Here is a 144179-nt window from a genome sequence, read left to right on the forward strand (position 1 = left end):
GGGAAATCCCAGACACAAGACGCCCTGTCACTGTAGTGAGGGGGACACTCACCAGAAGGGACTGCATGGATCCCCCTGCTGCAGTCTGAGCACCATCGCCACAGAAGGTTTTGTCATTTGGATTGTAATAAACCCCACTTCCTGAGCTCCACGCCCCTCCAGGTTCTGCACCAACCACGCAGTCCCTGCCCTGCTCAGAGCCAGACGCACCTGCAGCAGGAGCCATTCTGGGGAGCTGATGGAGGCCTCAGGGACCAACCGCTCACGTGTGCAAATAATGAACAGTGCTCTGGGCCACCTCAAGGGCAGGGGGAGCGTGCTCCTGCTAAGGCAGGGGGCTCCACTGCAGGCTGGAATCCCCTGGGAGCTTTTGCAATGCTGACTGCCAGGCTGCAGCCAGACCCATGAAATTAGAATCTCTGGGAGTGGAACCCAGGCATGGGTATTTTGGTTTTTAAGTTGGCCAAATGTTTCCAGTGTGCATGCAGTTTAAGAATCAGTTCCTAGGGAAGGAATACAAGGCAGGGATTTCAGAGGATGTCCTCCTCCCCATCTTCCTTCCTCCCCATCTTTCTTCCTCTCCTTCCTCCTCTCTTCCTCCCTCCTTCCCTCTCTCTCCCTCTCTCTCTCTCTCCCTCTTTCTTTTCCTTTCTCTAATTTACTCAAGCACTATATTCTATGGTTGAAACCAAAGTTTACAGTCAGATCATGCTTGATATTGAATTCTGACTCTGATGCCACTTAGTATGTGACCCAAGGCAGGTTACTTCACGTCTCTGAAGCTCAGCTTTCATATTCTAGAAAATAGAGAAAAATAAAAGGACTTACCCCCAGAGAATCTTTATGAGGATTAAAAAATCACAGATAAATTGCTTAACACCGTGCTTAGCAATTAGTATGTGATCAATAAACGTGCGCTACTTTTCTTCTAGTTATGATTGTAATTGTTTGCCAAGAGCTATGTTAGATGTTGGGATTATAAAAGGAGTACTGTGAGCATGATGCATGTTCTCACGTAGCTAACTCTCCTCCCTAGATAGAGAATGGCCCAAGTTGCTGGCCAGGGCATGGTGAGCAGAGGTTTCTCTTAATACCAATAACTATTGTATATTGAGCATCCCCAGCGTTAGGCACACTCAATCACACCACAAACACACAGGGGGAACCTGGTACAGAAGTACTAGTACTGAACAGAATTCTATCTCAGCTTTTCCACCTCAAGAGAACGTGGTGGCATTGATACTGACATTTTGCAGATGACAAATTTGGGGTTTAGAGTAGATAAATATCTCACCCAGGGTCACACAAGTGGAGGCAAAGCTAAGTTCTTAAGCACCATACTGCTCTCCTTCTCACAAGGATGCAGAATGTCCTGAAGGGATTCTGGCCAGAACAGGGCAAACTAAGCAGATTGTCCAAGCTAGAAGAGGGCAGAGGAAGGACACAAGCCAAGTGGAATGGAAGTGGAGTCCTGAGAGACAGAGGACAGAGGTTCATAATAATGAAGGATGGGGGTAAAGAGAGGAGTCTGAGTGAAGTCAGAAATGGGGGAACAGGTGGGAACCATCCAGTGGTGGGTATTGAGTCTACTTTAAATGGCTGAAAAGGAATGGAACAGTCACAGTGCAAAGAAATCCTGAGCAAGTCCAGTGATGTGCCTCGGTTTCCCTAACTGTCTCATGAAGGTACAGCAACAGTGCATCTTGTTGTAATATCCAACAGCAAAATACAAGTGGTGAGCAAACACTCTGAAATAGATTCACATGGTTTATGTCAAAGGCTTTATGCTAATTTTACAAAAGGTGTCCACTACCCAGTTTATAAAGCTATTAATTGTCAAGAGGGAGAAATCACCTAGCAAGCATCAGAAAGCAGCCAGTTCCTTGGTCAGGAAAGTTTTAGATGTGCAGGTTCTAGATTTCATTCAAGTCCTGGTTTAAACTGGGCCTCTGATGACAGGTGCATCACAATGGCTCATGCCTACAATCCCAGTGACTCAGAGGTTAAGGCAGGAGGATTTCAAGTTCAAAGCCAGTCTCAGCAACTTAGCAAAACTCTGTATTTTTAAATTGAAAAACAAATTATACACACACACACACACACACACACACACACACACACATTTAAAAAAGGACTGGGGACGTGACTTAGTGGTTAAGGGTCGCTGGGTTTAATCCCCACCAACAATAACAATAACAGCACAATTGGGCCTCTGCCACTTACACGTGTGTAAACTCTCTGGGCCTCAGCTTTCCCATCTGTAAGATGGAGCTAATATAGCTTTTGTGGATGGAGTGTCACCATGCCTGTTAAACTCTGAGTATGCTACTTCACACATACAAAGCACTCAGAAATGTGCTAGCTATCCGGATTGGCATGACAGCCATCATGCCCTCAGGAGTTGCTCCTCTCAGTCTGGCCTGGCTGCTTTGAGATTCTCTGCTGTAGCCAAGTTTACTTTCACTCTTCTGCCAGAGCTGGTTACGTGTTATTTGTTTTGTGGGGTATTTGTTTTCCAATATTTTTACTAAGTAGGACAGCTCTATCAATGAGGTCTGCTGCTTTATTGGTTGCTAATTGCTGGGGCATAATTGTTGCAACATTACTTGGTGTTCCTATAATTCTCTGCAGCCAATCAAGGTGGCCAATTCTCTAATTATAGCACAGCAAATTCTCTGTCACCAGCTTCCAAACACAGCATTCAGTTTATAGGAACTCTTTCCAGCACTTTTACAAGAAGGGGTTTAACTGGTAAAAGAAAATCAAGTCAGGAAATAATTTGTAAAATAATTTTATAATTATATGTGAATGCACAAAAGGAAGAAACATTGGGTAATTACAGCAATGTGTATATATTCTGAGAGTCACTTCTAGAATCTGTCTCAAATTCAACGTGATCTCTAATCCAACAATGAGAGTCGATGTTTGCAGTGATCATAATTCTGAGGCCTAGACAGACCCAAAGGGCCTTTGCATAATGTCAGACATTGAACTATACTCAGCCTCATTTTTCTAGCACTGAAGACCTTTTGTTGTATTTAAATGTTTTCTGGAGCTCATAACTCATCTGGGTTCTCCCCACAGGTCAGGGAATCAAAATATTCCATCTGCTAGAATCACCTTTAGAAATAACAATGGCATTGAAAGTGTGTCGAGCACTGCAGAATAAAATAGTAAGTTACTATTAGTGATATATCTTTTAGTTTAATCTGATGACAAAATTTCTCTATTATTTATTTATTTTTAAATAAAATCCGAAATTTGAACTTAACCTCCAAATCCTTACTTGTCTGGCCCAACCAACCTGAGCATCAACTCTTCCCACCTGTCTGGCCTCACTGGGCCACAGCCCCACCAGTCTTCTTTGTGGTCCTCAAGCAGAGATGATGGTCCCCACTTCGGGCCCTTTCCTTTGCTGTCCGCTCTGACTTCTGTGCTTCCTACAGCCCTTCTGAAAGCTGGATGACATCTCAACTGGGGGACTCACCTCTGAGGCTCCTTTCATAAAAAGAAGACCTGTCCAGGAGGCTTAAACGCCATTCCCAAAATACTATATTGTTTTGCATTTATCCTGAGTGACCATTATCACAGCTTATTATCTTGTTTATTCATTCACTTGTCACTTGTTTGACCTTCCAGAATATTAAGTCCTGTGAGAACAGGGTCTGGTTCACCTTTGTAGGCTCAACACCTGTCACCAAAACGGTCGATTCTAGGTACTCCCTGAAGACTTCTTTAATAAAGTTCTTGAATGAACGAATAGACATTGTATGCTCACTTATTTTAGCCTTTTTCCATCTGCCTTTGCTCTAAGATAGGTAATTATACACAACTTCTCTAGCCTGTATCATTACTATTTTCTGTTATTGCCATTGTCACTGGTACTTAGTCAACTGCATGCAGTGAATGTTCGAAGTTGTGTGGAGCATTGTTTCAAGTGCAGTGGGGGAGGACAAAGATCAAACGTCATTGCCACTGTTATCACAGAGACCTTAGTCTAACTGGCAACAAGGGAAAATAGATTCAGACAACACGTGAGATACAGAAACTTGTATTAGCTACTCTTAGTCCTCCCTGTTAAAAATTGAAGCCAAATTCATATGCTTCAATCTTAACTTCCAGTAGCTTAGAATGTGAGTGTATGTGGAGATAGAGTATATAAAGAGGTCAAGTTAATGAGGATCATTGGGATGGGTCCTGATCCAATCTGGTTTGAAAAGGAGATTGAGACATAGAAAAAAAAAATCAAGACCACATGAAAGTATTGGGAGAAGAGAGGCATCTACAAAAGCTGTGGTGTAGAATATGAGAGGTCCCCCCAAAAGCTCATGTGTAAGACCATCTAAGAAAGTATGAGGTGAAATGATTGGGTTATGAGACCCTTAACCTAATGAGTGCATTCATCTACTAATAGGGATTACCTGGGTGGTAACTGTAAGCAGGTAGGGTGTGGCTAGAGGAAGTAGGTCATGGGGTGTGGGGACATATATTTTGTCCCTGGTGAGCACAACTCTCTCTCTCTGCTTCCTAGTGCCATGTCCTGAGCTTTTCTCCTCCATCGTCTTCTGCCATGTTGTGCAACTTTACCTCAGGCCCAGAGCCACAGAGAAGGCCATCTATGGACTGAGACCCCTGAATAATAAATAAAATGACTGAGCCCCAAATAAACTTTCTTCTGCGTCTGTGAAAAAGAAAAATTCTATTGTTTGAGGCACCCAGTTTGTGGTATTTTCCTATGGATGCTTAGAAAATGAATACGTCCCTTTCACCTCACTTGCATGGTCAGGGAACCCTGGTTTCTGCTGAGCACTTGGCCACCAGCTGAGGACTACACTCATGAGCTTCCCTTGAACAGATGCAGCCATATATTGATGAGTTTAAGCAAAAGTGTCCCATGGCCTTTTCTTCACTCCAACACCCTGACACTTTAAACCACTTCTAATTCCAAAGTCTAAGCCTGAGAAGTGCAGAAACGGAAGGAGAGACAAAGAGGCAGAAGTGGAAGCAAACTTCCTCGGGTCGCGGCCTACACAAGGGCCTCTCTAGTCTAAATTCTCCTCTGCCACAGTTCACACTTGAATTGTGCTGTGAACACACTTGAACAGCTAGGCTGTTCTAGAACCCCTCTGAAGAGCATCCTCAAAAAGAGAACAATGCTGTAGATATCTCTAGCAGAGTCAAGAAGCATCTGACATCTCCAATTCACTTCTAGTATTTAGGGCCCTGAAGAGAAGGGAGGTTTTCCCGTGGGCCAGGCGGGTGTGGGCCAGTTCTTCAGTAAGAGGTTCTGAGAGTAAGTGGGTCCTCAGAGGTAGAATAAGGGCACCGTCGAGATGGAATAAAAAGTCAAAAGCAAATTTAACTCATTTTAAAAGTTCCCTTAGAATTCACTCTTGTATCTTGCCTGGCAGCCAAAGACTCCCCTTCTGGCCCTGTTTGGGTCTTGTTCCCAGCATGGATACGCCAGATGTGTACAAATGATGCTACCTTTCAGCTACAGCATAAATTATTCTTGTTTTGAGGAGTCTCCGTGACAATCTACCCATCATTTTTTTTTTCACATGATAGTTATGCATTCCGAATTCCCCCAAGTCAAATAAGAAATTAGTTTTTGGAATGGCTTATTTGGCATAGCAGAGGACCTAGCAATTGTCTCAACCAAACAACAGAGAATAAGCCCCAAGCACGGAAGGATATAGTGAACCAATAGTAAAATTTACTGAAAACCAAATTATGCTTATTTCATGGATGCAAATTTCAACAATTCTGTAGCCTTTTAGAATCTGGGAAGATTGATTAATGTTTTGTTTCAGCACTTTAGAACCTTTCCTTTTTCTTATTCAAAACTTTTTATGGAGAAATACACTCACTGAAAAATAAACAAAAATGTTCTAGCTAAATGCACTTTGACGGCATGGGCCACTATGTCCCCAGCATCCAAGAGACCTCGCCATGGCTTCTACCAAGCACCACCATGTTAGTTGGATTTCCAACAGGTACCTTAGTCAAAATATCCATGATAACCAACTTAACAGGAGGAAAGGTTTATTTTAGCTCATGGCTGCAGAGGTTTCATTCCATGGTGGTTTGTCCCTGTTGCTTTGAGCTTGTGACAGCACAGTACATCATGGTAGGAACACATGACAGAGGATGTTGATCTCATGCAGACCAAGAAGTGAAGAGATATGGGAAGGGGGTCCCACAATCCATTCTAAGGGCACACCCCAAGGACCTTCCACCAAGGCCCCACTTCTCAAAGTTTCCACGACCTCCCAAGAGTGCCACCAGCTGGGGACCAAGCCTTCAACACACGAGCCTTTGGGGGACATTCAAGATCTAAGCTACAACAATCATTTTTTTTCTCCCTTATTTCATGTTTACTGACTTTTATAGGTTTGCTCTCTTGCTCTCTTTCCTTTTTGATTTTTTCCTTCTAAGAACACATCCTTAAATATTATGGCCCAATGTTTCCTGGTTTTTAAAAAAAATATATTGAAAAGTGGAATCATGCAGTATTTGAACTTTTTCCTCTGCTTACTTTCATTGAACATGATATTTCTACATCATCTATGTTAGGATGTAGCTATAATCACATTCATTCTCAGTGCTATGTATTATTCAGTTGATAAATAGGCTTCACTTTGTTTTCCTACAGATGGGCTTTGGGGGTTACCTTCTGTGTCATAGTTTTAAAGCATCTCTATGTTAAAGAGCAAAGGTAACAGGCAAATCTCACCTGGAACATATATTCTTTATCACTGGGATTCCCTCCCCTGCCCCTACTCTATCAAAAGTTTTCTGGTCCTAACCCCGCTATCATCGACAAAACCCAAAGCTCTTCATCTTGCTTCCTGAAATACACATCAGGTCTAGGTTGTTCAGGAGCAAGAGCCCTCTTTAGCCATACATCTGGACCATTTATTTCTTCATTCATTCAATCAATATTTGCTGCCCACCAACTATACATCAAATTGTTCTAGGCATTAAGAAGCAAGGATATCTGTTCACATGGCCCTGAGATCCTAACAAAGAGTTTAATTCTTAGCTTTCCCTAAAAGCAGAATCCATGGGAAGGAGGAAAGGCAAGAGAAATATGGATGTTTCTATGTTAATCAGTAGGAAGTGGTAATTAGTCCTCCCTTTCCAGAAACTTTTAGCATCTTCTAGAAATTCTGATCTTCAAACATTGAAGCCTTAAAATCAGCTATTGAAGCAATTTGGGGTGTTTGATGAGTTGTATGGAATATTTAAATTTCACAATAAGTACCTCAAAATTCTGCATGGAGTATTATTCATAATAGCCCAAAACTGGCAATAATTCAAATATCCACCCACAGATGAATTAAAGCATGATGTATCTACAAGATGGAATGATATGTAGTAATAAAAAAATGAGCTACTGATACACACAATAACAGGAATTTAAAACACACACACACACACACACACACACACACACACACACACACACATGCTCAGGAAAGAAGCCAGAAAGCCAGATACAAGTGATTACATATTGTCTGACCCCCAACTATAGGAAATGTCCAGAACAGGCAAATTTACAGAGGCAGAAAACAGATCAGCAGTCTCCTCTACCTGGGAGAGAGGATGGAGAGTTATTATAAATGAGCACAAGGGACCTTTACAAGGCGGTGACAACGTTCTGAAGCTTGATTGTGGTTGCACAACTCTGTACATTTACTACAGAAAAAAAATTTTGAAATCTGTGTTTACAATGAGGGAGTTTTATGTTATGTGAAAAATATCTTAATAAGGCCTATTAGTTAGTTTCTAAGAATCTCTTTATGGAATTAATTTATTGATAAATTTAACTTAGTTTGGGGAGGGGGATTTTGAGTTGTTGCAATACCCTTTCATAAAACGGACCTTACAATGGATCGCAGTGAAATATCTGCTGAGGGAATTGCTGCTGCCTTACGGAAAAGCCCTTTCTTCTTCTTTTTTATAACTTTTTGTTCCTAATGGACCCTTAATTGTAGATATTTATGGAGTGCAATGTGATGTTTTGGTACATGCACGCGTCATGTAGTAATCAAATCAGGGTACCTAGCATGTCCGTCATCTCACAATTTTGATGTTTCATATGACCCATAAGGGAACCAAGAGCCAGTCACAATGAAGATGTCAGCACAGTTGTGCTGGTGAGAGATAGACTGGCCTGAAGTAGAGGTCAGACACTCTAATGGGCAGGGGAAAAAAGTCCCCCTTCTGAAGAACGAAAGCCTTTGCTTTGTCATTGAACACACTCCACAATGATGCATGTTCTCAGGCTGCAAAGACTTATTTTCTAAACATGGATCTCGTCATTCACCCCTGTGCACCTGCCTCCAATCACATGTCTAGGGCTCACTGACTGCGCTGGAGTTTGGGGAAAGCTGCAGATAAAGATGTTGTCAAAGATAAATTGCCAGACCTGGGGAGAGGCTCTGAGCTGGAGGAGACCCAGGAGGTGGCACCATGAATCAGCCAAGCTTCCCCAGGAGGAGAGGCGGTCTGCTTATGGCAGACAGCAGGCCTCGCCCCGCAGGCAGCCAAGTAGCAGTTTTCAATTTATGTGCAGTAAGGCGAATCCTAAAAAACTGCACGGTGCAGGGAGGTCTGCTCTGAGTGGAGAGAGGAAGGGGTGTTGAGACACTGTGTCCCACAGCTCCTTGGGTGAAGGCCGGAGACTCCTGAAGCTCCCTGTGATTCCCAGCTCAGGGAAGTGAGTACACTGTGGGGTATCTCACCTTACCCTCCATTCCCAGAGCCCAGTGGAGGCCCAGGAAGTGTTTGTCCGACTAATGAGCAAACGCATCACAAGAAGATCTATGAAATATCATGTAGGGATTTAGCTCACTTTGGAGAGTATGCAATGATCTGGGTAAATGACTCACTCTATGCTGTTTAATCGGGAGGCAAAGTAACACAATGTTGCATATTCAGTACAATCCCAATGTTCTTACACTTTCGGTCCAGGTAATTTTGAAAGCACATATACCAATGTGCTAATAAAAAGCTACCTCTTCTCTTTTTTTATACTACTATGAACAATTTTCACTTTCTTTTATGTTTATCTTCACCCTCTAGTTTTTCTGTGGAGTATATTTATTTTTAACAAGTGAAATAAGGAGCATGGTATTTTCTTCTCCTGTGCCCATACAGTGCTTGACTGGCTCACTCACAGAGAGTCCTCAAGGTGTGCAATATGACCCTCTTTGCCTGCAATATTCCCAAATGCTAGGGGAACTCAAAGAAGAGAAGTCAGCGCCCATGTGTTGGTACAGTTGTCCCATCACGTCCTTGGGGGATTGGTTCCAGGACTCCCATGGGTACCAAACTCTGTGGATGCTCAAATCCTTCACGTCAAAGGAGCTAGTGTTTGTGGGGAAGCCTAGCACCTCCTCCTGTAACTTTCCGCCATCCCTAGATCACTTGTAATGCCAGTACAATGTAAATGCTATCTAATTAGTTGTTACATTGTATTATTTAGAGAATAAAGGAAAGAAAAAAAAAAGTCTGTACATGCTCAGTAAAGACCCAATTATTTTTCTGAATATTTTTGATCCATGCTCGGTTGGGTTCACAAATGCAAAACCCACCGAGGAATGAATACACCCTGGCACTACTACTCATTTGGAATTCCTGCTGCTTGTCCCCCATTCACCCCACGTTGGTACCAGAGATTGAACCCAGGGGTACTTAACCACTGAGCTGCATCTCCCCCTCTTTATTTTATTTATTTTTTATTTATTTTGAGACACGTTCTCACTAAGTTGCTTAGGGCCTTGATGAGTGGCTGAGGCTGGCTTTGAACTTGTGATCCTCCTGCTTCAGCCTCCTGAGTGGAATTCCTGCTTCTTAAGAGCCAAATGTGATACTATGAAGTCTGCAGGCCAAAGCTTTCTGTCTCCACTTCCACATCAGGGTGATGTCACAGCCACTCTAGGTGTCACCATGATTTAATTCATAAACCTGCCCCTCCTCCCCACATTTGCATAAGGATTCTTGCTAACCCTCCCATCTGGAACCATCTCTAGCTAGATGCAAGGAGTCTTAGTCCACACATTAGGTGGTATTTGGGCCAGGGGTTGGGGCGTGGTCAGTGAAGCCCAGACGGTGCTCTGTCCTATCTGTGGAACAATGTAGGAGAATGCAGAACTCAGTGCGGAGCACCTGCTTCAGCATCTAAGGTAGGCGTCATATGTAGTTAAGGTCTCCAAGTGGGAAAACATACCTCAAACCACAGAGCCAAAGCCAACCATAAGCAACAAATGCCTTTGCACACAAGAGAGCCTCATGCAAAAAGTAATAATCGCTTCTCGAGGCTGGCACCCTTAGCACTGAGTACCATTGAGCTAGACATCACTTTCTCCTTTAAATTACAAATATCATTTCACATTCTTGAGTATAAAAGAGGTAAGCTAGAAAGCTCTGTGAGGCAGTGTGTTGGTCAGACTTGCACCCTGGTGACCAAAGGACATGATAAGAACAATTTCAAGGAGGAAAAGCTTATTTGGGCTCATGGTTTCTGGGGGTTTAGTCCATGGTCGACCTACTCTTGCTCTGGACCTGAGATGGGTCAGAACATCAGGGCATGGCAGAGGAGTGCAGCGCTGATTATGGCTACCAGGAAGCAGAGAGGGATAGAGAAAGGGGCCGGAGTGAAGAGGAACCCCTCCGGGACACGGCCTCCAGTGGCCCACCTCCTCCAGCCATGCCCCACCTGCCTACAAGTACCACTCTGTCCATCAAACCAGGGTGAAATCAGTAGGTTACAGCTCTTAATCTAATAATTTGATCTATGAATATTCCTGCATGAACACAAAAGCTTTAGGCAGACAACCCATACCTCAACCACAACAGGCAGCCAACCATGAATCCTAACCACTGCAACCAAGGGCATTTAATGATGAGAGGGAGAAACAACCACCAAAGGACTTCTGAGTCATGGAGAATTCTACAGTCCCCACTCAGACTGGAGGACATCTTTTCTCTTGCACCTAAAATCAACGAGAGTTATGAAATTCCACCTGCTACACCACTGCAGAGCAAAATCATGCCTTGTAATTTCTCTAAAAGATATTGCTACAACTTAGAGAGAACCTGTCTCAAAATTTTTAAAAAATTAATTAAATAAATAAAAAGGTCTGGGGATGTAGCTCAGTGGTTAAGCGCTTCTGGGTTCAACCCCTGGTACCAAAAAATAAAAATGGAACGAGGGGAAGGAAGGAAGGAAGGAAGGAAGGAAGGAAGGAAGGAAGGAAGGAAGGAAGGAAGGAAGGAAAGAAGGAAGGATGTTGCTCCATCCCATGTGAATTGATGGAGAACCAGTGCATCTTCACTTACAGGCTTTCAACGATATTAAAATAACAAATAAGCCACAAAAAAAGGTATTGATGTTGCATCTAGACCAGGGGTTCTCAAACTTGAACATATATCAGAATAGCTTAAAGGGCACCTTAACAGGATTTCCTGCACCCAACCCCCACAGTGTCTGATTCAGGAGAAGGGAATGTTGCCTCTCCTTGGTTCTGCATGGCTTTCCAGAGTGGGGTAAAGAAAGATGGAACAGCATACTTTCAAAGCAGCAAGGAATACCAGGAGCTTTGTATCCCACCAGGGATGGAGAAATAGTTTCTCCCATAGCAGAATAATCCTACAGGGTCCGCACCACGAGGAAGAATTTCAAGTGATCTCTCTTCCTAAGATGCATCCGGGAAGAGAGGTCAAATTTGGTTGCAAACTATACCAAAAGTTCAGTGGCTTAAAACAGGAAAGGCTGCTTCTCAGGGAGGATTGTTCAATGGATAATGCTCCTAGATGGAGCTGTCCTCCGCAAGATGGCACAGTATTCCAGGTAGCTTTGGTCCCAGGACACCTCCGTGTCAACCCTTTCATGATCTGTGTCAGGGTGGGAGAAAAAAAGGGGAGGCTTCTGCTGTCATGTCAGTAGTCAGAGCAAACCATAGGACCATGCCCAATTCCAAGAGGCAGGGGAATCCTGACTTTCCATGTGCCTAGTGATTTGGGAGAAAAAGATTCATTGATTAACACCAATAATGTCTACCAGAGAGACTCGACTGTCTATTTCTTTTTGATCACATGGCATCTTCAGGAAAGTAGGGTGGAGCTAGAATCTTCCAACACCCACAATTTCAGACTGCACACTTACCCCTGTGACAGAGTGGTGGCAACAACACAGGAATATGAGGTATAGTTTGCATTGAATTGTTTCAGTCATTAAAATGCTATGAACAATAGTGTGATTTGTTATTATTCAATGATTTAAAACAGAGCAGGTAATCTCTGTATGTGATAACATTTCACACTACTGCGCGCGCGCGCGCGCACACACACACACACACACACACACACACACACACACATGCACAAAGCGAAAGTAAAAGCTGGGGATGATCTGAATAAAGCCAGTGTTCCAGTTAATAGCATTGAATCCATACCAAATTCTAGGGTTTGATAATATATTTTAATTATATAAGATCTTAGCATTGGAGGAAGCTAGGTGTATGGTACATGGGGATTTTCTGTACTCTTTTTTTGCAAACTCCTAAAAGTCTCTAACAATTACAAAATGAAAAGATTAAGAGAAAATATCTGGAGAAGGTTCTCCATCCAAGTCTTTTGTCTCACATCTTCTCTGAGAATATCCCACGCAGGAGCTGTGAGAGAAATCTAAAGGAAGTGATATTTTACTGGGGGCGGGGAGAGGAAGTCTGATTAATGTGCCTACAAGATGGCTGCAGAAATTCACCTGCCTGTCTGTATCTTCTCAGAAAGAGATGAAATCCCTCCTTTGAAAGTTTAAATGAAAGCCAGTCAATCCCCACTCGCACACCCTTTACAGCAGGTAATAAGAGGGAGCCCAGGTGAATTGCTATGAATTTCCCTTTAAATTCTTGGGATTTCAGTGACACACCAAGGCTCTCATCTGTCAGCAAACTGTTCCAGGAAGACCCATTACTTCAGCACCACAATAAAATGAAGGACATCAGGATAATCCGTCAAACAAAAGTGGCTGAGGGTACCACGGTGTACCAGAGGCTGTATTCATTTGCCCAGAACATTTAAAAATCTATGCCCCAGCTCTTCTCCCCAAAGTCCTTATTTCACCCAATAAAATAAATTTAAAGTGCATAAATGTATATTAAAAATATCTAAACAAACACTTGCCACTAAATAATGTTCACCCAGATGCGCCTACATTTTTTTACCGTTAGACATGTTTCCCGTTCTCCCAAGTAAATATTTCACTGAAAATGCTCCCCAAGCAGTTGTTATCTCAATATTTTCACAATAGAATATTCTGTGCTCTGCACATATAAATACTCTGAATAACCAGACATTTTCCCGATGAGACCACTGATTTCCCAGAGTTTTACAAACGACTCTCTCCATAATGCTTGCTCTGAGAGTAGACGCTATGCTTAGCAGAATGTGAACTCCAAGATCCGAGTCACCACTTCCCAGTAATTCCTAAGCAACCCTTGGAGCCTTAACATGGCAACTCCCTATAGAGTCTCTAAGAGTGCTTCACCTTGGGAGAGGGGAGGGAACTCAAGTACTGAGTTCACATAGACTTCATTCTCAAAGAGATCTTTCTTCCACTTGTGTGACTTTGGGCAAGTTATTTAATGTCACATCAGTAAAGTGAAAAGAGCCATAGAAACTACTGCCTATGGGCATGGAGTCGCCAGTCCTCTAATAGTATTGTATCTGAGCAGAGCTTGGTAAGAGACAGGTCAACTAGACGGTGGACAAAGTTGCCAAGTGTGATTCTGACCATCCACCCATCCATCCATCCATCCATCCAGAGGATTTCCCACTGGTTCCCCACCTTTGTGAGGATTGAACATCCAGGGTACCATGATGCTCCCTGCTGTCCAGATGCTCCCTAGAAGTACTTCTCAAACTTGAGTGTGCATGAAAATCACCTGGGGGAAGGAAGCTTGGAAAACCACAGATTTCTGGACCCCACCCCCATGGTTGACTGATGCAGTAAGTCTGGGGTCCTGAGAGTTTGCATTTCTTACAAACTCCTAGTTGATGCAAATGCGGAGCGTCTCCCCTTAAGAATGACTTCTCTAGAACAAGAGTTTTCTAACTCTTCCTAAAAAGATAAGACAGTTAACTTGTTAACCTCTGCAAGCCATATGGCTTCTGTTGCAGACGCATACCTCTGTCATTGTCACACAAAGCACCCACAGACTGTAATATTGTTCCAATAAAACTTTATTGGTGGACACTGAGATTTTAATTTCATACAATTTCCACAGGCCACAAAATATTATTCTTTCCTTGATTTTTTCTTTCTTCCCCAACGGCTTAAGAACACGAGAACCATTCTGAGCCCGTTGGACATAGGAAAAAAAAAATGGGTAGTTGTTTGGATTTGGACATCAGGGTGTAGTTTGCAGACCCCTGCAACAAAAACACCACGAAAATGCCTTGCTTCTATCCCCCTTTGATTACAAACGTCTCCATTTTCCTTTCTCTCTGTTTCTGGGTCGAATGAGCCCAACCTGTACAGCCTGCTCCCCACAGTGGCTGTCTCAGCTGAATCAACACTAAGCTGGCCACCGAGGTCTTGAGAGCTTTCCCTCCTGCCCCCTACCCCAAGCCTTCTCCTCTCAGCTTCACTTTTGCTCTTTTTATAGCTTTGCACAAATTTGTCTCTGTGGCAAATTTACAGCACGCACTGCTTGTCTGAACTATTTAAAGGCACAATATTCTCGACTGTGCCATAAAGCCTTCCCGTTCTGTTGTTTTATTTCTCTGTTTGAGGGCCTTTTATGAAATCAGCAGCTAGGCGGAAGGAAATCATTTGCATACTTGGCTCCATACACCTGGAATTCCTTAATTTTGGGGATTAGCAAAATGAGTCTAATAAAAAGTGGAGGCCCTTGTTAATCATCTCTGTAAAGTCCCTTCATTACCTGTTACGGGTTCCCCAATCCAAGGACTCATTTCAGGAAATTCACATTGTGCAGGTCAGTTGTTGCAATTTTATGAACTGATTTGTAATTTTACATGACACGGTTTGTGTTTTTAGTGTTCCTGAAAGCTAAACGTTTTCTTCCCCCCATTCCATTTTAAGAGGACACCATTCAGGGTGATCACAGAGATGGTCCACGGGTGACAGCTGTGAGAATGCAGTATCCTGTGGTAGCCTTGGTTGTGGGTGTTGGAAGCTCCAAATCTTCCACATGGTTGGTCGCGATAAACTGGATGCAAATGCAGTCAGTCTTTCTTAATATCAATTCCCAATCAAGAACATGCATGGCCCCTTCTGTTCTGTTCTGCACTAACCCTCAAGAGCTTTCTGGATACTTCCCAGAACTTCCAAATCCTACTCACCCCCTCCCTCCCTACAGCATAGAAGAAAAATGCTTTGGTCGCCCCTGCTATTAGGAAAATCTGATTAAGGTCAGGTCAACAGTGCCATCGCCATAGATGGTTTTCTGGAAGGAGCAGGAAACACCCCCCACCATCCGCTGACTGTCAATATGTTTCCAGTTAACTCAGGGGTCACATGCGACTGCTTGCAGAATTGGCAACACATAAATTGGTCCCACGAAAGTAGACAGTTCCCATAATTGGAGATTAAAACAAAACAAAACAATAAACAAAACGAAAATCCTCTGTGAGAGTTCTACTGAATTTAAAAAAAAAAATTTCTTTTTTTTTCAAAATACAGCTAGCATGTCACCATGCTCAAGAACACAGAGCCCGTAGCTGCCTGAAGTCAGCAGTTGCAATCAGGACGATTCTGAAACTGAATAATGCATGTTGGAATGCTGTTTACAGGAAATGAGCAATTTATTTTATTATCCAAATTTTAAACCCTTTTAATATGCCTCCCAAGAAGATGTCTGATTTAGAAAATTGCAAAAGAGAACTTAGTAGACAACAAGAGTACTAAAACATTTTACCACTAAAAGGTCAGATTAAAAAAAAAATACAAAACTTTAGAGATAACTTGATTAAGCTTTAGTAAGTATATCTGCAAAAGGGACTGTCGTTATACTGTTAAGGGTCACAGAAAAACTGTGAAATAACGTTAAAATATAAGAGTACATTCAGTGGGAGCAGTAAATGTTATAGTTCTTTTCTGCAATTAAAATGTATATCTGTATATGCATTTGTATGTGTATCTGTGTGTGTCTGTGTGTGTCTTTGTGTGTGTGTGTGTGTGTGTATGCTTATAAATACATGTTTCTGGAAAAATAAAAGTAACTACTAACAGTAATGAAACAGGACCAGAGAGGGATTTCTCTTTTCATCTCATGCTTTCTGACCTTTTTACAAATTTTAACCATATCTACATATTCTTTATTTTTTTTGGATCATCAGAGTTTGTGTTGGTGATGAAATTTGAGGTAAATTTTGCTTTTTTACTTAAAATCATCTATAATATAGTATTAAGGGTATTTTATAAATATTATAAAATATTAGTAAACAAATATTTTTTTAAACATTGTTTTTTTGGGGGGGGGCTTGTTAAGTCCCTCATTTTAACATGAAGGTAGAGCTATATGAACTTACATTCCCTGTTTATTTTAGTTCATTGATACATCATGTTCTCATACAGTCATTGCATACACCAGAACACATTCAAAGAGGCACCCGATGATGAGCATTTTAAGGGCACTCACGCTTCTTAGGCAAACACTGCCGCTGAAGACTGTTTTGGCAGTTCAGAAAGTCCCCGTCTTCTTTCATCAGACTGGAACATCTCCCCTTGAAGGTTGAGAAACTACTAATACAAAAGTAGAAGAATAGCCCAAACCTGCCCCACCTCTAGTAGAGATACATGATTTCATGGCATCTCTTGTTGCCTGAAGTAGCATTTATTTAAAAAAAAAAAAAAAAAAAGACTAAGTACAAGAAGGACCCGTGAGACAGTCCATTATGTACCCAAAGAGCTGGAGGAGAGGCATGATGTGGCAGATAACCCAGCAGGACCCAGAAGGCTCACTCTGAGGAACTCTCTCTCCACTGAAAGCCACCACAGGGAGCCTAGTTAGCTGCCTGGCCCTTCTCTGTTTTAGTTCATCTAATCAACTCATCAAATATAGATGAGAAGAAGGGTCCTGAGCAAAATGGAGCAGGGGAGGTTGGTTCTGAAGGAACGTGGGTGTTCTCCTCTGAGTAGCCAGGGCCATGGGGAAGATCATGCTGAAAGTGCAACACAGGATCCAATTATGGTATCAAACAAAAATTGTTTTCAATAAGGAGAAAGAAGTTCATAAAGCATTTTCTGCTAGACACTTTGCATCCATTCTCTCCACTGGAGTGACAGGTCATCCTTCCTGTTTTACCAACTGTAATAAATCTGAGTGAGCTGAGTTTTATTCCCAAGCCTGTCTGAGTCCAGAACCCAGACTTGGAATCATGACAGTCTTCCAGATGAATAAAAAAGATGACACGAATTATATTTACCTAAAAATTACGTTCAGCAAGTAAAAGAGATTTTTAAAATTTGTAGCTCATTGACCTTGCCAATGAAGAAAAAAATAGAGAGAAATATTCTTCCCATTTCAAGAAACAAAAAAAAAAGGGGGGAGGGATTGAATTCACCAATGTTACAAGGAATAACCAAAGAATGACCAACTATAATCACTCCAAAATCACGTCAGAGTAAAGAAGGGAAAAGAAGCTTCCTGGGTAGCTTCACCCATCACAGCTACAGTTTTAATTTCTGAAGTTTCCAACTTGGGAGAAATGATAAGCTACTGTGTTTGAGCTTCTCGGGGTGGGTGCCAAGCTGATTCTCTGCTTTAGCGCCATCTGGAGGCTTCCCCTCACCATTCCAAGATGGAGAATCAACTCTTTAATAATAAAAGAACAGCTAACATCTATTGACCCCACGTCAGACCTCATCCTAACAGTCTTATATTTTTGTCTCATTTTTTTTGCTCTCTACAAACCTACAAGAAAGTCACTTTTCTTAACTCCTTTCATAGATAAAGAAACTGAGGCTCCTACTAGTCATATGGAGTTTGCTAAGAGGTCACAGAACCACCAAGTTCTGGAGCCAAGATGCAAAGCCCAGATCTGGCTTCCAAACCACTGCCCCCAACTTCCTTTTGAGTAACACAGTTAGTGAGGGACGATGGCCAAGCCCATAGCTGCTGTTTACACCCTGTTCGTAGTTTTGTGGAATACAGTTTGTGGGTTTGAAGGTTAGAAAATTTAAATATTTTTTTTCCTTCATTTCCCCACATTCTACTTACTCTAGGTCGAGCAGGGATGTTGACACATACATCTAGAACCTTCCATCCCCTCTGACCTTCTCTTACCCTTTATTAGCTGAAGAAAAGCCACAGGTCTGGTTGCCTCAGTTCACATTCCATCATCCAAATATCCAAAGGACCAGCTTGACTATAAATCATCATGTTGAAAAATGAAGCCCCAACTCCTCCCTCGGTACTCCAAGGCAATACTGTAAGAAAAAAGCAGTAGTGGATGCCCCAAATGCCAGCTAGTTGTCACCAGCCCTTCTTGTCTTCCTCTTGGACACACAACTACCCTGCACTGTCAGACTTTTCACAGTTACCTGTGATTAAAAGACTGAATTCCGGCCACTGGGAAGAAGAAAGAAAGTGACACATACCAACTGCTACTGGTTCACACCCTCCCAGTGGCCGCCTTCCTCACACTACTCTTTTCCCACTTTGAGGGCTGGAAATCCACATGTGGGGAGACGGGAAAGCCATGTGTGGAAGAGGGTGGAGCCACCAGTAGAAAGAGATGGGGCCCCTGAATCACTGCTTGGAAAAGAGTCCCCTGCTCATCAAGAACATGACTTTGGGATTTTTATGAGAGAGAAATAAACTTGCCACTTAGTGCATGGATATTTGGTGATGGTTGTTGACGACCGTCATTCTTGCCCTAATGAATGAAGTTATTGCGTGATATTATCAACTGCCTCAGGAAAATATTCAGTGCAATGAACAAAAGCTACAGGGCCAGGAGTATGTGGGCAATGGTCCAGGACTAGCATGGTTTCTTGAGATCATGGCCCAGGGTTATTTTAGACACTCTTCTCCATCTTACATAGATTATCTTATGGTCAAAATAGAACTCCCATATCTATACCCCTCAATCTCCACACTATGCAGAAGGGAAAAGAACAGAGAACTAGAAGGACAGAACTAATATTAGGGCAGAAAAGGTTTCCCCCAAACCTCTTGGCTTAAGTCTCATTGGTAATAATGGAGCCACTAGCCTATCCCAAGTAGCCCATTATCTGATGGTATAGTACATAAGAGTGGCAGGCACATGGAGGACCTAGAAAAATGCCATAGTACTTTTTCTAAGAAGGGTCCTAGGTAACCAGAAAGGGCTTTATAACCAGCACATAGGGTTTTAATAATAAAAAAAATTACTAAGAGTCCTCCACTTGGTGATTGCCTTATCTAAAAGTACTTTAGTATGTTTGGACACTTCCTCTGTCCAAACATACACATTTTGATTGATTACTGTACTTTTATCTGAACACTGTGCCACCTCTCCATGGATGTGCCTATAACACTTTTTAATATTTAATTTCAAACTCAGAATCTATCAGATAAGGATGGTACTTTGGCTTTGGACTGAAATGTGCATCCTTGATATGGAGTTGGAGAAGCTTATCTGCAGGAATCCAAAGTGATCTCACAAAGTCACACTAGATCTCTCTTTACCTCACTTCTTCACCACCTTGCCCCAGCTCAGCTCCTCTCCATCCTTCCTCAGAAGCCTCAGCTCCTGGGTGTTCTGCTCCATAAACAAAGGACAGGATTCAGATCTTCTGTGGGCCAAGTAGTTTTAACCAGTCACTAATGAAGAGTCAGCAGAAGCCTTGCTAATGACAGCCAACGTGACAGACCCACCTAGCAATAACAGGGTGAAGTACACCAAACCTCTCGGTATTCATTGCATTTTGAAACGGAGCTAGGAGTTTGGTTTTGCAGATTATTCTGCTCTTGCAGAAGAGAAATACCTTTGTTTGAATTAGGAAGAAATATTCCAAGAATAACCATCCAGCTAACCCAACAGACTAGCATCCACTGAGGACTTGAAACTTTAATCACTGTATTCCATTGAACACATAAATCACTGTAGCTAAGATGAAAAATCTGCACGTATTAAGCTAATCATGGAAAATGGGGGGGGGGGGGAAATGTGGCATCTGATCTCTTGGGGACTACACATTAGGTTGATTTTTCAGAAAGATCCAAACTACATGATGGTGGTCTTGTGGTTGGTGGAGATTAGGGTCCTGAAAATAATTTCATATTGTATGGCCAATATCAATACTCAAGGGAATCAAGGGAATAAGATGTTTTATTGAACTTGGAATTTTTACTAACCTTACAATTTTCTTGTTGATTTCCATTATGAATCCAAAAATAAATATTATGTTGTGTTTTAGCCTAAAGAAATCTCTATCATTGCAACTTCAGTAGCCCATAGGAAGTTCATGGCTAGTACTGTTACCTGGGGTCAGGTCCTCGTGGACTCTTTGGAATTTGCAGCATGAAGCTCAGCTACTTATTTTCCTCTTCATAACCAAGTTTTTATTGTCTCTAAAATGGAATAATAATACCTGACCTAATTATATAAGACAAATGCGGTGATGTCTAATGGGTACATTATAATGAAGTATAATGAGGCAATGTACTGATAAAATAAATTATTTTTAAAGTTCAAGTCTATTATGTACCAGTTTGGGTGTCACTTTCTTTCTATACAAGTACAATTAGCCCACACAATTATAGTCCCTTAGGACAGAAGTTAAATTTCTCATTCCTACAGGTGAGTGAGTACCCCTGCATTCAGAGAGGAGGAGGAATCTGCCTGTCACGTTACTGGTATGTGGCTGACGCTGGACTGGAACTGCAGTTTGCATGACCACCATGCCTAGACCATTCCAAAGCTGAAGTGGCACATGGCAGATGCCAGATGTGACTATAAAGATGAACCTCAAAAAGCATGAAATGAAGTTGTAGCGTGTTTTCTCTGCTAAACCTTTGTCTCCCCGTGAGGTAAGAAGTGTGTTCCATTCTGTGAGAGACCTAAAGAGGGCAGCTTAATTCAAAATACAGTTTGAAATATGAGCCCTTGGAAAGAAATTATACAGAAACCAAAAAAAAAAAAAAAATACAGCCCTGTTTTTGGAACGCTACTGTCATTTCTGCCAGAGAGGTGAAAAGGTTGCCTGAGGACAGTTTTTGAAAACTTTTGAAGAAAGATTTGGATTTCAGAATCCCTCTTACAGGTTAGATGAATTTTTTCCCCCTCTTCACACTAACTGATATATGTGGCCTAGGTGTGTCTGTCTCTCTTGAAAGATAATTTGGGGGGGAGAAGTTCACTGGAGAGGATGCCAGATATTACTGAGTGACTCTTCTATTGACTCTGTGTTTAGCCCTCCCATTAAGTGTCTGTGCTACAAGCAGATGGACGTGATTATTTATATAGCCCATGCATAGAAAAAAAAATCATCATCTCTGAAGCTTACTATTCCAGCCTCATCTGACTTTGACCCCAGCTTGTTCCCAGTGGAAAATATCTGGACAGAGGTTAAGGTTGAACAATATTCCTTAAGAGCCCTTGAAACAAAATGGTAGCCAGGTATATAAACAACCATGACTTCTTGGATTTTCGGTAAAGAGGCACCTCAATGAAATTTGAGATATCTGTAGGCATCACAGAAATGACTGGCTTTTCTGAACAAAGGAAACTATAGACAAGTTGCTTGGGCTCTTAATACTGCAATAATTTAATTAAAGCAAAAAATACTTGTTCATTTTCCTTCTCCATCTAGGAAAATTGGGATATGTTTAATAATGGGGGACGAAACCCACTTAAGGAATCCACAGCTCACTTGTTCCTCAGGGATGTATGGACTGAATTACATTTCCACTTGCACTACTTAATTTGGGAATTGATTGAATGCAGTCAGGTAGAGAGTGTGGTTCCCCACCCCCAACATGTGAATGCAAGAGATAGAAAACATCAACAAAGGGACAATTACTCTCTAGATAGCACCGAGTCATACCATTTCTGCTAAAAGAAAATATATTTCTGTAAGACTCAGGCAAGACCTTAAAACCAAGCATGGCTTTTGACCCAGCAATTTCGCTTCTGGGAAACCATCCTAAGGAAGTCATTAAGAAAGTAGATAAAATTATTGGAACCCTACAATTGTCAGCCAATAAAGCCCAGGATAGTTTCTTGGAGGATGGAAGTCATCTGGCCATCCAGCTCTCATGGCTGTTTTCTCTGTCCCTGCTGGTACCAAGCACCAGGCTCTGAGTGAAGCCATTTTACACTTTCTAGATGAGGTGGAGCCACTAAATGAAAGTTCTGCGAGTGGTCACTCACAGAACAGAAAAATACCCAGCTGAATCCCCAATTGCTGACCCACAGAATGCCATTGCAAGCCCTCCTGTGCAGTCTTTGAGATGATCTTATCCCTACAGACTCTGTTGTCTAGGTCACTAAAAATCCCATTAAGCAGTGGAGGGTATCCATGGTATGACCGGAGATATAGTAAATGCCACGGGTTACTACACTGGTTTGTAAAAGCTGCCATACCAAAGTACCACAGACTGGGTGGTTTACACAACATAAACTTATCATCTCACAGTTCTAGAAACTAGAAGTCCAAGATCAAGGTGTGGATAAGACTGGCTCCTGCTTAAAGTGAGGACAGAATCTGTTCCAGGTCTCTCTCCTCAGCTTGTTGATGGTCACCTTCTCTCAGTGTGTTTTACAACATCTTCCCTCTATAAATATCTGTCTCTATGTCCAGATGTCCTCTTTCCAAGAACATCGGTCATATAGGATTAAGGTCCATGCTAACCAGCTCATCTCAACGTGATTTCCTCAATGAAGGCCTTATCTCCCAATGAAACCACAGTCTAATGACCTGGAGGCTGGAACACCAATGTATTATTTGGAGGAAGATGGGCATAATGCATTTCATGATAACGACAGGTAACTGTCAAGACGTCTACGTGCTAAATACCATTCAGGTGCAATGGGGGAGAAGAGACCAAAGGTCCCCAGAACATAGAATTTCTGCCTCTTCTGCTTGCTCCTTCATCTCTGTTCCAGAATAACGGGAAGCTTGGTACTTGACCATTTCAGAGGCAGATTTCTCTGGCAACAAAAGGAGCCTGATTTTTTGTATCTCCGTCTTGTAGCCAACAGCTCCAAGCTCCAATGGCAAAGACATGATGTCAGCCTCCTGGGCCAACAGAAAGGATGGATGCTCAAGGGCATCAGGTGCTCAGGTTTCCACTTGTATCATCCCCACCAGCTCGGACTCTCCATCAGTAAGATGGAGGAAGTGACGCCCACCTCCTGTCCCCCCACTGGGGCTGACTCACACCTCCCTTCTCAGAAGGGCTCCACTTCCTTGTCCCCATTTCCATTCTGCTCATTCTGACTTTCCTCCTGGGCTTGACATCTGTGCCTTTTCTGTTACTTCCCTATCATGTTTTCTCCAAGACTAGAACTCAGAAGCTCCCTTGAGTGTGAATTTTTTGGGGGACAATAATGATGTAACAGCAACAGAAAACACTGAACATTCAGGGTTTTTTTCTTTTTTCTTTCTTTCTTTCTTTCTTTCTTTCTTTCTTTCTTTCTTTTTTTTTTTTTTTAGTGCCAAGCCCTGCTCTGAACATTGTCAATGTATTTTTCATTTTCTAAATCTCAGTGTGACACTAGGAAATGGGCACTCGTTTTACCCTCATTATGGAGATAAAAAAAAAAAAACGAAGTCACAAGAGTTTAAGTGACTTTTAACAATCTCATGACAGTTAAAGGAATGAGCTGAGATTTAAGCCCACGACTACACTACCACACCAAGCTAAAAAAATAAAATAAAATAACAAGAATAAAGGAAGAAAAAGAAAGCACGGAAAAAGGGGGAAAGCTAATAGAGTCTCGCTCCTCTATAATGACACAGCCATTCATGTCCCATACTCCATGTGCATTCTCTCACTTGTATTACCACCTGATGTCTCTTTTGCGAAGAAAAAAAATATACATATTTTACCAGAAAGCAAAACAGCTCATGGCTTCTGTGGTTTTCCAATATCTTCCAATTTTTTCCCCTTTCAAGATCCACTTTAATGAATACATAAGGACACACAGAGGCCATGGCTCAGGAGCTCCAACAGACTCATCCTTGGTGGCCTGGGCCCTATGGATATACAGCACCTGCAGTTTAAATCATGTGGATCGCAGGTGCCTCGCCTTCCCAGTAGAGTGGCTTCCTGAGTCTCCGCATTCTCTCAGCCAGGGAGGGCCCAGGTGATGCTTTGCTTCATCAGCTGGATTTGGTTGCCCTTTTCCTTGTGCAAAAAACACAACCTGGATCACCTTGGGGGTGAAGAGGGTTCCTGGCCATATGAGGAGCAGAACCTTAGGAATAAGGAATTGAAATGCAAGGGGAGTCTCATGGTTTGTTTTCTTCCCAAAGTTTCTAAAATGAGACAGGCATGCAAGGGAAAATAATAAACCTATTAAAAAATGCTGGATCAATCATACCACCCCTTCCCAAGGACCCTGAATCTTTCCTTTTTTTTTTCCCATAGATACCACCAGTTCTGCTTGTTCTATTTACCTGGCAAATATCTTTCCCCAAAGAAGAGGCACAGAGACAGTGACTGGGGTTCTCTTTGGTTTGCAAAATTCAGGTGTCTCCCTTATCACTAGATTTCGAACCATCCATCTGCCACCTATCAGTTGCTGAATAAGGGTCCCCTAAATTAAAAGAAAACAAAAGACCTAGTGCACTTCATCACAGCTAACTGCCTCTTTTCTTTCAGACACCAACAATGAGAGGCTGGAATTTTTTTTCCTGAGAAAACTACACATGGCTGTTCTCTCTCTGAGATCCCTAGATTAAACCAAGAGGGCAAGATGGACACAGGGCATCCCACGTGGAATCTTTGGAAGGGGAGAATAGAAAAAGCATGCTGTGGTGAGGGTGACAAGGCACCAGGGGGCAGATCAGGACCAGAAGCTCCCCACAGAAGAGTCTGATGTCCCCTCCCACCCTGGTTAGATTTCTGAAGTTAGTGCAAGGAGGTGACTTAGGTTCAGGCTCTTGGGGCTACCCCAGCCAGTCAGACAGGAAGTCTGCCAGAGAGTTAGCCAGAAGCACTTGGAAGAACTTACCATTTCAGGAACGAAGAGGAGACAAGGCAAACACAAGAATCATTAGATAATGAAATGCAAATGTTCTTCCAGGTTGCCCCTGACTCATCCTGCTACACAGTCAGGTATTTGTGAAAGGGTGGAATCTCTGCTTGTACTTGTTTTTTTTTTTTTTTTTTTCTTATTCTTTCTCTCTCCTTCATTTTTTTCTTGAATTCTGATCTGGGTCTGACTCTGCATGCCACCTCTCCCCTTGAAAAGGATTTCATTTATTCAAGCAAGCAACTGAAGAGTAAATGAAGAGGGAAGGGAGAGATTCCACCATCATGCAGGAGGCTAGACACCAGGAGGCTGCCAGAAGAGAGCAGAGATCAAAGAGAGTGGCTTCTAAGCCCGTCTCCTGCCCCCTCCTCTGTATGAAAATTTAATCCTGCAGTAATCATATTCATTGTATCAATTTACATATACATCATGTTTTATAAGATTCCCCCGAGTAAGGTAATTAACGCGAACGCTGTTCTTCAATCCTGTGTCCCCTTCTTTCCTTCCTGCTGCCTCTGGGTGTCTGGGATGCTGCTCGTGATCTCTCCAAAATGTGTAATGGATGGGTTCCTGGGGCCCTTGACTGGTGTCACCAAGATCTTGCCTGCTACAATCACAGGAGTCCCTGCCCTGTGTGCCTCTCCTGTTTTAATAGAAAACCCTCCACCATGACAACCCTCCGTTTTTTCTCAGCCTTCTCAGCAGGAGTAGGGGGAGATCTTTTCCAACACAGGCAAACAAACATCCCAGACTTTGCTACACTGATGGAATGAGCTGGTTCTCATTCACCCACTTCTCTTAAGCCAAGTCATCTTAGTGGATGGGGAAGGTGAAGGAAGGGTGGGGGGGAGTTGGGGTGATGGGGACAGGTGGGGTGGGGCTTGCACACGAGGATTAAACTGAGTAATGCAAAAACAAATTCAAACAGGAAACACGTATCCAACAGCTGCCCCAAAGGCTACAGTTTACAGAGCTCTTCCAAGCATGCGTCATTTTTATTCCTACATCCCTATGAATCAGAACAGGGACGGTTAACCTCATTTGGAGTCAGGATGTGTAAACTCGACTCTGATTTCTCAGCTTCTCGGATGCTGAGGTGTCCACTCCAGGGCCCACATGTCCTGGCAGTAGGCTTGATCTTAAATGCATCTATCAAAATTATGTATACTAAATTTCCAAGACTTTAAAATGCGCCTTTTGTTTTTGACCTCTGAGCATACCTCAAATTGTAGCCTACCCTACAATCGATGCATTTGTTTAACCTGGCGGTGCTTCTCTCTTCTCCTTTTTTTTTTTTCTCTTGAAAGGCTATTATTGAATCAATGGTGTGTCTTACAGTCAGCGGCATCTTAGGATCAAGGAAACCGAGTGCATGCACCAGTGTGAAATGTGAACATGGATGTCTATGCTCGCCTCTCTGCTTATCCCCATGCTGTGAGCTCCCCTGTACAACCACATGCACACCAGTACAGCCCTGGGGTCCCAGCACAGACTTTGGTCCAGGCTCCCAGGGCTGGCCTGCTGTCGACAAGGAAAGCCACGTGGCTACACAGTCAATGATTATCCTAAAAGGAAAAGCCACAAAGACACAGCAAGCGATGCTAGGAACTCAAGAAAATGGTGCTATTCCCTGGGAGCTCAGAAAGCACCCACTGAGAAATCCAAGACTTTGCTGGTCCTTGTCCCTCTCTGAGTCATATGCGTGCCCAGCCCACACGTTATTTTTTGTTTTGTACCTCCTATTAGGGACACCAAGGCCAGGGACAAAAATGTATGCAAGAGGGGGCCACACTCTGAGAGTGAGGAAAATGCCTCATGGTTCAAGCAGGATTTCTTTACAGATTCCTTAATTTCACCTCCCTGAATTTTACGCTGAATTTTGTCAGTTTATAAATTTGCACTACAGCTTGGCACTGGGAAGGAGGGGGGGGCGGTGGGGGGGGACAGATAATCAAACCTACGGGCATTTTACACACAGACACTGAAAAATAAAGACCATTAGCAAAAAGTATAATTAAATTAAAATGCCAACTTGCCAAAGAAGCTCAGTAAATGGGAAATATATCAAACTGTGATAATACAAATGGGCTATTTCTCAAGGTGTGAGAATGTCAATGGAATAAACTCTGATAATTTGCTGACTTTTTTATGCTAAAGGTAGAGCAATGGCTTAAAAATAAATTACCACAATAATACACACGACTCTGCAGTATGCGTACAATTGTTTAACCATGATAATACCCAAGTCTGGGAGACCCAAGGTCTGGAAGATTTAGAAACATCACTTAAAACCAAATTTCTCCATTTAGGTAAAGTTGGCCAGTCCCCAAATCTCAGGAGAAATTTTTATTAGTCACTGTATCACGTTCTTAGGTCCATTCAGCCTAATTTATTTTGAATGTGTGTTTGCCAGTTAAGTTTAACATAGCCAGTTAACGATAGCTGAATATTCTCTAAAAGCAATCTCATAATGAGGCCACGGTTCTTTGTAGAATATTGAAAATTACTTTTGGCATGCAAGTTCGTTTTCTTAATTCCTCTTTTAGTGCGCAAATAACCTTTGAAAACCTGCTTCTAGGTGTTTATGTGTCAGGACAGTATCAAAAATTATTCAATTGCCAAATCACATGTCAACACTTCTACTGCAAAGCCTCTAAGAACCCTGATTCTCACTACTCTGCTGCCCTCTGCTGGAAAGTTGGCAAATCCTCATCTTCGTTTCTGTTCTCGATTTCAACCAAAGCTTCTACTATAGGATGTTCCAGTTTACACCACACCACAAAGGTAAGTGGCATTTTAAAAGAAGAAAAATATAACTAACAAGAAAACAGGGATCCAAGTGAAATCACTTGAAGGAACACTTAACAGAGGCACATGTGTCAAATATTTTCAAAGAATTTACCAAAGAGTCCCCTGCATCTATGGCTACGCCCAGGGAACAAAAGATGGCGGGTCCTCCAAAGTCCAAGTCCAAGAGCTGGGTTGGGTTACATAGATTGTGCTCACAGGAAGTTAGACTCAGTCTCCCCCTCTTACAGTCACAGGACATAGGTCAGAGTATCAGAGAAAGAAGAGCGACTTAAAAACTCACCCATTGTGATGCTTCTCCCACGGCACAATTCCAAGCAACATAACAAATAATCAAATTCTTAGTTGAGTTAAAGAAAATCCATTACACACATAAAGGCACCAGAATTATGACAATGACAGAAAATTGACAAGCCATTTCATTCCCATCCACCTTCTAGTGGAAGGACAGAAGGCCATATTGAGGACTTGCCACCGGCTCCTGACTACTTGGTGGCAAAGCTGTCACCAGATCACAGGTCCTCTGCTTCATAATCTCTCTCTCTCTCTAATACAGAGTTACAACAGGGACTTTGAAATTCTGTTTTTAAATTTTATTTCTATCATAGCAGCAGGTCTGGAACACATTGTAATAATTACTTGCAATGGGCATTAACAAGTAACCAGTCCAATGAGAGTCAAATTATAAAACTCTGTGATTCAAATTACTTTTTAGAAATTAGAGTGGATCCAGGTATAGTCTTCCACACAATGGTTCAGAGACCCACTCTTTTGTGGCTGTCTTGTTGCTTGCAGTTTTGCCATGGTCTGCATCTCGCTGCACTCAGGAGAGAGCTATGGTGAGAAAGCACACACCTGCTACTTGAGGTCACCGGCTGGAATCAGTATGCATCATGCTTACTCACATTCCGTTGTTGATAACCAGAAACAGCCACACCTAGGCGTGGGCTGGGTCATAACTTCATTGGAAAAGCTAGCATTCTTTGCCACACTTGTTACAATCAAAACATTTCACTTAAGTCCAATCAATAAAACAGTTTGTCAGAAAGACACAGTGAAGCTGAGGTAGAGAATTCCTAAACCCCATGAAGAAGGTTGTAGCTCTACTCAAAATAGTTTTACTTGTTCCTAGAGAACAAAGATACTCCTTAATTATATTGATGTCAGGCTGGGTCATGTGTTTTGCTCTTGACCAACAAGTAGAAGCAGAAGTTTCATGTGCTTTTGGTAAATAGAAGCTTTCAAAGGCATGGTCCACTGCTCTTGTCTTTTCCTGCCAAAAGAGGCCCCTCATGTCTTAGAGAGAAGTTTCTCCTTTAGAAGATTCTAGAATGAAAAAAAAATTATGCAGCAAAGCCAGAGCTGCTCCATGATTGTCATGTCACAAGTGAGAAATGAACCTTCTCTATTGTAAGTCATTAAGAATTGAGGGTCACTTGTTACTGCAGCACAACCTGATCTAAGTTGACTAATACACTCACATCTCTAGTGCCTTCTTACCTCACTAGGGGTTTAAAAAGCATTTCCTCAGAATTCCTAAAAATTGGCAAAACAAAACATGGAAAAATAGCGAACCAAATCATTGCTAAGTATATAATGTAATGGTCTTTATATCCTCAGTTTTTAGAACATTGTCTGTCTCATAATAAGTACTCAAAACCTGCCCATTAAGTAAGTGAATGAAATCAATGTTTCCAAATTAATTACAATATAAAAACAAGAAGTATTTACTGTCATATATGTTTTAAAATGGAACCCTCATGTGGTTTTAAAAGTGGTAATGTGGGAAAGATAATATCTTCTTTCCTAAGACAAATTACCTTTTCACTACCTGACACTGTATGATGTTGCAGAGTACCTGTAAACTATGTATAATATGTATAAAGTCACAGTGTTTGCTATAAATTCCTTGAGGCTCAATATCAACCTTCTAGGCATCCGAACTGATGCATTTAAAGAAAATCGTTCTCTAAGAGAAAAAAATATGCTAAGTCACTTACAAATTAGCATAAATTAACCAGTATAGGATTTTGTTTTCTTCAATATATACCTACATATGTACACACACACACACATACACACACTTGCTATTTACTTATCCATTTACATCTTTGGTTTCTAAAATTTCTGCCTTTTAATAAATGATGTATTTCTGAGAGCTTTTTCCCAAAATTGTGTTTGGACTCAGATTTTGGATGCAACGTGGACCACTGAGCTATGAGGTTTGGATCTGTCATATGTGTTTTATTGGCAGGGAATGCTGGCTAGATCATTTAAAGCCTGTGCGCCCATTTCTTCGAAAAAAGATAATGAATGTTTCATAAATGGACCCCCAACCCACCTCTGTTAGATGTTATTAATAAAGAAGGAAATAGATTTGAAATTTGGAGGGACGAAATGTGTAGCACAAAGTACTGTGTTTGGAGACTTTCAAGTACCCACGCCTAGATGAACTAAAAGAAACTCTTATGGATATTTATAATGCAGCAATAAAAAGTTAAAATACTTAAATAAATATAAAAATACCTTGCAAAGCAGGTCAGAAACAAAGATAATGAAAGCTTCTAGAATTCTTGTTGATAAACTACTCTTTTTCCCAAAATGAGAACAACAGAAATCTTCTAATTTTCTACTTAGCCAGCATTATCAAGTTTATTTTAGAGACTGGGTAAAATTCTCTTGGGGGCTAAGATCAATACTGGAAACTCCCGCACCTTCCCTCGTTAACTGTATCCTTGGCTGTAATGTTACAACCAAAGCTAATGGACACAAAGAGAACCTACCCTGTGCATCAGGAGCAAAATGTTGTCCTCTCACCAAGGAGATGGATAAAGACGTGTCTTCATCTTAAAGGGACAGGAGGTGGTGCCTCTCCCCTCCCTTCAGAATGACTGCTGAACTAGAAAGATAAAACAAAGAAAGAATCTTAGTGTTCCCCTAAGTTACAAGCCCTGTGGATGGGACAGTTGCCTTCCCTTGTCTCACCCATGACAGCTGGCTTCTGAGGAATGGCCTCTAGGGATGATAAGGTGGCTGGGGTGTGCTGGGGGCCAGTCATGGAGAAACCCCACTGTTTCTCAGGTTTGATGGAAGGAAATTTCAATCAGAGTTAGACTGAAATTGGTTTATACAAGCTTGGGCCTCAGAATTCCCTCTTAGGAAGTGACATTATGATTTCTGGGCTCTGAAGACTCAACACTCAAATTCATACAAGAATCTGCTTCAATTCTACCTGAGACATTCATGGGCAGACTCAGGTCTTCATAGTAAGTGAGCTGTTCTGCAGTCCTGCAGTGTTTATGTCAAACCAACCTTGAATGCTGGTGATCTGCACTGGACTTTCCATGAACAGGTGAGGCTACTAGTTGCCAAATAAAACAAAAAAAAAATGGGGGTGAGCACAGCTCAAATTCTAAGTCTCCCTAAAAAAATACAATGGTTAGCTAGGTACAGCGGATCATGCCTCTGGAGGCTGAGGCAAGAGAATCATAAGTTCAAGGCCAGCCTCAGCAACATAATGAGGCCCTAAGCAACTTAGCAAGATCCTGTCTCAAAGTTAAAAATAATAATAATTTTTTTAAAAAACATTGGGAAGTAGCTCAGTGATAAAGCACTGAGTTCAATTCCCCTGTAGCAAAATAATAAAAATAAAAATTTTAATAATATGGGTAGTTTTATGGGCTAACTTGGCTGGCAATAGTAGCTATTTAATCAAACACTAATCTAGGTGTTTCTTGGAAGGTATTTTATAGGTGTGATAACATCTACAATCAGTGATGGATTTACACAATGGAAATTCCCTTTCACAATGTAGGTGGGCCCCACCCAATCACTGAAACACCTTCAGACCCAAAACAGGTTTCTCAGAGTGGAAATTCTGCCAACCTTAACTCCAGCCTGAGTTTTTAGCCTCCTGACTAGCAGATTTTGAAATTTCTAGCTCCCACCATCACAAGAGCCAATCTTTTAGCTAACCTACCACTGTTCATACACACACACACACACACACACACACACACACACACACACAATTCTGCAATACTAGTAAATTCTAAGATGGTAAGATATTATTTTGAAATTTCAAATGATATTAACCCCATGCCCCCTTCATGAAGTCATGAAAAGTGGTTAAATTCAGAATTGTTAAAGTATTCCCTGATATGTCACTTAAATCCTGGTCCCTTCCCTAAATTCCCATCTGAAAAAGATAGAGAAGGCCAGGTGTGGCATTCATTGCTTCAAGAAAGGAAAGCCTAACAGAAACAAAACCAGAGTCTCTACACACTTAGCTTTTGAGTTTCAAAGTCCTCATCTTCATGATCAGAGTGGATTGATGTATGAGATGGAAAGTTCTCAGGGTACAAACAAGGAAAAGAATCAAGCAGCCCTTCCCACAGTCCATTCCTGAGGACGACACACTCTGTCCTGGATGAGCAGTTGGAGATGAAGGGAAGATGGAGATGGCAATGTGGATTCCTGTAATCTGAACACATTCCTTTCCAACCTTGTCCAGAGGCTTCCTAGATACACGAGATTCAAGGGTAGAAGGGATTCAAGCCTAGTTTCCAGAGGTAGATGCACAGGGCAGTCAACCTCAGAATGCTTGGTCTTTCATTCCTTGGACACCTATTTGAGAGTCTCTGCTATGTGCCACAAATTGTCCTGGGTGCTGATTGGCCAATAAAGACCAAGTCCTCAGCCAATGGGAACTTGTATTCTAATGCAGGGCTTCTGGACTTCAGCATTATTGACAGATTGGGCTCTTTCTTGTAGGGGCTCCTTCTGCGCTGCAGGGTACATTGTAGGTATTCGGAAGCATCCTTGACATCTAATCCTAGATGCCTCTGGGTATGGTCAGGGGCTTCCACTAGATGCCTGTAGCATTCCTTCCATTGTTACAAAATATACCTGTTGAAGGTGTTCAGGAAGGGAGACGGAGAATGATGTAGCCAGTATAATGGAAGAAGGTCTCTGAGGAAGAAATAGGGTCCACCTGCATATCTGTGAGTCCCATCCATAGATTCAACCAACTGAGTATGAAAATACAGTGAGGCTTACAGTGTTTGAGTCTATATTCAACATATATAAGCTTTTTTTTCTCGTCATTATTTCCTAAGCAATAGAATGCAAGAAACTATATGCATTGTATTAGGTATTACAAGTAGTCTAATGATGATTTAAAGTATCCTGGTGGATGTGCATAGATTATGAGCAAATATGAGCATCTGTAGGTTTGGGTATCTGCAGGTGTTGGGAGGTGGTCCTGGAATTCAAAGCCCAGGATAGTGAGAGTGACTGTATTTTAAGACTTCTTCAAGTCGAAGGAAGCAGGCCACGAGGACATCTTGGGAAAGAGCTTTCTGGGCAAAAACAACAACAACAACAAAATCCCTGCACATTCATCATTCAGGTGTGTATGAGGAACAAAAAAAGCAACCAGAGTATCCCAAGTGTGGGGCGCTAGGGAGAGAGTAGAAAAGAAGATGTCGCAGAGGAATCCAAGGACAGACCACATGCACCATGGAAGGACTTGGGACTTCAGTCTGGTGGAGAATCAGGACAGGAATCTGAGCAAGAGAACCAGAGGACCTGATTTGTTATAGAGGAATTATGGGGGCAGGAGAGGGCTGGGAGGGAGGAATTGGAAAGCCACTAGAACAGTCCACCAGAGATACAAGGCTTGTCAGGTTTCCAGTGAAAAGAAAGGAGGTCGTGAAGTGTGGTTGAGCTCAGAGCGTGTTCTGAAGGGCGAGTGCATAGGACTCATGAGGGTTGACGTGTGAGGACTTGGACATGACATGTGAGAGGAGGGAAAGGCATCCAGAAGATGTCAAGTGTCTGGATGAATAGTGGTGTCCCACTAGGGGAGGGGGTGACACTTGGAGAGAAGCACAGTTGGGAAGGTAGTAACCATTAGGATTTGATCGTAGTGATTTTGGAAAGCCTATGGGCGCCTATGGGATATTCAAATGGAGAAGTCGGAGGCAGGCAGACTCATGAGCCTAGCCCTTTGGGATTAGGCAGAGCTGGAAGTGGGAATTTGGAAGTCATGGCTGTATGGCAGGATTTAACAGGATGAAATGGCCTATTGACTGACTTCAGATGGAGGACAGATCTAAGGACAGCGGCCTGGAGAACCATAGTGTCCTGAAATGGCCCTGTGGTGTGACTGGGCAGTACACTGCTGGATGGCCTCATGTCCTGAGGGTATGGGAGCAGCGTAGTCACTCTCACTCTCAGAGGAAGACAGAAGTCTGAGAGAGGACAGAGCAGGGACCCAGATGGCCCTGTAGGCTGGGAAACAGATGATTCAGCCTTCACACTCACAGACTGACCAATATTCTTCCAAACTCTCTGCTGGGACTAACAAGGAAAGGCTGAGAAATGGTCACAGATCCAGCGGAGCCCTCGGGGCTGAAACTAATGTGACATTCTAGTTGGGATACTGAAAAAGAAAATGGTAATCAATGGATAAACAGGTAAAATCTGAAAAAAACAAATCAAGTCTGGAGTTTAGTTAGTAGTCGTGTTTTGCAGTGGGTCCCTTAGTCCTGACAAGGCCCCCTGGTCATGCAAGATGTTAATTAGGAGAAGCCAGTGAAGGATGTACTGGGACCCTTGGTACTTTCTTTGCAACTTTACTATAAATCTAAAATTGTTCCAAATACAATGTTTTTTTTTTGTTGTTGTTGTTTTGTTTCATAAAGAGGATTCAGAGTTCAAAAACTGAAGAACAAGGCAGACAGGGTTGTCTGAGGCCTGATTAAAAAATAGTACTATTTTAAATACTTAAATACACATCCTGTCCTGGGCATCCAGAAAGGCTCATTAAGCATCCTCTGATGATTTTGTTGAACCTGGAACACTTCAGATTTCCACAAAAAGATGGAACTTTTAAGATGCTAACTAACTTTCCCAAGTATATGAAAGTCCAAAGGAGTAGAGTGGGAATTCAAATCCATCTCTGTATGACTCTTACTCTTTTGCAGGGCTTTTGGTTAACCTGCCGGGGAAGATTCTAGAAGCTTTGAGAACCCAATGAAATACTTTGGCAGAAGATGCACATGGAGAAAGACTTGTACTCCCCCAATCAAGGAATTCATCAGTATCTAAAGACCTTCCACTGACCTTCAGGTAAAAGCCCCTGTATTATGCTCCATTATATCTGAGACCTCAATTAGACAAGATTAGAACAAATGAGATGGAATATAGAGAATACAGAAAAGTATACTTTAACACTTGTTTTGGTACTGTTAATTCTTGGTATATTTACCATTTCCATTGTCTTAAGTATAACGGAAACCTGAGGCCTTACTCGGGTTTCTCAACTCATCATCTTGGAAACTCTCAGGGGAGAGAAAGCAGCAGAGGTGAGTGTAGTAGGGCCTTGCTGGGGTCCCCCGGCCATGGTAATGTCCTAGGCTTGTGATTTTATATTCATTTATATATTCAGTCGTGCATTGCATAACATTTCAGGCTATGTCTGCAATGTATGCCCAGGCCTCTAGAACAATACCTGGCCCGGCACATTATTTGGAGAGAAGGTCCTCGTTAAACACCTAAGAAGGATCACTAACTTGGCCAACGGCACCTGTATCAAGGACCACATGATGACAGCCCATCTGTGTGCCGAGAACATTCCCTCATCCCTGAGCATCTCCCACCACCACAGGAACACGTGGTCCAGGCCATGGGAAAAATCCTCAGCGACAAATTCAACTGCACTTGGCCCAAAGCCATGGTGTTATTCATGTGCCACTTCTTTGGGCCTCTGCCAAGACTCTGGCTGACGCAGGCGTCACCGAACATGAAGTGTAGGCCCTGCCCACAAAAACCAGAGAGTCCACTGGGGAAGGGAGGAGAACAGACAGGGATATCAATGGGAGGAGGCGGGAGGGAGAGAGAAATCTCACTTCCATACCCAGACACTTATTATTATTATCAACTCACAGAATTCCCCATTCTCAGTAGATATTCAAAGTCTTACTCACTTGGTCACTTTACTTCCCTAAAGACAAAGAAAGATTAAACTTTTACCATTTAAAGAAACCAGAAAGCTAATATTATAAAAGTTTCATAAATAAGGAAGACAAACACTATTAAAGAAAATAGAATCATCAGGAATACCCCTAGAAAATTCTGCTTTCTCAAAGAGACAATGCTTCCTACAGCATCTTCCAAAGGAGGTGGTAAATCCTACCACCTTCCAAGGTAATGCCCTAGGCTTCTGATTGTATATGCATTTATAAAACATATTCCGTCATGCATTGCATAACGTTTCAGTCAAGGGATGGCTCACATGGTAGTCCATAAGGTTTTGTTCCCCCTGGTGGCATCATAGCTGTCTTGGATTGTGTAGGTACGCTCTGTGTCCACACATGGTGAATCACCTAGCTGCACATTTCTCAGATCATAGTTCCATCACGAAGTGAGACATGACCGTATATTTGTGTGTGGGTATGGGTGTGCGGGTGTGTGTTTGTTCTTATTTTTTTATATATATAAGAATTCCTTTGTTGGAGTGACTTCAGATAAAAGAGGAGCTGTGGTCTGGTGGAAGGAAGTAGACTACTGCCAAGGTAATTAGATCTTGCCCGTCACAGCCTCCTTCTTGCAGGGCTGTGCACTCATCTATCTGCCCCTCTCTGAGCCAATAATCCCTGAGTGTCTGCCTTTAGTGATCCAAATTAAAAATAGCTACGTTCCTTGAGGGACCAATCTTTAAGTCAAAGGAAGGGGTCCCTGTAATTGTCATTTATGGCAGTTGGCATGCTAGAGCAAGAAAGAGTTTGGGCCTGGAACTTCTCCGCCCGCCCCCCGCCCCCCCGCCCTTCTTAAACCATATGCCTCAGACCAGACCGCAAGGACCCTGGGATACAAACCAGCCGGGGTTATCTTTTCCCTGTGAGATCAAATTTTACAACCCGGACCAAAGGATCATTTTTATTTCAAGAAACAGATACTCACTCAAGCTGCCTTTGGCAAAAAGGAATTTATTGGAAGGATGCAGGAAAAATCTCATGAAACTCATTTTTAAAAAAAGTCAGCTGACCATCATGGGAACTGGAGAGTCACCGGCCAGCTCTTTCCATATCTTTTTATTTTGGGGACCATTTGAACTCTCTTTGCTGCTTCTCTTTCCAAGCCTGTCCCATCTCTCCCAGGGGCTCTCTTCCTCCTTAAGACTCTTTTTTTTTTTTTCTGTCCCTCTGAACTTTTGCAGATTTTATTCAGCTCTTGCTCTTTGTGATTCCAACTCCATATGGCTCACAGCTCTAAGGCCAGCATGGTGGACTGGGTTTTCCATGCCTTTCATGTTTCTGACAGAAAGACGCTGATGAGTTCAGCTTAGGTCAGGTGATCATCCTAGGCCAATCAGCTTTAGGGCAGAGTGAACTGAAATAAAGATGGTGCTCAGACTAAAGCCTTCCATCAGAACTACTAGGAGCATTCTGAAGTGAGGAAAAGCAAGACCTGCCCAAACTTTCCTGATTCCCAGGGTTAGGATCCCATGCACATGCCTTTCCAGAGCAAGAACCAAAAATGAGTTTGGGGCAGCAAGCATTGGTGGTTCCCCACCTGCTGGGGAGCAAATGCACTCTGTCTGCCTTAGGGAATTTCTTCCAGCACTCCCCACCCTACTGGAGAAAGTGCCCTAGATAAACTAATTAAAATGAGGGTTAAAAGAGGGGAGGAAGCTAGGGGTGTCAGGTCCTGGCTCAGTTGGAGAAAGGGCAAGATGGTACGCCTGGGCTCTGACAAAGCCCCATCTCTGGACCTCCAAGCTGAGGCTAGATGAAGAGGAGGTTCCTTCCATGGCAAGCCCCTTCCTTCCCCAGGTGTCTATCATTTTATAAGTCACATTCCTAGCAGGTCACCCAGGTGATGGCTAGATTTTTAGCATCCTTTCTTCACTCGGCCCAGGCTCCCTCCATGCTTCCTGGGGGGAAACAAGCTGAGAGAGTCAGTAGAACTCCTCTCCCCAGTCCCCTTTTCTGTCTGCCCGTCCCAGAGTTCTGTTCGCCAGCCACCCTGGGCACCTCCAGCTATGCCTCATTAACCCAGCTAATGCCCAAGCAGCACAGGGAGGGCATGGAGTATAAAATGTCTAAAATGTGATCCGAAAAGAAACACGATCCCACAGGAATTCAGACACATAAATTATGAAACATAATTCATGATTCTCTTCATTCTGTGGCCATGTTAACAATGAAGAGTTCCTAGCAAAATAGCAATGAAAAGCAAAGAGCTTATGGAATGAGTTACCTTGATCATGGCTTAATATCGACTTCTAACAGTAAAGGGTGGAGCATCACAATGTGTCCATACGTGGGTGTGCGAGCATTTGTGAGATGGTCAAGCTACTGTCTGAGAATCTGCCATGTGCCCGCTCTGGGCTGAGACTGCAAGACTAAGGCTCTGGCTCTTATGAACACAACCTACACTTTTCCAAGAAGTTCAGTTTCTAGAGCAGGTGACTATCCACTTCTCTTTCAGCTCTCACAGCAACTAGTCTGGGGCTTACACCTCACCTTCCCATATCGGCATTCCATTTCATTCTCCTTTCAGGCTGGTGGGGATTTCAGATATGGGTCCAACGTCACCTCCTCCCACGAGTGATTTCCAGAACGCGCAATCCGAGTTCAGATTTCAGGGAGCCCTGAGAAAAGCTGACTCAGGACTTTGGCAAACAGTGCTTCAGTCTCGCCAAACCCCCAAGAATGCCATCATGGAGAGCCCTGGGGTTTTATAGGTTTGAGCTGTGATCCACACAGCGGCCTGTCTGCATTCCAGCTTCCCAAGAGCCAGAGACTCTTGGCAAAGAGAGGCTTTTGAAATGCACATGTCAGGATATCCCCACCCATATTCCCATTGATGCTGAGCACCCTTCCTTGGTGCTCTGGAATAGAGACAATGAATGATCAGTTTCCAGTTACCTCCCCAAGTCTGTCCCAGAACACCAACGCTGCAGCCTCATGGCCTTCCTCCAATTCTGACCACCAGGGCCTCCCCGTAGAGTCCCTCTGTTTGAAATGCTCCTTCTGTCCCCTCTGACCTTCAGCTCACACCTACTTCTCTCACATCTCAGCTCCTCTGGGACTTTCTTGCTGAAGCCTTCCCAAATGTTGAAATGACTCACTCCTTTTAAAGCTCTCAGAGCACTAAATTCTTCCCCCTCCTCCCACAGTGGGGATTTCCCCTGTATTTGTGCAACCTGAGGATAAGAACCACGATTTTCTTGTTCACCGCTGTCTCCTGTGCCCACATCCATGCCTAATGCATAGTAGATGCTCAACAAATATGCAGTGAATGAATGCTTGAATAAAGGAATAAAAGGTCAAGTGCTGATTGCTCCAGAGAATGCACGGACAAGCTCTAGGTCAATGGAAATGTAAAGGGAGACGCAAAGGAGGGCGCCATGTGTAATCCTGTATCTTCTGGTGAGCACATTTTAAAAGTTAAAAAGAAAGGTGAAATCAATTTTCTTACTTACTTCTTTATTTTAGTACCTGGGATTGAACACAAGGGGACTTGGGGGCATTTGACCACTGAGCCACATCCCCAGTCACATCCCCAGGACTTTAGTTAGAGTCAGGGTCTCACTGCATTGCTTAGCACCTCACTTTTGCTGAGGCTGGCTTTCAACTCACGATCCTCCTGCCTCAGCCTCCTGACCCCCTGGGATTATAGGCATGGGCCACCACTTCCAGTTGAATAGCAGAATTTAAATGTCTATATGTCTATGAATGTTTACACATAATATTATCATTTTGACATGCAATCAATATAAAACAATATAGTAGCAGATTTTTTTTCATATTAAATCTTTGGTATCTGGTGTGTATTTTGGACTTAACAGATCACCTCTTAGTTCTGAGTGACTATGCTTCAAATGTTCAGTAGCCACAAGGGCCTGATGGCTGGCTGCCATATTGAGCAGAAGAACTGTCCATCTGAACTGATGGACAACCTTTGCCCCAAAGGCAGTGGTGATTCCAAAACCAGGTGGTGGCTATACCTTTAGAGTTTTCACAGCAAATTAGGTTCCAGGGGCCAAATCTGGCCTGGTAAGTATTTTTATAGAGACTCCAAGATCATAGGAGTTTGCATTTTTAAATGAATACTATTTCATGACACATCAAAAGTGATGATATTCAATTATTAGTGTCCATCAATAAAGTTTTATTGAAATAAAGCCACACCTATTCATTTGCATATAGCCTATGGTCCCCTTGTGAGGAAATAACAAAGTTAAGCAGATACCTGTTTCCTTCAAATCCTGAATTATTTACTATCAGGTCCTTTATAGATAAAGCTCAACAACCATTATGTTTAGGGTTGTCAGAGAAAATGTACAATGTGGTTAAATTTTTATACCCTCTAAATAACAAATAATTCTTAGTATGTATTAAATATGGCATGGAATATTTTTAAACGGTAAACATATGTGTTGTATATATGGAATTCCAAGTTAACCAGATGCCTTGTATTTTTATTTGTAAAGCTGGAAACCCTACCTGGGCTAGAATACAGCCGGTCACTCACAGTGAAGACATATCAATATCTCATTAGCACAGACGAGCAAGAGATGCTGATTTAAACAAAAAATTTTTTTAAAAAAGGCTTCTCTTCAAATCAGCCATGAACATTTTGAAAACTTTCACTTGAATTTTGAACTCAGTTCAAGGGCACTTGGAATGATAAAGACTGATGAAACAGTTGGGGAAAAATGACTTGAATTTTGTTGTCCTAATGTTTAAGATAAGATCAAATCAGGCCCAAGATGGAAAAAAAAATCCCCCACAAGAAGTTTTCTCATTTTATTATTTTCTCTTTTCTTCATTTGTTCTTTTTAGTCATACATAACAGTAGAATGTATTTTGACGTATCATGCATACATAAAGTATAACTTCCCATTCTTGTGATTGTACATGATGTGGAGTTACACTGGTCATACATGAACATAGGAAAGCTATGTCCGATTCATTCTACTGTCTTTTCTATTCCCATCCCCCTCCCTTCCCTCATTTCAAGATTTAGATTAAAATATTTAGAAATGTATTCTAGATACATGCTTTCAAGTGCATATGCTTGGACTTTATTAGCTTTGAATACTTTTCTTACTCAACTTTGTACTTTTTTAATGATAGGAATGAGCGTGAGGGACAGAAATCCAATTTATAACATTTACACAAGGAAGAAAGGGGTCCACTTAAAGAGCTTGACTCTCAAATATCCTCCCAGAATAAATTAAACCAGAGTCAAAGATCACCTGCAAAAATTAATTTTGGCTTCTTCATTTCACTGAAAGCCATCTCTGCACATGCTTGGAGAAGCTGAAAAGAAATGTTCCCTTCAGCCGAACATGAGTAGGCTTCTGTAAGGCACAGGTAAGATCTCCATTACCGTCGGGGCCCTGGGCGTTAATATTTGATGCTCTCCTCATCATCTCTGTTTGTGTAATTTGTCAACGCCCAACAGGTCCTCTGCCAGCTATGCATTAAAACTATTTTCAAAATATGTCATTGTCAGCCCTTGGCACACTCATTACTTATTAAGATAAGAGGCCGGATGAGGCGGGCAGGAGGCGGCTTGCTTACTTAAACACACTGGACTCAACTGCAGGGGAAGCATGTGATCTAGATGGTCATGGGATAGAGACCCTTCATGGGCCTCACCTTCCCTCACTGGGCAGATGGAGAAACTGAGGCTCAGGCAGAAGAAAAGACTTACCCAAGTTGTTGAAGAAGTTCTGTGGCAGAGGTGAAAATAGAACCCACATTTCTACTTAAAAACATTTCTTAATTGTAGGTGGACACAATATCTTTATTTCATTTTTATGTGGTGCTGATGATCAAACCCAGTGCCTCATGTGTGCTAGATGAGCGTTCTACCACTGAGCCACAACTCCAGCCCCCACAGAACCCATATTTCTTAAGCTCTCAGTCAATCTCTCCCAACACCATCACTAAAATATTCTACAGGCACACATTTTTAAAAATTTTAAATATTATTTTAATACTTTATATATTAACGATAAAATTCTAAAATTCTTCCCATACATTATTTCTTTGAATGGTGGGATCATTCATATGGGAAGTTAAGATAGTGTTCTCCAACTATTAAATGCATATACCTCTTGTGCTACTCAAGATGATTTAAGTTGTCATAGAAATAAACTTTTAAAATCAAATATGATTTTTAGTGCAATATGAAACAGGTTATGAGTTGGAGAAGATGTGCATCAAACCCATAGATTAGTAAATGTCACTGCTTAGATCAAAGTTAAAGCATTGAAGGAGTCCAAATAAAAATTAGTTTAAATATAGTTATTATACAACTCACATTTTCAATATTTTGTATGTGTATCTTATATTTCATTACTTTTCATATTCAACTTCAGCAATATTTTTAAAAAGCTTTGGCATTCAGGTCCAAAATGTAACCACTCCCACTGCTCATGATAGCACTGGAGGCTACAGACACAGCAGGAATAATAAAGGCATTATGAGAAGGACCACAGTTTAGCTGAGTTATACTAAAAACGAAATTACATAATTCAGTAATAGTTAAAATGCTCAATGTGTAATACATACAATTACGTTACAATTCAAAGTGATAATACTTAAGCAAAATGTCATACATAAAAAACAAAGGTTTAGCCATATCCGCCTTAGAATGGTTCAGTTTTGGCTGGTGCCTCAGCCTCTGCTTGAGCTCCTCATTTCCAAGGCCCTGGTGCACATCTCCTCCTCCACTCCCTGTGACATCGCTTGCTCTTAGGAAATACAAGCTCACACTGCTTGGTTCAATGTACTTATCACCCCAGAGATCACTGTGTTCAGATCAGAGGACCAGGAGTCTGCTTCACTCAAGCCAGTGAAATGAAATATGAATGTTACAAACTCCAGGCATCATCTAGGAATAGTGAAAAATACCCGAGGCTCCCACAGGTCTTCAAAAGTGCATCTAAATTCCCTCTGTGCCAGGCCAGTCGATATAAGGCCAACCAACATATCGTCTGGGCATTGCCTTTGGTTAGGGAGGGCAACCAACAGAGGCAGCATCAAAGTTTCCATGTTTTCTCTGTATAGATCTCAAGACCAAGAAAAAGAGCAAGAGCTTTAGTGCTTTGCAGATAGTCAGAGCAATAATGGATGATTTGATACTGTATGGAAATAATGTCACTGCACCCTGCCTTGCCCACAACCACACAGTTAATTTTAAGTGTGTACATTGTGAGCAGGACCTCAATGCTTGAGTGCTCCACAAAGAAAAGACCCTTTCCTATCTGATTCATATTATATGCAAGCATAAAGGCACACTATAAAAAATATGTCCAAGCCAACTTGTGCAGTGTCACAGTGGCACACACCTGTTAATCCCAGCTGACTCAGAGGGCAGAACCTGGAGGATCACAAGTTTGAACTCACCTGGGCAACTTAGCAAGAATCTGTCTCAAAATAAAAATGAATACATAAAAAGGGCTGGGAATGTAGCTCAGAGAGAGAGGCTGTGCCTAGCATGTGTTAGGCCCTGGCTTGGCCCTGGGTTCAATCCCCAGAAACACACGGGGAAAAAAATTTGATATGAACATACTTTATATACATAGCTATGAAAAATTGTTCTGTGAATGGATAATAAGTGGAAAAAAATAATAATGGAAAAAAGTATGTGTTCAATGAATGAATACATGTTGAATGCTTGCAAGTGTGTCTTAATTATTTCACTAATTAATTATGTAATTAATTAAGCAAACATTCTCAAGGTTTAGGTCAGGTCTGCTCATGTCATCTGGCTCAAGCCACGCTAGGACATATTAAAAAAAAATGGCCCTCAGGTTGAACCTGTGGTTCTCATCACTTGATTCTTTTGCACTGCTTTCTAGTTTATCAAATGCTGTCCCATGGATCGTCACATGGGACCTGCCCCTATTAAAGCAAGTATGACAGTGCCCACCATTGAACAGCACACTGAATATCAGACAAGACCTGTATGTTGCTCCAGGTCACTCAGGTAACAGTTGATACAGGCAGGATGAAGAGTTGGGTCTTTGTACTCTAAATCCTGTATTTTTTCCTGGAAACCAGGGCTCATCTCCTTCCACTTGCTTATAAAATACTTGTGGACATATTAAAATGCAGATGTTGTTCCAGGAACTGGAGATTCTGCAGTTCTAACAAGTCCCTGGTGATGTTAATAGTGCTGGTCTGTGAACCAATGCTGAGTGGAGAGTCTGTAAGCAAAACCAGGCTGTCTCACGTGCCCAGGATGATGGACTTGTAGACCTTGTTGCCTGGAGGAATAGGAACATGATATTTGACCATTGACCTCCTTAGTGATCAAACACAAAGTCAAGCCACAAGACCTCTTACTGAGCTTGGCCACGCCCACTGCATCATCAGGAGTCCCAACCCTCAGGATTTCTATCTCCAGAAAGGGAAGCCACTGCCATGGAAAGAATGTGGCATCAAGAGCCAGCTGATTTCAGGTTCACCTTGCAGCACTGCCAATTCCTGCTGCCACTTTGGAGGGTTCAGAGGTTCCCTGAGGCTCTGAGCCTGTGGGAAGTTCATTTGGAAAATGGAAGTTGGTGTTGACACCATTTTGAAGACAGAGTAGACAAGTTTAATGAGATGAGGTCTGCTCATTCCTCAAGAGGATCTTTTCATGTCAACATGAGTCGCCTTCATTTACCCCATGGCAGGACCCTCCTGAGGTGTGCATAGCACTTGACAAATATTTTTGCAAGGCCTCTGTCTGTTCAGTTCATTTGATTTCTTCCGAATGATTTCCAAAATTTACAGGCTTCTGTGAGTTGTGCACTAGTCCCCCTTTATCGATGGTTTCTCCTTCCCAGGTTTCAGCCATGGTCCAAAAATATTAAAAGGAACATTCCAGAAATAAACAATTCATAATACTCAAATAACTTTTATAATAAACAGCATATTGTTATAATTTTATAATTGTTGTTGTTGTTACTTTCCTAATGTGCCTAGTTTATAAATTAAAAATTTTAATAGATTTTATTTTTTAAATACATGACAGTGGAATGCATTACAATTCTTATTACACATATAGAGCACTATTTTTCATATCTCTGTATATAAAGTATGTCCACACCAATTCATATCTTCATACATGTACTTTGGGTAATGATGTCCATCATATTCCATCATCATTGCTAACCCCTGCCCCCTCCCTTCCCCTCCCACCTCTCTGTCCTATCTGAGTTCATATATTCCTCCCATGCTCCCCCTCCCTACCCCACTATAAGTCAATCTCCTTATATCAGAAAAAACATTTGGCATTTTTTTTTAGAGATTGGCTCTCTTTACTTAGCATTATCTTCTCCAACTGCATTCATTTACCTGCAAATGCCATGATTTTATTCTATTTTATTGCTGAGTAATATTCTATTGTGTCTATATGCCACATTTTTAATCCATTCATCTACTGAAGGGCATCTAGGTTAGTTCCACAATCTAGCTGTTGTGAATTGTGCTGCTATAAACATTGATGTGGCTGTGTCCCTGTATGCTATTTTTAAGTTTTTTGGGTCTAGACCAAGGAGAGGGATAACTAGGTCAAATGGTGATTCTGTTCCCAGTTTTCCAAGGAATCTCCATACTGCTTTTCATATTGGCTGAAATCATACAGATATTTGCCCAGCTGCTGTCTGCTAACACCATCTATTTGTGCTGGTTACAACCAGCTGTGTCAACCATGTACCCATTCCCATGGATACTGCTTCCAATGACACTCTCAAAGGTTGTTAGTGATGGCCACAAATGCAAATCTTGGCCAAAGTATGCGGGAAAAATCTGCGGTGACTCATGTTCTGATTGTACTCATTTTATTGTTCCAAATTTCAGAGGTAAAAAGCAGAAGACATCTCCCAACCACGTCTTCTCTTGGAACTCTGTGTATTGTAATTCATGCATTTCTAAAACGTGATCATTGCCCCCTGCCTTCCACATGACTACCTCAGAGAGGGTAGATGCATTTGATCATTTTGTGTTGCTATAACACAATACCATAGTCAGGGTAAATCATAAAGAAGAGAGGTATTATTGACTCTTGGTTCTGGTCCAAGATCAAGGTGCTGCACCTTAACGGTCTTCTTGCTAGAAGAGTTCCAAAAGGGTGCAGGGCATTACTTGACAAGAGACAACGATCGCAGGATTAAGTTTCTAACCTCTTAATATCTCACAATGAAGGTTAAACTCCAACATGAGTGTTGAAGGGGACAAACTTTATTCAAGTCATAGCAGTAGGTGAAGGTCTATGGCCAGAGGAATAAGAATGAGAGGTCCCCTTAGCACAAAACATGGCCATCCATGGCCATCTCCCATCTGGGGTAGCTGAAGCGTGGCCTGGGTGCACACAGCTTTACCACATCCCTCTGAGGTAGGAGAGGACATGGGAGGATTCTAAGATGATGCTAAGCCAAAGTCTAGGGAGCCCTTAAAGGAGATAAGTGTGGGCACCCTGACACCGGCCAGACAACCTGTGTAGTGGCAGGGGTGACCAACTTGAGTGTCAAGTTTGGAGGACCACCAGCACTACCGTGGGAACATGGATAGAAAGAATCCCCGCATGGCTCATGAGTGGCCAAGTTCAAGGCTAAGCCTACCACAGACCGTTGGTAGCCCAAGCTGTGTCGGTTGTCCTTGAGGTTTTGTGAGAGTCACCCAGAATCAGGGTGTCGGTACCCTTTTGTTTGCAGGACCTCATGTGATTCTGCCCACGGTGGGAGCCACCTTCCTGGAGGCAAGGCTGTGAATGACCCCACAGGGAGACCTTCACAAGGAGAAGGTCAAGTAGTGCCCCAAAAGGGAGGAACCCTGGCTGGGCCCATGAGACTCGTGACCTGCCTCAGGCAGGTGAGGTACTTAGAAGATTTCCGTCAAGGTGCTCCAAAGCAAGGTGGGCCCAGAAGTCAAGGCTGGGGCAGAGACTCATCTTCTCAATCTCTGATGATCTTGGAGTCAGTTTGAAAGATCAGAGGCTAACTAAAGACCGGAGGCTAAACTCTAATTTTCTTCTGGCATCCAGGGAAGCCCAGACACCCCGGAAATTTCCGTGCATGGCCTGGAGGTGGAGGGAGCCACCCCTGCTCTGAACATCTCCTATCTATTAACAGCAAAGAGGACACTTAGAGACTAACTGGGTGAGTCCCCACTCAACTGCTGGCTGGGATCTGGAATGAGGTGGAGACCAGGGAGATGGATCAGCAAGGAATAGTGGCACCTGTCCTGCCCAGGTTACTAGCTGACATCTTCCGAGGATGGTCCTCTTGCACTCAGAACCAGAGGGGACACGTATGTGCCTGTGCTCAAGGGCCAGTGTTTATTCAGCATTTGTTAGGTGACAGCCACTGTGCCAAGCACTGACGTGACTTCATTTAATTCTCCAAATACCCCTACCACTAGCCTTATTTTACAGATAAGAAACTGGGCCCAGATAATTGAAGTAACTTCCCCAAAGTCACACAGCTAATACATGATGTTGTAAGGATCAGAATATGGCTTTGTCTGTTCCTTATTTCTTGTTTAATTGCGTAAGTTTGTTCTGTTTTGCTTGCTTTATAAAACAAATAAAAAGTAAACATCTCCAATCCTTTAGAGTACCAGAGACCAACTATATTTGGGATATAGTTTCAGAAGACAATGTATACATAGGAGGGAAGAAAAGAAACAGAGAGGCCAAGAGAAGGTAGGGAGAATTGAGTTGTGATAGAGGGTTGGGATTTTGGAGGGATAATCTTGGGAATATTAGTAAGAACAAAATCAGATGTCTGTTTCTCTAAGGGAGAATTTCCATGGAAAAACAGACGTTCCCTGGGTGCCTCAACTCAGGCTCCAGACGTTCATGGACGGTGGCTTGGTGGCATGGTCCCCCCTTCCCCTTTCTCTCCATCCTTTTCTCCCTCCTTCACTTCTGTCTTCCCATCTGGGACACATTCTCTTATAAAACAAACCAGCTGGCTTCCTTCTCTACTTCTCGATCTTACTTGTGACCACAAACATCACAAGAAGAAAGTCAGCCTCTGAGCAAGTTACTCAAGAGCCTTTCTCTAAAATTCTTGTTTAGCTTTGTCCTAAGATATCGCCTTAGGCCATTGTGAAGGGCAAATGAGGTCGTGTTATCACACCAGCTACATCTGGAAGGGATGTTTATTATTCTTTTCCTATACAATAATATGAAAATGGGTGTTGTCCCAAGATCATTGTTCTCCAAAGTATCATGAAAGATTTATAGAATGGGAAGAGAAACCAGAATATTTATTTTGTTTTGTTACATACTTGCATACTTTAATTTGCATTTGGTAAAATACATATATAGTTACTATGTTGAGAGGAAAACAACTTTTTCTCTACACTCTTAGATGAAGTACCCAAGAGTCTGTGAATTAAAAAGACAAAAATTCTCAGGGGAGAAGGTTGGTCTATGTGCACAGTACACATATATACATGGGAGCACTCAGTGATCACTCACTCAAAGAGGTGGCTAGAATTTTAGGGTTATGTAACTGATTTCATAGGGAAAGGAAGTGAGGGAAAAGTTTTCTATGGAAAAAATAAATAAGTTTCTTGGGGAAAGACAAAAGAATTTTTAGGAGGGCAAATGAGTGATAAGAATTGTTGTGAGAATGCTCATTTTCCCAGATATGAGAGGTCTTTCCATATCCTTTAGGGTAACAATAATCCTCAGAGAAGGGACTTGAGTTTCATTTGCACTCTCCCTTCTGGAAAGAGATCCATCCCAAACAGGAAATTTATTTTCCAGAAATTGCTACTTTCTGTCAGATAAGGGAAGCTCTGAGAAAGGTTCCTCCTGCTTTCATTGAATCTCCAATATCTTCAGCTTAAAATATTCATGTCAATTGTGGGGTTCTGAATGGCCCCCAAATATGTCAAGAGATGAAATGATAAAATATGTATTAATTTTAAAGATATGTTCACTATGCCAGGCCTGGTGATGCACACCTGTAATCCCAGCAGCTCTGGAAGCTAAGGTAGGAGGATCATGAGTTCAAAGCCAGCCTCAGCAACTTAGTGAGGTCCTAAACAACTCAGCGAGACCCCATCTCTAAATAAAATGTTAAAAGAACTGGGAATGTGGCTCTGTGGTTAAGTGTCCCCTGGCTTAATTTCTGGGAAAGGATGGAAGGATGAAAGATGGAAGGATGGAAGAAAGGAAGGAAGGAAGGAAGGAAGGAGGGAGGGAGGGAGGGAGGGGGAGGGAGGAAGGGAGAGAAAGGAAGAAAGATTCACTAAATGTTGACTAAGCGCTAGTGCAAGGACACAGCAATGTCAAAGTCATGATATTGGTTCACAAGTTACCAAGTGAGAGGTGGCATCTCCAGCCTGTCCTGAAAATGCATGGACAGAACAATTTGCTAAAATACCTTCACTGGCTGCTGGGGCTGCATGAGGTGTATGTTAATTTATGCATCTTATTGCAGCAGATATGGAAGCTGAGCTCTCTCCCTTGCTCTTAGAGGGAAAAGGCAATTACAGTGCTTCCCTCTGACCAGAGAAGGCCCTAGGACTCCTCCTTTCACATCCTACCCATCTCTCGATACTTACTGTTTTCAGTGTCCTGCCTCTGAGCTCCCACAGTCCTTATTTGATTGTTGAGATGCTCCAGCCCTGAGCCTTGGATTTGTATATTCCCCACAGAGGGTTACAGGTCTATTTTCCTACTTAGATGGAAAACTCTTGGGGACAAGATCTGGTCTTTATTCTTCATGGCCACTCCCCCTGAGCTGCATCTAATCTAATACACGCTCTCTGCACATACTTTTTGATAGAATAGTTGCAGAAGGCCTGTCAAATAGAATTTGGGCTGGATGCATTTGGAAATTCTGATTTACACTCAAGTATGAAAACCACTGAAGAGATAGAGTCTGCCTTACCTAAGCCAGCCACAACTCGGTAATCGCAAAGCTGTGACAGATCCAGGATTTGCCAATGGAGTCTTTGCAAACATTTCAATCGTGTGAACCATGAACATCCTCCTTTTCTTTCCAGCTAATTATGGAAGTGCTGTCTACTCTTTGATGACATATTGAAAGTGATCGTAGCTTTGGACTTCATTAAGCATCTTTCTAACCAGTTCATGAGGATGACATGTTATGCTTCTAAACTGTGTCACCACAGCTGGGTATAACAAGCAATGCTACTAGCTCCAGCCTTGATGGTGATATCTTGGTTGTTTCATCAAAAGAAAGCAGAGCGCATTCAATCTTTAATCCTAAAACTCACACGTGTCTTTGAAATGCAACTATCACATCACAACTCCATATTTATTTCTAAGTTTCCTCTTTTCCTTTTCCTTTTGTTGCTTCTAGAATTTTGCTAACAAGTTTGAGATTTCTTAAAACACAAAAACTATAGCAGTAGGATTTCCAACCCATTATAAAAACATATTAAAATCCCACACATACCGAAAGCTTTTTATCTTTCTCTGATTTATACAGAAAATTGATCATCTTCCAAACAGTAGGAAAAATTTCTTCATCGATTTATAATGTTGTCTTTACCCTGTGCATTTTTGAGAAATTTTGCAAGTTTTATGATTGATTTAAGGTTGCAAAAATACTTTTCAGGTGAAACATAGGCATACTAATCAAATACCAAACATCCCATTATTTGACATTTGGAGAAAAAAAATATTTAAGTTCATGAGAAATATTAGAAAAGCCACTACCTGTCACTAGACAGTTTTTCCCCCTCATCCAATCTAGCATATCCAGACAGTATTCCTAACAAATTGCACCGCCTCACATTTTCCTAGGTTTTTGTGATTTCTAAAGGACTTGCATTTGTCTTATGATGTTTATGCCTCACATAGGGTATCAAGGTCCCAGTTCGCCCAAGGCTGTCTTAGTTTTAGCACTGAAAGTTTTGGGTCCCAGGAAGCCCATCAGGCCTGGAAAAATTGAGACCATTGGCCACTGTAGGAAAGTAATATGTAAATCAGGAAGAAATTAGGGTTGGGGCCCATTGGACAGATAAAGAAAATGAAGACAAGTTGCAGAACTCCCCAAGGTCACAGCATAGATCTTCTCACTCTGGTCAAGTTCTCCACACTAAAGTCAATACTTTCATCTTCAAGTGGGTTTGTGGACGCTGAGCTCTCTGCAGCATGGATTATATCTTACTCATCTTTGTGCTTCTATCTCTGGGACAGCTCCAAGTTCTGTGTGTAGAAGGGATCAGAGACACTGGGGATAATTAGGCCTCTTTCACCTACGTCCTGTGGTATGATTCACCCAGATCCATGCTAAACACTCCAGGGGGTGGGGGTGGGGAACACCCAGATAAAGAGAAGGACATTCAGCCAGCTGGGACCTCATCTCACCCCTCTTACCAGAGGGTTCTTCAGTCCAGCTCCTACATTTCCACAGGGTTATCATCACCATAATGTGGATGCTGATTTTAATTCTCCATGTAAAATAGGTCATATCCAGTCATCTGCATCTTGAGAATTTCTCTCACATCACACCCACATGTCCATCCTTGTGGCTGAAGTTCTGGTCCAAGTTCTCATTGCCCACCCTCCCTGCACGTCTTCCTACCTTCATGTGCTCTCTATCCCCCGCATAACCCCAGACCCCTCTTTTTCAAAACCCATATCCCTTATGTTCCTCTCACTCATGAACTCACGATGGCTCCCAACTGCTCACCAACAGGTGGCAATTCCCTAAATATCCTCTCCCTACCCAATCTTACTTCCTTCTCTTCCTGAAGTAAGATTTTCATGTAGATTAAGCCTCTGACAATCAGGACTCTCATACTGCCTGTACTTTTGAAGTACTTGTGAAGCATCAGGCGGATATTTGGAACAGTATGGAGAAAACACAGGAAGCAGATCCTGTGCCCCAGGGCTCCTGGCTTCTGAGTGGTGGGTAGATGATACCATCGGAGCGCATATGCCCACCTGTGTGACGTCTACACCACAGCTCACAAAGACGTGGCCTTTGACCTGAACTCAGTTTTCATTAGGCCTCAATGAATTTTTTTAATTGACGTTGTTTTCAATATTTTCAAATATGGTCTTTCATATTAAAACTACATTTCTAGCTTCTCTTGAGAAGGTCTTAGATTTAGCTACTGGACACTCATCTCCACCCCCAGCAATGAGCAGGGGTTGGTTTGCACAACAGGCTTCTTAATTTGTGCCCTTTGTATAAAGAATGGGGGAAGCGGTGTAGATAAAAGAGGAAGAAACCAGGAAAGGAAGAGAGAGGGAAGGAGAAGAACAGGAAACAGACCCAAGAAGGGTGGGTGACCCAGGCAGGCCTAGCTGCAGCAGGAGGGTCCGCTCTCACAGCTTCATGATACCCCTTCACACCATGAAGAAATCCTGCATAGGACCAAGAATGTGAAATGGAAAGAATCCGGTGTGTTAGTTGGGCCTAGAGTGAAACTCACTAAAAGACAAAAAGAAAGATCAAGATCGTGTCCAAGGTGACATTGAAGCAGAGTCAAAATCTGAGCAGCTGGGACAGCAGAGCTGTCTTGAAACACGCTCCCTTTACCTTCCTCTGTCCCCACCAGGTGAAAGCTGGGGCCTGTCAGGCACTGATTTGCATATCAGCCCTGCCTTCAACAGTTCCCTCTGTCCTTCATTCTGGTGCATTCCATTTCCTCAATGTCAAAACTAGGAACTTTGCACCAGACCCTGTTTTATGTTTTATGTTTTTTGTTTTTTGTTTTTATCACCTGCTGGCCTGAAAATCAAATCTGTTCCGATAAGGGCAAAATTCAGACCTGCAATGGAAACTACCACACTGTCTAATTTTCACTTAGGTGCCTCCCCAGTGTATCCGTAGCATCCCTTCCTGGGAAGCCGCCTTCTGAGCATCCCGGCTGCGGTGATGCTCCTGTATCCAGTGGAATACTTCAAGAAGCTCACGCCCTCCCGATCTAGGCTCTCTGTGATGGCTCAGCCTGTTTGGAAATTTCAGAAAAGAGTCAAGAGGGCAAGCGATGGGGACTCCAGACTGTACAGGTGCAACAAGCCGATGCTATCGGACACGCCAAGAGTGAAGAGGTAAAATAAATCCTGCTTCAAGATGAAGTGGAAGGCAAGTGGGCTCTCTAACTCCTGCTCCTCCGCACCAGGCCTTCATTAAATCAACCTCCAGGGGATGATGGATTGCACAAGCAGGACTGCAAACTGAATGCGCTACCCACCACTCTAGATAAACAGAGTCTGCACCACCTATTTAACCCTCCAGATTTTATGGTTCCCCCCATTTTGGATGGCCTCTGACAAGCTCTCTTATTAGCCTAAGAGGAGTAATTTTGATAAACAAGTAAATATCGTTAGATCCTTTTGGGCCGCTCGCCTAAAATCGGGATTCACTGGTCCATGTTCCCGCGGAGACGGGAGACGCTGACTGTTGTAATCTACATGTAATAGGTATTATGAGATATAAGAAAAATAGCTCAGGCTGCAGTTGAGTCAGTTTAGGACAGATCATTATAAAATTCCATTATCACTGCTACAAGTTGGACTATTTGTCATCACAGAAGAGATGACAAGCTCAGAAATACTACATTTGTTATTATCAGATGATAAATGATATTCCATTAAAGCCGCAATACATCATCGGCAAAGCTGTGAAGGAGATATCAAACCTATCAGGACTTGACTTATAATTTAATTTTCAAAAGCTGTCAACTAAAATTCCAAAGGCTAAGCATTTTCATTTTTAAAGTTCATCTTATTTATTTTCCTCATCTGTTAGTCTAATTTTGGTGATATGGCAAAAATAACTGATTATGTGCAATGTATAATTCTCTTCTTTTGATTAGGTAATATATCAGGTGTCACTTAGGTATTAAAAATTAAATGACAGATAATAAAACAAGAGAGCCCCATAAAAGACACCTTATTTTGATTTACTCCCATTTTGAAGTATAACAGTAAAGGACAGGTCAATATTTGTTAAACACATACGCATGCTACATAAAAGCATATTTACCCATTATTAATACGCTTTCATGACATCTTCAAGGAAACTCAACATGCTTTTCCATTTAGTGTTTATGAAATCTTTTCACACATGAACAACTATTTTTTAGCTCATTCTATAAATCACAATCACATATTCCTTCTATGTGTGCAAGTTCTTCTGTCCCTCCTGTTATTATCATCATTACCAACATTAAGCACTCAAATGCTGGCTGAGACAGGAACAGCTCTTATCTGTTTCTATTGGCGCAAACATAAAGACATATTCTTTTAACTTATGCGTGTCCTGATCACATCCCATACCCATAGATTTGCAGATATATTATGAAGTATTTGTGGATCTCCTGATACCAGCGACATGAATAGAATGAGCAAATTTGAGTGCTGTCAGGCATCTTTGAGATCATCTTACGGCTCAGAGAAGGGAAGAAACTAGCCCAAAGTCACACAGCAATAGAACAAAAATGATGGGAGAAGTTATAATCCTCAACACCTGTTCTAATTTCTTTGGTATAACATCTGCTTTATATATTTATTTGGTATAACACTCGCTTATTTACAGTGTCTTATAAGAAATGGGGCTCTTATTGCTTAATATTTGGCTGAGGGTTTGACTAATGTTTGATGCATTTTTATCTGTATGTAATATTTTGAGTATATATAATATATATGCTCAAATGCATGATAATATTTATTAATGGAACAGACATACTGATGGGAGGATGCGTTGGATGGAGGGAGGAGTGGATAGATGGATAATGGCCTTGTTCTCTAGTCCTTTATCTGGAGTTCTGGTTTATGTAAATAAAACCTCCAGAGCCCAACTGAATCCCACCTTTTGAAAACACAAGATGTAAGCGGATCCCATGATTGTGCCCACTGTGGCTCAGGCCTTGCAAAGCTTTCCCAGGTACCCAAGAAAAGCAAGGGGGGTCTCTGCCCAACATGGAGCTGATCCCGTATACGACTTTAAACCAGCCAGGGTCATGAAGGGGCTGGTGTTCTGAGGCACTTTCCACTTCCTGGGGGTAGCGAGGCTATCCCTGCCTGAGTGGGTAAAGCTATAGTTACACTCACTGGCCTGACAGCCACGGGGGGACCCCAACCCTCTGTGAGACTGCGCTGTTCAAGCAAAATGAGAAAGTGGGTAGGAGAGGTAGTCTTCCACATCCCAAATAAACTCAATTCAGAGGACCATTGCTCCTCCTCCCCCATCCCCCCTGGTCCCCTCCTCCTCTTCTTGGGGTAAAATATGCATGATGTAAAATTTACCATTTTAACCAATTTTAAGAATTCAGTGGCATTCATTACATTCTAAATGTTGTGCATTTAATCATTTCTAAATCTTTTCCATACCTCAAACAGAAATTCTGTACCCGTTGAGCAGTAACTCCCCCTTCCCCCACCCTCCAGGCCTTGGTGGCCTCTAAGTCATTCTCTGTCTCAATGAATGGGATATTTTGTATAGGTGGGAATCATACCATATCTGCCTTTATGTTCAATGGACTGTCCCTTTAACTATAAAGGCTTTATGTGTGTGTGTGTGTGTGTGTGTGTGTATTTGTATGTATGAATGTTTATATATAGACACATTATATACATATGTAAATTTGTCACAAATATATAAAGTGAGATGTGAATCTACTATAAAAAAATGAAAGTCCCAACCTTGCCTCGCCCCCTCCCTCTACCACATCCCCATTTTCCAAATCAACCACAGGTGACAGTGTGCGGTGCGTCCCTCCCTGTGTTTTTCTAGGAGTGAGCTCTTCCGTTACACAGTGACATCTAGAACAAGCCCTGGAATCAGAGTACCTGAATGTGTGTGTCCCTGGGAAAGTCATTCAAGCTCTGTAAGTCTCGATTTCTGCATTTGTGCAGTGCAGGGGTCGCGTCAGCCTCTAGAATTGCAACCCTGAGAGGAGGGGAGGGTGTTGGGACCCTCAGCACAGCACCCGGCAAAAGGGTCCCAATTCCTCACATGGTTGCCATGCATCACAAAGAGCTTTAGTTTTGAAAAGAAAAAAAAAATAGGATCCCATGAGTCAGGTTTTTCTACAGCGTGCTTTTCAAAGTTCCTTCCCTATTAGCACACAAACACACTCAGCTCATCCTCCTTAATTGTTACAAAGTGTTAAAGAACCACAGCTTGCTCACAAGTGTGTCCTTCTGTTCATCTTATTTTATGAAAGTCGTGGAGCTTGCCGTTCTGGAGCCAGCACTGATTCTAGATGCTCAGCTCAACCAGGGCCCCAAAAAGAAGGAGAGCAAGAAGAGGGGTCATTTAATGAAGCCTAGTCCCCCTGTTCCCAGCATTGTGTTTGTGGCTGTATGAGTCTTGATCCTGGTCCCCATTACCCTGGAATTGACCTCAGGGTAGATAGTCCTGTCTCCTACCTACAGAGAACCAGTTCTTGGAGCTCTGGAGAGTTCCACATTCCAAGAGTCCAAGACTGGACCTCCACGGGTCTTGGATTGCTTGTTCCCTTTTTGTCAAGTTTTGGTCCAAGGAGTGGAGAAGAGAATGGAGGGAAGATGGCTAGAGGAGGAATTTGAGGCTGCACATGGTGGCATGTGCCTGTAATCCCAGTGGCTCGGGAGGCTGAGGCAGGAGGGATCATGAGTTCGAAGCAACTCCGTGAGACCCTGTCTCTAAATAAAATACAAAATAGCGCTGTGGTGTGGTTTAGTGGTTGAGTGCCCCTGAATTAAATTCCTGGTATCAAAAAAAAAAAAAAAGGAGAGAGAGAGAGAAAGAATAGGAACTTGAGCCATGTGCATGGAGAGATGCCCAAAGGGAAAGAGGTCAGGACTTCTCAAAGCACGTTCCAAAAGACAGATGGGAGAGGAGGTATTTCTTCCTCTGGTTTATCTTCCAGTTCAGGGGTGAAGCTTGGAAGCAGAATATTTTCCTTTTAAGTGAGTGAGATCTTACCACAAACAAATAGAAGCACAGATGAAGGGCCAGGTGCTCGTCAAAGCCCCTGGCTCTCCTCCCAGGCCTCTGTGTAGAACAAAGGGCAGGTCCCAACCCCTCTGTTGAGAGGTTGCAGCTTCCCAACACTCTAAGCAGGAAGCTGCTCTCTGAATACAAAGAAGGTGAAGCAGGACAGTCCAGTGGCTACCATGTCCCAAGAAGTGTCCATTTGGAAAGGGAGAGAATCTTCCCATCTACAAGGAGTCTTCACAACCAGAGAGCAGCTCTCAGAACCAGGTCAGCTGGGCGTGGTCCATACATTTCAGGACTAGGATCTCCAGAATGTAGATATTGGTATCTAAATTCAAACTCCTCACATGTAATCCAGTTGCATTGGCCAGACTTATGAGTTTGAAGGCTTTGTCTGTTTCCAATCAAAGTCTAGTGAACAAAGGCACTCTCAGGACTCTGCAATACTTTGTTGGAATCTTCCCAGCCTAGAAAAGGGAATTTTTCCAGAAGCCCCTTCTCAAGAGGATTTTGTTGTTGTTGTTTGTTTTGTTTTGTGTTTAATTTCCTAGAACTCCATTTAGGCTCTTATGTCTTAAAAACTGTTCCTGGTCTTCCCATCCATAGTTAAGGCCCACAAATTCCAGGATATCTTCATATCAGTCCACAGATCTCTTTTGAGCACTTCCTGCAAGAGCTGGGTCCTGGGCAGGGTTCTTGGGGACATCTACCCTTGCTCCATGGTTTTAGTTGTGTTAGAGAACAGGTGCCGCAGGAATAGTGACAGTTTATCTTTTCCTTCTGTATCTATTTCTCTTCCCAGAGTCATCCTAAGTGCATAGGTGGGGCTCAGGAAATATCTGTGGGTGGAGAGCTAGAGTCAAAAATAACAGAAAAATATATATATATTCTCCCCCTAGAAGAAGGAGAACTTTGCCCACTTTCCTTTTCTTTCTTCACTCAATAATGAAGTCCTTCGGCAAATGCTCTGTCTTTGCATAGGACTCCCAATCCAGCAATGGTAGTTTCAAGAGAGGATTATCCTTTATATGAGCATTATTGGATTTGTTTCCATTCTTATAATCCATGACTTAAAACAGGATATTTTAGTAAAATTTTATAAGTTTATATCTACACAGAGACTTTTGAAATAGCAAACTTGGAAGCTAGCAAATTTGAGATAAGACAAAAGAAGCAGGGAGAGAATTGAGCAGTCTAAAGTCATATACCAAATTTAATTGGAGTTCCTTGTAAAAGGAAAGGTTTCAGTGGTCATATATCACCTAAGTCTTGGGAAATCATGATTAAAGGTTTTTTTGGTATTTCTTCATTGCAAGATTGCTCAGGAGTGTCAATATTGCTAACAGCTTCTAAGAGGGGAAGCTAATATGTAGCATTCCCCCAAGCTTTGGGAAGCCCTCTTCACCTGAATCCATGCTCAATGGAACATCTCTGGGTCTAGTATCCTCCAAACCATACTTGTAGACCTCTACTCATTCATCCATCATTATGCATGTGGGCATGCATTGGATAGAAAGCCCTCCATTAGCCCAAATCTATCCTGACAGGAGAAATAATAGCTTCCCTCATTCCACTCTCACCTCTATCTCTGGAGAGTCCTCTATTGCAATAAAAATGTGTTCAGGAGACCTCTGTACAACAAAAGTACATCTTCTACTGTTTCTTTTGCAGATTGATCTTTATGATGGCATAATCCTATTCCTCAATCATCATTATGACAGCTAAATAGAGTAAAATCATTATTGTAAAGTCATTACATGATAGTCCAGTTAGCATAGAAGATGGTAGTTAAGCCTGCCAAAAATGAAACTGCTGCTCTGAAATCTCAAATGCAAGAATAACATGGGAGAAGAAGGTGGACGAGAATAAAGAGCAAATCAATAAGAAAAATTCTATGGTTTTTCCATTGAGTTTCAAGTAAGTTTGTGTTCCTATGATATAGCCAGGAACAAATTAAAAAATTATGATTTTAGGCTGAATTAACACAAAACTATATACAGAGATTAAATAACTTGTCAGGGATGCGGACAATATCTGGGCAACATGAGGGCACTGTCCACTTTCCCTTAGCCAGACCACTGATGCAGTGTCCTGTCGTCAGTTATGGGTTCCATATTGTAAGAAGTTAAGTAGCAGTGACCAAAAAAGCAAAGGTAAAAGATCAAGAGTGTGGACAAGAGTAAGCTCTGTCCGATTTAGACAGGTGCAAGGTTGTCATGGGAGCTGCCTTCTGACCTTAGTGCTAAGGACAAGGTCAGTGGGTGGACGCCCTAGACAGATATTGACAGCACATAAAATCATCACTGACTGTCAGAACCTTCAGGAAATAAAATGAACCACTTTGTGCATGCATAAGCATCTCATCACAAGGGACATTTCAACAGAGGCGAGGAAACTCCACAGGCTCCTCATTTTAAATACATCTGAGCAGCAAATGAGGCCATCAGCTATGTGCTAAGGCCCAGTGCAAGACTTTTTCCAGGCCCTAGAACAAAGGCAGACAAACTGAAAATGCTCACCCTGGCTCTGCTCTGGAAGGGTGGGAAATTTGTCCCTGAATCCCCCACTTCTTTTGTGCCCTGCATCAAAGGAGAGGGCTCTAAGTTTCTATCCCTGCTCGGAGGTTCCTTCAAGGCCATAATGTCACATAATCAGGAAGTCCTTCCCCATCTTGGCACCCAGGTTTGCAACTCTGTGAAATGATGACGTTGGATGGACATGGGCCTGAGATCTTCCTCAACTGCCATTTTAATGACTTATATAGACACATGAATCAGAGATGGAGGGAACCTTAGGAATCCACTGCTTTAGCTAAAAGCATTTAACCCAAGGAATCCTCTGTTGAAAATATACATGTTTCATCCATCCTTGGGTGATAACATCAGAGTTTAGATTGATTTTTTTTGGTAGAGGACATGATTCAAGGAAATAGAACAATGTTGGGAAAAGAAGGATGGAAGGACAGGTTGGGGCCTGCTGAGTTGGACAGTGCCCTGTGAGGAACAAAGGACAGGAAGGGCTCAGAGGGGGAACATTCCCCAGTGGTCCCAACAGGGTCTCCAAGTACACATGAGAGGGAGGGGACAGGAAAGGGGACATTCCCAGTGGCCTTCCTACAGGCAGCTACCTTCTCTGATCACCACATCTTCTCTCATTGAGTTCCATTACCCGGTACCATTACTATTTGTGTTAAATGCTACTGTTTTTTCCAGGCCTCAGTTTCCCTAGCTGGACTAGACAGTCACTTGTGACCAGTTGCTACTCTCTATAAATCTTGGGAGTGATGTTGAAAGACAATCTGGAATTTAGAGTTCTAAAAGGGAGATGGCCAACTGGATTGTGTTTATGGGTTGGCCCATCTACTTGGATAAAGTAGCTCTGGGCTCCCTTCTCACCCTCTGCTGTTGAGTTGTCAGGGTCCCATTCATTCCCAGGGGTGTATCGGGAACTGACAAGCAAGTAGTTCCCAAACACACAGAGCACTCATAGATGGCCATTGGTCTTTGGGGGCCTGAACTCAGGGCTGGCTGGAAATGTCACGGGTAACACGTCCATCAACAGAACTCTATAAGTGAGAAAAAGGGACCGATAGAAGATGCACCTTAGTTTCCTGGCCCTTTGGTGGTCTTCTTAGGGAGATATCATGGTGGGGTCCCAGTGGAATTGGGCTTACTCACACACAACAAAACCTTGCAAGGTCATACCCTTGATGGATTTTCTCCCTTCCCTATCTATGCCTTCATATCCTCATGGTGCTCCTTAGGATCATCCCCCAAATACCCACATCCCTATACGTTACTTTTAGAAAGACCACAGCCTCAGACACCCATTGAGCTCTGTGTCTGCCATATTGGCCTCTGCTGGGTGCAGCTACACTGCGAAGTCTCCTTCCATGGGACTTCCGTGGGAAACAATGGTAGGGCCCAAACAGAAGTTGCTGTTGAAAACCATAGCCCTGGGCACGACGTTCATTCCCCCACCCCGTCTCGTGCATTCATCTCTGTCTTCTTTTTCAAATTTGATTTTAAATATTTACAGCATCATACATCTTCCCCACCAGATATTACTAATGAACTGTTATTGTCTGCAAAACCTACCAGATGAGTGATGGCCAACTTAAAAAGAGCATCAATGTTTTATTCGGAAAATAGAAGCTGGAAACAGAAAATGCTTGCACATTTTCAGGCCTTTCGTCATTATTATTGTTGATCCTCCGGTAGAGAGGAAGCACTCTGGCAATTAGCAAAATCAAACCCAAGTGAAGATTTTACATGGCAGCGGTAAAAATCACATAAATATGTAAGTGTTTACATACGTTGAAATCAATAAGTAGGGCACGTTGCAAGAAACTGTGACATTTTCAACATTCAGATTTCCAGCAAAAAGTGGAATGTGAAATGTCATTCCTGAAGGTGAGAATCTCATTGATAAAGAAGGAACAGCATGTATAGGACCGTCTCATATCTCTGGGTTGAGGTGCATGGGCATTGACACCAATATCCTAGAGTTGATTGGCTTCCCACCCCACCGGCTGCCCTCTCTTTCTTTGATCTCTTCTTGTTCACAACCCACAACTGGAGGCTCTCCTTCTGATTCTTGCAGGCAGCCCAGTTGGCAGGCAGCATGGGGCCTCATGGTAAGAGGATCTGGGAGCCACACAAATCACAATTCAGAGCTCAGCGGGCCTTATCAGCCGTGTGTCCTGGGCACAGCAGTGACTCTCTCTGAACCTCATTTTTTTTTCATCTTTTAAGGAGAAAAAGAATACCTAAGGTGATTCAGGCAGCATACTCACAATGGGGCCTGAGAACCTCCAAAGTCCTCAGTGCTGGGAGCTCTTCTCCACCCAGTGGCACAATCCATACCTGCAAATGCTCTCTGGTTATGGGAGCGCCTGCATCTTTGTTTAATGTTATTTATTTATTTGTCTATCTGTGTATTTATGTATTTAATTTATTTATTTCTTTATTTTGTCAGGCTGGGATTGAATCCAGGGCAACATGCATGCTGGGCAACCACGGAGCTATTCCCCCAGCCCAGAACCTAAAGTTTTAAATGTTTTACCTTTTCAGCTTCTCCAGAGACCCTTCTGCTAAGCTGGAATCAGGCAAAGTGGAGAAAATGCTGAGAAAAGGAACTAGTGGAAAAATACCAGGCTGGGAGTTAAGCACCTGGGTTCCCTCCTAGACCCACTATAGGTGGCCCTTGAGATACAAGGGTCTTTAAGAAAGTAGACTTGGCCTAGAAGCCCTGGTCTGGAAACTTGGCTTTACTACTCTCTTACCTGCATATCCTTTCTAAGCCTCAGTTTCCTCATCTGTAAACTAGTGGTGTAAGTCTGTTGTAAGAGTTTTATGAACTAAGCATGGGGTAGTGTTCTGACTCACAGAGAACGAGCAGGAAATGCCCGTAGCTCTCGTGTTTAAGCCTTAGTGTTGTCTGCAAAACAGGATGATCTCCGCTTGCTCTGCCCACCTCCCAGGCCTGCAGAGAAACTCTTCGTAAGATGATATCATATTGCAGCCTCCAAACCCCATATTCTTGCTGTTGCAGCACCAGATTCTGGGTGAGCCATCTGAAGGAGGATGCTTCAAATTGGCACTGTTCAGTCACAATGAAGACAAAAACGTCGAGTGGCTCCGTGTAACCTTGTCCAAGTTGAGATCATTGCCCATGTCATAGAAATGATCACCAACCACTACCTCCATGTGAGCTGATGCCTCCCTCTTCTGTTCTGCTGCAATTTTCTGAAATAAGAGACTCAGTGCTTCCCAAAGGGACATCTTCAGGTAGGCTAGGGTCACAGCAAAGTAGAAATTGGGGAATCCCAGGAGAGGGACAACCCTCCAGGAAGGGATAGGAGAGGCAGATGGGGGCTGTCACTGTGCCCTTCCTTCCTGGTTAAGCTAATTTATAAAGCAGGTTAGATGCAGTTATCTGGCTTGGCGTGTGAGTGACAGAATAATTCAGTGACTTCTCCAGGAGGGATGAGTAAACCCCAGCACACACCTTGACCCTCAATGGCCTGACAGACCCCGAATCTAACTGTCTTTTGAGCATGTCAGGGGACATAAGAGGTTAGATGTTTGCTGACTGCTCTCAGCAACTGAGAGATTTTCCACCTTTCCCTGATCCCTTCTAGAGATGGTATAAGCACTTTTGAGAATGAAAACTTAATCATTTATCTCTGTGTCTGCTAAAACACAGAGCACAGTTTTCAGGCTCATTTGTATAAATCAAGTGTTTGTTAATTGAAGGGAATAATAAATAGGAGCCGGGTGCGGTGGCACATGTCTGAAATCCCAGCAGCCCAGGACGCTGAGGCAGGAGGATCGTGAGTTCAAAGCCAGCCTCAGTTACAGTGAGGTGCTAAGCAATTCAGTGAGACCCTGTCTCTAAAAAAAATATAAAACAGGACTGGGGATGGGGCTCAGTGGTTGAGTGCCCCTGAGTTCAATCCCTGGTACCTCCCCCTCACCATAAAAGAAGAAAAAAGAAACATATGGAGGAAGTATGGGAGGTTAGGTGGATGATGAGTCTTGGGCTCTGTATATCATATACAGATGAAAAGAAATTACAATGAAAGTAGAGCATGTGTCCTTGGGGGTATTTCTAGACACAATCATCCTGGATTGCAGATCATGTCCTTGGCTAACTGCAGTGAACCCTGCAATATTTTGCTTCAGAAAGAACAACTCTGTTGGAGCTCCAGAAACCCTCCACTTAGAGGCGCTGCCACACTCTTTCTAACCCATAGATCCATCTGGTTGCCAAGATTCAGAAATAGAATCAGATGTGTGTATGGGCAGTGGGCAGCAGGGGGACAGGGCACAGGATGAGTTGTGAATTTTTTTTTTTTTTTTTTTGTACTGGGGATTGAACTCAGGGGCACTTGAACTCTGAGCCCATCCCCAGCCCAATTTAATATTTTAGAGACAGGGTTTCACTGAGTTGCTTAGTGTCTTACTTTTGGTGGATTTAACTCATGATCCTCCTGTCTCAGCCTCCCAAGGCGCTGGGATTAACAGGCGTGCACCACCAAGCCTGGCGAGTTGTGAGTTCTCACTCTCCATTCCAAGACATGTGTCCCTTCTCTCCTGACCTGCCATCCTTATCGCTATAGAAACAACGGACCTCTATTTGATTTTCTGGCCAGGCAGGGGTCAGCAAAGCATGTTCCCCTTCAAAAATAGAAAATGGAGGAATGTTGGGGACTTGGAGGAGAGAACATTAAAAGGATGAAACTGGAGAGAGGGATTCTAGCCTCACATGACTTCCCCGTTCCTACTGAGTCTCCATAAGACCTCAGAACCCCGTTTCCCTCTTTGCTATTCTCATCAAGTTTTGGTTCAGTTGATTTCCATTTGGTGCAAAGGACATTTGGTCATTATAAGCACAACTGTCCCTCTTCATGGGTATCATTCCCAGGATATTGGTGCTGTTCCTTTCTTTGGGAAAACATGAGTAAATTTATCCTCAAAGGTATTTCCCTTCCACACACCTCTTGATCTAGCCCTTTCTTTAGAAGCAGTTGCTAAAACCTATTCTACAACTTCTCCCTTCTCAAGGAGCTGGGGAAATGAGTTTACTATCCAAGGATCTAGATTCCTGCAAAGAGAATTATGGAGGTGACCACTGGCATGTTTTCTCACGTGGGAGGTGCACCAGTCCTCTTGCAAATGGGTAACAAGCAGATAAAAATCCACAGTGGGTCAGGAGGCCAAAGGTACTCAGGGAGCAACACCATGAACCAGCTACCAAGGTAAGTTGATATGAATTTTTTCACAACCCCTTTGGGGTCTAACTCCCATGGGTTCCACAAATCATCAGGGAAATTTTAACTGGGTGGCACTGCACATACAGTTAATTGAGTCATTTGTTCCCAGGATGTCAGCTTTTTGCTACTATTTCTATTCTGAACACTGACTCATACTGTTAATTTAAACTGTGTCTGTAACCGTGGAGATTTCATTACCTTTGGCATTCTTTTTTGTCCCAGAAAATCTAATTTCAGAACAGAGAGAGGAAAGTAAGAAATACTTCCATTCTCTGCCCTCAAATCCTTCACATACACAAAAGTCTTGGGTCCAGTGGAAGGAATCCCCATTGGTACCATGTCCTACATTGGTGTTTCATGAAGGAAGGACAGGTAGCTCCAGAGGGGAGATCTGTTGTGCGACTTCTGCCAAGAAAGCTGCTAGAAGAGGTGACTGTGTACCAGCCTCGACTCTGAGTCATGATGCACCACTGTGTAAGAAAAGAGAATCGAGCAATGCCTGTTAGGGCTGGCTTATCAGAGGCACCCATCTGCTTTGACATTCCAGAAAAATCACTTCATGTGAGCCTTTTTGTGAGTGCACTCTACAAAGCATTAGTTTACTCTTTGTTGATTCATTGAACAGATATTTACTGAACACTTGCATTGGTACATGGAGTGGCAAGATGCTTGAGAGGCTGTCAATTATACTGGTTGAGGCTGACTATTGTCAGGGAAAAGGAGGTTGGTACCTCCCATGAGGAATTTCTTTGCCTCAAATCGCAAAACAACATGCCCAACACTCCATGGACTGAAACCTCCAAATCCGAGTTAAAATTAACCTTCTGCCTTTATAGTTTATTACCTCAGGTGTTTTGTTACAGTAACAAAGCTAAGAAAATTAACACAGCTCATAATAAAAGAGGAATGAAAATCAAAGTTCCAATTAGCAAAAAATGTCTAGAATGCAGGAATAGATTTTAGCAAAAGGCTTGTATCAACATTTATTCTCCAGCAAGAAAGAATTCAATCCTATCTGATAGAATCAGTATTTAAAAGGCAATTCTAAGTACTTCATCACCAAATCAAGGAAAGAATTTGCAGTGAAGAAAGAATTGTTCCACTACATCCACCCAAGGAAAAACATGTAGAAAATGTATTTTCTGTGTCATTTTTGTAGTGGTGGGAGAATTTTCTTCCCCCAAGATGCTTTATGACAAACTTGTCAGATTTCTTATTAAGAAACCAAACCCAGGGCTGGGGTTGTGGCTCAGCAGTAGAGCACTCGCCTAGCATATTTGAGGCATTGTGTTCAATCCTCAGCACCACATAAAAATAAACAAATAAAATAAAGTTATTTTAAAAAAAAGAAACCAAAATAGAATAGAATAGTCAATATGATTGATGTATGTACATTCCATGTATGTATTATATATCAAAATGCATTCTACTGTTATGTATGACTAAAAAAAAAATAAAAATTTTAAAAAAAGAAGAAAGAAAATAAAAAGAAACCAAACAGGAAAATAAAATCATTTTTTTTTCTGTTTGTCTTTGTGGGAAGTATTAAAAAAACACAGACTCCAGAATGACAGCACCCTGGGTTTGAATCCCAGTTTCCCCTTCTTTACCCAGGTGACTTTGAAAACATTGTTGAACTTCTCCATACCCCAATTCCCACCTCTCATCTGTACATTCATAATACTGATACCCTTATCTCAGATAACTGTAAGAATTAGATGGAATGAATTCATGTGCTTGGGGATAGAGTAGGTATCCATTAAAGGTGAACCTCTAGTTAGAGGGACTAATCTGATAGGACTGGACAGGGTTTTATTGTAGAAGTCTGGGAGTGACGTCTATCCACTCACCTTGCCCTGTCATTCAAGGCATGATAAATCCAAGGAACAGTGGCTAATTTGCACTATAAGTTCTGCAACAACCCCTCCCAGGTCATAGCTGAATTGTTTAGTCCAGAAAAGTAAATGAGGGCTCTTGCTTCCTGTTCCCTCCTTTAACCTCAGGTGGCTGATAATCCCAGGGGAGGAGGGATACAATAAGAGAGGACCCTCCTGACTTGGAGGATGGCTCCTCCCACATGTTCCCCTCCACCAGGGCATGCAAGTGGAATATGGAGCCCTGTGCCACCCTTTAGAGCGTGAGCCTATCCACCCTGTAACACATCAGCCTGAGATATTAACTAAGAAGACCTCCCAGTGAACTAACAGCTACACTAATTTCAAAGCACAGTTTAGTAATATTTCAAGATCCCTGTGAAAATTGTAATATCATGTGAAAATACCAAGGACTTCTGAAGGTGAAAAAAAACCACAGGTACCATTAATACTATGATAGTTTGTTATGCAGATTCATAATTGAAGATTAAAAGCAGAATAATTGAAGATAGCAGAAACATCCATCATTTTTTTGACATTGAAGTTCATTGCCTTACTCACTGAAATTCTTTTTTTTTCATTTTTTAAAGGTTATAATTTTTTATTTCTTTCATACATGACAATAGTGGAATGCATTACACTATTATCCATTCACAGAACAATTTTTCATAACTATGTATATAAAGTATGTTCATGTCAAATTTTGCCATGATACATGAGCTCTCTTATTGATTTATTTTGCATTACAATTCTTAATAAAACCTTTATACCACAATTTATCATATCTCTGTGTAAAGGTATGTTGACACCAAATTCACATCTTCATATATGTATTTTGTATAATGATGACTGCCTCCTTCCACCACCATCGCTATTCCCCTTCCCCCTCCCTTTTCCTCCCACCCCTATTCCCTATCTAGAGGTAATCTTTTTCCCATGCTCTCCCTCCCTACCCCACTTTGAGTCACCCCTCTTATATCAGAGAAAACTTTCGGCATTTGTTTTTGTGGGATTGGGTATTTTCACTTAGCATAATCTTCTCTAATGCCATCCATTTCCCTGCAAATGCCATGATCTTATTCTTCTTTATTGCTGAGTAATATTTCATTGTGTATAAATGCCACTATTTTCAATCCATTCATCCACTGAAGGACATCTAGGTTGGCTCCACAGTTTAGCTATTGTGAATTGTGCTGCTATAAACATTGATGTGGCTGTGTCCCTGTAGTATGCTGTTTTTAGGTCCTTTGGGTATAGTTCGAGAAGAGAAATAGCTGGGTCAAATGGTGGTTCCATTCCAAGCTTTCCAAGGAATCTCCATATTGCTTTTCAAATTGGCTGCACTAATTTGCAGTCCCACTAGCAGTGTATGAGTGTACTGTCCCCCCCTCCCCTGCATCCTCACCAGCACTTATTGTTGTTTGTCTTCATAATAGCTGCCATTCTTACTGGAGTGAGATGGTATCTTAGAGTAGTTTTGATTTGCATTTCTCTGATTGCTAGAGATGATGAGCATTTTTTCATATATTTGTTGATTAATTGTATATCCTCTTCTGAGAAGTCTCTGTTCAGGTGCTTGGCCCATTTATTGATTGGATTATTTGTTTGTTTGGTGCTTATCTTGTTGAGCTCTTTATATATCCTAGAGATTAGAGCTCTATCTGATGTGTGAGGGGGTAAAAATTTGTTCCCAGGATGTAGGCTCCCTGTTCACCTTGCAGATTATTCCTTTTGCCAAGAAAAAGCTTTTTAGTTTGAATCCATCCCATTTGTTGATTCTTGGTTTTAATTCTTGTGCTATAGATGTCTTATTAAGGAATTTGGAGCCTAGCCCCACATGATGGAGATTAGGAACTACTTTTTCTTCTATTAGACACAGAGTCTCTGGTTTAATCCCTGTATCCTTAATCCATTTTGAGTTAACTTTTGTGCATGGTGAGAGATAAGGATTCAATTTCATTTTGTTGCATATGGATTTCCAGTTTTCCCAGCACCATTTGTTGAAGATCCTATCCCTTCTCCATTGCATGGTTTTAGCACCTTTGTCTAATATAAGATAATTGTAATTTTGTGGGTTAGTCTCTGTGTCCTCTATTCTGTACCATTGGTCTATCAGCCTGTTTTGGTGCCAGTACCATGCTGTTTTTGTTACTATTGCTCTGTAGTATAGTTTAAGGTATAGTGATACCACCTGTTTCACTCTTCCTGCTTAGAATTGCTTTAGCTATTCTGGGTCTCTTATTTTTCCAGATGCATTTCATGACTGCTATTTATATTTCTATGAGGAATGACTTTGGGATTTTGATTTGAATTGCACTGAACCTGTATAGTGCTTTTGGTAGTATGGTCATTTTAATACTATTAATTCTGTCCATCCATGAGCAAGGTAGATCTTTCCATCTTATAAGGTCTTATTCTATTTCTCTCTTTAGGGTTCTGTAGATTTCAATGCATAGATCTTTCACCTCTTTTGTTAAGTTGATTCCCAAGTATTTTTTTTTTTTGAGGATATTGTAAATGGGGTAGTTTTCCTCATTTCTTTTTCAGAGGATTTGTCACTGATATACAGAAATGCCTTTGATTTATGGGTGTTGATTTTATATCCTGCCACTTTGCTGAATTCATTTACTAGTTCTAGAAGTTTCCTGGTGGAGTTTTTTTGGGTCTTCTAGGTATAGAATCATATCATCAGCAAATAGTGCTCGTTTAAGTTCTTCTTTTCCTATAGTCATTCCTTTAATTTCTTTCATCTATCTAATTGCTCTGGCCAGTGTTTTAAGAACTATGTTGAATAGAAGTGGTGAGAGAGGGCATCCCTGTCTTGTTCCAGATTTTAGAGGGAATGCCTTCAGTTTTTCTCCGTTTAGAATGATGTTGGCCTGAGGCTTAGTGTAGATAGCCTTTACAATGTTGAGGTAAGTTCCTGTTATCCCCAGTTTTTCTAGTGTTTTGAATATAAAGGGGTGCTGTATTTTGTCAAATGCTTTTATCTGCATCTATTGAGATGATCATATGGTTCTTATCTTTAAGTCTATTGATGTGGTGAATCATATTTATTGATTTCCATATGTTGAACCAACCTTGCATCCCTGGGATGAATCCCACTTGATCATGGTGTGCAATCTTTTTGATATGTTTTTGTATTTGATTTGCCAAAATTTTATTGAGGATTTTTGTATCTATATTCATTAGAGGTATTGGTCTGAAGATTTCTTTCTTTGAGGTGTCTTTGTCTGGTTTTGGAATCAGGGTGATATTGGCCTCAGAGAATGAATTTGGAAGTACTCTCTTTTTATATTTCCTGAAATAGATTGAAGAATATTGGTATTAGTTCTTCTTTAAAGGTCTTGTAAAACTTGGCTGTATATCCATCCGGTCCTGGGCTTTTTTTGGTTGGTAATCTTTTGATGGCTTCTTCTATTTTCTCACTTGATATTGGTCTGTTTAAGTTGTGTATATCTTCCTGACTCAATCTGGGCAGGTCATATGACTTTAGGAATTTATCGATGCCTTCACTATCTTTTTTCTATTTTATTAGAGTATAAGGTTTCAAAATAATTTCTAATTATCTTCTGTATTTCTGTAGTGTCTGTTGTGATATTGCCTTTTTCATCCCATATGCTAGCAATTTGGATTCTCCCTCTTCTTCTCTTTGTTGGCATGGCTAAGGATATGCCAATTTTATTTATTTTTTCAAAGAACCAACTTTTAGTTTTGTCAGTTTTTTCAATTGTTTCTTTTGTTTCAATTTCATTAATTTCAGTTCTAATTTTAATTATTTCTTGCCTTCTATGATTTTGCTGCTGATTTGTTCTTCTTTTTCTAGGGATTTGAGCTGAGTGTGAGGTCATTTATTTGTTGGCTTTTTCTTCTTTTAAGGAATGAACTCCATGCAATGAATTTTCCTCTTAGTACTGCTTTCATAGTGTCCCAGAGATTTTAATATGTTGTGTCTGTGTTTTCATTTACCTCTAAGAATTTTTAAATTTTCTCCTTGATGTCTTCTATAACCTGTTGTTCATTCAGTAGCATATTGTTTATTCTCCATGGGATGTAGGAATTTTTATTCCTTATTTTATTGTTGATTTCCAATTTCATTCCATTATGATCGGATAAAATGCATGGTAGTATCTCTACTCCTTTGTATTTGGTAAAAGATGGCCTGTAGCATAATATATGGTCTGTTTTTGAGAAGGATCCATGTGCTGCTGAGAAAAAAGTGTATCCACTTGATGTTGGTTAATATATTCTGTATATGACAATTAAATCTAAGTTATTAAATGTGTTATTGAGTTCTACAGTTTGTTTATTCAATTTTTGTTTGGAAGATCTGTCCAGGGTGAGAGAAGTGTGTTAAAATCACCCATGATTATTGTGTTGTGGTCTATTTGACTCTTGAGCTTGAGAATGGTTTGTTTGATGAACATAGTTGCACCATTGTTTGGGGCATATATATTAATGATTGTTATATCTTGTTGGTGTATGGTTCCCTTGAGCAGTATGTAGTGTCCTTCTTCATACCTTTTGATTAACTTTGGCTTGAATCTACTTTTTTTGATATGAGTATGGACACCCCTGCTTACTTCCAAGGTCCATGTGAGTGGTATGATTTTTCCCAACCTTTCACCTTCAGTCTATGTATGTCTTTTCCTATCAAATGAGTCTCCTGTAGACAGCATATTGTTGGATCTCTTTTTTTTAATACACTCTATTAGCCTATGTCTTTTGATTGGTGAGTTTAAGCCATTAATATTTAGGGTTACTATGAGATATGGTTTGTATTTCTAGACATATTTGTTTATTTTTTATTTAACTTGATTTGTTTTTTCTCTTTGATTAGTTTTTCCTTTAGTATACTACCTCCCAATGTAGGTTTTCATTGTTATTTTTCATTTCCTCTTCATGTAATGTTTTGCCAAGGATGTTTTGAAGTACTGGTTTTCTATCTGCAAATTCTTTTCACTTTTGTTTATCATGGAAGGTTTTTATTTCATCTTCAAACCTGAAGCTTAATTTTGCTGTCTACAAGATTCTTGGTTGGAACCCATTATCTTTCAGTGTTTGAAATATGTTGTTCCAGATGTTCTAGCTTTTAGAGTCTGTGTTGAAAGATCAGCCGTTAACCTAATTGGTTTACCCCTAAATGTAATCTGTTTCCTTTCTCTTGTGACTTTTAATATTCTCTCCTTGTTCTGTATGTTGGGCATTTTCATTATAATGTGTCTTGGTGTGGATCTCTTGTGATTTTGCACACTCAGCATCCTGTAGGCTTCTAGGATTTGGATTTCTGTTTTATTCTTCATGTCTGGAAAGTTTTCTAATATTATTTCATTGAACAAATTGATCATTCCTTTGGTTTGGGCCTTTATACCTTCTTCTATCCCGATAACTCTTAAATTTGGTCTCTTTTTGCTATCCTATATTTCTTGGATGTTCTGTTCATGGTTTCTTATCAGTCTTCTGGTGCTGTCTGTGTTCTTTTTGAGATGATATACTTTGTCTTTATTGTCTGATGTCCTGTCTTCTAAGTGTTCTACTCTCCTGGTGATACTCTCATTTGAGTTTTTAATTTGGTTTTTCATTTCTTTCATTTCTAGGGTTACTGTTTGTTTGTGTTTGTTGTTTGTTTTTTGGGTTTTTGTTTGTTTGTTTGTTTTGTATAACTTCTATCTCCCCGTAGAATTGATCTTTTGCTTCTTGGATTTGTTTATGTAATTCATTGTCAAAGTGATCTTTCATTGTCTGCATTTGTTGTCTAAAGTCTTCCCTGAGACTCCAGATCATCTGAACCATGTAAATCCTGAAATCTTTATCTGACATTCTTTCTGCTGTAGCTGTTATCTCCTCCAATGTTGTATTGTCCTGCATTGTTTGTGGTCCTTTCTTTCCTTGTCTTTTCATGTTGCTTACGTTTCTTTCCAGCTCTGTGTGACTGTTGTGTTATTGTTTTTCCCCTATATATTTATATTTCTCTTGTATAGTTCTGAGATCTCTCCTTTGTGGGGAAAGAAAATGTTAACAGTTCCCAATATCAACAATACATCATCTTTGGCAAGCTTTTGTTATTAATACATTGATAGTTATTCTCTATGTGTAGAGATGTTGGATTCAAACATAATTTTAAATATAGTCATTAGTTTCATAAAATATATTCAGTTTCTGGTGGCATATAGAGAACTGAGGGTCGGGCATAGGATGTTATGTTAAGGGGAAAAGATGTGAGGGTAGGGGGTTAATATATCTTAGCAAGTTTGGAGGAGATCTCTAATGAAGGGGATTATTAGCAGGAGAATAGACAGGAGGCATTTTAGGGTAGACAATACATGGGAGGACAATATAAAGCATAGAAACAAACACCTATTTGCATTTAGTAAATTGCACACAGTAGAAATAGTAAGAGAAGGAGGAAGAAAAATTTAAAAAGAAGAAGAAGAGAGAGGAAGAGAAGGAGGAAGAAAAATTTAAAAAGAAGAAGAAAAAAGGGGAATAAAGAGATTGAGGGAAAGGAATGAAAAGAAAAAGAAAGAAAAAAGAAAAAGATAAAAAGAAAGAAGGAAAAAGAAGAAAAGCACTCTTAGAATTCTGTTTTCCTCTCTTCCAGTAGGTGGTGTTGTGCATTCCAGGTTGAGTCTCTGCCCTCAGGGTGAGGAAAGCAATCCATGTGAGGCAGCTCTCCCTTACCTGCCTGGTGCCTCTCCAATCCTAATCTCTTTGGGTTGCTCCTGGTCTCTATCCACCCCCTCCTCTCTCCTGCCCACCAGGCCCCAAGTGAAGTATCTCTTGTCCTCAGCCCTAGGTTGGTTCACTCTGGGTATGTGGTGCCCTTGCCACCCTGTACTCCTGATCAACGGAGCGCTATCTCTGTGTTGGGTAGTCACCAAGTCATCACATCTGGGGGAGGGGAGTTGAGAACCACACACCTGTTCAGACGCCACACCCGCCAAAAGTTGTTGAGAGAGATTTTCCAAGATGGCAACCACCCTTTTCCAGTGCCAGGGTTTCCGGTGAAGTGGAGGGAGCTGGGCTGTTCCTACGCTATGTCCAGAACTCAGTACCTGGCCCTTGTTCTGCGCTGTCACTGGTTGCAGTCTGGCACACTCCAGCCCTGAAGGATCAGTAACCCTGTGTCTCCACGTTGCCAGACAGCCGCCATGCTCAATCTCCATGTGTGGCGGGTTCCAGTGCCGTGCTGCTGGCCCGCTTCCATGGCAAAGAGCGACTCCCTCCTCACTGAAATTCTACCCACATATCCCCTCTCCCACCACCACCACGCACCATAGGGAAAAAGATCCCTAAACTACAGACTGAGCCTCTTAATGGAAGAAGGAAGCCCACAGAGCATCACTAATATACAGTATTCATTAGGTAGTCACTGTGAGTACCACACCAGCTAAGTGCTGTAAGTCATTTCTTTACAGAACAGTTTTAGTGAGATACAACTCACAAACCATACAGCTCATCCATTTAAAGCATATAGTTCAGAGGGTTTAGCATACTCAGAAACCTGTGGCCATCATCACAATTTGAGGACATTTTCATCATCCAAGTGAAACTTTATATCCATGAACAACAGTCACTCCCCATTACTTTCTAATTCCCCAAACCTAGGCACCACTGATCTCCTCTACAAATATGCCCCTATTCTGGATGTTTCATATACATATATAATTGGACAATATGTGGTTCTTTTGTGACAGTCTGTATCACTTAGCACAATGTTTCCAAGGCTCATTCATATTGTAGCATTATTAGTACTTCCTTACTTCTTTCCTTTGGCTGAATAATATTCCATTATGTGAACAGAACACATGTTGCTCAGATATTCATCAGTTGATGCATGGATCTGGGATGTTTTCATGTTTGGGTCAATATAAATAATGATGCTATGAATGTTGGTGGACAAGTCTTTGTGTGGACATGTTTTTGTTTTCCTTGGGTACACACCTGGGAGTGGGATGGCCAGGTCATGTGCTAACTCTATGTTTAACTTTTTAAATAACTGGCAGAGGGGCTTCACCATTTCCACCTGTGATGTGTATGAGTTCCAACTTCTCCACAACCTCCTCAATGGTTGCTATTACCTGTCTTTTTACAGTCATTCCCGTGGGAGAGAAATAATGTCTTTGTCATTTAGCTCAGCACTCTCTTGCTGGCTGACAATGCTGAGTCTCTTTTCATGTGTTCATTAGCCACTTGAACATCTCTGGAAAAACATCTATTTGGGTCTTTGCCTGGTCTTAAATCAGGTTTTATTCTTTTTGAATTTTTCTTAATTTTAATTTGTTATATATGACAACAGAATGCATCACAATTCATATTACACATATAGAACACAAGTGTTCATATCTCTGATTGTACACAAAGTAGACTCACATCCTTCATATCTTCATACATATGCTTAGGGTAGTGAGGACAATCACATTCCACCATCTTTTCTACCACTATCCCCCGCCCTAACCCTCCCTCCCTTTTTCCCCTTTGCCTCATCTATAGTTCATTTAACTCTCCCATCCCCACCCCCCAGCATCCTTAAATCCAAAAAATCATTTGGCTTTTTTTTTTTTTTTTGAGAGGACGGATTGGCTAATTTCACTGAGCATTATCTTCTCCAACTCCATCCATTTACCTGCAAATGCCAAGATTTTAACCTCTTTTATTGCTGAGTAATATTCCATTGTGCATATATACCACAATTTCTTTTCCATTCATCTACTGAAGGGCATCTAGGTTGGTTCCACAGTTTAGCTATTGTGCATTGTGCTGCTATAAATATTGATGTGGCTGTGTCCCTGTAGTATGCTGTTTTTAAGTCCTTTGGGTATAGACCGAGGAGTGGGATAGCTGGATCAAATGGTGGTTCCATTCCCAGTTTTCCAAGGATTCTCCATACTGTTTTCCATATTGGCTGCACCAATTTGCAGTCCTACCAGCAATGTATGAGTGTACCTTTTCCCCCACATCCTCACCAACACTTATCATTGTTTATATTTCTTAATGGATCTCATTCTGACTGGAGTGAGAGAAATCTTAGAGTAGTTTTGACTTGCATTTCTCTAATTGCTAGAGATGTTGAACATTTTTTCATATATTTATTGATTGTATATCTTCTTCTGAGAAGTGTCTGTTCATGTCCTTGGTCCATTTATTGATTGGGTAATTTGGGGGGTTTTTTGGTGTTAAGATTTTTTAGTTCTTTATATATTCTAGAGATTTGTGCTCTATCTGATGTGTGAGGGGTTAAAAATTTGCTCTCAAGATGTAGGCTCTCTATTCACCTCATAGATTGTTTCTTTTGCTGAGAAGCTTTTTAGTCTGAATCCATCCCATTTATTGATTCTTGATATTAATTCTTGTGTTTCTATAGGAGTCTTATTAAGGAAGTTGGGGCCAAATCTAACATGATGAATATTTGGGCCTACTTTTCCTTCTAATAGATGCAATGTCTCTGGTTTAATTCTTAGGTCCTTTATTTACTTTGAATTGAGTTTTGTGCATGGTGACAGGAGTTTAATTTCATTTTGTTGCATATGGATTTCCAGTTTTCCAAGCACCATATCTTTTCTCCAATGTACATTTTTGGTGCATTTTTCTAATATAAGATAACTTTAATTTTGTGGGTTAGTCTCTGTGTCCTCTATTCTGTACCATTGGTCTATCAGCCTGTTTTGGTGCCAATACCATGCTGTTTTGTTACTATTGCTCTGTAGTATAGTTTAAGTTCTGCTATAATGATGCCACCTGCTTCACTCTTCCTGCTAAGGATTGCTTTTGCTATTCTGGGTCTCTTATTTTTCCAGATGAATTTCATGACTGTTTTTTCTATTTGTATGAGGAATGTCATTGGGATTTTGATTTGAATTGCATTAAATCTGTAAGGTGCTTTGGTGATATGGTCATTTTGGCAATATTAATTCTGCCTATCAGAGAAAAGGGAAATTGCATGGAAATGAAGGGAGACCCTCATTGCTATACAAAATTACATATAAGAGGTTGTGAGGGGAATGGGAAAATAAACAAGGAGAGTAATGAATTACAGTAGATGGGGTAGAGAGAGAAGAAGGGAGGGAGGGGAGGGGGGATAGTAGGGGATAGGAAAGGTAGCAGAATACAACAATTACCAATTGGGCATTATGTAAAATTGTGGATGTATAACCGACGTGATTCTGCAATCTGCATTTGGGGTGATATTGGGAGTTCATAACCCACTTCAATCTAATGTATGAAATGTGATATGTCAAGAGCTTTGTAATGTTGTGAACAACCAATAAAAAAATAAAAAAAATAATATAAATGAACTGTATTAGCAATGGAAAGTTAACAGAAATTATAGAAAATGAATAAAAATGGAAGTTAATCTGTCACCTTAAGGTTAGTTCTTTTTGATCAAGGCCATGTGGACACTTTTCTGTAGCTGATACATATCTTATTATTTAACAGAATAAACCCTTGAATATCTTAGTACTACTTGACATTGTCTGTAAATAAAAAGCAACTTAATTATAAAGAAGAATAAAGGCAGACAAAAAAATATTTGCCAAACTGCAAAAAAAAAAAAAATTCTGTCTATCCAAGAACAAGGTAGATCTTTCCATCTTCTGAGGTCTTCTTTAATTTCTTTCTTTAGAGTTCTGTAGTTTTAATTGTAGGGATCTTTCACCTCTTTTGTTAAGTTGATTCCTAAGTATTTTATTTTATTTTTTTATGCTATTGTAAATGGGGTAGTTTTCCTCATTTCCCTTTCAGAGGATTTGTCACTGTTACAGAAATGCCTTTGATTTATGGGTGTTGATTTTGTATCTTGCTACTTTGCTGAATTCATTTACTAGTTCTAGAAGTTTTCTGGTGGGATTTTTGGGGTCTTCTAGGTATAGAATCATATTGTCTGCAGATAGTGCCAATTTGAGTTCTTCTTACCTATCCATATGCCTTTCTTTTATTTGTCTAATTGCTCTGGCCAGTGTTTCAAGAACTATGTTAAACAGAAGTGGTGAAAGAGGGCATCCCTGTCTTGTTTTTAGAGGGAATGTTTTTAATATTTCTCCATTTAGAATGATGTTGGCCTGGGGCTTAGCATAGGTAGCTTTTATGATGTATGTATATAAAAGTGTAAAATGAGATTTTTTTTCAGTGGGAAAGAACCCAGGGGTGCTTTCCTATCAAGCTACATATCCAAGCGTTTTTATTTGTAATTTTGAGACAGGGTCTCACTAAGCTGCCTCCTCAGACACTGAGATTACAGACATAAGCCACCACACTCAAGTTTTGATATATGTAAACACTGTGAAATGATTATCACAAGCTAATTAATATGTTACCTTATATGTGTGGTTACTGTGTGTGTGTGTTGTCAGCGGGTGGGGTGAGCACACTAAAAGCTTATACTCTTGGCAAATTTCAAGTACACATACATTATAATTTACAATAATTACCCATTCATTAGTCCTATAAGACTTATTCATCTTGTAACTGAAAGCTGTTATTCTTCAACCAGGGTGTCCTAATTTTCTCTATCCCCAACCCCTGGTACCCACCATTTTACTCTGATCCTATGATTTCTAAATTTTTTAGATTCCACATATAAGTAAGATCATGAAATAATATTCTTTCTGTGTCTGGCTTATTTCACTTAACATAACAACCTCCAAGTTCATTGTTCATCCTTGTTATTACAAATGGTAGGATTTCATTCTCTTTCAAGACTGAATAATTTTCCATTATTTATATTTTCTAAAAAATTTGCTTAAGAGTCTTTTAGAGGTTTCCATGTATGGATGAACCTGTTTTCTCTTGCTACTTTCAAAATTCTTTGTCATTGGTTTTTGATAGTTCAATTATAATCTATCTCAATGAAGACCTGTTTGGTTTTAGAAATTTGTTTAGAAACTTTGAGCTTCCCATACCAAGATTTTCATTTCTAGCCCCACAAGGAGAAAGTTACTTTAAATGAGCTTTCACCTCCTTTCTTTCTCTTTCTCTCTTCCCTCCTTTATAACTCATGTAATACACATATTTATTCTCTTGATTGTTTCCCATAAATCCCATAGTCTTCCTTCATTCCTTTTCATTCTCTTGTTTTCTCTTCTGACTGGATGGTTTCAGTCTATCTTTGAGTTCACAGATGCTTCTGCTTGATCAGGTCTGGGTTGATGCTCTTCATTGCCATTTTCACTTCATTCATTATATTTTTCCACTTTCAGAATTTCAGTTTGGTCCTTTTTTAAAATTTAATTTCTTTCTTTTTATGGAAGAAATATTGAGGAATTCATGTGTTCCTGTATTGTTTTATTCATTATGCTCAGATGTGTATTTTTGTCTAATAGTTTAATGAGCTTCCTTGAAACAAATATTTTTCATCCTTTGCCAGGTGATCTAGAGATAAACATTTCTTTAGGGCCAGTTACTAGTTATTGTATTCCTTTGACATCATTTCCCTTGTTTTCCATGTTCCTTGAAATCTTGTGTTTCTATCTTCCCATTTGGTCATCTCTTGCCATTTCCACTAACTAGCTTTATGAGAGAAACATCTTTACTAAACAACCCAACTTGTTATTCTGAGACTCCCTCAGTCATTTTCTATGGATGTGCCAGTTGCATATTGTTTTAGTCAGCTATTTGATAGCTATGACTATAAGACTATTTGAGGGCTCATTGTTTCAGTGGTCTTAGTCCAAAGAAGGCTAGCTCCATTCCTCTGGGCTCAAGGTGAGGCTCGACATTATGGTGGGGAGACTGCAACAGAGGGGAGAAGCTCACATCATGATCAGAAGCAGAGAGAGCAAGACTCCATCCTCCAGACACAAATATATACTCCAAAGCCATACTCCAATTCCCACTTCCTCTAACTAAAACCTACCACTTCATTCTATCATTTCTCCACTGAATCTTCTTGCATTGTCTCACATGTGAGCTTTTGGGGACACCTCATAACTAAACTGTAACATATATCTTGTTCCCTTTTGGGGAGGTAAGGGAGTTGTTACGATTGTGTGCCTTCTCTTGATCCCGCACAGCCATAGAAGTTAATAAGAGTCCCCCTTTTGTTTCCCCTAGATCATTGCCCTGACATACTCAGTTTGCATGCTCCTCTCAGAGTCAAGCTGGCTGGTTATGTGTGCTCACAAACTTTGGGAATAACTGTGAACCAGTTGAGCCAGTTGAAGTCAGCAATCAAGATGTCCACAGAGGTTCATGGGCATGTTTCCAGATAGAGTCCAAAATATGAATAGTAGGCTCCACAGCCCTTTGTAGAGTTCTCATTGCTCATTTCTATGGGTCTCTGCCTCTCTTCCCACCTTCTAAATTTTTCCATCCTTTAGCCATGCCCATCACCTAGTATGGGCAAGCAAATAATGGACCTTTGGGACAATGTACTACATAGCTGGAGAAGCCAGGTAATTACTCACTAGGCTGTCACTTTTTCCGATGGGAGAAACTACAGGCCAAAAGGGTCCCTCTTGGCACTGACCTGTGCTATCTTGAGTGAGGAGCAACACAGATAAAGTTAAACTGTTCTTCTTATATTCTGTTCTTGAAATTTTTGCTTCAGTAGTATAATGGTACTTCTCTGCTGGACTGCTAAACTCTTAAGGTGTTCTGACATGTAAGTAGTTACAAAAACTTATGTTTCTCTATAGAAATGATGGTAGAAATCTCCTATTCCTGGGCTGATGCTCTCCATTGCTATTTTTCACTTCCTTCATTGTACTTTTCAACTTTCAGAATTTCAGTTTGGTCCTTATTTTTACTTGATTTGTTTCTTTTTATGAAAGAAATATTGAGGAATTCATGTGTTCTTGTATTGTTTTATTCATTGTGCTGAGATGTTTATTTTTTTGTTGTCTAATAACTTAATGAGCTTTTCTGAAACTATTATTTATCACTTTGCTGAGGTCACTTGGCCATTGGAAGCCATTTTTATCTGGGCAACAATCCTGAGAGGTAAGCATCATTATTGTTCTTATGTTGAGCAGACAGGGGAGTGATCTGACTTAGATCAAGCCGTCAGAAAGAGGTGAATCTGGAGTTAGAAACCTGCATGTGCCACTACAGCAGTAAGCATCCAGCAATAGCTTCAGTCCCAGCCACTCATCTAATCAACAGACCCAGGCATGATTGTTTTCACAACAGAATCTTTTCATGTGATATGCAGGTAGGATAATTCAGCCTATCAATTTTTCAAGCTCTTTAATATTCTAGAAATAGGCAAATATTGTTGAGACCTTAAGGTGCTTAAGAATGTTCTTTGGAGAACTAAAACCTCATAAGTGTCTTGTCTTTTATTTGCCAACCACAGAGTTAGCCCTTGAAATGCATTTAGCATTTCAATGCCAATAGAAATAAAAGTCCAAAGAATTTCAGCAGCAGAAAGCATCCCCTCTCCAACCAGGTGCCTACCCCCAAGTTAATGATACATAAATCTTTAAACTACGCTTTCAAGGACTTCTCTTCTTGACTTACTATTTGAAAAATCAAAATATTGTAAACTTTCAAAGGCTGCTCTTCTGATAACAAGCAAATGGATTAATGGATTTTTTTTTCAAAAAAACTATTTGTTTTGTTTGGGTTGAGATCTAAGGGTTATTTTACATCCCTGAGAAATTTCAAGTTGCCCTCCAAGCTTGTATCTGACATGTAACCAATTTTTGAGTCTGGCTAGGCTTATGCAGGATAGAACAACAGATTGTTCATTGTCAGAGAAAAGATTTTTGCCCCTAGAATTATATATGAATATCTCTCAGAACATTTAGAGGAGAAATGATCTAGGAGAATGGGCCATGTGCTTATTCACAAATGTCAGAGCCCTCTCCCTTTCCAGCTGACTGATGGGCTTCTCTGAAAGTTGAAAATAGTAGGTGACTTATTGTAAGTTCTCATCATTCTTGGAGTGAGGTTCAACAGGAGTCATAAAAAATATCAATATATTTTTATATTACCCTAATACTAAATTCCCAAAGCTCCATGGCATTTCTGTTTATGTTCTCAAATTATTATTAATGGTCTACATGCCTTCATTTCCTACCAAGTTTGAACTTACTATTATTTTTTCATTATTGAATCATAATTACCCATCCTCACATTGCATTAGTTTATCTTATCAGCTCTTATCACACATAGGAGATAACAGGGTTTGAAAAGAGTGTTAGCAAAGGGAGCAAGATTAGTTGTGCTTATTTTAGGATGAAAGGGAGATAATAAATGTATTATATTGAGTCATTTTCAAGAGGACCTTTGCACAGAATCAATCAGGAGACACTGGACTGTCAGATATGTTATGAGATTTAGGGATACAGCAGAGTGTTTAATTACAGTCAGTAGTGGTAATCAATTTTGTTTTCATTTTAGCTCTAGGTGGAAAATTTTTGCCAGAGATGAATCAGTTTGACTTGATTTGTCCCAGGAAAAGCCAGTGTCTGGGAGGTTCTAGAAACTTCACACACTTATCTCCTAGAACCTATTGAAGGATTCCACTGAGGGTCTCTCTTGATCTTCTAACCTCTGAAAAAGGAAGGACCAAGTCTATTTTTGGTCACTGTTACATCCTGCTCCACAATACATGCTTAACAAATATTTGTGCAATCTGAGAATGTGAACCTGGACAAAAACACAAGGAACTGAACTGCTGGTCCAGAGGTAACAAGATAAGCACTCTCTGTTTCAACAACGTCTGGGAAGGAAATTCATACTTGGGTTCTGGAAGCATTTCCTTTTCTTCGATTCAATGGAAAGAATAAATACCCCCATGAATTCCTAGTACATAGGAGACCAAGAATTTCTCTCCCAAAGGTGATTTCCCTAGTGTGTTTTCCAGATTCCCACAGGCATCACATTGGATAAGACCCTTCAGTGGCATGGCTTCAAGAGATCTGATTGAGGAATTACCCAAGATATGCCGATATCAAGTCCCTGTCCCATTATGGAGGTGGGTGTGTAGTCTTAGACAACTTGGCTCTTCAACCTCCCCCAGGGAAGATTATAGGGATTGGGTAGGAGTATTTCAAGGTGTTGGCCACATGAAAGCAGAATGCAAAGGGTGATCTCCAGTCCTCTACATTTTCTGTCAATGCAGATACCTTCTGGGACATCATCCCTGTTCTGCTCTTTGGCTGCTGCTCCACATGGGTCTCCATTTTCCCTTTGACTTATGATACTTTTACGCTGGGTAGTCCCCAGGCTATATCTTGACACATACTCAACATTGTGGGATTTATTTTGCGTCTTCCACGACTCTGGAGCATGACCATCTCTGCAAGCCTGTTTCAGAGCCTTCTCTTAGTTCTCTGAATTCTCCCCTCTGCATCCTCCTTGACACCACCCCCAACCCTGACCCAAGGAGTTTTTCTACTCTGTGTAGAGACTATCTCACAATGTTTTATCCCAGCTTCTTTTCTATGCCTTGTTTCTCTCTTACCCCAAACGCTTAATCCTAAAACATAAATATCTGGAAAATATTCACTCTGTTCTTCTTTCCACTCTTCCATTCCTTTTGTTAAATCCCCTTTTGGAGCAGAGAAAATATTGCTCCTTGAATTAGGTGGGTGATGGGGGACAGGATAGAAGGAAATTGTGGTAGATGTTTTTTGTGTAGTAATTGTTTTCATCATGTCTTCTGGTCCTTTGAAACATGACTTTGCAACTCCTTCAGTAAGAAGTGGAGTCCATTCCCCTACCCTTCAACTCTGGACTGGCCCTATGTCTTACTATGACCAACAGAATGTAAAGGTATTGATATTGTGTGACTCTTAAGACTAGGCCTCAAAAGTCCTTGCAACTTTCATTTTTATCCTCTTGGAATAAAGTGCCATGAGATGAGGAATCCCAGGATAACCTCTCTGAAGAAGAAAGGACATATGAAGAGAAAGGCTCAGAGGCCAACAGGACCCATTCCCTGATATGGGGTGAGATCAACTTGGACTTCAGTACAGCTGAAGGACCAAATCACAGGAGACACATGACTGACCCCAGGCAAGAGCTGCAGAAAATCCCACCCTGGGCCCAGCCCAATTGCTGTTTCACAAACATTCAGGTCTGCAGCAATTCATTATGAGGCAAGACAATTCTCAATGACATAACACTGGCAAGAAAAACAAATGGGTAAAGTTCTGATGTGTTTCTTCTGGTATAGGCATACCTTAAGTTTAATTTCTAGGGATTTCAGCATCTTCTAATGTCTATACTTTCAGACTGTTTGCCAGGAAATTGTAAAGCATTTAGAATCGCAGTTCCTCCAAGAACCCTAGGGAAAAAGTCAGAGGGTGAGATGACCAGGATGACCTCTTAGCATGAGTCCCAGGAGGAATGTAGGGACTGATGATCAACTCAGCAAGAATTTGTTGTTATGCCTACTACATGCACATGCCCATCATTCAGAGACACCAAAATAAGCCTATATGTCAACAAAGTTTACAATCTGCAGCGTGGGAAAAAAATTAAAATAGCATATTCAAACAAATTTTCCTTTAAAACCAGAGTTACAGCTTCTAAGCTAATTGTACATATATGCCCCGCTTTGAGAATGTGTTTTAGAGACTGTCTGGCAGCCTAAGCACTGTCTCTCTTATCACCTTTAACATATTACTATAGCTACCAGAGAAAGAGCTATCAGCATGAAGCATTTATGATACATTAAGTATCCCCAATAATTTATGTTCCATGGAACGTCTATTGATTTTGAAAACTCTTATGCAATCTGTTTGTTAGGTCTGGGCTTGCTGGGTGATATTGATCAAGTAGATTCCTTTGTAAAAAGCCACATTGATTAGTTTCCTGACAAGCTGTTAAGGCTCCCTGCAAAGCTGTCACCGATGATGATGATACTTGCAGTCTACAAGAGTGGGGCTCACCACTTGTGAAGGGAGACTGAATGGAAGATAGATGCATGCATGCCACATTCTCTGTGCTAGGTAAACACCAGGGATCCATCCCCTGGCTCTTTTTTTTTTCCATGGGGATAAAATTAGTCTCCTGGCACTGAGCACTCTCCACTGTCCTTCATCAGCACCTGCACTGGAAAAGCCTCCTGAAATGCACAAGGAGGGAGACAGGTCTGGTCATTTTTAGCAGCCTGGTTCAAGTACACCATTGACTGAGCCATTTGCAACCCCACAGAAGGGCCACTGCCAAAAATGAAGAAAAAAAAACCCACCACAAACAGATCCCCAAATCTGGATGGAAGACAATAAATATGCTCTGTCATGAAAAATACAATGTGAACAAGAGAGGAGTTAGAACAATGGGCCTCCGTGTTCCCTGACAAAAGAACACCCAATCTCAAGAACAAAGGACACAGGGCAACTCCCATTTCTTTACAACTAAAATTAATTAATAGCTTATGCACCCAAAAGAGAACAAAAAGCCACATTTAAACATTGCCTCTTATGAGAGCTAAGCAGGAGTCCCTAGAGCTGGGGCAGGGAGGGAGGAGGTGGTGACATTGCTAGTACCAGAATGTGACAGTGGCTAGATAGAGCTGCTTCTCCAAAAGCATGTGTTTAATTCCTTTGAAATGTCTTCAGAAGAGTTTCATCAGTGAGTAGTTTGGCTGACAGCTAGACTACCTGTAAGCTTCTCTGGGAAACCCCAGATAAAAGAAGTCTCTCTGTATTACAGGAGGAGAGACACTGGAGTGACTTGCTGTCCCTTGGGTCCACGTGATGTGCTCTTTAATTTGGTCAAGGTAATTAGCCCTTTAACTTTATGTTAGAACAATTTGGGTTGCTCATTAAATAATAACAAGCAAGGTCCTGACTCCATCACTCACTGGCAATATGACCTTGGGCAAGTTGGGTATCCTTACACCAGAGAATATATGTACACTGATCAGTTACCTGCAGACAATAAGATTAATGTTGGTTGTTAATATGTTCTAATAATGGGCCTTGTTTTAGTCAGCCTTTTCACTGCTGTGACCGAAAGATCTGACAAAAACAATTTTAAAGGAGGAAAAGTTTATTTGGGACTCATGGATTCTGAGTTCTCAGTCCATAGATGGGCGGCTCCATTGCTCTGGGCCCAAGATGAGGCAGAACATTATGACTGAAAGGAACTGAGGGAGAAAGCAGCTCAGGACATGACACCAGGAGGGAGAGGGAGAGGGAGAGGGAGAAGGGGGGGGAGAGGGAGAGGGAGAGGGAGAGGGAGAGGGAGAGGGAGAGGGAGAGGGAGAGGGAGAGAGGGATTGGGAGAAGGAGAGGGAGAGGGAGAGGGAGAGGGAACTTTCTGCTTACCAAAGACAAAACACATACCCCAAAGGCACATCCCGGATGACCCATCTTCTCTAGCCACAACTTACCTACTAACAGTGACCACCCCATCAATCCCTATCAGCAGTTCTGTACTGATTAGATTAACAATCTCATAACCCAATCATGTCACCTCTAAACTTTCTTGCATTGTCTAACATTAGAGCGTTTGGGAGACACCTCATATTGTTGTGGTGACAGGTTTGTGCTCTTGATGCTGCCCACCAAAACATGAAGGGCATTCCCTTCATGTTTTATTAATGCAATGACTCTATAAAGAGGGGGTGATTTTGTAACCAAAAATGGGAAAAAAGAGAAAATACCAGATTGACATCCACGTGAAGAACAGAAAGTAATACAAAAATAGATTATTTTCCTGTTATTGACCAGAACTGATGAGTTAGTGGCTGGTTTTGTCAAAGGCTAGTTGACTGTCATAATAGAGGAGACCCTGGGAATACTGACTTCTCACCCACTAGGCAGAAGCCTGAAAATTCTTTTCTCTGGGTCTGTGGAGTGTTCCCTGACACCAGCCATCCTGAACTCTGTCTGCCCTTGGCCACTCACACACCAGAGGCAAAAAGACCAAAAGGCAAACGTGATTTCCTGCCAGAACCTCACAAAAGAAGAATGTAAATTATTTCTTTCCCAAAAAGAAGATAATCAAATAGAAGTGAGATCATTTATAGCATTTTGAACTTGCAGATAATATGAAGTATTTTTATCACCCAACTCCAAAATACCTCCTACTCTCCTGAGAGAGATATACTGAAGACACGGTCCTGTCCCCACTTGGTGACAGAGGAATCTTAAACTAGTAGGCATTTATTTGAGGTTACAAAGATGATTTCAGGAGGTTCAACTCAAACCTGGATCCTACAGTCTACAAATCTAATTCTTTTTTAATCCACAAAATGTATACAATTAATTCAAATTAATAGGAGATAGGTTAAAATTTTGCTATAAAACTATGATTGGAGACATCTGAACCCTCTGAGGGCAAAATGATGGGTGAGCCATCAAGGAAGTGGGTGCAGGTGGGACACCATCTCAGGAAAACCAAGTCAAATCACCATAATCCAGAACAAATAGCTCGAGGATTCTCCTGCCACCAAGTCTGACATAGACCCTGCTTCCTCCCTGGATTATCCCAGTTCTCCCAGAGGCTGATGGTACAAAGGACACCACCCAGGATACCTCTGTTTGCATGTGTGGCTCCTGAAGAACTTGGTGCTAAGTTTTATGAGGATGGAAATACTTCTACTCATTTATTTGTTTTATTCTTAAAAAAAAATTTTGTCATATGTAATCATATTCTGTTTTTTTTTTCTTACTGAAGTCTCTCTACATTAAAAATACATAAACAATATGAGTGATTTAGGATTGTTATTCTCACTTGGTGCCTTTCTCATGATGATACAGTGTTTTTTTTTAGATTTTTTAAAATTTATTCTAATTTGTTATGTATGACAGAAGAATGCATTTCATTCCAATTTACACATATATAGCACAATTTTTCATATCTCTTGTACACAACATAGTCACACTGTTCGTGTCTTCATACACGTACTTAGAGTAATGATATCCAACTCATTCCACTGTTTTCCTGTCCCCATGCCCCCACCCATCCCCTGCCTCCCCTTTGCCCTATCTAGAGTTTGTTGGTCAGCAAATTGAAGTTTAATTTATCCCTTTTAGGAAACATTTAATATTCCATAATGGAATTATACAAACTTTTTTCAATCTTTCCCTTATTGATGGACAGCCACTTGTTTTGGTTTTGTCCTGATTAGCCTGGACAACCCCCCCACCCCCAAGCAAAAAAATGTGGTAAATATCTTATAAAAAGTCCATGGGCTATTATTTCAGATTACAGATTCCTATAAGAAGAATTTCTGGGGAAAAAAATAACTATGTATTTGTTAAATTTGAAGCATTTTGTCATATTATAAAAGTAAAATCCAGGAAGATTAAAGATTTAAATTTTAAACACAAAGTAATGAAATCCTAACCTTGCCACCAGTCACAAGCCTCTATTGTAAATCTTAAGTAAATGTGACTCCATATCAAAACCAAGATGAAAATTCTACCTTTGACCTAAGCTTAAATTAAAGTTTCAGATAAATTTAATTATAGCAAGAAAGATAAAAGACCCCCACCGCTCCACCCCTCAAAAAAAAAAAATCAGGTATTCTACTTTGATTATGACCCAGATGAACACCAAGATCTAATGAACTGTCAACGTTTCAGAGGAAGGTTGGATTTTTCATTTGGATTTATTCTCTGCCTAATATTGCTCTAGTCCTGTAAATCAGCATCCGATCCTCATGTGGTGATCAGGCTCCCGAGGAGAGTGTTTAAGAAACAGTCAATAGTCTTCTTGGGTTATCTACAAGGGCTTCATTACTTTGAGTGAGATTTCTAAAATGAGGAAGAACAAGCTGTTCTAATTTAGAGGAGAAAGTCTGAGATGGGGGGTGGGGGGGGTGGAGAAAAATAGAGAAAAGGAGACCAAGAAAGACTAAGAAAGATCTAAAAATATTTAATGAAAAAAAACATATTCTGTTTTGCTGTGGACTTCCTTATCGTCCCTGAAGACAGTCAGAAGAGTCTACATTATTTGCTGTTCTCCAGCATCTGACCTCTATTTGGAAAAGAAGGAGGGAGGTGGCCATAGGAATATGAAAAAGTCCTAACTGTCTGGTCTCTGGGTGGCTGGGAACTTCTCCAGGGAGACTCGGACACACATGGCCCCAGTTTGAAGGGCTGTTCCAAAGTTAAATCAAAAACAAAATCACATCCAATCTTAACCCCTTACACCTCTCCATCGATCATGATTTAACAAAGCATCGAAAGAAAGGAAATTTTTGACCAACTGATCAAAGCCGTGCTCGGAACGGGACCACTGATGGAGTATTGACCTCCGTGGGTGGTGTAATTGCATCTCATTGGCGAATCATTACTGGTTTATCTTAGCGATAGAAAGCAGAGATTGAAATTAGAGGGGCGCTTGCTTCTCTGGGTCAAGTGAGTAACTAGCAAACAGAGTCTCTGGCCTTTCGGTGGTGGTGTGGCTCTGGGCGGGGGAGGGAAGCCCCTGCTAGGAGAATGAGGGCTGGGTTTAGCTGGCTTCCCTGGAGCTGCAGGAGATGACCCTATCCTCACCCTCTCCCAGTCCTCATCTGCCTCTCCCTCCTCTATGTTTTCTTTTTCTTTTGCTCAGTGGATACAGGATAGTGGTTAGCAGTTCAGGTTCAAGCTGTACAAAATATGTCACCACCTACCGTCACTTTTCGTCTTCACAGGAACCCAATGACATGGATGTGATTTGCTTCTTCACTCTAGAGGTGTGGAAAAGAAGGCTTAGTTAGGAGTGGTCAAAAGTCACAACTGACAAAATAAAAATAAATATATAGAGAAGTTCTACTAGACCTTATAAACTTTGCATGTGAGGACTCACCCTCATCCTTACATGCAAAACAAATATTCAACTTTACAGGCTGCTTCTTATGGGGATTTGCAAGCATTTTCTGTAAAGGACAAGAGAGCAAATATTTTAGGCTTTGGGGGTTAGGCGTTCTCTGTTGTAACTTTTCAGCTTTGCTCATGTAGTCAAAAGCGGCCACAATGGTATGGTTGCATTCCAATAAAACTTTATTTGCAAAATCAGGTGATAGGCAGATTTGAGCCATGGATAATCTGCGGCACCCTGTTCCAGAATATGGACTTCTGAGGTTCAGCATTATTCTTGACAGGTGTTATAGGGACATAGAGTAAAGTCGCCAATAAGTACAATTTGAATCCAGAATCCAAGAAGGTAAAAACTGTCAGTAGGAATCATCCCCTTCCCCTCTGAAAAATATTAGCTGTTTCTAATAAATAAAATTGATCACAGCTTAAATACCTGGAAAGTGCATGCCTGGACAAGTTATCTATTTTTATCAAAGGACAGCTGGGAATTTTGTGATCATTTTGCAATTCAATTTCTATTTGTTTGACCAATAGAACAATAAACGCTTAACTTTCCAAATATTGAAATCTTGACCAAGTGACGAACATCTCCTACCCAGAAATACTCTGGAATTTTTTTCAACTGAGCAGGTATCCTAAATATATTCATGCTAGCAAACACAGGAACATTGAATTTTAAAACAGCTTCACCGAACTGGAAGAATCAGTAACAGTGATGTTATTTGCATTGCTCCCGCAAAAAAAAAAAAAAAAAGCATCCTTGAAATCCATAGGCATGGCACACAATATGTATGAATATCCACAGTTTTTTTTTCCTATTGTTTTCCTAGGAGAGCCGTAGTCACAAAGATCTTAAATTTCTCTTACATGACCATAGAAGAATAGCCTAGAACACTAGCCATCCAACTTTCCTTTCTGTCCTATATGCCCTTAACACATATTTTCAAAAATTTATAAGAATATGCTTGGTCCAAAGAAGAACAAAATATAAAAAAATCAGAGTTCCTGTCTTTTGTAACTTTGAAAATCTAGTTGAAGAGATAAAGCATAAAGATGCAAAAATTAGAAAACTACATGTGGCCTGCTGGTCTTCAACCAGGGAGAACAGTTGTGAAAATAGTTCTGAGTACTTTTAATGGAACTGAAATGCCAGACAAGCTTTTAGAAATGTTACTAGTATAAAAAGGGTATAACATAAATACGATTTTATTTTGGTCAAATGTAATAATGATTACTCGCATTTACATATCACTTCATAATCTTCTAAACACTTTAACATATTACTTATATATATCTTCCGCCCATGAAATAGACATGGCAAGCGGTATTGCCCTCATTTTATAGACCAGAAAACCAAGGCTGAGAAAGGGTATTTTGCCCCAGGTCACACAGCCAGCTAATGGCATTACTGTAACCAAAGTGCATCTCCTAAATCCTGACTCTTGGTTTTTCCCATTAGACAAAACCCCTTCTCCTCATAATGCATATGAAACATTTATGGATGCAACTGAAGTTCCAATGACCTGTGCTTGTGCCCTACTCCAGGCTGAGCAGAACAGAAACTCTCTCAAGCTGGCTTACATCAAAGAAAGAAGGAATGTACACAAAGGGACAATTTAGAGCACAGAGGTCACAAGTGCAGAGAGTTTTCATGGAAATTTAAGAATTCTCAGTGATAGAGGCAGCTTCCTCTTTATCTCGGGACGGTGTCACTCATCTCTGCTTCTCAGTCTCCTCTATCACCCAACAGCCCCTATGCTTCATTCAGCTTTTGCATCTCTGTGACCAAAATACCCAACGAGAACAATATAGTGGAGGAAAAGCCTGTTGAGGACTCAGGGTTTTGCAGGTCTTAGTGTATAAACAGCCAACACCATGGCTCTGGTCTCAAGTTGAAGCAGCATATCATGGGAAAAGGGCCCATTAGAGGAAAACTGCTCCTCTCATGTCAGGGAAGAAGATGAGAGAGAGGGAATGGGGAAAAGGACCACAGGAGAAGCACTCTTCTAGGACATGTCCCCAGGAACCCAACACTTCCAACCACATCTCACCTGCCTACTGTTTCAACCCAGTCAGTCCATCCAAACTAGGATGGACTAATTAGGTCACAGTTCTCACCATCCAATCTCTTTACCTCCAAATATTTGTGCATTAACACAGAAGCCTGGGGGTCACCTCGTATCCAAACCATAATACCCTATGTGCAAGTATCCAAACCCCGTTAACAGTTATGGTCCTGAGTCTATAGGCTCAACTCTACCAGAACCTCTTTTCTGTCCATCACTGCCTTTATCTCTCCAAGTTCAATTACTACAAGAGAAAATGGGTCCTCAGTCAAATCTTTCACGGTTAAAGGATGGACACAAGTATTATCCCATGTGTCTTTATAAGGCTGTGCGGCATTTACAAATTGACCTACTTGTTTAGTTTATTGTATGAAGTAAATGAAATATTCCAAGTAGAGAAATTAAAACAACAGTACCCATAGCCTTATGCATAGTAAAAGGCATATAAATAATAGTTTTTCCAGTTGAATTGCATCAAATATTCATTTTATTTGCACAAATCTAACCATATACATCGGGAGAAGGGGAAAAGAGATGGAGAAAATGTTTCAACACTGCAGACATGCAGCACAGTATTTACTCAAAGTCTGTTGCCTGGAGTCTATTGCCTGCGTGTGATGAAGGGCAGGACTCTGCCATTGCCTCCTTGGGTTTTGGTCTCTTTATGCCTTTGAATATGGGGACCTCGCCACACTGTGTGCTTTGCCCACAATGTGGCCAACAGTCTAGTCTAACACTGAAGGAAAACGACTTCACTAGAAGTCTCTAATGAGACACCTTCTGCAGGCTTTCAGAAATAACATTAGGCAGTTGACAATGTTAGTTTTAAATAATTTTCTAAAACTTCACTTTAAATAACTTTCATATAAAATATGCATGTCACAAAATGTATCACCTCAACTATTTTAAGTGTACGGTTGAGTGGCATTAAGTGACTTCATACTGGGCAGCTATCATCACCATCCATCTCCAGAATCTTTTTATTTTTCTCAAAAAGAAACTCTTGTCTTGATGAAATACTAACTCATTGTCCCCCTCCCCTAGCCTGTTAACAACCTCCATTTTACTTTCTGTCTCTATGAGCTTAGCCATTGTAGATGCCTCGTATAAGTGAAATCATGCAATGTCTGCCATTTTGTGTCTGGTTTATTTCACTTAGCACAGTATCTTCGAGGTTCATCATGTTTTAGATGTGTCAGAGGCTGAATAAAATTCCATTTTCTGTGTACACCACATATTGTATCCACCATTTTGTTAATATATTTTGGGTCGTTTTCCCCCTTCTGACTGTTGTCATTACTGTTTTGAACATTGGTGCGCAAATATATGTTTGGACTCCTCCTTTCAATTCTTTTGAACATACACCCAAAACTAGAATTTCTGGATCACATAGTAATTCTGTCTTTAACTTTTAAGGTACCAACAAATATTTCCCTCCACTGACTGCAACCATTTCACATTTCCACCACCGATACTAAAAGTTTGCTCCTTGGCCCTAGTGCCAGTCCAATAACAAGGACAATGTTTTGAGAAAAGGAGGAGGGGAGTTTTATTGCTTTGCTAGCCAAGGAGAAAGGCAAAGACTTACATAACGGAGGCTCCCATTCTAGCTACCAGAGGAACAGAAAGCTTTAAAAGGGGGGATATAAGGGCTGTTAACCAGGTATCATTTTCAGTAAGTCTAATTAATGTTCGACTTTCATCCTTGAAAGAGCCATTGCTTCCTGTTTCCAGGCCCAGAGTTTCTTTACTGAGCAGAAACAAGACAAATTGATCTAGCACTGAAAGAATGTTAATCTTGGTTTTCCTGAGATTGGAGAGAGGAAGAGAGAAAATAGGAAGAAAAAAATATATTTATATATTTACATATATATACATATTTTATATATATATAAAGTTTTAAATGTACCACCAGTGGTAAATCATCAGGATGTCTATTGAGAGCCTAAAGTGTACCCTGTTATATGAAAAGGGCCCCTCTTACAGCAGCGAAGTTCCAATCTTCCAGTATCTCCATGGCCTTACAGCTCTTGTTATCTTCATTCCTTTTGATAATATATATCCTAATGAATGTGAAGTGGTTGAAATATCTTTTGAGTCTAATCCTTGATAAGATACAATTTTTCTCCATCACAAAGATAAAGCTGATGAGGAGTAGGATGTGTTCGAGGAACTTATATCATCAGGGAATAGCTGTCTCCAGAATACATGGTACTCACTATTTCTGGGTGTCATCAAGTCATGTGGCCTGTACTGCCCAAAGAGAATCACATCCACCTGGAAAAGAAAAAAAAACATGGTTCCCCTCATATCCAAAATGGTAGAGTACTCATTTTTTTTTCTCCTGCAACCAAAACCACACTATCACTCCTCTATTTCCCCATTGGTGGTGATATTTTGGGGGGAAAGCTATTATTCAGTTGTAAGTCTGCCATATAAAGACAAGATGCCCAATTAAATTTAAATTTCAGAAAAATAAATAAATAGGTCTTGAGGACATGTACATTCTATTATAAGCCATTCTTTGGCTTCTTGACTCTGGCAGCCCTTCCGGCTGCCAAAGGAACTCTGGCCTATTTCTGGAGTTTCTGGAGGGAGATGGAACAACCTCTGAGCTCCTGGAATTCACAAACACTTCGATTGAGGTGCCGGGTGCTAAATGGGTACCACTGTTTGACATATTTCCCATTTCACAGGGACCTGGGCTCCCTAAAATTTGCAAGCACCCCTGAGAGACTTGTGCTAGAACTGAAGCATTCCAGGAACCCTCAGCAGGCCCTGGCAGATTTTGATGTGTGAAGGGGAATAATGACAGATGTGGAGGCAGCCTCCATCAGAGAAGGAAGGACTTGTTCATCACTATCAGGCAATAGACAGGGATGTCGCTGAACCACTTTGACACTCATCTTCCTCTTCCTCAACAGGAAGAGTGAAAAGTAATTAAGGGTGGAAAATTAGGGCTCATGTAGGTACAAAGGTTGGATCTGTGGCCACCTGTGTCGTTATTCACCTCTTCCACACCCTCTCCATTTCTCCATCCCTGTGTTGGCTCATCCCTATTGAATGGCAAAGAATGAATCTCTTATCTTTAAACATTTCCTAGTGACTGTAACATAGATGTTTAAAATAGGAGTGTATTTCATGAAACCAAGGAAGGAACAAACAAAAAAGAAGTCCAGGGCTTCTTGTCATCTCTGTGCAGGGTGCCTACAAGTCTGAGGGAGTTGATGCCCATGGGCAACCTTTGCTCACTGGGGCTAAAGCTGATTGGGATTCATTTCTCAGGGTCCTCATAATGTCTCCAAGGAACACAGCTCCCATTGCCCAACCTAGAGATCAGCTTGAAGAACACTTGTAAGATTTTTCCTCTTTTCCTTCTGCTCTGGCAGGACCTCATTCCTGTTTTGAGACCATTTCCCAAAATAAACCAACTGCATGGAAACTACACTCCCTGTCTCTGTCTTTAGTTTTGGTGGGTTTTTGAGGGAGAGAGAAGGGATGGCATGTAAGACATCCATCAATCGTTTGCCTGGTTTTCTCCTCTGGGTACCCGTCTCTGTGGGTATGTCATCTGTGCCCCTGGGCTGACCACCACTAAACTCTGATGATTTCCAAATCTAGAACTGTAGCAAAGACCTGCTTGCTGAGTGTCAACCAAGTCAACTTAGGTTTTGCATAAGCAATTAGACTTGAGTGTGTGGAAAGGTGAATCCTCCTTCTCACCATTCATCCTTTCTACCATTTTATAAGCCTCTATGCAAGGTGGCATCATAAAACTTAGTACTCAAAATGCAAAGATTTTGGATCGACATTCTTCCAGTGTATTAACCACTACTGTTCCCAGAAGTGAATTCAAGCTAGAGAAAGTTGATTTTAATTGCAATCAACAGAGTAAATCCAATGCACCAGTACCAGGGAGAAACAGGAGGGGCGAATCTGAGACAGATTTGGGATACTAAATATTCTTGCAAATGTAGCAGGACAAATAAGATAAAGGACCAGAGTAATTACATAATTTTTTCAGCTCACATAGAAAGATTTTGGTTGGGATAAGCTGGAAAATGATGGTGGCTGTCTAGTCTGACACACTTTCTATTACACAAGTCATTTTGTCCTGATTCTTTTTTTTAGAATTTCCTTAAAATTGTAGAAGTTTCAGAAAGTTCAGAATATATCTATCCTTTTGGAGTAGCAACAGTTGGATAAAGAAAATGTGGTATATATACACAATGAAATATTACTCAGCTGCAAAGAAGAATGAAATCATTGCATTTCCTGATAAATGAATGGAACTGGAGAATGTCATGCTAAACAAAACAAGCCAGTACCCCCGCAAATCAAAGACAGAATGTTCTCTCTGATATATGGATGCATCTATGGCCATACAACCCTGAACACACCGAATCTCATCTGATATGTGGATGCTAAGCTACAACAAGGGAGGGGAAGATTGTAAATTCACTGGACTATACAAGGTGGGATGAAGGGACGGAAGGGATGGAAATAGAAAAGACTATAGAATGAATCAGATATAACTTTCCTATCCTTATATATGAATACATGACCAATGTAACTCCACATAATACATAACCACAATAGTGGGCTCCTAATTGGAAAAAGTTATACTTATTCTATATATGTAGAATATATCAAAATATATTCTACTGTCATGTCTATCTAGAAAAAACCCAAAATTTTAAAAAGAATAATGGTTCAATTAAAAAGCAAAAAGCCTCAGCAACTTAGCGAGATCCTTTTTATAAATAAAATATAAAAAGAGTTGGGGGTGTGTCTCAGTGGTTAAGCACTGGTTTCAATCCCCATATGTGTGTGTGTGTGTGTGTGTGTATGAGAGAGAGAGAGTGACAGAGAGAGAGAGAAAGAGAGAGAGAAGGTATGAAAGAAAACAATGTAGCATGATATGTGTGATCTTTTGTATAAATTATGAGTCTCCCTTTTGCCTTGAATTTCATAAGATAAGTCTGGAATACACACAAGGCACCAAGAATGGTGGGTTCCTTGTGATGTTGGAGTAGGGAGTGGCAGGGGGACTGAGCATAGCGAGAACGAAATTAAGAGAAGGACATTTCCCTGTTTGGAATTCTATAATGGGTTTTTTGGGTTTTCTCACATGTGAGTGAACTTTACCTGAGCAAACTTTACATGGAAAGGAAAGGGAAGAAGGATGGGTTGGCAGGCAGGGCCAGCAGGCGGGCAATTCCTCAGGACTACACAGTGCTCAAGGGCCACAGCCTGGCTCCAAACCCTACCAGCACAGTCTCAAGTCCTGCTTTCACATTCTTTCCACAAATGACTCTGATTCTCTATGATAACTTCATAACAGAGACATGAAAGAGCAAACAGGAAAAAAAACATTTTTACACATCATATACACATTAAATCTGCAAATACTACTTCCTTCCTCTATACCACAGCCGTGATGAAGGTCTTTACAAGCACACTCTAAACGTGTTCTAAAATTTTGACTTGAGACTAATTCTAATTTGCTTTCCCTTTGTGTTTCATAGGATTAATTGTAAAAGCACAAAAATAAATCATAAGGTTTTTAAAGGTGGTGTTGAAACAGTTTCCGTATTTGTTTTCTATAACAGTTCTAACTCAGAACAACACAAATGTGTCTCCTTCCTGTGCTGCTGGTCAACGCAGGTCCCACTTGGCTAAAATCGAGGTGCCAAAAGGGATGCACTCATTTTTGGAGGCCCCCCAGGGATGGTCTCATTTCTTGTCTCCTCCCTCTTCTAGAGTCTGCCTACGACCCCTTCTTGAATCTGCAAACAAACAAGGGTGGATGGTCATTGTCAGATCACATCATCCTGACCTGTTCCCATTTTCATCTCTCTTTCTCTAATTTTCTTTCCTGCCTCCTCTTCCATTTTGAAGACCCATGATTACTTTGAACCCCGTTAGATGATTCAGGATGATTCTTATGTGAATGCCAACACATCAGCAACCTTACCTCCATCTGTAACCTCAATTCCCCTTCACCCTGTGAGTAACATACTCCCTGGATGCCAGGATGGGGACAGGGCATCTTGGGACCCTCTGTCTATTTACTGTTTAAGCAACTTGAAGAATGGAAGCCTGGCTGCTTTGAGTCATGTATCCTTTTATGGGATGTTAATGGGTGACTCACAAAAGTTACAGTGTTCTCTCGCCAACTATGGGGAACTGTTTTAAAACCCATAACAAGTTTCTTTACTGTAGGATTTCAAGAATTTTTAATACAATGTTGGGTATGGTGAATTTCCAAGCACTTACTTCCTGAATAGATTTGACATGGAATTCTTAATAGGATCCCAAACTATTGGTACTTTCTGAAGCTTTCAAAATGAAAGCTACAGCCTGTAAAGATTTTTTTTCTTTTAATACATGATTGTATTCTCTTTGCTGATGTTGTAGCGAATGTTTGAATCTTCATTTATAAGTAAGATGGAGCATTATTTTTATTTCCTTTTGGTCATTTTTCAAAGAAGTAAGATTTGCCTTTTCCTCATATTCTATCATCATTTGGATAATGTATTTGGATAATGTTTAACAGTTTTAAAAGAGTGTTCAATGAAACCACCTTGGTATCTTTTTAAAAATTTTAGTTATTTTTATATAACTTTTAAAAATGAACAGACCACAATGAATTAAACTATATCCCATACATGTATGGTCATATCAAAATAAACCCCACTATTATGTATAACTAGAATTAACTAATAAAAACACTTAAAAATGAATAGACCTCTTTTTTAGAGCAGTTTTACAGAGAAATGTACAGAGAAATTGAGGAGAAAGTACTTGGGGTTCCCATAGGCCCCTCTTTCCCATTGCACGTCCACACACCGTTTTCCTTATTGCAAACATCTCGTGTACTGTGATTTTTTTGTTAGAATTGAGGAGCCAATACTGATGCATTCCTTTTAACTAATTTGATAGTTTGAATTAGGGTTCACTTTGGGTACTATATACTTTATGGATTCTGATAAACATAAAACAGCATGTATGCACCAATATAAAATCATGCAGAACAGTTTCACTGCCCTAAAAATCCCAAATTCCACCTATTCAATCCCTTCTTCCCTCTCTTGCCCTCCACAACCCAAGCCCCTGGCAAAAACATTGATCTTTTTACTGTAGTTATGCCATTTCCAGAATGTTCCAGAGATGGAATCATGTAGTATTTAACCTTTACAGGCTGACTTCCTTCACTTATTCTACATGTCTTGTCATAGCTTGCTAACTCATTTATTCCTTCATTCTTTTCTTTTTTTCTTTTGCATGATAAAATAGTATTGTATGGGCTTGCTATCATTTGTTTATTCATTTCCTTGAAGGATATCTTAGTTGCTGCCATGTTTGGTCAATTATGAATAAAGCTATGTAAACATATGTAAACAGGTTTTTATGTGAACATGAATTTTCAATTTGTTTGGATAAATACTAATGGAAGTTGCTGATTATATGGCAGGACTATGTTTATTTATTAAGAAACTGCCTAACTGTCTTCCAAAGTGGTTGTATCACTTTGCATTCCCACCAGGAATTAAGAGAGTCCTGTCGCTCTATATCCTTGCCAGCATTTGGTACTATCAGTATTCTGGATTTTAGCCATTGTAACAGGTGTACAGTAATATAACTCATTGCTGGTTTAGTTTGCAATTCCACACTTCAATGTGATGTTAAGACTCTCTTTGTATTTTTATTTTCCATCTACACATCTTCTTTAGTGAGGTAACTGTTCAGCTCTTTCACCCATTTTAATTGGGTTTTTTTGTTATTGTGAGTTTTCAGAGATAGATTGTAATATTTTGGATACCAGTCCTATATCAGACATATGCTTTGCAAATATTTTCTCCATTACTATGATTTATCTTTTCATTATCTTGACAGTGTCTTCTGCAGGGACTTTTTAATTTTAAGTCCAACTCATTATTTTGATCTAAAACATCAATGCCAACCCAAAGTCATCTGGATTTTCTCTTCTGTTATCTTCTAGGAGCTTCATAATTTTGCATTTACATTTAGGTACATAATCTATTTTTGACTGATTTTTGTGGCAAGCATAAGGCCTGTTTAAATAGCTGGGGTTTTTTTCCTCATTGTTTCAGCTCCATCTATTGAAAAGACTTTTCTTTATCCATTGACTTGCCTTTGTTCCTTGGTCAAAAATTAATTGACTATACATATTCCTGTGGGTTGTTTCTGGGTTATCTATTCTGTTCCATTGATTCCTCTTCTCTCTCTCTCTCTCTCTCTCTCTCTCTCTCAATACCACACTGTCTTAATTACCGTAACTTTATGCTAAGTCTTGAAGATGGGTAGTGTCAATTCAGATTTTGTTCTTCTCTTTCAATACTGTGCTTGTTATTGTGGGCATTTTACCTTTTCATAGAATGATATGAAATTAATAATCTAACACTACATCACCAGGCCCCATAAATAGAAGAAAAAAACAACACCCAAATCAGTAGAAGCTGGGAAATAATTAAAATCAGTGTCAAAAGCAATGAAATTGAGAATTGAAAAAAAAGAGCAATACAAAAGATCTATGAAATGAAGAGCTGATTTTTTTAAAGGGTAAACAAAATTAATAAATTCTTGGCCAAACTAACCAAAAGAAAGAGGAAACACTCAAATTAATAAAATCAGAAATGAAAAAGGGAAAATTACCACAGACAGTACTGAAGCCCAGGAGATCATCAGAAACTATACTGAAAATTTATATTATAATAAACTAGAAAATATTGAAGATATTGACAAATTCATAGAGACATATGACCTATTCAAACTGAAGTACGAGTTTATTGAAAATTTAAACAGATCAATATTAACTAATGAAATTGAAGCAGCTATAAAAAAATCTTCCAACAAAAGAAAGCTTAGGACCAGACAGATCCTCAGCAGAATTCTAACACACTTTTAAAGAAGAACTAACACCAATCCTCAAATTATTCCATGAAATAGAAAAGGAGAGAACACTGTCAAACTCATTCTACAAAATTAGTATCACCCCAATACCAAAAACAGACAAGGACACATCGAGGTATAAAAACTTCAAGCCAATATACTTGATGAATATAAATGTAAAAGTTCTCAATAAAATATTGGAAAATCACGTACAAAATCACATTAAAAATATGGGGCACCATGATCTAGTGGGTTTTATCTCAGGATGTAAGGTTAGTTCAACATTCAGAAATCAAGATATGTAATTCACCACATAAGAACCATATAATAATAGATACCAAAAAAATGACAAAGTACAACATTATTTCATGACTAAACACTAGAAAAACTAGAGATAGAAGGAACTTACCTCATCAGTGTAAAGGCCATATATATGACAAGCCCAGGGCCACAAATATACTGAATGAAGAAAAACTGAAAGCATTTCCTCTAAAAACAGGAACAAGATAAGGATTCCCTATTCAACACAGTCCTTGAAACTCTAGCTAGAAAATTTAGGCAAGAGAAGAAAATTAAAGGGATATAAATAGGGAAAAATAATAGCTCAAATTACCTCTGTTCACTGATGATATGATGCTATATTTAGAAGACCCAAGAAACCTCCATCAGAAGACTTGAAGAGCTGATAAATGAATTTATCAAAGTAGCAGGAAAGATCAACATTCATAGGTCAATTGCTTTTCTATACTCCAATAATGAATCTGTGACAAAGAAATTAGGAAAACTATCTCATTCACAGTAACCTCAAAAAAATAAAATGCTTGGGAATCAATCTAACAAAAGAGGTCAATGACATTTACAATGAAAACCAAAGAAAGAAATTAAAGAAGACCTTTGAGGATGGACAGACCTCCCTTGTTTTCAGACAGGCAGAATTAATATTGTCAGAATGTTCATACCACAAAAAGTGCTGTACAGATTCAAAGCAATCCCTATCAAAACATTAATGACATTCTTCACCGAACTAGTAGTAGTACTGGAATTCATCTGAAAAACATAAAGAACTCAGAATAGCCAAAAAAATCCTTAGCTAGGAAAACAAGGCTGGAGTCATCACAACACTGGACCTCAAAGTATACTGCAGAGTTATAGTAACAAAAACAGCATGGCACTGGGACCAAAACAGACATAAAGACCAAAGGAACAGAGCAGAAGACACAGAGACAAACCCACATAAATACAGTTATCTGATATTAGACAAAAGTGCTAGAAACATACTTTGGAGAAAAGAAGGCCTTTTTAGGAAATTATATTGCAGAAAACTGGAAATCAACATGTAGAAGAATGAAATATGACCCCTTTCTCTCACCCTGCACAAAAGCCAAATAAAAGTGGATCAGAAAAGGCCTAGGCATTAGACCAGAAGCTTTGCAACTGCTAGAAAAAAATTGTAGGCCCAACACTTCAGCAGGGCAGCACAGGAACTGACTGCCTTAATAATACACCTAAAGGGTAAGAAATAAAAGATCAATAAGCCAGATGCCACCAAACTAAAGAGCTTCTGCAAATGAAATAAGAACATGAAGATAAAGCCTACAAAATTGTAGATCTTTGCCACTTGCTCGTCAGATAGAGCATTAATATATGTATGTGTGTGTGTGTGTGTGTGTGTGTGTATAATGAACTTTCATCTTAGAACTGCTTGCTTAGTGTCCCAGAGATTTCAATACATTATATCTGTGTTCTCATTCACTTCTAAAAATTTTTTAATATCCTCCTTAATGTTTTATGTAACCCATTGCTCATTCAGTAGCATATTATTTAGTCTCCAGGTGTTGGAGTGGATTTTATTTCTTATTTTATTATTGATTTCTAATTTCATTCCATTATGATCTGATAGAATGCAGGGTAGTATCTCTACTTATTTATATTTGCTAAGAGTTGCTTTGTGGCATAGCATATGATTTATTTTAGAGAAGGATCACGTGCTGCTGAGAAGAAAGTGTATTCTCTCGTTGAAGGATGAAATATTCTATATATGTCAGTTAAGTCTAAGTTATTGATTGTATTATTCAGTTCTATAGTTTCTTTGTTCAGCTTTTGTTTGGAAGATCTATCTAGTGATGAAAGAGGTGTGTTAAAGTCACCCAAAATTATTATGTTGTGTTTCATATGACTCTTGAACTTGAGAAGAGTTTGTTTGATGAATGTAGATGCTCCATTGTTTGGAGAATATATATTTATAATTATTAAGTCTTGTTGGTGTATGGTTCCCTTGAGCAGTATGTAGTGTCCTTCTTTATCCTTTTTGATTGACTTTAGTTTGAAGTCTGCTTTATTTGATATGAGGATAGAAACCCCTGCTTGCTTCCACAGTCCATGTGAGTGGTATGATTTTCCCAACCCTTCACCTTCAGTCTGTTGTCTGTGGATATCTTTTTCTATGAAATGAGTCTCTTGGAGGCAGCATATTGTTGGGTCTTTTTCTTTTTTTTTTTTCTTTTTCTTTTTTTGATCCAATCTGCTAGTCTATGTCTTTTGATTAGTGAGTTCAGGCCATTAATATTCAGGGTTATTATTGAGACATGATTTGTATTCCAGCCATTTTTGTTTATCTTTGGTATTTAACGTGACTTAGTGACTTAGTTTCTTCTCTGATTAGTTTTTTCTTTATTGTAATCCCTTCCTCCCATGATTTTCATTATTGTTTTTCATTTCCTCTTCATGGAACATTTTGCTGAGGATGTTCTGTAGTGCAGGCTTTTTAGTTGTAAATTTTTTTATTTTGTTTATCTTGGAAGGTTTTGATTTCATCATCAAATCTAAAGCTTAGTTTTGCTGGATATAAGATTATTGGTTGGCATCCATTTTCTTTCAGAGCTTGGTATATGTTGTTCCAAGATCTTCTGGCTTTGGGGGTCTGGATTGAAAAAATCTGCTGAGATAAGAATTGGTCTCCCCTGATATGTGATCTGATTCCTCTCTCTTGCAGCTTTTAAAATTTTATCCTTATTCTGTATGTTATGCATTTTCACTATAATGTGCCTTGGTTGTAATCTGTTGTAATTTTGTACATTTGGTGTCCTGTAAGGGGGAAAATTGCATCCAAATACAGGAAAGATCAGTAGAGTAGATGAAGGGGACTGAGGGAAAGGAGGGATGAGGAAAGGAAAAAACAGTGGAATGAATCAATCAAACTTTCATATATACACACGTGAATATAGTACAATGAATTCTAGCATCAATTTATCCACAGACACTTATTTTAAAAAAAACCATAAATAAATAAATTGAAGAAAGATTAGTAGAGTAGAGGGAAGGGAGCTGGGAAAGGGAGGGAACTGGAGAAGTGCTGGGGACTGAATTACAGCAAATTATAATTCATACATTTGTGATTATGTCACAGTGTATCTTAAAGTTTTATATAAGTAAAAAGAATTAGTAAAAGAAAAAATTTACTAATACCACACCTTCTTGATTACTATAGCTTTATGGTAAGTCTTAAAAATAGGTAGGGTCTGTCTTCAGATTTTGCGCCTCTCCTCAAAACCATGCTGGCTATAGTGAGTCTTTTGCCTTTTCATATAAATTGTTGATTCTGTTTGTTAATATCCATAAAATCACATAATGTTATTCAAATTGAGTCTGTATTAATTATATATAGGTGTGTGTGTATGTATATATATATATATATATATATATATATATATATATATATATGGAGAGAGAGAGAGAGAGAGAGAGAGAGAGAGAGAGAGAGAGAGGTGTATTTGGGGGAACACTAACATCCTGACAGTACTGAGGCTTCCTACTCATGTATGTAATTACTCTTCATTTATTTAAATTTTCATTGGTTTCCTTCATCACAGAATTGCAGTTTTCCCTTATATAAATCTCATATATCTTTTATTAGACTTATAGTTGTTTCACCTTTTTGGGTGCCACTATAAATGGTACTATGTTTTTAATTTCAAATCTCAAGTGTTCTTTGTTGATATGTAGAAAAGAAATTGACTTTCATATCTTAGCATCCTGTCCCACAGTCTTGCTGTAATTGCTTAATAGAACCAATAATTTTTTGATGTTGATTCTTTGGAATTTTCTTCATAGACAATCATTGCATCTATGAATGAAATTTTTTTTCTTTTTTTTTTTTAATCTAACCTGCCATGATTGTATTTCCTATTCTTGTCATATTGCATTAGCTAGGGTTTCCAGAGTAAAGCTGAATAAGAGTAGTGATAGCCAGCATCTTTGCCTTTCTCCTGCTCTTAGAACAACATCATCTGACTTCTCACCATTAAGTCTGATATTAACTGTAGGTTTTTGTTAGATTTGTTTGTCAAGTTAAGGAAGTTTCCCTCTGTTCTTAATTTATTGAGAGTTTTTATAAATGTTAGATTTTATAAAATGTTTTTCGCCATCTATTAATATGATCATATAATTTTTCATTATTAGCCTATTGATGTGATGATTATATTAATTGATTTCTTAAAATGTTAAGAAAACCTAGCACATGGGGAGGGGGAATCTCCTGTGTGTAGATATTGTTATACATGGTTAAATTTGATTTCTTTTTTTTTTAAAGATTTTTGTATCTATTTTGATGGGAAATATTGGTCTTTAGTTTTCTTTTCTGGTAATGCTTGATTTTGGTATTAGGGTAATGCTGGATGCTCAGAATGCATTGGGAAGTATTACATCTGTTTCTATTTTCTGTAAGAGACTGTAAAGAATTGTTACCAATGTGTCTTATGTATTTGTTCAAACTCATCAGTAACCCATCTGATCGTGGTGCTTTCTGTTTTGGAAGGTCATCAGTTATTGGTTCAATTTGTTTAGCTGATACAGGTTTATTCAGATCATCTATTTCTTTCTGTGAGTTTTGAAGGTTGTGTAATTCAAGGAGTTGTTCTGTTTTATCCAGGTTATCAAATTTTTATACATAACATTGTTCACAATACTGTTTACATTTCTTTGCTGGTTATTGAAACAGTATGGATATTTATCTTGACTGAGCCTATTTTAAGAATTCATGTTCTTTGGAATTTTCCACTCAATCTGGATTTTGAAATTCATTGACAAGTTTCCACAAATAAATTCATTCTTCTTCTAATCTAATTTCTTAACTTTTATAGTTATGTCTTCTGTTTTATTCTAAAGGTGTATATTTCTTCTTGTGTATTTTCTCCTAGACTGTCAGGGAAGAGGGCACAATTTTGATGCTCTGAGGAAATTTTTGGTTTATTATTGGACTTTGGTTGTCCATCTCAACAAGATCAGCATTTTTCATCCCTTTCTCTTGCTTTCATTCGGAATGTTTTAGTGTTATCTTTAGTTTCTTAAGTCAAATATTTAATTCATTTCAATTCTTAAAAATCTTTCTTGCTTAATAACTAAAACATCCATAATGATAATACATAGTTTAATAAATGATTTGTAAAGTTGGGTTTGAGTTTTTCTAAGGTCTCCATACTTTACAATTTGTTAAGTTTTTTTTTTAAATGACCCTATGATAAGTATTAAAAAAACTGTTTTGGTCATAAGAAATGAGTATTTTCCACAGACAATAAAGTTTTGTGTTTATTTATTAAATGTGTTAGTAGCTTCCATCTTTTAATTTGATTCCTGTTAATTTTTACTACATTTAAAACCTGATTCTCTTTACTTTTCTAGAATCACCTTTTAGATACTTCCTTATGAAAGCTAAGCCCAGAGCCTCCAGGTCTGAGACCAATCAGTTCATATTTGCAAAGTATCCCCTAGCTCCTTCTGTCTGTTCTGACAGTCACCAGAAGTCCCCCTTGGATAAAGGGTTCCCTACATAAATGCATTGCTGGGACACACTGGGTTCTCTGGAGTGGAACTTGATCTCTACACAATATCAACAGCTTTTCTCTATGTTTCCTAGGAATAAAATCCCCGTAGGTGACAGTGCAACCATCTCACACCAAGATCAATAAACAACAAACAGCCCACCTGTCATCCAGATTCACTCTTCACCATCCTCCAGGGCATTCCCACCATGCCCTCCAGTCGGCTTCAAGGCCCACTGAATTCAGTCCAGGACCCTTGTAAGTGCCTCTTAACTGATGGTTCTGTTTTCCACCTCTGGCTCTTCCCATCACCCAGTCCCAGCAACCTCTACCCTAAAACATTACTCTGAGAATAGCATTTCCTTCAACCTCCCTACAGCATGAAGTTAAGACTTCTCAGACGTCAGAGTTTGCTGAAAATAGGACCAGCCCACCTTTTCAGCCTTCCTACCTTCTCTTTTCCATTAACCTTCATATATTCCCAGATTGACAAACCACAAACTGCATATTTCTTTCTTTTTTTTATCACCTTCCCATCACTAACTATGTTCAAGCTTAAGATCATTTGTTTTCTGTTATCGTTTAGAGATGAGGTGTTCCCCAAAAGCTCGGGTGTGAGACCATGCAAGAAAGTTTAGAGGTGAAATGATTGGATTATGGAAGTCTTAATCTAATTTCTGCATTAATCCACTGATATGGATTAACTGGGTGGTAACTGTAGACAGGTTGTGACTGGGGGAAAGAGGTCACTTGGGGGGTATGCATTGGGGTTCATATTTTGTCCCTGATGAGAGGAGCTCTTTCTTGGCTTCCCGGTTACCATGCCCTGAGCGGCTCTCCTTCGCCATGCACATCTGTCCTGATGTTCTGACTCACCTCCTCTGAAACTGTGAGCTCCAAATAAACTTTTCCTCCTTTAAAATTTTTCTTCTCATGTCTTTTGGCCACAGCAGCAGCAAAAAAAAAAAAAAAAAAAAAAAAAAAAAAAAAAAAAAAAAACCTATCTAAAACTTTTCTAACTGGGAAATTTGGGAATAAAATAATTTTTGCCTTGCCCAAAGCCATTATCCATCGGTAGCTTGGGATATACTAGGCATTGTGGTGAATGCTTACTTTAAAAAAAAATTTTTCATTACATTTCTATCATACAGATATATTTTCTATCCCTGGCCACAACACACAGGGATATATAGCCACTTATAGTAGCTAATACTGATTCCAAAGCGCACTTAATTAAGAGCTGTACTATCTTCTCTGCTAATTACCCTAGGACCAGAAGACTTCTTACAGCCTAGACCAATCAGTCACATAAAGTGGATGCTCATTATGTGAATGAACAGTGGTTGAATGACTGAAGGATTGTGGAAATTTCTCTCTTAAAAAGCTTTAGAAATAATGAATTACTATGCAAATATTATGAGTCATCCATAAAAATCACCATTAGTAAGTTGCCTTTATCTTGAATGAGACCTTTTTATTCACTTAATTCTATGCCTTGTATTAATATATGAGATGAAAACGTCAATGTGCTTTGTTGTCAGTTGTTTTTCTGCAAAGCTAAGCAGAACCTCTCATTCCATCATGTGAACATCTTTGACCCACTGCAAATATTGACAGCAAGTAAATATCATACTGAAATTAACCTTGTATTCAGCATATTATTGAAAAACCACACATTTAAGATCAAAGATTATAAAGGAGGTGTGTGTGTGTGAGTGTGTGTGTGTGCGTTCAATATTTTCAAACATTTAGTTTTGCTGCATTTTGCAGTGTGGGCTAAACTGGAGGGCCTCTCTGACCTGGTACAATCTCCATCCACACACAAGCAGCAGATGTCAGTATTGTGCAACTTTCAGGCTGACCGCTGGAGGAGGCAAACTCATCTTTATCACTTAGAGACAGAATCCATAGTCATTTATACATACAAACCTAACACTTACAGGTGCTAGGTAAACCTTGGAGGCTCACTGCTGCACACATGCACACATACACATGCATGCACACGCATGTACACACATAACTGTAATTTGAGAAAGTAGGCAGCAACTTCTAATGATGCAGCTGTGAATCAAGAGCTGGACTGAACAAGCCCAGGATGCACAGTGGAACCCACTGCATTTGCTGATGGCCCAGAAAGAGATGAGGACATCCAGAAAGCCCCAAGTGTTCTGAGTCAGAGCTGAGGAAGGTTGGACTAAATCATTGTCATCTGATGTACTTCATGGTTGCAAGCCACATGGTCAGATGGTCAAGCTCCTAGCATGCCTTCAAGACCCCACATAATCAGGGCCCTGCCCACTCGTACATCAGCATCAGTGGTCACCTCTTCTCTTTTGTCTGTACCCCAGCTGTTGAGTTCTTTCTACATGAACCACGATGCTTCTCTTAGCTCATAGATTCTATTCTTGCTATGCCTACTTATAGTCCTGTTGGCAAATGCTCCTTCAGATATCAGCTCACATGCCCCTTTACCATGAGAGAACTGTTATCACAGCTCAGGTCTTTCTTTTATGGTCTCATAGTACCCTTTAATTTCCCTTTCTAGATTTATCACAGATGGCAATGATATATTGTCTGATTATTTACCCTGTGTACACTCCAACTGAGGTTCAAATTCCATAAGGGTGGAGAATGTGGCTGTTTTGCCCATTAATATTTCCCTAGGACCTAGCATGCTGATGTCTCAGGGAACATAGGGAATAAATACACAATCAAGGGATGAATGCGTGATTATGAACATGTACAAGAACACTCTTCTTTGTACAAGAACAAAGTAGGGTGGAAGTGGTAGAGAATATCTCCTCTGTAAGTGTAACAAGAACTATGGTTCTAGAATTCTGACAAGAAATCAGCAGGCTGGGAGTAGTGCAGAGCAGAAATGCAATCTGACCTTGGCCTACGTGGTAGCAAGGAGGGCTGGATCCTCCGAGTATCAAGAGACTTCTGTCTAATACTTCTGCATGCAAATAATATGTAATTGTTTCTTATCAGTAAAGAAAGAAGTAGATACTGAAAATATGAGGAATACCAGCCTTTCTTCAAAATAGCTTATTTAAAATACATTATGAGAATGAGAAGAAATTATATAGAAAGATGGAGAGAGAGAACTGAGTGGAATTTATTCTTCAGGGGAGTATATGTATGTCCAAAGCAGGGGGGAAATCTAGCATTTTTTTCTTTTCTTCCACTAGATGGGGCCATCAGAATGAATTCGACCACAAAGGGGTAAGCACTAGTGAATGTATTTTCCATGTTAAGCAGCCTGATTCCGTCAGATGAGAAAAATGGAGCCGGTTTTGAACTTGTTTATGCAACTGAATAGCATTTCCTGAAAACATCAGTCCTGCGGCAGACAATAGTTAGTCCAGAAGAGAGAGCCTAGGGTACATGGGAGAAGCTGCGGCGCATGCCCACTCCCCAGTGAGGTCAAAGGGAGGCTGCCCAGCTTCCAGAGCCCTTCGAATTCCAGCCCCGGGGAATTACAAGGGTCTCCAGCTCGGGAAACAGCTGCTGCACAATTGAGCAAATTTACCATGCAGAAACACTGCCTCACATTAGGAGGAAATTCTAGATGAGATATAATGATGCCTATTTTGAACCAAATTATTTTAATATGATCAATCACAATGAGTAAATTCTGCCTCCTAATATCTGCTGCTTACAGTCTGCAGTGATTTCATGCAGTGGAATATTCCACGAGGCATTAAGTCAGGCCCTACATAAAATAATTATGACACTCGAGTTTTATTATTCTACCTAAGACCTATTTTCACAGAACCCTTCTTGCTTCTATCTGGCCATAGATCTGTTAGCAGATCATTATAAATTTATCTCTGGAAAGAACTTGGGCGAAATGGGCTTGACGGTAGTTTCTACATTAAATTAGCACTCTTTAGAAGGATAATTAATATTTGTGTGGTATTTTTATAATCATGATCTCATTTGACTCTCCCAACAGCCTTGTAGGCTAAATATTATTTTGTATCATCAATTGCTCACAAGTATGCAATATGGAATATTTACTTATTCAAGTATGCACAGGAGGAAACAGCTGGAGATAGGCATGGATATAGGTCTTCAGGCTGCAGTTCTCAAACTCCGAGGGCAGGAGTGGTGAAAGACAGAAAAGGAAGAAAGGACTTATCCAGGGAGCTTATTCCTGTACTTATACCAGGGCTTATTCATGTACTTGTATCAGGGCCAAATACACACGTAAATGAGCCAGGAAGCCCATTCAAACTAGCTTGAACAATCCAAATAAAATATTAGCTCACATAAGAAAACTTCAGAAGTCTAGGTTGCTCAGAGGATGTCATCATGGACCAAGTCCTTAAAGTCTTGGGTTCATCTACCAGCATCACCCAGTAGCTTCAATGGTTCCAAACTCTCTCCCTGTGGTAACAAGATAAACCTGAGCACCTCCAGATTTCACATGGTCCCCCTGCACCATATTGTTCATGAGAAAATGGTGCCTCTCCTGAAAATTTCCTCACCTGTGTCTCACCCTCTCATCACCTCACACTGGGTCATGGGTTCCTTTTAATCTCAGCTGAGAGTATAGGTGTGGTTTATAGGTTTAATCTAATCCCCATCTCAACACTGAAGCCAATCTCATCTAAATCCTTGTTCATAAGAATAGTGAATGGTCTAAATTGTCCATAAGGAAAGTCAAAAGAAAAAAAAATAGTTTCTAGGAAATCATAAGAGAAATCTGCTTTTTCTAGACTTTAACAAATTTTAATGTGCTATTTTTTTTAATTCATAAAAAATTCCAGATCAAACTTGTTCAATGTATAATCATAAAAGAGTAATAAACCACTGGGAAAATATTCTGAAGAAGGTCTTAGGCATTAACTTTAGAAAATTTAGAAGCCCAAAGTACAGGCATTGCATGAGTGATACCTGGTGACTAAAAAGCAGGGGATTGCCTAGCACCCCCCGGAGAGCCCAGACTTCTACAGTAGGTAAGTGTTGAGAGGCCACAAGTGGGAAAAAATACCAAGAACTTAAAATACCCATTTGGTTTGGAAACCTGCTAGGTCCTTTGTATAAACATTGATGAGGAAAAGGGTTATCCAATTAAACCTCTGAGCATATTCTGCCTCCCCAACCACTTATTTCTCCAAGCCACAATTTCCTCATTAGTACAAGTGTTTGGGGTGGTAAGACCTACTTTCCTCGAAGGATTTTGTTAAAATGAAAGGCAATAACATGCATAAAAAGCTTTGTTAAAGTAAATATCCACAAATTCAAGAATTACACGGCCTACGTTTCTCTTTGTAGTTTTAAGTTTCTATGTAAGGAAGACACAATAGCCAAAAGCCAGAATCTACATTGGTTTTTCCAAAATGGGTGTCAGTTTACATGCACCCCTCTCCCATTATCTCTACTCCACCAATCTCAAATCTCTCAGAAGTTCGACTAATACATTCCACACAGTGCACGCTGAAATTTTTGCACATCCTAAATTGTATATATGAATCCAAATGCCTGTTTTCAGCATTGGGTAATTGGCTCCATTTGTAGAGGAAACCATTAAGAATTTTTCAGTCAAAAATCTAAAATCTAAAATACACACACACACACACACACACACACACATATATTACTGTAAATAAGTATATTATGAGCTAAAAATTCTGAAATGTAATGCCTATCATTGCCTAATAGTGCTGGATTCAAGAGAAAACACAAACTCATTTCCTTTGTGATGCCATTTGTGACATACACATGGATATTATTAGGAAGCCCTACCTCAAAAACGGTGAGTGTACAGTAGATAGAAACATTTTCTTGGATGTGGCTTGTTGAGTATCAGCCCACAGAGCAAGTATTAGTGTTTTTTCTGAATAAAACATGCAATTTTATAGAAATGGCAGTCACTTACTATTAGAGTTGGATATAAAGGAATTATACAAAGAGCAAAAAATTTGAAGACATATAATTCTTAATGCACAAAAATATTTTCTCTCACTTTTAACCTCAATGGTAATCACTTTTCTCTTATAAAAATAATTGGCTCTGATTATTTTCTTAGTAGCTGAAGTTATACTATAAGATACTCCTTTTGTGTACCTATAATGTTTCTGGGCTCTCAGGGAAAAAAAAAAAAATGATGTGAAGACTTCCTCCTTTTCCCTTCCCAGGCATGAAAAATCTTTAGTTAACTACATCAGAGTCAGGCTGTCATTCCTATCATCTCAGTTCCACTAGTGAACTCTGCTACCAGTATCCTGTGATAGCAAAATATGAAATTCAAAAATGAAAGACGTTTTCATATTTAACATGACATGGAATCAGGTACTTCGCTAAGTGCTGGGGATACAAACAAATGTGAGTCCCTACCTTCAAGTTGTTAACCTTTGCTCTCAAAGGTAGCTCAAACTAAAAAGAATTTTCCAACCTCATAATCACATGCTTAAGTCCTAACTCTTAGAAATATCCTTTTCTTAAGCATGGACGTTTCAGGAACTCCTTGTCTACATCTCTCTTTCTCTAACATTCTTCTGTTTAGTAGCATCATGAATCTTCTTGCCAAAGAATCATTTAAATTTAAATTTTATCAACTGTTTTTCAGCAACTTTTAACTCCTGAGAAGTGTACGGAAAGGTTCTTCTCTTTAGAGACCCCATTTGTTTCTCTTGACAAATTGCATGAGTGATACCTGGTGTACACTTGTACAAGTATAACTTGAAAGGATTTGCTTATAATAATTGCAAAATAAAAAGCTGAATAATAATAATAACAATCGCCTATTTTATGTAGAAAGATTATATCATAAATACTATTTTAAGCATTTTACAAATATTGACTCTTTTACTTTCTCTTGAACCTTAGGAAGTGAGTCTATTATTATCTCAAATTTTACAGATGAATTAGGAGAAGAAATGGGCCTAAAGTTACCCAGAGGGTAAATGTCAGAGCCCAAATTTTTAACCTTTAGTGAACTACATCACATGTCTCTTTGTCTCCATATTCTGGGCCCAAATCAAAAATACTTCTACAGAGTAAGGATTTGTAATCATGATTAGAAAAGCCAAGAAATACGATCTCATTCAAATCTGTTCAGGACTATAATTATATTCCTTACGTGAAGTTGTAACCCATGATCTTCATGGTTTTGAATACCACTAATTTTGGTGTGGAGGGTGGAGGATCACTTATCTATGTATGAGCCAATTTCTACCATGAGACCTTAGGTAGCTATAACCTGCCTAGTTAATTAGCAGTCTTATTCAACTTTCTGAATCTCATACAACCGTTTCAATGAATTAATTAAGCAACTACTGAGCAAGGACAGACATGGGAAACAGGACTTTTTTTGACATAAACTCAGATGATTTTTAGGGTTAAATTATGTCATTGTATTAATTTAGAAAAATGAGACTGTGTTGGTACCCACTTTTGAGACATAAATGACAGGAAACCCCAGCTTAAAGAAACTTAGGGGAGAAGGGACAATGCCTGCCATCTTAGGAACTGTAGGAACCACTGATTCCAGTGCCACCAGTTCTCCCTGTGTCCCCAGCTCTGATTCTCTGATGTCGGCTCCACTGTTCTCCTGCAAGCCAGCTTGTTCAACACAGGACATGTCTGCCTAAGCTTCCATTACTGGAAAAGTCTTGATTCTATCTCCTATTTCCTATGCAAAACATTCTATTTCCTATTCAAAACGTTCAATGGCTGACATTGGTTCCCATGTCCAACCCTGTATCAATCAAGGCTGGTCAGGGGAATAGGGCCTGGTGAGCACATTGCCACAGGAAACCAGTGTTTGTAGTTGAGAGCACAGGAGTAGCCAAAATAAAAAGGGAAGGCTATTTCTAGGGAAAAGAATATGGCAGCAGTTCCGGGCAGGTAGAAGAATGTCCACACAAAAGGACAGAGTCAAGAAAGGCACATGTCTGTCCCTGATCAGCTGTAGGATAAGAGGAGTCCAAAATTCCCTGAGTCTCAGGTTTATTTACTCTATCCTAATAGTCATCCTGCTTATTTCGCCCAACAGTTGAAGGAATTGCCTGAAACCTTACGTGCATGTGTGTAGCAACTTGAAAAATATTACAAAATTTCAAGGTATGACTGTTGCTATTACTATCTATATAGGTAACTAAATTTCCCATTTTTCACACTGATGCCTGGAGTCAGACTGACACAGCGAGTCGTTTGAACAAATTGAAGCTCATCTAACACCACAGGCTGTGAGTGTACTTCTTCTCAAGCCATATTGCAGTCCAGCTGTGCACAGATATTATGCCAAGTTCATCAAGAGATAGTTGAGCTTCTCAGGGAGCAGGAACAGAGGAAGGCAGAATGAGGCTCAGATGGAAGGCAGTAACTCAAGCAAGAAACTCTGGTTCGTCTACTTTGCAGAGTTCTTCCTTCTACCCCTGACCCCAGCTCTTATTCAGTGTTTTATCAATAAATTAGTGTCCACGTGGATAAAGATCACTGTTAATAGATCCTTAATGTGTCACTCTAAAGTTAAAATCAGCAAAAAAAAGAGGGTAAATGATAAAATAAATCAATAGTATGATATCCATCCTAAGCCAACACTAGATATCAGGATTTCGTCACTGTTTGGGTACCAGATTCAGTACTAATGAGTGATGAGTGACTGACTCATGGCTGAAGCTTGTCAATCCCAGGTTACCTTTCTCTTTATAATACCAGAGTGACAATTGCCAAATTAAGCACAACATACTATTTATATCATATGCTACATCTCTGGAAGCATGTTTGCATGTACCATTTATCTAAAACAATGCCCATAGGGTCTAATAGAGATACTGCTGAACTTGGGAACTTTAAGTACTCACCACTTAACCAGCACAGTGGTCCTATGAACATCTTGAACTCCATTTCTTCATCTGTAAATTACAAACAATTATATCTTTCTCAACTGTTGAGCAAGAGGCTTAAATACAATGAGTTATGAGAAATTCTCTCAAATACATAGAACATAAACACAAAGAATTTGTTTCATAAGGCTTTAAGGAGAATCCCAGTAGAAGATGCAAGGAAAATTGAGAATTTCCATGTTTGCACTTAATGAAACTGGAATTCACAAAGCAACTTGAGCAAATTCACCTACAGGAAGTAGAATGGGATAGGTCTTGGGGTTCTAATTCCATGTTACTCTGGTGAGTTAGTAAGGAATTATTATGGATGGATATCAATAGTTTTTCCTGAAATACATCTGTTGCTCTCCTATCATCGAAGCTAGGACAGGAAAATGTAATTGCCATAGTTTGAATCTTGAATGTGTCCCAAAGGGCTGCACAATGAAAACTTGGACCCCAGCCTGTGGCGCTACTGGGAGGATCTAGTGGAAGGAAGTTTGGTCATTAGGGACAGTGCCCTTAAGGGAGCTCTTGGGAGCCTGGCCCCTTCCTGTTACTCTTGGCTACCCGGCCAGCAGGAGGTGAGCAGCTGTGCTCTACCACATGCTCCCTGCCATGATGCTCTGCTTCGCCAAGGTCTCCCAAAGTCCATGGAGTCAACAGACCCTGTGTGCACTGAAACATCTGAAACCATGACAAAGGTTGTTTTTTTCTTATTAAGTTTGTTTATCTCAGCTTTTTGTCATAGTGATGGAAATCTGACTCACACAGTAACTGAAGACAAAGAAATGAGCCAACTGAACTATTCTGAACTATTCTGCCCAATGCCTAGGATGGTACATATAAGGATGGTGACATTTCTGAAAGCAGCACATACTCCAAGCAACTTACACACACTAACTAACTTGATCTTGGGAATAACCCTGTGAAGTGGATGTGAATATAGTCTCTGTTTTGCAGATGATGAATGAGAGGTGCATAGGGGCTAAGCATCCAGCTCAAAATCACTTAGCAAGTGGTAGAGTATTCAATACAGGCAAATTAGCTACCAGGTCTCTAATCCCAATCATCCTGCTATGCCACCTCCCCGGGATGCTAAGCTTAGTGCACTATTTGATTGTGACTTTTAAACACTCAAACAAGGGAGAGATGCCTTTTACCCAAGGTTGTGTGTTGTCTCTCACTTATTTCCAGAGATCCTCCCACCAGTTCTTGACCTCCTATTGCTCAGCATTGATCTCAAGTGCTCACCTTATCAGCATTGACCTCTGAGGTTTAAAATCATCTTGAAGGTTGCAAAGCTAAGCACTTGCTCTTCTGGGCAGCCTCACTTCCTGTCTGCTTTGTCAGTTTTGGGAATGTGTAGGTACACTCCAAGGCCCCTGTGGGGACTCACCATGCTCAGCACCATCTTTGTCTCTTCAATGGTAAAGAATACTTCTCCACAAACAAGGATAGTTTTGGAAGTTGTCTGCTCCCTAAATGGCAGAGAAGAAAAAAAAAAAGGGAAGTCACATTGAAAGTGATTTTAAATTATACAAATATAAAATGAGAAAGAAAAACTACTTAACTCAATGATACTAGACGGTGCTATACATTAGCATCACCTGATAAAACTTGAAAATTAACTACCAATACTTGGCCCACTTCAAATGAGTTAAACCAGAACATGTGAGGACAGGACCTTGATTTAAATATACTGCACGCATTTTCCATACTTGGCAAGTGAACTTGAGATGGGAACAGCTCTTTTTTGGTCTCAGTTCCTTGGGAGCTTTCATTGCAAGATGCTGGCTGTGCTGAGTGTAATTCAAAATACATATTTGCTTATCAATTTACAATTGGATTATGTCATGTTAAACCCATCCTAACCTGAAAATATCATAAGTCCAAAATGCACTTACTACACTTAGCTGACTGAACTGGTACCATAGCTTAGCAACACACTACACCATAGAGTATTGATCATGTCCCCTGGTCACTGGGAGCTGCCACTGACCAGCCTCATGAGAGACCATCAGTCCTGCATCACATGAACCCAGGAAAAGATCAAAACTCAAATTTCATCAGCACAGTGGTGCTAACCTGTAATCCCAAAGGGTGGGGAAGCTGAGGTAGGAGGATCACAATTCAGCAACTTAGCAAAATTCTAAGCAAATTAGCAATACCTCTCTCAAAATAAAATATAAAAAGGGATGGGGTTGGGGATGTGGCTCAGTGGTTGAGCACCCCTAGGTTCAATCCCTAGTACCAAAAGAAAAAAAAAATTCCTCAAATCTCAAAGTATAGTTTCTACTGAATATCTATCGCTTTTGCACCATCATAAAGTTGAAAAAGCATAAATCAGTAAATGTGAAAGTATACATAAAGTATAAAATTATTACATGCTATAACCATTGTGCATATTATAAATTTATAAATGCAACTGAGTATTGAGGGATTTTGCACCAGCAGTGCAGTGGATACAAGTTACAGCTCTGGAAACACACTAGGCTTTACCTCTACCTGGAATTAGCTTAAGGGTAAATAGAGGAAATGCAGCCAGCTCACCACCTTAAACACAGTGGGCAGCAGGGCAGCCCTCAGCACATTCAAGGCAGGGATAGCTGCTACAGAAGAACACCAACTTGGGTCTCATCTGTACATGGAGAATAAGCAGCCTCTATTGGCTGCCAATTTTTTACCTTTCTGTTCCCATATGGTCACCTCCCAGGAAATCACTGCCCCCTTCCAGGATCAGTGTCACTAGTGGGATTTTCCCAGGATACCAGGTAGACCCAGCAGCCCACCCTTACTTTATCTCTCTATAGTTTGAAGAAGCCAGGGCTGGAAGAAGACCTATAGGCTCTTGACTTGAAGAAGCCAGGGCTGGAAGAAGACCTATAGGCTCTTGACTCACTGTCCCACACATCCTGCCAAGCAAGAGCATACCTATGGATCTGCCATAGTTTGAAGAGTGATGTTGACCATATGAGATCTTCATCTTATGAGCTGATGTTAAACCGAATTCCCAAGGGAGCTGCGATTTTGTCATTAAAATTAGAAATGCAGTTTTCTAGGCTTCCACCTGTAGGCCGGTGAAGAGAGGCTCTCGTTGAATTGGACAATAGCAACAAGATCATTCACGGATGCATGAGGCATCTCTACCACTGGTCTGTGGAGCAAATGCAATTGCTTATCTTGTTCCTGATTATACAGAGGCATGGAGGGAAGGCCAGTCAAGAGTTCTGGAAGAAAAGGTGAGACTGGATTAAGCAATGCCAGCGCTATGCTGAGTAGGTGATTTGGTAGCACTGTGTTCTGGGAACAAGACCTAAACTGGCCATGCCACACAGGATTCCTAAGACTCTTTCCCTAGGATGGCAATGTTCTTGCCCCAGGTTCCTCCCTATCAAAGGGCAAGAGAAGGTCCTGGACCCCTCATTCTCTACATTCGCTGCTATTGCAGTGTTGAAGCAGTACTGCTTCTCTGCAAGAGGCCCCTCATAAATTTCAGTGGTCAACATGAAATCAATCTCACTATGGGCAAACGGGTATTTCATTGTCCCAGTGTTTGCACTTGGCTAAACCATACCCAAGGGCCAGAAAACTTCTCTTTATTTACTTATTTATCTTTTCTAAAATGAACACAAGGTATCTACTAAGAGTCTAAGGCAAAATTTTCATAAAAGCTATAAAGTACAAAAGTCCTCTTTTAAGAGAAAGGAGGGCTGAGCCTGTAGAACAAAGCCCCCCTTTGAAGAATAGCGGTTCTCATTTGGAGCCTTCTCCCACTCCCAGTTCCAAATCTGCATCATTAAACCATGAACGAGGGAAAAGTAATAATTGTGAGCAAGCTGAGTATTTCTTAATGATTTTCTGTCTTATACCTAAAGCAAATAAGCCAAATGCTTACTCAAAGCCTGGGAAGGGGGGCGGTAAGGGTGGGATGTGGTTTTGCAATTTTTTTTTTCGTTTTTCTATAGTCTTTCTTCTTCCACTGAAAGTGTCTATAAAATTTTTAAAGGAAAGTAGGTTGCTAAAATGTACTTAATTTGCCATGATAGATTGAGTCCATGCTTCAGTGACTGTAATTGAATCTGTGACCTATTTCTTTAGTAAAGTAGAAATCGTCTCTGGGGTTTTTGTCACCACCATCTTTTAATGAAATTCAAAAAGACTGTCAAAATGTCTACACTTTTTCTACTGGTTGTTAATGTTATTACTTTACAATTTGTTACTTTTTAATTAATCTTAATAAATGTGTACACACTCTACCTGGACGTTGGAAATGCTAGACATTGATTTTTCACTGTCATAAGGCAAAGCAAAATTAACAGGACAGAAAGGGGACAGCAGCCAAGAAAGGTCTCAATACATTTTGGTTCCACTTTAAAAAAAAAATAAAATAAAATACTTTAAGGTCTGAGTTTAGAGAATCTGCCCCAGGAAGAGCGGGTCAGGGAGCATCAGCAACAAAAGTCTGAAGGGCTAAAGGGCTGCCCCACGGTCCTCCCCTGTTTCTGCCACCACTAACTGCTCCGAATTTGCTGAAGGGCTGGGAACATGGCAAGCCGACAGCCTGGGGGAGCAATATTTTATTGACAAAATGTAAGAGAAAATATGTTCGGCTGCTTTTAAGCAGTGGTGTAGGAGGGTGTTACAGAACCAGATGGTCTAAGTTAGTCTTTCGTTTGCCAGGATGCTGGGGAAACACTGCCTAATCTGCCACTTACATGGCGTGACCACACTGCTGATGGGTGGTAGGTGTGGTTTCCAAGGGCAGTTGTTCCTCCAGAGCCCAAAGGGCCAGAGTCTGGGGGCAAGTGCCAAGGTCCACCTCCCAACCCTGTTCAGGATGCTGCCAACCGGGAAGTTTCCCAGTGGTTCTAGAACATGGCCTTAATCGCAGCATCTACACAGCTAAACCCACTGAATTTGAAATCCAGTGTGAGAACTGAAGATGTGAGACTCAGTTATTCTGTGGCTCACCCAAGTCTGTGAACCATTAGGCTAAAGAGAATCGGGATGCCTGGAATGTGGAGGTGGGAGTACTGGGTGGAAAAGACTGATTTCAGGATCAGATTGCAAATAGTCACAGGTACTCTTATTACCTAAATATGCTCAGAGTTTTTTTTTTTTTTAATCTCTTTGCCTATGATATTCCTCTGGACAGAATGTATCATCTCCCCCTCCCTCTTCACCTCTCCCCAATCTCTAATTTTTAAAATCTTGGCCATATTCCAAGGTTACTTGGAGTGTCTTTTATCCTAACTCAATTGGGAGCATTTGGTCTTTACTCATTAAAACTCAAGCCTACGACTTTTCTTATAGCATGTATATTTAGCTTTATGTGCCTAGAAAGCAAACCCTATGAGGGCAGGTGTCCTGCCTGGCCACTGGTCTACCCACATAATGCCTATTATGATGCAAGGAACAGCGAAGATCCTTAAGACACAGGGATTTTTATTCAGTGGAAAATGTGGACAACAGCCAGTTAATGTATATTAGTTTGGTAAACACTCCAGTGCTTCCCTTTGTTAATGAAAGTAGATCTCCAATCAGGAGCCACAAATATATTGCACTGTCAGGAGTTTCAAGATACACAATTAATCATTCCTTTCTAGAAACATAATGAGAAAGAAGCTAGATCTTGTGCTAAGTGCTCATGGTTTAGAGATAAAATAGTCTGTGCCCTTGAAATGAACATATTTCTGATGGGAAGATGTTGTGGTTTGGATATGAGTTGTTCCCCTGAAAGCTTATGTGTGAGACAATGAAGGAATGTTCGGAAGTGAAATTCTTAGATTATGAGAGTCGTAACCTAATCAGGACATTAATCCATTCGAGTGGACTAATGGGTAGTAACTGTAGGGAGTAGGGTGTGGCTGGATGAAGTAGGTAACTGGGGGGTGCCCTGGGGGATGATATTATCCCCACCTCCTTGCATTCAAGCTCTCTCTGCTTCCTGGCTGTCAAGAACTGGGTGGCACTCCTCTGCCATACCTTTTTTCCATGATGATCTGTCTCACCTCTGGCCAGAGCAATGGAGTTGGCCAACCAAGGACTGAACTCCTGAAACCATGATCCAGAATAAACTTTTTCTCCTCTACGTGGTTCTTTTCAGGTATTTGGCTCACAGTGACATAAAGCTAACTAATACAGAAAGAGGGCACACAGTCAAACCATTTCGATGTTTCATGGTAAGTAGAGAGTTGTGCAGAAAGATGAATGTGAGCACAGAGCACAGCCTTCCTTGTAGCTCACTGTGGAGATGCAAGGAAAGCATGCTGGAAAAAGCATCTGAGTTAAGTCTTGAAGCATGAAGAGGTATAGCCAGGTGAGGAGGGCAGAGAAGGGTGTGTAAGAAAAGAGGTGCCTGGGTAACCACAAGTTAGAGTCTAAGTTTCTAGCTAGAGACAGGCAGAAGGTGAGGTTATATCACTGATCAGGGGACCAGATCTCCAGGAGGGCTTTGTAGTCCAGGCTCAGGAATTTGGATTTATTCCAAAGATCTTGAAAGATAACAGTAGTGGTTAGATTCACATTTTAAATAGATCATTTCAGCTCCGATGGTGAGGAGGATTCAAGGGGGGTGGGCCTAGATGGTGATGAGAGATGAGCCCTGAGCATTTGTAGATTTCCCAGGGGACACAGACTGAGATTTACTCTCCAACCAATTAGCCCAGGGAGATCATTCTCATTAGGAGCAAAACTTGAGCAGAGTACAGTTCTCAGTGAGACACAACAAGCCTTGCTCCTGGTAAATGAAGTGGTGGTTTGGATGGAAATAAGTTCATCTTGCCTGAGTGGCCACACTGCCCCCCTCGTTTGATTGATTAGGATTTCCATCCTGGGTACTTAAACCTAATAGGCCATACTAGCTCCAACGGGCAATCATTGATCATTATCAAACTCTCTCCAAACCTCTGGACAGACTAGAAATCATAGCTGTTCTCCCTTTCTTGGTCTGGCCATCTACATTTTTATCATTCCCTAGTACATTTCACTTGATCAGCCAAATAGTTCCCATTTTCCTACATGCTGGAAAGAAGGAGGCTTTATGACAGCTTGCCCCTCGTGCTGAGATTTAAACATGTGCTAATAATCACGACATTGTTATTATGACCAAATCATTGAAGGTTCTGAAGGGCAATTTGTTCCCACAATCAGGACCCTGAGGTCCTAGGTTTACAAAGAGGAAAAAGAGGAATCCTGAAGAATCTCATCACTCAGTGAGAAACTAATGCTTAGTAACATATCTAAGATAATGGAGTTCAAAAAATATTCATTCCCTTTATTGTCTCATCATGATCAGGAGGATTGTGATTTGGGAGTACAGGTGTCATGGCCAGGAGCTCAGGCTCACCTTGATCAAGGTCACTTTATTGATATGGCTCTAGAATTTGAATTGAACTTACAAAGTGGTCCTCCTGCCTTGATATACTCCCCGCATATTGAAGCAACATGCTTTGACTTAGGATGATCTGAGAAAGGCCCATGTGATTGAAGGATGCTGCAAAAAATGTTTAAGAGAGAAGGTTTTGCACTGGTACCACGACCCACCCATTTTGGAGTTCCTACCCCCAAGTGGTCACTTTCCAGAGATAAGGACAAAGGCTCCAAGCAAATTAACTTCATATTTATTCAGTGTGAAACCCCATCGCCTACTCCAAATTCTAGTCCAACTTCAAGGCCTTGCACAAATTTGTAAATATTCTCTCACTGTTAGAGCTTTCAATCACTTTCCCTCAGAACCCATCAAAAGTGATGGCGGATGACCCCAAATTTAACGACATCCTGTCACTTGCTGTGTACTATGAGTCCTGCTTCATCAACAATGCTGAACCCTTGGCTATCTAAAAAAAAATGAATCCAGCAAAGTGGTTGAGTTTTCCAGATACTTAAGGGGTTTCTTCCTTATGCCTAAGTTTTTTTTTTTTTCAAAGAGTTTAAACAGTTTGGCAAGGAATATATTTGTGGCATATCACATGTGTCTCTGTCTTTTTAAGCACAATGTGTTAAGTACATCTCTGTCATCCATGACTGCCTTGGGCCTTGTTACTGGATGTGCCTGTACAAGCCCTCCTGGTCTGGAGACTTTTGTCTTTTATCTGTTTTTCAAATCTCTTCTTGCAGAAGCTTTCAGGCATTGGGGTGCCAGCCGTGGCAATCTATCACCATACCACCACTTCCTGCTTCTAAAAAAAGGTTATGAGCTTGGGAATCCAAGAATCATCATTGTTAAACTTGATGTACAAAGTTCCAGCCACAAGATATTCAGTAAGGACTAGCGTTACTACTCTATGTGGGCTGATCCAAGATTTAATTCATGTCTCTTGGCTATTTCTTAAAGAGATCTTCTGGATAGCTGAATCCTAGATAGATAAGAGAAGTGTACCTGGAGTTGATAAAATCTACCAGATAACGCTTTGATGTTTTCACAGGGTCAAGCTCAGTACTCCATCAAGCCATGGCAAACACTGGACAAATGACTTGTTGATTACACTGTCTCTGCTGCAAAGAATGTCCAGAAGGGTCTATACTGCAGCTACTATTTCTATTGCCTTTAGAATTTCGTGAGTGGTAAAATGTGAACTCAAAATAATTAAAATATTCCATCTCTTTTTTTGTTCATGTAATTTTTCATCTTTATAAGCAAATTTAAACACCTTTTGAAATATGGTTAGGTGTAAGCCAAGTGGTGTGGTCCAACTCCACTGGTATAAATAATGCCACAACATGCAAAAAAATGATGGGTTGAATAACTTCAGCATTAACTGCTTTCATAAATGAAAATGATCTTTATTGAACTTAAAAAAAAAAATCTCTGAAAGAATGTGCACTTACACTTATCATTTCTCTTGTTTGCCCCACAGAACTACTGAGAGACAGACTAGCATAGAGAAATGAAAATAGCAACCCAGATATGCTCCAGGTAGACAATATCTGTACCCATTACCTTATTCCAATTCTCAGTAAAGAACATGTTAGGGAATATCGAGAAATAACCATAGAAAAGAAAAATAAGTGGGAGAAAATTTTTTCTGTGTCCTGTTTTTACTTATCACATTATTTTGTCAAATGTAGAGCATTAGCTAGTTTTGGAAATTCTGAAACCCAGATGATCCACTGTGATGAGGGCAATGGAGATTTCTACCTTGGAAAGATACTGCCCACATTTCTCTCAACCTGTTTTTTTAGCTTTTTAGAATCAATCAGATACCAGGAATCTACAAGGTTGACCATCCAAAGGCTATAATCTACAGTCTTAATGATTTCATGGTTAGAAGTCATTAAGTCATATTTTTGCCCCCAATGTACAGAATGAGTCTCAAAGGTGGCATTCAGCATCTTTTCCTACTGAGATCTCATTATACTGTGTAATTTGAGTAAACAATAAGACTATTGAATTAAATTCCTCCTTTTAAATTAGCCTTAGTACAGAAAGGGAGGATACAGGATGCTTAAAGAGATCAAGTAATTAATTTTGTAACTTCTATGAAATATGGAAGGAAATCATGCAAATGAATTTACAAACAGAACAGCAAGCCCTCAGATATGTGTATTTATGGGAAAATAAGATAATAAGCCTGAGTCAGTACAATAGTCTCATGGGATTTCTCCACCATGATAAGACTGATATATGCTGATGATTGAGGGGCTGAATAAAATTTCAGTCAAAGGTTGATTAACTGGAACCCAATACTGCTAGATATTGGCTTTTAAAAAATCTCTTAGAAAATACACATGTTCAATTACCACTTTAGTCCTCTCTCATGATTAAGAAAAACTATGTTGATGACCACGGTACTCCCCTTCTAAGTCCATATAGAATTTTGAAGTTTTCAACTTGCTTCATGATCCAGAGATACTGCAAGAGGCTAAGTCAGAAAATGTCATTGTTTTGAAAAACGACTGTCAAGATGAAAGTATTTGGAGGTGAAGATTTTATGAATTAGAAAATATAACCCACACAAGTAACCCAAGCCCTGAGCATATGCAAATAGTCAAGGCTTAATCAAGGTTTATCATAGTACCTATTATTTAACATAGGGGCTAAATACACTAAGAATATCACGCTTATATCTTTTCCTTCAAATTTACATACACATGCTCCCAAATGTTTCCAGCATTAACAATAATATCAGGGAATATTATTTGCAGGAGGAAATATCTACACATTGCTCCCAGGGAAGCTCTGGGTTTTTTCCATAATCATTTGAAATTAAAGACGTATCAGGATCAAGCTTTACTTTAGGAGAGGGTTTGTCAATGATGACTCCTGATATTTTGGATTTGCTAATTCTTTGTTATGGCAGTGGCTGTTTTGTGCACTATAAAAGATCCCTGACCTCTACCCATGAGGTGCCCCTAACATGTTATAGATAGATGTCACTAACATGTGCCTAGACTTTGCCAAAGGCTCCATGGAGGCACAGAAATCCCTGACACTAAATAGTGATTTTTAAACACGGCATAGTAAAGCAGAGACCCAGGGCACAATAATACAGAGGTCCAATGTATACAGAGACTGATAACTTATGGGGTCCAAAAGGAAGACAAGAAAAAGAGAAATGAAAAGACATTTTAGCCAGACCCAGTAGCTCGCACCTTAATCCCAGTGGCTCGGGAGGCTAAGGCAGGAAGATCTTGAATTCAAAGCCAGCCTCAGAAACTTAACAAGGCACTAAGCAACTCATTGAAACCTGGTCTCTAAATAAAATACAAAATAGGACTGGGGATGTGGCTCAGTGGTCGAGTGCCCCTGAGTTCAATCCCAGCTTACTCCCCCCCCACCCCACACACAAAGACATTTTAAGATTACCAAATTAAAGAAAAGAAATGCCTGATTGAGATTAAAAAGGATTGTCCATATTCTGGAAACACACCAGGACATAGTTTGGTAATGAACTCAAATTAGCCTTAATACAGAGAGGATATAGGATGCTGGTTCTTACAGAGATCAAGTAAATAATTTTGTAAGTTCTACACACTGCTGGAGGACATCATGCAAATGAATTTGCAAATAAAACAGTAAACTCTCAAATATGTGTACTTGTGGAAAAGGGTTTTTTGTTGTTTTTGTTTGTTTGTTTGTTTTGTTTTTTGGTTTTTTTTTTTTTTAAAGTCAATGCAGGAAAAGGTAAAGAGGTAGGAAAAACAGAAAGAAAAAAAAAACACAGACTCAGACTGAACCAAACACACATCAAAAGACTGTACAAAAAGTTTTGTGATTTGGGATAAGTCACTGTTCTTAATCTTGGTCAAAAGGTAGGGACTGTGACACAGGAGCCTCCATCTTGCTTAGATTTCAGACCAAAACCTCAGTTCTCTGGCCAATGCTGCTCTTTATTATTCCTAGTGGGTACCCCCCACAAGTGGATTCATTTATTCAAAGTTTTTAAATGTCTATTATTTGCTAGAAGCATGGCAATTACCCAGCTCTCCTGCCAACAATGTTTTTATTTACAGTGAGAAATATCCACCTTCACCTCCAGTACATTTTCATCTTTACTGAGCTCTTCATTTCACTGAGATCCACCAGCCTGTGGTGGTTCATCGGACATTCCTGTTCCTTCTAATGTCTTTGCCTCTTAAATGCTCTTGTCCATCTTCCTACCATTTTGTCCATTTTGTTCCTTTTCTAAGTTGCCCTGGAGTTTCTCTTTGTGAACAGTTGGCTGGGTTGAGAGAATGGGCTTCTCCAGTGTGAATTTTGTCTTTGGAATTTGTGTCTGGTGTTTTGCTGAACCGAAGGTTTTCATTTGAACGTGGTCAAACTCGTCAGACTTTGCCTTTAAAGCCTCTGGATATCTCATCTTCCTTGGAAAGGTCCTTCTCTCGCTCTGGGATTATGATATTCTTCTACTTCTAGCACTAGTATGGTTGAACCTCAGCTGATGACAGGAACTCAGATGCTTCTGACCCAGTGATCAGAACCCAGGGAGAAGGTTGACATTTTTTTTAAAAAAAGGGCTAAAGATGTAAAACACAGAGATTCTACAGGCTGAGCAGCAGAAAAAATCATGTGGCCATTTTTGTTCAGCATACCTACAAATTGCAAGGATACAGAAACACACAGAAAGACCCATGCTTCTTTTTATGGTATGTTATGCATGCTTGTGTTGTTGTGTATGCACTCCAAGACACATGTATGCACTCATCCTCTAGTATCTGTGGGGGATTTTTTTCTAATACCCCTGAAGATATTCAAAACAGTGGATATTAAAGTCCCTTCTATAAAATAGCATGATATTTGCATATAACTTACACATCTTCCCATATATCCTAAGTCATCTCTAGATTACTTATAATACCTAATACAATGTAAATACTATGTAAATAATCATTGTACTGCATTGTTTTGGAAATAGTAACAGGAAAAAAGTCTGTAGATGTTCTATACAGATACAATTTTTAAAAATATTTTTGATCTATGATTGGTTGAATCTGATGCAGAATAGTTACATAAGGCTAACTACGTTTGCAAAACTTAATGGCTTCAATAGGTTTTTTTGCATGCCCAGGAAGAGAAGAAACTCTTATGGAACCCAACTTCTTTCTAATTTGGCACACTTTTAAGGTACTAAATACCCACACCCAATTATTTTTTTGATTCTGAAACTCTGTCACCATTCTCTCAATTCTTTCCTTCCATCCTCATTGGTCTAGACAAAGCCCAAAATGGAAACTTTTCTCAACTCCTCCCATGATATCAAGCCCCTTCTTTCTCTCTCAGGTTAAGTTCCTCTCCACAAGAATTCCATTGTCTGATTTTAGTAAGCTCAGGCCCCCAGTTTGTACTCTGTCCCCCAAGCTCCGCCCACCCCTGAGCGACCAGGAGTTGTGGTGATACGTAGTCTAAGGTGCTCTATCAGCACATATACAGTGGGAACAGGATTTATGTTGTCCTAATTTAAGGCTCTGTACGTTGATGGACATAGTTCTTAGCAATTATAACAAAATGGCTAAGATTATGTAGGATGTGTTTATAGGCTTTGCAGTGCTAAGGATTTCTCACCTGTTTCCTCATCCGCTCCTCACAACAAGCTTATAAAGTAGGTAAAATTCTTATAGTGTTGCTCTTCATTTTACAGAATAAATTAATAAAAGCCCCTAATAGAAATGTGTCAAAAAAATTCTTAAAAAAGGGAGGGGATCTATTTTATACATCGTAAAGCAATGCCATGATAAATAGTTAATTGTGGCAAAGTTGGCAGCCACGAGCAATGGCGCAGTGAGAACACAGACTGTTGTCTGGAATGTTTCAAAATGTAAATGATTAATAATGTTTGTTTCCTGCCAAATACCTCAGAGAAAACAGCCTCCCACCATGAAGGAGATGAGGTGCTCAGCGAGAGAAAGGAGCAGGGAATGGAGAGAAAAGAAGGACTAACCGCCCAACACTTGGAAAGGGAGGAATTTCTGAAAGAGGGTCTGGGGGCTGCCAAATTCCTTCTAAGATGGGGCTCACCCTACAGCATCCCTGTGATTTTCTAAGGCAATGACCAGACCTATTCTATCCTTGAACAAGTCGCATCTAACAGAGTGTCCACCCTAGGTACCAGAGTAAAGAAGGGGAGGAGAGCTGATCCTCATTCTTTAGATTTTTCATATGAACTAGAAATAATTACTGAGGCATAGAAGCCTTTAAAATTTATTTAACTCCCTAGAATTATGCATGTTTTATGGATGTTATTGCACAGCCATCCCTACATATCCCTGTGGATTAGTTCTAGGATCTTTGTGGGTACCAAGATCTGCAGATGCTCAAGTCCTCTAAAATGGTACAGTATTTACATATAAACTACACGCATCTCCCCACATACTTTAAGCCATCCTTAGTTTACTTATAATACCTAATACAATGTAAATGAGAGGCAAATAGTTTATACCGTATCATTTGGAGAATAAAAACAAGAGAAAATGTCTGTACATGTGCAGCACAGGTGCAATTATTTTTTCCAGTATTTTCAATCTTTATTTGGTTGACTTTGCTGATGCAGAAGCCCCAGACACAGGTTTGACTGTAGTAGACTCTCTTTCCTACAAGAAAAGCCAGTATGACTCTCTAAACCTGGTTTGTTTGCTGATTTTGAAAGGCAGCAGAAAAGGCCAAGGAGACGATCATGTATCCTTGTTTACGTCTGGCCTGGGACTTTCATTTTATGTCACAGTGTAGCAACTCATCACCAATTTAATAGGTTCACATAGCATAATGGGATTATCTCTCATAGCTTCTGAGGTTCAAGAGCCCAACATGTTTTAGCTGAGTCTCCAAGAGTCTTAAAACAAGATATTGGTCTTCTACATCTTCATCTGGAGGCTTAACCAGAGGAATGCCCACCTCCAAATTACTTTAGAATTATGGTAAATATTTATTTTCTAATAAGTATAGGTCTCAGGTCCCCATTTTCTTGCTAGGTGCTGGCTGGGGACTGCTCGCAGCAGCTAGAAGGTGTTCTTAACGTCTTGCCTTTCTGGCTCTCTCCACAGGAGTTTACAAAATGGCTTTTGGATCTTTTAAGACCAGTAGGAGAATTCATTTCTTCTCTCATCAAGGGCCTGGTTTTTTAAGACTTCCCTGATTAGGCCAGGCCCAGCCATGATAATATTATTTGCGACTGACTCAAAACCAACTAACCTGAGACCTTAATTATCTGCAGAATCCCTTCCCCTTTGCCTTAGCACATGACCCAAGCATAGGAGTAAAACAGTGCAAACACCAGAGGGCAGGAATCATGTGAGCCCTTTAAGAAGTCTTCCTGCCATAGCTGCGGATCATGGCTCAGTCAGGAATTAGAGGCTGTGCCCTGACAGGGCAACCAAACTCCTGATGAACACAAGGAGAAGCGTAGAGATAGGAGAAAGGAGGTGGCCTGGAAGGGTAGGGTATTTCATCTTGTATCGTTGACAGAGTCTGATCCACTGATACAGTCTGCATGTAGTGAAGGATTCTGAGAGTTCTGTGCTTGACTAGCAATGTCTAGCCACATTATGAACTTGGGGCTGATTGGAAGTCTATTGAACCAGAAGTGGGCATCCTCGACTTACACTGTACATCCCCCTAAATCTCAACAAACATTAAACAAAGGTAAAGTGTTTAGGAATATCCAATAAATAGGGAATAGATGAGCTTCATAAGATCATTTTTGTGTGTGTGTGTATGCATGCTTCCTGTACCGCAAAATGTCTTTTTTCTACTTTAAAAACCTTCCCCAAGGAAGTTGTTCACTGAAGTCCTCAATTTATAAATTAGGGAGTACCAGGTAAATGTACAAATAGACCTTAAGGAGTCATGGATTCATAAAACAGGAACCCCTCTACGTCTGAAAATGGTTTTGCAAAACTAAAGAGTTTACCCATTCACCATTATACCCCTCCCCCAACTGATATGTGTCTCATTTCCAAATGCTGCTCAGAATCCACAGAAAGTGTTGTCCCCATTAAAAAAAAAGGTTAACTGAGTGCCTTTCTGAAGAGTTGGCTGAGCCCACATCCCATATAGCAGAGGGCAAAGTTCAGGGTCATGTCTCTCTCTAGGGTCCACCACCCCTGCCCATTTGGATCTGATCAAGGCTTCCAAGCATTGTAATACAGGGAACATGCACAGGGCCTTGTCAGAGCCATCTCTGCTTTCACATTCCTCCGGGCTTGGCAAGAAGAAGTCACCTCCTTTTCACAACCTCATGGCATTTTTTCACTTCTTGAAAATGCCCTCATGTTTGTCACTTGTACAATAAACAAAAGCAAGAAAGCAAATCCATCTGCAGAGCAGTGCTATATGAAGCCAAATTAAAATGCTAATGGGTAAGCACAACCCAGAGAAAAACTGCACACTGCTGAGAGTCAGAAGAACACGGATTCCGTGCAGAGAGGCTGCATGCACCAGTCTTCACTTCCCTGCCCTGTGTAGACAGCTTAAGAAGTACAGAAGTGCAACCCAAGCCCCCATGCCTCCTAGTTCTTCCCCTTTCAACTCTTTGGCTTGGCTTTTCTTGGAATGAGGCTTTGAGAAGTCTGAAGAAATGGCCCCTGGCAATGCTTTCTCACAGAAAATATCCCTTTTCTTTTATGTGATGGAACTCCTTTGATATAGACAATAAGATGCAATTACCCCCCAGGGCTGAGCAAGGAGAGAACACACCACCAAGATGAACAGTGGAGCAAAACTAAGACACCTACCCTGAAAAACACCAGGCAGAATGCATGCCTCTGATTTTTCCTTTCGCTATTGAGCCAAGTTATTTAGTCTGTAGATGTCAGATGCATTAGGGCAGTTCTTCTAATCGCCATGCTATCCCTTGGGTATAGAACGTGGGAACAATATACTGTGAATCAATTTCAAAGATCTTTGGGAGGAAACTGAATTGGATCCAATGCATTCAAGGATGAATAACATCCCTGAAATTTGGAAACAAAACATGGTTCCATTAAGAAGCTGCTACAGAAATGAAGTCAAATAAGATATGTAAGAAATTCCAAGTATCACTCTTCACAGAATGACTTGAGAGGTGTGTTCAAGGCAAAGGGATTAATTCTCTACTGCTATTCCAAAAGCCTCTAGAATGGAACAGACAAGCAAACACACAAAAGTATACATTGTACCATTGTGTGTTTATTGAGTCCAAGCCAGAAGTGTGCACGGATTCTTTGGTTGCCATGGCAGAGGGAATGGTTTCTGGGTTATGACAGTAGCTGCCATATGTTCAGCTTCAAGTCAACTGATTCCATCACTGACGGAGGAGAGAGCAGAGCGATCTGTGCAGCTCCATCTATCCCAAAGTTCCAGATGGCACTGAGTTTTCGTCTGGGCCTCTGTTCTGGGCCTGACCCTGAATATGTGTCATCGCCTTGACTATTAAGCTAACACATTTGCAAGGAACTTACACAGAAGCCACCACCCAGGTGCCTGATGAGCACCTAACCCAAATGCAGCCCTCTGTAAGTTGAGACATGTCTTATGCAGTGATTTTGAAAAGGTGTACTGTCCAACAGGGACACCTTCTTTACAAGGGCAGCCAGAGCCACCATTCCTAGAGAGCTAGACCTGGAGTCATACAGAGGGAATGTGTGAATCCGGAATGACAAAGAAAGCCAAGGTGTGTTCAGTTGTAGGAGGGAAATCCTGATGAGTTCTAGAGTTTGATGATGTCAGACCCATGGGAACAACATCACAGGTGAGGAGATGGGCAACTTCTTGCCCAAATTCTCTCTCACCATAAAGAATTCTGGGCTGTTTCATGCTGTTTGACTTCATGCGACAATATGTATGTGGTTAAGTTGCCAATTAGGACTTTCAGACATAGATAGAAAAGGCATAAGGGGTTTATTCAGTGAAATGAAAGTACCCTCCAAAGTACTGGAGCAGGTCACCCCTGGAGAGGAATAGGCCTACCATGTGGTGGGTTTTTATATTTTGCCTGGGAATCTCCCTTCTCATATGTGAAGTATTTAGGGCAGTAACGGTGATTTCCAGTCACGGCTTAATGCACCTGTGCCAATTTTGCCATGTTGGAAATTTCTCTTGCATAGACCTTGTCTGTTTTCTCCAGATTTTCCAAACACAAGAAGGTGGTCATTGGGTGATGTAATAGCCAACTGAGAGCCAATATGAGTTTCCTTTCCCATCTCCCTTGTTCTTGCCTATATAGCTACTTATTCTATCATATAGATGTATGTGTGTGTGTGTTATTCACTCTTTAGTAAGTTGTATTTCCCAATGTAAACAAGTAAAGTTTAAAGAAAATTGAATATCCAACAGGGGCCTTCAGTAGAAAGACACAATAGTTTGTTTTTGTGAGGACTTTAGCCAAAAGTGTGCAATATAACTCCAACAAACCTCAGAAGCCAGCTGGAAATCTATTTTCTGTTCGGCTATTTCAAACCTTCTCAGAGCTCTTGCATTGTCTAGCGAATGACGCTTTGGAGTAATGAGTTTCATGGAGACACAGGTAAAGAGAAATTGTACAGGGACTCAAAGAAAAGTTCAGACAGCTACAGTTGCTTATCGCCTCCTTCCTCTGCAAGGGGGCAGGAACTCGGGAGGAGATCCTCATCAAACTGTGTGTTTCCTCTGATGAGCTCTTGTTATGATAATTATTATCACTCCGGAGATGTTGATAATTATATTTAGACAGTTTTTAAAGCAATATTGTATAATATTTTCCCCCATTTAACACCAGCATCAGAGCTGATGAATACTCTGTCAGATGCAATGCAGGCCTGCTAGTTTGTCCACAAAGTGTTCCCATCAACCGTGTAAGTGAGTTTTATAATGTATACATTATATTAGGGGGAAAACACACTCTTTTGGAAAGGACCGATTCTTGGCGCATAATCAGTTCCCATTGAATTTAAATGACTTTTGGTCCTACACCGATGCTGATAAAATACTTTCAAATGTACAGAATATTAACCAAATGTTTATATTAAACAACTCCTTTCAGGTGAAAATGCGCTCGGCGAAGCGTAGCTCCCTGGAGCAAGTTAGTGAATATTAATGTTCAACAGATCATAAGGAGCTACAAGTCCTGTGATGGGGGAAGCCAAGGGGGAGATAACACAGCAAGGTTGGTGGAGGGGTCCTGCCAGGGGAAGGAACAATCGCATCGGGCGTAATGTCATTGAGATGGAAATGGAGTTTGAAATACATGAATTCTCTGGGCTGCCAGGAGCTAGGAGGCAGATCCAGGTTGGGGAGCAGGAACTGGTTCTGGTCTCCGTTCCAGCCTCTACCACACTGTGGAGGTGGCTGGCCTCAGACCTGCCTGGGACCCCACCATCGGGGAGATTTACAGGATGTGTCTCATAATGAATACCAGCCCATTGCCAGTTAATCATGAGCCACGATTTCGAGTAAGTGAAGGCTGCTTATCACAAGAAGCATTTGGACTTATATTAAGAATTACAGTATTTCAAACCTGCCAAAGCACACTGGCTATTTCCAATTATCACTGTCTATCTGCAGGTTTCAGGAAATATATAAACAGGCAGCTCACAATACACATGCACGTATTTCATGATGAAGACAGCTTTTATTAACCGGACTGGAGGTCAAAGTGAAGATTCTTTGCATATTCGTGATAGGAACAAAGACCAGACTGGGGAACAGTCCAGCTCCGTGTAGGACATTAAAGGGATATGGGTCAGGTGATCTCCCTCTAGACTTCTGTTTCTCCATCCATAAAATGAAACTTGAACATTTCAGGGAATCAGTATTAAGTGTTTTAAGCCATTTGGAAAGTCATGTTATGTAAGCATCCAACATGATTTTTTTTTTAATCCAGTGTTAATGCTTTAGAATTCAGCACATAATCAATTTTTTGATGTGGTGATTGTCTAATTATAGTTTCAATAGCTACCTTTTAAATTAGTAAGGCTAAATCGTCTCAGATTCAGTCCAGTCCAGAATGAATAAGGGTGGAGGAAACAGAGGATACTATTCCCATTTTACAGAATGAGGAATTTCAGGCCTGAAACATCTCTCCCTGGAAGGCTTTGTGTTCATCTCCTGGCTTCAGGGACAGATGACTTCTAAATTTTCTTGAGAATTGGCTCTCTAAATTTCAAACACTTTTTCCAAGAAAGTAGAATATAGAATTGTCTCTCATATTTAATACCAATCTCTCTTCTATGGCATCTTACATTTCTGAAGACTCATAAACTTGCAGACTCAAACCACATAGGGGACTGTCCCCAGTAGCTTGTTGCTGATAAAGTGGTTGCTGGGGCCCTGGAGACAGTAAATGACTGGCTCAGAATCAACACAGCTAATGCCTGAGCCAGAATTACAACCACATTCAAGTGTCTTCCCTAGCATGTTCAAGTCTCCTTGGGCTTACTGTCAATAGGGGGTTCATCAGTCACCCACGATGCCTTCACTCTGTTCTTGGTCACAAGGCAGACATGGGGCGGCTTTCAATAATACTGATGAAAAATGTGAGAGTTGTGGGCTGGGAATATAGCTCAGTTGGTAGAGTGCTTGCCTCACATGCACAAGGCCCTGAGTTCAAACAAAAAAGTGAGGATTGCAGTAAGTTTCCTCTTTCTTCTCCAGAAGTTTACAGGATGATTGAGAAGAAACATTAACTGCTCCATAATTAAATCACTATATGAGACAATACAAACACTGTTTCCAAGCCAAATTAAAAAAAAAAAAAAAGATTCCCAATGAACGTTTTGAAAAACGTTTTGAAAAACAATCTCATAAGAGGGGCCGTGCTTAAGCAAGTAAGTAAATAAAGATTTCATGACCAAATAAGTTTGGGGTTTGCTGCACATTATAAAGACAAGAGACACAAATATATTAAGTGATGTGAGCCATCCCACAGTAAAGGAACCGACTGAATTCTTTCCAATAAACCTTTCCAGTCTTATGTCTTATAGATGCATTTGGCCCTTAGATCTTTAAGACTTTCAATGGACTTGGTCTTTTCTCACCTCATCTCTTGGATCCTAAAGTCCAGCCACACTTGTAACAACTCTAGGATCACACACTTCACAACCTAGTCACCTTTCAACTCCTGACTCCTAATACAGTGTCTGGTATATGGTTCCATGCATCTGTTTGGTGAATTAATATATAATCTTGGCACTGTGATGGAGGAAAAGATCACTAAGCCATGTTCTCTGCTAAGACAGACGTCTTGAGTTTAATGTTCATGTGAATCCATCTGGAGACATTGTTAAAATGAACTCCTGAGAGAGTAGATCTGGGGCAGGACCTGATATTCTGATTTTCTTACAATCATCCAGGTGAAACCAATGCCACTGGCCCCAGGGTCAGACATTAGAGTCACAAGGAGCTAGATGCTCTCAAGCAAGGAAGAGGCAGACACCATGAAGGAGATGTGATACTTGTTCATCACAGGTCAAGAGCACGGTGCTTTGGGAAGAGCAGGGAGGACGCAATTTATTCTTCCTGAGCAGCCAGGGAGGTGGCGGAGGAGTGTCCTGGGGGAGGGGTTGTTTGGGATGAACTTAGAAAACAGAGTAGCATTTTTGATAGAGGAAGAAAAGACATGTGGCTTGGGCAAAAGATCTAACAAAGCACACTGTACCACATGTTCAGAGAACCATGAGGCAGGAACAAATTGTGCTTAAGGGTACAGGTGGGTGTGGGGAGAATAGCAGAAGTGAAATATAGATGGACATCAGACTGGTCTGTGAGGTGTTCTGAAAGTCCAAATGTTAATGGTGGGAATCCAGAATTCACAAGCTGATGAGAGATGATCTGGGTGGGTGGATGAAGGCCTTCATGCTACGCTTTCAATAAGCCATGCATGTAACATGGACGCTGTCTGTTCTTGGATTCAGCCTTATTTTCTAATTTTAATGGGATGTCAAAGGGGTTTTCCAAATCCCACGATTGATAAGGCATCACCCATTCCTTTCACTGGTTAGAAATGATGATACTTTAAAAAAAAAAAAAGCACTTAACATTTCCAGGGTTCTTTTATAAGCATCTACACAAACCTATGAAGCTACAAACTTTATTTAGCAGTTATAAACAGTCTACTCCTGCTTGCAGTAGTGTTCTTCCATTCTGTTTCAGATCTCAGTCCAGCTGTTCTGAAGGATTTTATTTTAGAAACTGAAAAATCAGGGCTATTAATAGAGTCAGGCAGCTAATTTAAATCTGATAATGTGCTGACACTTGGCTGCACACTTCAGCACAGATGTCCCTATGTACTATGTGTATTTATTTCTGTACAAATGTGTACATGCATATGTATAAATAACACCAAATACTATGAAGTTGACACCTAATATTACACAGGTCCACCTGGGAGTTATCCTCTGCCTTATAAATAGGGCACTCTATGATATGTAAAAATCATTCAAACCTGCAAGCTCTATGGTCAGTGGAATTAAAATATCAGGGGATTACAAATATACATGACCCTTCACCTGGGTGGAAGAGACACCCATCAAAACCCACAAATTCTAGCAAAACTTTTATTTTCCTCATATACTTTATATTACAGCCAGGCTACCCACTACTGTCTATACAGGCTACCCACTACTGTCTACACATATCCTACAATTTCTCTCTTCTTCCCTGTATGGATTAGGTAACACTAGGGGGATTTGGAATTAGCTTTGGGACCCAGTGGCAGATATGACCTTTTCTAACACCTTGATTTGGAGCAAATCACTCACTAAACTAAGCCTGTGCCCCCTATCTTTACAAAAGAGATGGTCACTGTACTTACATCAGGGGACTTCTAGGCAGATCAAATGAGATAATACAAGTGAACATTTAGCACAAAGTAGAAATCTAATCCATGGTGATAAAAATCAGGCCAGTGGTTGCCTAGAGTAAAAGGCCACTGGGTATTTCTCGGATAGAGGGATAGAGAAATGTCATATAGGAATAAATATGTTGTATATTGTAAGAGGGGTTTTGGTTACACCAATGTATTTTCCTTACCTAATGTATGGGAATGATTATTACTAATTTCCTCATTAGGAGAGAACTCTTTTACCTTTAAGTCATTCTTTTTTTCTCTCTTTTATTGATTTTATTATTTTTTAAGTACATGACAGCAGTGGAATGCATTACAATTCTTATTACACATATAGAGCACAATTTTTCATATCTCTGTTTGTATATAAAATATGTTGACACCCAATTCAAGTCTTCATACATGTACTTTAATGATGTCCATCACATTCCACCATCCTTGCTAATCCCTTCCCCCATCCTTTTCCTTCCATCCCTCTTCCCTATTTAGAATTCATCTAATCCTCCCATGCTCCCCTCCCTACCCCACTATGAGTCAGCTTCCTTATATCAGAGAAAACATTTGGCATTTGTTTTGGGGGATTGGCTAACTTCACTTAGCATTATCTTCTCCAACACCATCCATTTACCTGCAAATGCCATGATTTTGTTCTTTTTTAATGTTGAGAAAAATTCCATTGTGTATATATGCCACATTTTTTTTTTATCCATTCATCCATTGAAGGACATCTAGGTTGGCTCCACAGTTTAGCTATTGTAAATTGTGCTGCTATAAACATTGATGTCGATGTGTCCCTGTAGTATGCTGTTTTTAAGTCTTTTGGGTGTAGTCTGAGGAGAGGAATAGCTGGGTCAAATGGTGGTTCCATTCCCAGATTTCAAAGGAATCTCAAACTGCTTTCCAAATTGGCTGCCCCAATTTGCAGTCCCACCAGCAATGTATGAGTGTACCTTTTCCCCCACATCCTTGACAACACTTGTTGTTTGTTTTCTTAATAGCTGCCATTCCAACTGGAGTGAGATGATATCTTAGAGTAGTTTTGAATTGCAGTTCTCTGATTGCTAGAGATGATGAGCATTTTTTCATATATTTTTTGATTGATAGTATATCCTCTCTGAGAAGTGTCTGTTTAGGTTCTTGGCCCATTTATTGATTGGGTTATTTGTTTTTTTGGTGTTTAGCTTTTTGAGTTCTTGAAGTCATTCTTATTTTATACTTCTAAGATACTTAGTCTTCCTGGCTTGAAGGTCTAGCTCTTTGTATATCTCTCTCACCCCCATTAATCAGCAGCCCTCTGACAAGGCCTCACTGAATGATCTTGAAATCCTGCAAAGTGTCTAGTACAGATTCATGCATTCTTCATTTTTTCCTTAAGTCTTTGTGGAAAGCGTGAATTCAATGTGACCCCATCTGTGGGACACACAGACTGCCTTGATGTTACACCAGAAACTCAGTACATCCAAAGTGCTCTTCAAGATTTTCATAATCACGGTTTCCTCATGGTTTGGGCTATTGCTTCCATGTATGTTGAGTCTGTTACCTTAATTCAATCACAAAATTCTAGACTACTTTTTATAACTTACACATGCACACCTGTTTACTGTACATGTGGGTTAAGTGTGCACGTGAAATAGATTGTACAGCAGGTGTGGGGAGCGGGTTATAAAGAGGTAGGACTGATGCCAGAGCATGGCCAAGATCTGAAAATTAATCCATTCTGTTCTTACACATCCTTCAGATGCTCTGTCACCAGAAGACTTACCCTGGCTCCTCTTCACGAGGTCTAGCATCCAGCCTTCCCCAACACCTTATCTCTTCTCTGGTCTTTCCTGTCTTTCCTTCTCCCTCTCAGGAGCAGATGGAAATCTCTTCATTGGTCCCAAGTAGAGAAATTCAGCCATTATCTGTTCCTTCTTAAATCTTAGCCAATCCCTCCCATCCTTTCAGAGTCTCATCTTGAATCTAAGTTCTTATTAATGCTATTTTTACTACATCAGCACCTTCCTCCCCTAAGATTAATTCTGGTGGTAGTAATGAAGATATTTTCACCTGTTATAGAATACTAAATAAAAGCAAAAAGAGTGAGAAAATTGAGATGAAAGGAAAGACTGAGGACTCCTTTAGCACAGATGGCAATAAGGAAAAGACAGCTGAGGTGTCCGCCAGCTGAACAGTGCACATTACTGGCTACTGTCAGGAACACATCACCGAAACCACCACCTTGAAGGGATAACATGGGACGCCTGGAGCCAAAAGAAGTTATAGGTTGTTACATTGACCTTTGAGGTTGTGAGAGTAAAACACAAAAACTAATTACTTTCATCTTGTAATAAAAAGATTCACTCTGAAAACTTTATAAAAATGACTGAGACTTCAGCTGTATTCCAGGAAAGAAAAGAGGAAGACTGTGTTTGACAGAAAGGATTTTTCTAGAACAGGTAAGAAGGAAAGTTTAGTCACCTCCAAAGGATTTTTAAATTGGACTTAGTAGTATGAAGAATGTGCTGGTTGTTATGGTTTGGATCTAGAAAGTCCACAAAGTCTTATGTGTTCAGAGGTAGAACCTTTTGGAAATGATCAGATCCTGAGGGCTCTGACCTCTTCAGTGGATTAATCCAACTCATTGTTGACTGGACAGCTGGGAGGTGGGTCCTCACTGGAAGAAGTAGGTCATTGGGGACATCTGTGACATGCCCTGGAAGGGTACATCATCTCTCCAGTTCTTTTTCTGCCCACCCCCTGTTCTCCCTCTCTCTCCCTCTCTCTCACCTGGAGAGTTATGTGCCCTTAATTCCCAAGCCACACCTCAGAGGAATTGATCAGAACCTGTGGCTTGGGAATTAAGGGCACATAACTCTCCAGGGGATTCTAATGTGCTGTTCGGGTTGAGATCCATTGGTCTTTGAGTTTATTTCATTTCCTGACAACATTCTTCTTTTATATAGTAGCAAGAATGTATGTGGTCAATGTTATGTTCAATGTTATGTACTGAATTAAAGAGTTAGTAAATTAAATTCAATGGAATGACCCAGGTTAGAGTAGACAGATGTATTTGCTAGCCTTTAACAGAAGTAAATGCTTTTGCACCCACTCAGTTTTAGGAAGAGAGGAGAGAATTCTCCAGTGAACATTCCTTCATGATCAGTTGTTAGGCAGCTTTTTGTTGCAAGGGGTGGGGCAGAGAAAGGAGAACTGGAGAGATGATGTACCCTTCCAGAGCATGTCACAGATGTCCCTGGTATCACTCTCCAAAAAAAGAATTAGACAACCTTTGAGTGGGCCTGTTAGATAATGCTCCAGCATGACATTAAAAAGCTATGTAGTTATCTTTTAACTTATTTCCAAGTTTTTTTTTCCTCCTTAATCCTGGGTAACATTAAAAAAAAAATCTACTTACAGCTAAGGTTCTGTTTCCCAGGAATTGGAGTCACGGTCACTGACCACTCAGCTACATCCCCAGCCCTATTTTGTATTTTACTTAGAGATAGGGTCTCACTGAGTTGCTTAGCACCTTGCTGTTGCTAGAGCTGGCTTTGAACTCATGATCCTTCTGCCTCAGGCTTCCAAGTGGCTGGGATTACAGGCATGTGCCACAGTAACAAGCAGGTTGTCTAATTCACAATGTAAACATCTAATATCAATGAAGTAGATCATTGTCCAATAATTATACAAATACCATTGTTTCCCAGTAGAGATGCTAATACTTTCTGTCCAGTTGCAAGACTGTAGGTTTTTTTAACCATTAACCAGTTTTGTGTCTGACCTAGCAATTTTATTCTAGCCTTCTTTGAGGACTGATATCTACTTAGTCTTTCTAATTCTCTTTGAAGCAGTTTGAATTCATCCTGCTGGTTCCTTCATTAAACGGATCAAACCAGCCTTTGGCAATACTCACTATATATTTGTATCAGATTCAAGTTTTCAACTTTCGAAAATTATACTTTGACACCAGGTGATACCAATGTGCATCCAAGATCAAGATTCACTGCTACAGAGAGAAGCCAAAATCCTCGGAGCTTTCCAAGGGGAAACCACCGTTTTGTCCATTCCCAAGAAGAAAAATATAGTTATTCTTGTGTGCTTTTATGAGTCACACCTGATAATAATAAAAATTAACATTTATTGAGTGTTTACTAGTGCCAGGTACTATTCTAGGAGTTTTGCATGCATTATTAACTCCTTTAATCATTGCACAATCCTATAAGATAGATGCTCTCATATTTATCCCAGTTGTATAGATGAGAGGATCAAAGCACAGGAAGTTCAAGCAATTCATCTCTAGTCACACAGTGGGTAAAGGACAGAGCTTTAGAGGAACTGCCTAGGACCTTCATGTCTTGATGTCACTCTTCAGGAATTGGGGACTTCCACCTTGAAATATTTTTAAAAAATCAAGTCAAGTCAAAATTTCATAGTCTTACAATTGCTTTTTAGCAAGACCATTGCAAATTCTCTTATTGTTTTCCAGCCCCCCTATTAGGAAACATCATAACTAGCACTGGTAACTAACATCTCATTATGAGAAATTTGTAGGTAAGTCAGAATGAAGACCCAATGGAATCCTTGATTGGCATCCAAAAATAGACACTCAGCATTATATAGAAATTTGAAACCCTTGTCATGTAGTTCTATGGATTCCCAGCATGCAAAAATAAAAACATAAAAATAAAAAGGGACATATTTTACATTTCCTCCTAATTTAAACTCATACCCAAATCGACATTTGGGCAGGTCCATCAAAAAGCACTTGGTGAGAAGTCATCTGTGCACTAAGTGCTTTTTATACCATGAGCAAAGGTCTGAATTGTAAGTAATATTGGCAAGAACAAGCTATAAGTTAAGATGCAAATCCAAATCGAGTGTGCGGTGTTCTGGCTTCAAGCCTGGTAATTGAATTTCCAGTTTATTATCCTTAATGTTTTTTAATGTGAGTTTGCAATTCAAGGCAAAATGGAAAGCTGCTCCTCCAAATCTTTCCCCTGAAGCGCTTCCAGGAACAATTTCTTTTCAGAGTCAAGAAATGGGTTTTGGGTCAGGAGTGTACTTTAACTTTTTCTAACTCTAGAAAAGTCTGTTCCAGGGAGGCCCTTCACAATGGGCTGCTGAAGGATATGAAGCTCAAGACCAGGGGATTCTAGAGTCCAAACCCAGCAGTGAAGCTTCTTATAGAAATGGGAAAGCTAAATACCATGAGCTGGCTAAAAAGCCATGTGTCAGATGGGAGTTCCAAGAAATGTGGCCTTGACATTCAGGGCCATAGATAGTAAATGAGGAATGTGTTTCAAATGAAACCGGAGGCTCCAACATATTTGGTTTATACCTCAAGTCTAAGCCTTGGCTGTAATAGCTAGACCATACTAGACACACACTCTCATATTTCTTTTTCCTAAAACTAGCCCGAAACAAAGCTGAGAACTAAATCGCTTGAAATAGGTTTCTTAATGAACAAAGGGGTTTAAAGGTGGTAGCTATCTTACTGTGATAATAACGATGATAATAATAATAACAAAAGCCATAACTATAAACATAACTTAATGAGGGTTTGCTATGTAACAAGCTGTATGCAACTTTATGCATTATTTATTGTGTATTATTATGCATTATTTATTATATAAGTTAACTCTCATAATTGTCTTAAAAGCTAGGTTATTGCTCCCAATTTCATATAGGGAAACAGAGGTTCAGAGAGTACAAGTAATTTTCCCAGGGAGCTATAACTAAAGTAAGGGTGTGGCTAGGATGCAAACCCAAATCTGTTTGCTCCAAAGCATGTGTGCTCTCTATGACAGGATAAGGGCAGAAGATCCAGCCATATCTTCCTTTCTAATGGACTAATTGTTTTGTAGTTGTACATGGACAGAATGCCTTTATTTGTTTATTTTTATGTGGTGCTAAGGATCAAACCCAGTGCCTCACATACATGCTAGGCAAGCGCTCGGCCACTGAGCTCCAGCCTCAGCTATGGACTGAACTTTTTTTTTTCATTCTTTAAACATTTTCTAAATATTGTGTGTTGCATTATATCAAGAAGAGAATGAGGGCTGGGGATGTGGCTCAAGCGGTAACGCGCTCGCCTGGCATGCATGCGGCCCGGGTTCGATCCTCAGCACCACATACCAACAAAGATGTTGTGTCCGCCGAGAACTAAAAAATAAATATTAAAAATTCTCTCTCTATATCTCTCTCTCTCCTCTCTCACTCTCTCTTAAAAAAAAAAGAGAGAATGAAGAAGAAACAAAAATGTGTTGTAAGCCCATTGTCCTGACATGTACCTACCATTAAAATGCAAGTGTAGAGTAGTGTAAGATGAAAAACAAGCTTTCTCCAAGCTTTGTCCTCAACAGCAACCACTTGCGTATTTTTGATATAGCCTACTAAGCAAAAGTACTCTGTATTGATCTGTCATATGGACACTATATTATCATATACCTTGTGATGTGCATGTGTGCATTTCTGCCTACTTCATGGAACAACCCCAAATGCACTGACCCTTGCTTTTTTCATGTATTATATCTTGATGTTCTTAATCTATAATTTTCAACAATCACTTAATATTCCATTAATCTTTTTGACTAGCTCCCAAGATGTACCCTTAGATTATAACATTTTTTTAATTATTAAAAACTCTAACCCAATGAACATTTTTATAATGTGTTTTGCTGACGGAGGATGCATTTCTTAAAGAAGATCTCCAGATATTTCCTCTCAAGAGGCTGCATTCACTCACTGTCCCATGAGCAGACCACGAGGAGAACGCTGTGTACCACTGACTTTCATGACCATGTCACTGGATTCCCCCACCAGCTTGACAAAGGAGGGAGAGTGTGAATGCCAGGCTTTCTTCTAGACGTGAGTCAAGGCTAGACTCAGATGTTCTCATTCCAAGTACAGAACCCTTTCTTTGAACAAATTATGCTTTAAAGCTGCAAATATAAATAAAAGGTCAGTACCCTTTGTTGTTCCCTCTGACAGAAG

At 40.4% G+C, this 144179-nt stretch overlaps 1 long non-coding RNA gene across 2 annotated transcripts; it reads right to left on the reverse strand.

Annotated features, from left to right (window-relative positions):
- Positions 1–30820: 30820 nt before the first annotated feature.
- On the reverse strand, positions 30821–118190 carry LOC110597105 (uncharacterized). 2 transcript variants are annotated; one of them, XR_005731494.2, is made up of 7 exons: positions 117904–118190; positions 116369–116450; positions 114949–114999; positions 93620–93677; positions 89296–89393; positions 89148–89204; positions 30821–30931 (listed from the first exon to the last, which is right to left on the reverse strand). It is a non-coding gene; the product is annotated as an uncharacterized LOC110597105 (long non-coding RNA). The 2 variants fall into 2 exon arrangements; XR_013431224.1 differs by lacking the exon at positions 89296–89393.
- Positions 118191–144179: the final 25989 nt, after the last annotated feature.

The sequence above is a fragment of the Ictidomys tridecemlineatus genome, chromosome 15, assembly GCF_052094955.1.
Source record: "Ictidomys tridecemlineatus isolate mIctTri1 chromosome 15, mIctTri1.hap1, whole genome shotgun sequence".
Lineage (NCBI taxonomy): Eukaryota > Metazoa > Chordata > Mammalia > Rodentia > Sciuridae > Ictidomys > Ictidomys tridecemlineatus.